Source organism: Pholcus phalangioides, unplaced genomic scaffold (genome assembly GCF_987345545.1).
Source record: "Pholcus phalangioides strain wild (caught in Gottingen) unplaced genomic scaffold, Ppha-v1.0 ptg000015l_1, whole genome shotgun sequence".
Lineage (NCBI taxonomy): Eukaryota > Metazoa > Arthropoda > Arachnida > Araneae > Pholcidae > Pholcus > Pholcus phalangioides.
The window spans coordinates 6327055-6467581 of NW_028301608.1; the positions used below are offsets into that span (position 1 = coordinate 6327055).

General features: G+C 40.4%; 1 long non-coding RNA gene, 74 other non-coding genes and 1 pseudogene across 75 annotated transcripts; 1 reads left to right on the forward strand and 75 right to left on the reverse strand.

Annotated features, from left to right (window-relative positions):
• Positions 1-26129: 26129 nt before the first annotated feature.
• TRNAK-UUU (transfer RNA lysine (anticodon UUU)) lies at positions 26130-26202 on the reverse strand. The gene has a single exon. It is a non-coding gene; the product is annotated as a tRNA-Lys (tRNA).
• Positions 26203-26686: 484 nt separating this feature from the next.
• TRNAK-UUU (transfer RNA lysine (anticodon UUU)) lies at positions 26687-26759 on the reverse strand. Its single transcript has one exon. It is a non-coding gene; the product is annotated as a tRNA-Lys (tRNA).
• A 206-nt stretch (positions 26760-26965) lies between these two features.
• On the reverse strand, positions 26966-27038 carry TRNAK-UUU (transfer RNA lysine (anticodon UUU)). The gene has a single exon. It is a non-coding gene; the product is annotated as a tRNA-Lys (tRNA).
• A 210-nt stretch (positions 27039-27248) lies between these two features.
• TRNAK-UUU (transfer RNA lysine (anticodon UUU)) lies at positions 27249-27321 on the reverse strand. Its single transcript has one exon. It is a non-coding gene; the product is annotated as a tRNA-Lys (tRNA).
• Positions 27322-27523: 202 nt separating this feature from the next.
• On the reverse strand, positions 27524-27596 carry TRNAK-UUU (transfer RNA lysine (anticodon UUU)). Its single transcript has one exon. It is a non-coding gene; the product is annotated as a tRNA-Lys (tRNA).
• A 209-nt stretch (positions 27597-27805) lies between these two features.
• On the reverse strand, positions 27806-27878 carry TRNAK-UUU (transfer RNA lysine (anticodon UUU)). The gene has a single exon. It is a non-coding gene; the product is annotated as a tRNA-Lys (tRNA).
• Positions 27879-28087: 209 nt separating this feature from the next.
• Positions 28088-28160, reverse strand: TRNAI-UAU (transfer RNA isoleucine (anticodon UAU)). The gene has a single exon. It is a non-coding gene; the product is annotated as a tRNA-Ile (tRNA).
• A 477-nt stretch (positions 28161-28637) lies between these two features.
• On the reverse strand, positions 28638-28710 carry TRNAK-UUU (transfer RNA lysine (anticodon UUU)). Its single transcript has one exon. It is a non-coding gene; the product is annotated as a tRNA-Lys (tRNA).
• A 477-nt stretch (positions 28711-29187) lies between these two features.
• TRNAK-UUU (transfer RNA lysine (anticodon UUU)) lies at positions 29188-29260 on the reverse strand. The gene has a single exon. It is a non-coding gene; the product is annotated as a tRNA-Lys (tRNA).
• Positions 29261-29745: 485 nt separating this feature from the next.
• Positions 29746-29818, reverse strand: TRNAK-UUU (transfer RNA lysine (anticodon UUU)). The gene has a single exon. It is a non-coding gene; the product is annotated as a tRNA-Lys (tRNA).
• Positions 29819-30027: 209 nt separating this feature from the next.
• On the reverse strand, positions 30028-30100 carry TRNAK-UUU (transfer RNA lysine (anticodon UUU)). Its single transcript has one exon. It is a non-coding gene; the product is annotated as a tRNA-Lys (tRNA).
• Positions 30101-30309: 209 nt separating this feature from the next.
• Positions 30310-30382, reverse strand: TRNAK-UUU (transfer RNA lysine (anticodon UUU)). Its single transcript has one exon. It is a non-coding gene; the product is annotated as a tRNA-Lys (tRNA).
• A 1872-nt stretch (positions 30383-32254) lies between these two features.
• On the reverse strand, positions 32255-32327 carry TRNAK-UUU (transfer RNA lysine (anticodon UUU)). Its single transcript has one exon. It is a non-coding gene; the product is annotated as a tRNA-Lys (tRNA).
• A 210-nt stretch (positions 32328-32537) lies between these two features.
• Positions 32538-32610, reverse strand: TRNAK-UUU (transfer RNA lysine (anticodon UUU)). The gene has a single exon. It is a non-coding gene; the product is annotated as a tRNA-Lys (tRNA).
• Positions 32611-32820: 210 nt separating this feature from the next.
• Positions 32821-32893, reverse strand: TRNAK-UUU (transfer RNA lysine (anticodon UUU)). Its single transcript has one exon. It is a non-coding gene; the product is annotated as a tRNA-Lys (tRNA).
• A 201-nt stretch (positions 32894-33094) lies between these two features.
• On the reverse strand, positions 33095-33167 carry TRNAK-UUU (transfer RNA lysine (anticodon UUU)). The gene has a single exon. It is a non-coding gene; the product is annotated as a tRNA-Lys (tRNA).
• A 137-nt stretch (positions 33168-33304) lies between these two features.
• Positions 33305-33377, reverse strand: TRNAK-UUU (transfer RNA lysine (anticodon UUU)). Its single transcript has one exon. It is a non-coding gene; the product is annotated as a tRNA-Lys (tRNA).
• A 341-nt stretch (positions 33378-33718) lies between these two features.
• On the reverse strand, positions 33719-33791 carry TRNAI-UAU (transfer RNA isoleucine (anticodon UAU)). Its single transcript has one exon. It is a non-coding gene; the product is annotated as a tRNA-Ile (tRNA).
• Positions 33792-34268: 477 nt separating this feature from the next.
• On the reverse strand, positions 34269-34341 carry TRNAK-UUU (transfer RNA lysine (anticodon UUU)). Its single transcript has one exon. It is a non-coding gene; the product is annotated as a tRNA-Lys (tRNA).
• A 485-nt stretch (positions 34342-34826) lies between these two features.
• TRNAK-UUU (transfer RNA lysine (anticodon UUU)) lies at positions 34827-34899 on the reverse strand. Its single transcript has one exon. It is a non-coding gene; the product is annotated as a tRNA-Lys (tRNA).
• Positions 34900-35035: 136 nt separating this feature from the next.
• On the reverse strand, positions 35036-35108 carry TRNAK-UUU (transfer RNA lysine (anticodon UUU)). Its single transcript has one exon. It is a non-coding gene; the product is annotated as a tRNA-Lys (tRNA).
• A 201-nt stretch (positions 35109-35309) lies between these two features.
• On the reverse strand, positions 35310-35382 carry TRNAK-UUU (transfer RNA lysine (anticodon UUU)). The gene has a single exon. It is a non-coding gene; the product is annotated as a tRNA-Lys (tRNA).
• Positions 35383-35586: 204 nt separating this feature from the next.
• On the reverse strand, positions 35587-35661 carry TRNAK-UUU (transfer RNA lysine (anticodon UUU)). Its single transcript has one exon. It is a non-coding gene; the product is annotated as a tRNA-Lys (tRNA).
• Positions 35662-35795: 134 nt separating this feature from the next.
• Positions 35796-35868, reverse strand: TRNAK-UUU (transfer RNA lysine (anticodon UUU)). Its single transcript has one exon. It is a non-coding gene; the product is annotated as a tRNA-Lys (tRNA).
• Positions 35869-37169: 1301 nt separating this feature from the next.
• On the reverse strand, positions 37170-37242 carry TRNAK-UUU (transfer RNA lysine (anticodon UUU)). The gene has a single exon. It is a non-coding gene; the product is annotated as a tRNA-Lys (tRNA).
• A 137-nt stretch (positions 37243-37379) lies between these two features.
• Positions 37380-37452, reverse strand: TRNAK-UUU (transfer RNA lysine (anticodon UUU)). The gene has a single exon. It is a non-coding gene; the product is annotated as a tRNA-Lys (tRNA).
• Positions 37453-37652: 200 nt separating this feature from the next.
• Positions 37653-37725, reverse strand: TRNAK-UUU (transfer RNA lysine (anticodon UUU)). Its single transcript has one exon. It is a non-coding gene; the product is annotated as a tRNA-Lys (tRNA).
• A 204-nt stretch (positions 37726-37929) lies between these two features.
• Positions 37930-38002, reverse strand: TRNAK-UUU (transfer RNA lysine (anticodon UUU)). Its single transcript has one exon. It is a non-coding gene; the product is annotated as a tRNA-Lys (tRNA).
• A 201-nt stretch (positions 38003-38203) lies between these two features.
• On the reverse strand, positions 38204-38276 carry TRNAK-UUU (transfer RNA lysine (anticodon UUU)). Its single transcript has one exon. It is a non-coding gene; the product is annotated as a tRNA-Lys (tRNA).
• A 137-nt stretch (positions 38277-38413) lies between these two features.
• Positions 38414-38486, reverse strand: TRNAK-UUU (transfer RNA lysine (anticodon UUU)). The gene has a single exon. It is a non-coding gene; the product is annotated as a tRNA-Lys (tRNA).
• Positions 38487-38687: 201 nt separating this feature from the next.
• TRNAK-UUU (transfer RNA lysine (anticodon UUU)) lies at positions 38688-38760 on the reverse strand. Its single transcript has one exon. It is a non-coding gene; the product is annotated as a tRNA-Lys (tRNA).
• Positions 38761-39244: 484 nt separating this feature from the next.
• On the reverse strand, positions 39245-39319 carry TRNAK-UUU (transfer RNA lysine (anticodon UUU)). Its single transcript has one exon. It is a non-coding gene; the product is annotated as a tRNA-Lys (tRNA).
• Positions 39320-39453: 134 nt separating this feature from the next.
• On the reverse strand, positions 39454-39526 carry TRNAK-UUU (transfer RNA lysine (anticodon UUU)). Its single transcript has one exon. It is a non-coding gene; the product is annotated as a tRNA-Lys (tRNA).
• A 1170-nt stretch (positions 39527-40696) lies between these two features.
• Positions 40697-40769, reverse strand: TRNAK-UUU (transfer RNA lysine (anticodon UUU)). Its single transcript has one exon. It is a non-coding gene; the product is annotated as a tRNA-Lys (tRNA).
• Positions 40770-40970: 201 nt separating this feature from the next.
• TRNAK-UUU (transfer RNA lysine (anticodon UUU)) lies at positions 40971-41043 on the reverse strand. The gene has a single exon. It is a non-coding gene; the product is annotated as a tRNA-Lys (tRNA).
• Positions 41044-41180: 137 nt separating this feature from the next.
• TRNAK-UUU (transfer RNA lysine (anticodon UUU)) lies at positions 41181-41253 on the reverse strand. The gene has a single exon. It is a non-coding gene; the product is annotated as a tRNA-Lys (tRNA).
• A 201-nt stretch (positions 41254-41454) lies between these two features.
• On the reverse strand, positions 41455-41527 carry TRNAK-UUU (transfer RNA lysine (anticodon UUU)). Its single transcript has one exon. It is a non-coding gene; the product is annotated as a tRNA-Lys (tRNA).
• A 484-nt stretch (positions 41528-42011) lies between these two features.
• TRNAK-UUU (transfer RNA lysine (anticodon UUU)) lies at positions 42012-42086 on the reverse strand. Its single transcript has one exon. It is a non-coding gene; the product is annotated as a tRNA-Lys (tRNA).
• Positions 42087-42220: 134 nt separating this feature from the next.
• TRNAK-UUU (transfer RNA lysine (anticodon UUU)) lies at positions 42221-42293 on the reverse strand. The gene has a single exon. It is a non-coding gene; the product is annotated as a tRNA-Lys (tRNA).
• A 1170-nt stretch (positions 42294-43463) lies between these two features.
• TRNAK-UUU (transfer RNA lysine (anticodon UUU)) lies at positions 43464-43536 on the reverse strand. Its single transcript has one exon. It is a non-coding gene; the product is annotated as a tRNA-Lys (tRNA).
• A 201-nt stretch (positions 43537-43737) lies between these two features.
• Positions 43738-43810, reverse strand: TRNAK-UUU (transfer RNA lysine (anticodon UUU)). Its single transcript has one exon. It is a non-coding gene; the product is annotated as a tRNA-Lys (tRNA).
• Positions 43811-43947: 137 nt separating this feature from the next.
• On the reverse strand, positions 43948-44020 carry TRNAK-UUU (transfer RNA lysine (anticodon UUU)). The gene has a single exon. It is a non-coding gene; the product is annotated as a tRNA-Lys (tRNA).
• Positions 44021-44221: 201 nt separating this feature from the next.
• On the reverse strand, positions 44222-44294 carry TRNAK-UUU (transfer RNA lysine (anticodon UUU)). Its single transcript has one exon. It is a non-coding gene; the product is annotated as a tRNA-Lys (tRNA).
• Positions 44295-44778: 484 nt separating this feature from the next.
• TRNAK-UUU (transfer RNA lysine (anticodon UUU)) lies at positions 44779-44853 on the reverse strand. Its single transcript has one exon. It is a non-coding gene; the product is annotated as a tRNA-Lys (tRNA).
• Positions 44854-44987: 134 nt separating this feature from the next.
• TRNAK-UUU (transfer RNA lysine (anticodon UUU)) lies at positions 44988-45060 on the reverse strand. The gene has a single exon. It is a non-coding gene; the product is annotated as a tRNA-Lys (tRNA).
• A 1170-nt stretch (positions 45061-46230) lies between these two features.
• On the reverse strand, positions 46231-46303 carry TRNAK-UUU (transfer RNA lysine (anticodon UUU)). Its single transcript has one exon. It is a non-coding gene; the product is annotated as a tRNA-Lys (tRNA).
• A 201-nt stretch (positions 46304-46504) lies between these two features.
• TRNAK-UUU (transfer RNA lysine (anticodon UUU)) lies at positions 46505-46577 on the reverse strand. Its single transcript has one exon. It is a non-coding gene; the product is annotated as a tRNA-Lys (tRNA).
• A 204-nt stretch (positions 46578-46781) lies between these two features.
• TRNAK-UUU (transfer RNA lysine (anticodon UUU)) lies at positions 46782-46854 on the reverse strand. The gene has a single exon. It is a non-coding gene; the product is annotated as a tRNA-Lys (tRNA).
• Positions 46855-47475: 621 nt separating this feature from the next.
• TRNAK-UUU (transfer RNA lysine (anticodon UUU)) lies at positions 47476-47548 on the reverse strand. The gene has a single exon. It is a non-coding gene; the product is annotated as a tRNA-Lys (tRNA).
• A 204-nt stretch (positions 47549-47752) lies between these two features.
• TRNAK-UUU (transfer RNA lysine (anticodon UUU)) lies at positions 47753-47825 on the reverse strand. Its single transcript has one exon. It is a non-coding gene; the product is annotated as a tRNA-Lys (tRNA).
• Positions 47826-48026: 201 nt separating this feature from the next.
• TRNAK-UUU (transfer RNA lysine (anticodon UUU)) lies at positions 48027-48099 on the reverse strand. The gene has a single exon. It is a non-coding gene; the product is annotated as a tRNA-Lys (tRNA).
• Positions 48100-48300: 201 nt separating this feature from the next.
• TRNAK-UUU (transfer RNA lysine (anticodon UUU)) lies at positions 48301-48373 on the reverse strand. The gene has a single exon. It is a non-coding gene; the product is annotated as a tRNA-Lys (tRNA).
• Positions 48374-48574: 201 nt separating this feature from the next.
• TRNAK-UUU (transfer RNA lysine (anticodon UUU)) lies at positions 48575-48649 on the reverse strand. The gene has a single exon. It is a non-coding gene; the product is annotated as a tRNA-Lys (tRNA).
• Positions 48650-48783: 134 nt separating this feature from the next.
• Positions 48784-48856, reverse strand: TRNAK-UUU (transfer RNA lysine (anticodon UUU)). The gene has a single exon. It is a non-coding gene; the product is annotated as a tRNA-Lys (tRNA).
• A 475-nt stretch (positions 48857-49331) lies between these two features.
• Positions 49332-49406, reverse strand: TRNAK-UUU (transfer RNA lysine (anticodon UUU)). The gene has a single exon. It is a non-coding gene; the product is annotated as a tRNA-Lys (tRNA).
• Positions 49407-49540: 134 nt separating this feature from the next.
• Positions 49541-49613, reverse strand: TRNAK-UUU (transfer RNA lysine (anticodon UUU)). The gene has a single exon. It is a non-coding gene; the product is annotated as a tRNA-Lys (tRNA).
• Positions 49614-49817: 204 nt separating this feature from the next.
• On the reverse strand, positions 49818-49891 carry TRNAK-UUU (transfer RNA lysine (anticodon UUU)). Its single transcript has one exon. It is a non-coding gene; the product is annotated as a tRNA-Lys (tRNA).
• Positions 49892-50091: 200 nt separating this feature from the next.
• Positions 50092-50166, reverse strand: TRNAK-UUU (transfer RNA lysine (anticodon UUU)). The gene has a single exon. It is a non-coding gene; the product is annotated as a tRNA-Lys (tRNA).
• A 134-nt stretch (positions 50167-50300) lies between these two features.
• Positions 50301-50373, reverse strand: TRNAK-UUU (transfer RNA lysine (anticodon UUU)). Its single transcript has one exon. It is a non-coding gene; the product is annotated as a tRNA-Lys (tRNA).
• Positions 50374-52361: 1988 nt separating this feature from the next.
• On the reverse strand, positions 52362-52434 carry TRNAK-UUU (transfer RNA lysine (anticodon UUU)). Its single transcript has one exon. It is a non-coding gene; the product is annotated as a tRNA-Lys (tRNA).
• Positions 52435-53675: 1241 nt separating this feature from the next.
• Positions 53676-53748, reverse strand: TRNAK-UUU (transfer RNA lysine (anticodon UUU)). The gene has a single exon. It is a non-coding gene; the product is annotated as a tRNA-Lys (tRNA).
• A 201-nt stretch (positions 53749-53949) lies between these two features.
• On the reverse strand, positions 53950-54022 carry TRNAK-UUU (transfer RNA lysine (anticodon UUU)). The gene has a single exon. It is a non-coding gene; the product is annotated as a tRNA-Lys (tRNA).
• Positions 54023-54226: 204 nt separating this feature from the next.
• Positions 54227-54299, reverse strand: TRNAK-UUU (transfer RNA lysine (anticodon UUU)). Its single transcript has one exon. It is a non-coding gene; the product is annotated as a tRNA-Lys (tRNA).
• An 898-nt stretch (positions 54300-55197) lies between these two features.
• TRNAK-UUU (transfer RNA lysine (anticodon UUU)) lies at positions 55198-55270 on the reverse strand. The gene has a single exon. It is a non-coding gene; the product is annotated as a tRNA-Lys (tRNA).
• A 617-nt stretch (positions 55271-55887) lies between these two features.
• Positions 55888-55960, reverse strand: TRNAK-UUU (transfer RNA lysine (anticodon UUU)). The gene has a single exon. It is a non-coding gene; the product is annotated as a tRNA-Lys (tRNA).
• Positions 55961-56574: 614 nt separating this feature from the next.
• On the reverse strand, positions 56575-56647 carry TRNAK-UUU (transfer RNA lysine (anticodon UUU)). Its single transcript has one exon. It is a non-coding gene; the product is annotated as a tRNA-Lys (tRNA).
• Positions 56648-56856: 209 nt separating this feature from the next.
• Positions 56857-56929, reverse strand: TRNAK-UUU (transfer RNA lysine (anticodon UUU)). The gene has a single exon. It is a non-coding gene; the product is annotated as a tRNA-Lys (tRNA).
• A 201-nt stretch (positions 56930-57130) lies between these two features.
• TRNAK-UUU (transfer RNA lysine (anticodon UUU)) lies at positions 57131-57203 on the reverse strand. Its single transcript has one exon. It is a non-coding gene; the product is annotated as a tRNA-Lys (tRNA).
• Positions 57204-57339: 136 nt separating this feature from the next.
• On the reverse strand, positions 57340-57412 carry TRNAK-UUU (transfer RNA lysine (anticodon UUU)). The gene has a single exon. It is a non-coding gene; the product is annotated as a tRNA-Lys (tRNA).
• A 201-nt stretch (positions 57413-57613) lies between these two features.
• Positions 57614-57686, reverse strand: TRNAK-UUU (transfer RNA lysine (anticodon UUU)). The gene has a single exon. It is a non-coding gene; the product is annotated as a tRNA-Lys (tRNA).
• Positions 57687-57889: 203 nt separating this feature from the next.
• Positions 57890-57962, reverse strand: TRNAN-AUU (transfer RNA asparagine (anticodon AUU)). The gene has a single exon. It is a non-coding gene; the product is annotated as a tRNA-Asn (tRNA).
• Positions 57963-58163: 201 nt separating this feature from the next.
• On the reverse strand, positions 58164-58236 carry TRNAK-UUU (transfer RNA lysine (anticodon UUU)). Its single transcript has one exon. It is a non-coding gene; the product is annotated as a tRNA-Lys (tRNA).
• A 200-nt stretch (positions 58237-58436) lies between these two features.
• On the reverse strand, positions 58437-58509 carry TRNAK-UUU (transfer RNA lysine (anticodon UUU)). Its single transcript has one exon. It is a non-coding gene; the product is annotated as a tRNA-Lys (tRNA).
• Positions 58510-59281: 772 nt separating this feature from the next.
• Positions 59282-59354, reverse strand: TRNAK-UUU (transfer RNA lysine (anticodon UUU)). Its single transcript has one exon. It is a non-coding gene; the product is annotated as a tRNA-Lys (tRNA).
• Positions 59355-83119: 23765 nt separating this feature from the next.
• Positions 83120-132335, forward strand: LOC149075408 (uncharacterized). The gene is made up of 3 exons (XR_016193988.1): positions 83120-84192; positions 130572-130653; positions 131764-132335. It is a non-coding gene; the product is annotated as an uncharacterized LOC149075408 (long non-coding RNA).
• Positions 132336-133223: 888 nt separating this feature from the next.
• The window catches only part of LOC149075409 (short-chain specific acyl-CoA dehydrogenase, mitochondrial-like), a 10224-nt pseudogene continuing 2920 nt past the window's right edge, over positions 133224-140527 (reverse strand).

Here is a 140527-nt window from a genome sequence, read left to right on the forward strand (position 1 = left end):
TTACGTGATCTGTAGATGTGTTGTGGGTTACTCAAGTTATCTGAAAGTGTACCTCATGCGAGAGGCGAGTGCTCTGGAAGTGATCTAGCAATGCACCGACCGCTTTGTCCATTTTTACAAAATTAGGTTTGATCTCGCGGGCCAGATCAGATGACTCCGAGGGCCACAACAGACCCGCATCTTATAAACGACGTAAATTTCCGAGAAAGAGAGATGTTGTCACACAAGATGAATTCAGGGAAATTAGAAGTAGGAACTTTGTGATGTCTGGGAATTTTATCTCAAAACGTGCGATTATTATCACCGCCATTTGAGTTGCCGGTTGCGTGGGAAGCAAATCGTCGTGTCCATCTTTAATCGATAAATAACCACATAATCGCTTTCCAAACAGAAAACCGCAGGAGGAAGTTGTTGAGTCTCAGTCGCCTTTCAATCGGCCTGTTCTTCAGACAATAAATTTACTCGCAATCTTGTAAATTCCTAGGCGTTTCTTGTTTATCTACTTACTCCGCGGTAAAGGGGAAGTGCCATTTAATGTGTTTTGTTTTTTGTTTGTTTTGCAGCTGCATTGCAATGGGATTTATAACTTTCCTAGTGTGAATCGCTGCGTGTTTTTCGTTAACGTGTCTATCATGTTCGTGGCTTAGTCATTCAGATGTCATTTCGTTTGTTGCCATAAGGAATAAAGTTATTCGAAATATTGGGAGAGCAAGAATTATTATTATAGGGTAGGCGGCTCAAACCTAATATTTCCATTGATTACTACAAAGATAGTGGCAAATGTTGGGGGGGAACGAAGTTTATGTCTGTTGCAATTTCTTGAATTCAAACCAAAGAGGGTAGCATTATGAAGACATTTCCAAAGTTTTTTTTTCTTTCTCATGGGAGTTACGATGGCTATAATTGATGTTTTCTGGGTTCCGAGCCATCTACACGCAGTGTTTCTCAACCGCCGGGCCGCGGCCCGGTACTGGGCCCCTGATATCAGTCAAACCGGGCCGTGAGTTGTTCACCGCTTCATTTTTACCAATTTATTTCCTATTAGTCGTGTGTGTAACCGGGCCTAAAAAAAAAAATCAACAGGGTCATGGGCTTTCAAAGGTTGCGAACCACTGGCATACAGAATATATGTTTAGCCCGTGGTCCGCTGGTCATACATACGTATTGCATGAAATCAGGATGTTTTCAATCCTGAAATGCAATTTGAACAAGGTTATTAATTAAAACATGCGCGTGAGCTCGAAATATCACACGAGCATCGAGCACTCTGTGGGTGCTCGATAAATATAACTTTACGCAGAGAGCCGCCAGAGCAACGGTTGATGTGTTGGGAGGGTCGATTTATCGTGTATGTTCGTTGGATCGTCCTGTATTTTACACAGACCGTTTTTTACAATATAATTTGACTCCTGGGAGAGATGATAATCCACCATTTGAATCTGTGCCTAGCCAGGATTCCAGAGATTGATCTGATTTATTAAAATTTCATTCATAATAAAAAAATAAGCCCTGGATAGGACGGGGGGGGGGGGGGCCATGAGAAAAAAATCTGATCCATAGGGGGGGGGGGGGGCCATGAGCTGAAAAAGGTTAAGAAACACTGCTCTAGACTAGAGATTATTGCTTGTTTTCTGAGCATACGCAGACGCGACGAGAGCTCCAAAGAAACTTGTTTCAAAGACGGCAATATGTCCTTCAGAATTTTTTCAGCCTTATTCCTAGTGGGTAGGGAAAGCCCGTTGTAAGCATTTGGTCTGCCAATTAAAAATGGTACATCAAAATTTCCAATTCAGAATTAGCTCAAAAACAACCAATATACAATGACACTAAAAGAAAAGTCTTTTTTGAAAAATCATCGAAGTAGAAATTAAGGCTTGTCATTACAAAAATTTTCCGATCCAGATTTGTCCAGCTCTGGTTCCTACATTGCAAAATGTATTGCAAATGGAATCAAGTTTTTAAACGTCATTTTAATGGTTCAAATTCGTGAAAGCCGAAGAAACATCATATTAACCGGTTTCACTGTATCCGATTATTTTATAAGTGGGTGCAACTTATCAAAATAATCAAGCAGATTATTGAGAAGTGGATTTTCCGGATTTAATAAAAAACGATAAAAAGGAAAAAAAAAAGAGCCGCAATTCATACGTTATGGAATTGGAAAGTAGTATTTAAAGTCGATGATAGATGACGCTGAAAAACGAAACTAATTTATATTGTCGCGCGTAAGTACCGAAACTGCATAGAAATATTTGTCCACCAAAACAAAAAAGAAATTATGTTAACCGATATTTGACTACATCAAATTTCTCTATAATTAAACTCAACTGTAATAAATTTTATCAAAATAACAAATTAAATATGAATTTATCCAAAAGAACGGATGAACATGTTACTAGAATATGCATCAATTCTTAAATTAGTGTTTTAAGTCAACAGCAGGTGACGCTAATAAGAAAATATATTTTTTTAAATGCGCATCAATTGAAACTAAAATGGAATGGTTAAAGTAGGGAAAGTCCATTGTAAAAAAAACATTTATTTATATAGAGGGTACAGGCAAACAGTGATTTCTTAAAAGCACCATGCTTCCCCCCTCGGGCAAAGTGATATCCTTCGTCCTTAATTTACTGAATTTTTAATTTCCTTAATTTCTTGAAAGTAATCCTACCATCCTATAAATTTCTGTGTCGTCTATCGAAAAGCATAGCACCAAATCTCATTATCACGAGCCCCCCCCCCCCCCCTATGAACTTGAGGCATCCACTGGGCACAGGTTTGCCAATGAGATACATATACGGTACAGACACACAGTATCTTTTTCAATCATTTCCAGTGGAATTTGAGATTTGTGCTTTGCTTGCTCTGGCTGTGTCAAAAACTTTAAACTGATTTTTTTCTTTTATCTTCAAAAGAATACTATATGAATAATCGAGATATAAGCAAAAAAGGTGATATTTTGTTAAATGTTATTTCTCCAAGCAATTTGAGATGCGATTTTAAAATTCAAAAAATTTTGAAATTTAAAATCTGTTTCAGTTGCTCGACTTTCGCATTTACATGACGTTTTGACTCGGCGTCTTGAAAGTCGTATAAACGGGGTTCCTCTGTATTAAAGGACATAGAAACCTTTAGGATCCTGTTAAAGAGTATAAATCTCTGCACAGCTTCTAGGTGTGGACTCTTCTTTTCCGTAATATAGTATCAACAATACAAATACAACAATACAAATACAACAATACAAATACAACAATACAAATACAACAATACAAATACAAAAATACAAATACAACAATACAAATACAACAATATATGACGCACCTTCTTATGAGGTTAACGTCATATTAATTGGGGAAGAAATGAGAATAGAAACAGTCCTGGTAAATAAATAAATATATTTATATACTTAAAATAATATAAGTATAATTATGCAGTCATATATAAAATACAAATATAAATATTAACTAAACGCATTTGTATTACGCTGCATATTTCAGCTGCCTATGGCGCTGGTATTAGTGTATTTCGACAACATTACTCAATTTTACAACTACAACCTTCTGGTACATTTCAATTATATTTATATTATTTTTGGACAACATTTCTTATAGCTATAAATACTCTATATTCATTTGATTTTCTATAATTATGGATTTTCATGGTACAATCGCAGAACGTCGGGAGTCGAGTGCTTTCTTAGGCCTATATGCTAAAAGTGCTCTCAGAAACATTCTGCCTTCAGCCAATGTCGGGGTGTTCTCCTCCCTCTTAATGTGAATCCACTCCACTCATTGGCTTTGATAATTTTCAACTTTCATATTCTGTAAAAAATTCATTGCTTCATTATTTCGCATTCGAATTTTATATCTTGTCATCGTCAGTATTGCTATCAGTTTTTTGCTTATTCATATTATGCCATCATTAATTTAGATATCAACCTCATTAAAACACAAATTACAGTAAGTATTAACTACAACATATATATATACACAACTACCATGAGATATGTAGATGGATCGCATGATTATATACATATACAAAAAAAAAATTAACTTATGCTGTAACATTTGCAATTGGAGATGCCATCTAGTGATAAATATCAGAACTGATTTTTTTGCTGTCAATTTCTTTCTTTACTGGCCAAATTCAGACTTAATTCGTTTTATTATTATTTTTTATTCATGGTCTCATTTCCTTTTTTTTTAGCGTTGAAATATCAACCAGGAAATTTACATTAAAAAATAGTTTAATATACACAAAGAAAATATATATATATCATTATTTTTTCTTTAACGTAAACTTTGATTGACATATGTATATATAATCTCGTGCGTTGTTTGAAGACATCGCGGTGATAGGAACCAGTTCAGGAGTTTCATCAATTCTGGAATTATGTCTCACATATTGTTAGGAAAGGGAAAAATTGGTTAATTTTTTTCCCCACATCGAGTACGATAATATCTGCTTAAGAAATTGACCATTGAAAAGTTTAGCGTTCCCAGGCAGTGGCTGCTCGAGCATCCACAATATTTTGTAGCACCTGTCTGAGCACCCCCAGAATTAATTAAGACATGAAGATCTCCGATATAACGATCAAGTCCAGAAAACGCTTTCGACGGCTCTGTCCCTAGCACTACTATCATATAGGGGATGTCATGTAAGTCCTAATGTCGCCTTTATCTCATCAACCATTCGTCGCAAAGTACGGTTTCAATTTAAAAAAAAAATGGTCGAAAATGTATTCAGAAATCACCCTGAACTAGTTCTGAGAGTGAAAACAGTGTCACAAAATAAAAAAAGTCTAAATTTTTATACGATTCCTCTGTTCTCTAACTTCCAACTTTAGGAAGTTGGTGCCCTGTTGCTCTTGAGGCAAACAACAAAAAATGTTCCATGTTTCTGAGTACGATATTTGCTAAGATACTGTATTTGAATTCAAAAATCGGAGAAAAGTTATGAAAGATTAGCAAAAACAAACGGGCAATGCTTCTTTCCCTCATTCATGTTGGTCTTTCCCAATTTTTGAATTCAAATATTTCAGTGAATGATGCACTTAGAAACATATAATTTTTTTTTGTTTTCCCCAGGAGAGACAGGGTAACAATTTATAAATAGTAAATTTTATAATTTTCCAATTATAAAATAACAGTTGTATAATTGGAAGTTTGGGAACAGGGAGGAGACCATATAAAAATTTAGATTTTTTATTTTATGACACGTTGTACTTTCACTCTTGAAACTGGTGCAGTGATTTCTAAACGCATCTTATAAGCATTTCTTAAATTAGAACCATATCTTAAATTTCGATGCCCTTGTCACTTTTCATATATTTTCCCTATAATTCTTTCTCTGTTCGAAAACACATTCCGCGGACCCCTTTAGCAGACACGGTGTTTCTCAAAGTGTCCGTCGTGGCTCCAAGGGGTCGCCAACTTTCGTTAGGCGTGTCGCTGTGAGCTGCCGATAGTGGTGTGTGTATGCTTGCTGTTCTCAAACGGATCTTTGTTAGACTATTCTAGAGAGCTGCGGTTGTAAGGGAGCCGCGGGTGACAAAAGTTTGAGAACCAATGCTCTACTTGATTAGATGAAGGCTGCATTAGTACATACAGGGCATCCTGTATGCACAATTTCCAACTCTTGTTTTATGTTTTGAATTTAATCTCCACGGGGATTAATATAAAACTGGTTATTTTCTTATCAGATATGGTAATAAAAATGATTGCACCAATTATCTATGGTAGGGCCATCCTTAGGGGATGTGTGGCGGGTGCGGTTGCACCGGGCCCCGCGGTTTGGGAGGCCCCACAGTTAAGATAATAAAGTGAAATGAAGGCTATAATAAATACCGAAAAAATAGTTTTTCTCATAGTAAACAAGGTGTCTGAGCTTCAAAAATGATTTGATTCTAAAATTTCCATCAATTTTGGAATTATTTCTCTCATCGTCTCACATCAATTCTGAATATCAATCAATTCTGGAATTATTTCTATCAATCAATTCTGGAATTATTTCTATCAATCAATTCTGGAATTATTTCTATCAATCAATTCTGGAATTATTTCTATCAATCAATTCTGGAATTATTTCTATCAATCAATTCTGGAATTATTTCTATCAATCAATTCTGGAATTATTTCTATCAATAATTCTGAATTTTCATCTTTCTCTTTTATATAATTCTCGGATATTTTCCTTCACTAACTCTGATTTTTTTAAAATGAATTCAGGGATTCTCCCTCCCACCCCTTAATTCTGAATTTTTGTGAATTCTGAGATTTTTTTTCCTCTCATTAATTCTGAATTTTGTTCATTCTGGGGGTTTTTTCTCTCATTAATTCTGAATTTTCATCAGTTCTAGATTTTCACCAATTCTGGCATTATTTCTCTCATCTGTCATTAATTCTGAATTTTCATCTTTCTCGTTTAATTCTGGGATTTTTCTCTCTCATTCTGAATTTTCATGAATACTGGGTTTTCCCCTCATTAACTCTTGGATTTTTCTCTCTCATCATTTCGGGCGCTTTTTCTTTCATTAATTCTGAATTTTCATTGGTGAGTGGATATTTTCCAGTATTCTTTCTATGATAATGCATGAATCTTCGGATGCCTAGCCCCCCCACCCCCCAAAAAAAGAAAATATAAAATCGAAGCTAAGGGGCCCAAAAAGTAAATTTCACACCGTGTCTGATAAGGGCGGCCCGATCTATGGGAAAGGTATACGGCAAGCATGTGAAACGGGACTCTGCTGCTCTGAAAATACCATTAGGGACAAGTTCCAGACATTGCTGGATTGTTTCTTTCCGCGTGCCTATTCTCTCGGAAATGAGGCAACACCTGAGATATTCCGCAATCGAATTGGGGGGAAACGGAATTCTTAAAAAGCCTTCACCAGTAGATTTTAGGATCATTTTACCTGAGATCGCGATTTTTACTGTGTGATTGCGACAAAATTATATGAATCATTTGAATGATATGACTTTCTCCGACATCTACCCATTTTATCGCGATTTTTACTTCATCACGAGAAGTAAAATTAAAACTGAAATTACGATTGATCGTCATAATTAGGGTCCCTGATGGGTTAAAGAACCTAAATTTCGGTTTATTTTGCCTATCAGCAACGCCATTTCATCTTTAGGTCATAAAAATCGAAGCTCTAGTCATAATCAAGGGTACACAACCTTTTCAGTCCGCGGGCCAGATATCCGGTATTTCAGCCACTCGCGGGCCAATTCAAGCATTAAAGTCATCCTGATTTCATTCGTATGTCAAACTTGTCACAAGGGTGCTCTTTTTTTGGATGATGGATACAGGCAGTGCTCGAAACTAGGAAAAAAAAGGTTGAAGACCTTTTAAATTATTCTGGGGGAAGTCGTAGATGAACGTTGACTGCGGCAAGGAAACTGCGAGTGGCAAAAGTTGGAGAACCACTGCTTTACGACCATGGCAGTGTTTCCTCACACCTTTTTCACCCGCGGTTCCCTTGCGCAATTCATGGTGGCCAGTGTTGTCAGCATAGTTATTTTTCAACCAGAATTTTTTTTATTAGTATTTTTCGTCCATTTAGTTGGAAAAAAATACCCATATAGTTGGCTAGTTGTTTTTCTGGTCTTTTTCAAAAATTTTTCCTGCGTACTAGTAGTCAGTCTATTACAGAGGCGCCGACACGAAGAAAACATTGGAGGGGCTGAAAGTTGCTGGTCGTCCCGTACATACAGGACTCAAGCGCGTACACGGGAGGAGTAAAGTGCATTGCATTGTTTTTCAGAAATTATTGGGGGGCCTCAAATGACCTCAGCTCCTAGGTTCCGGTGCCAGGGTCTATTATTAAATTACGTGAAAATGCGGGAATGTCCCGGAAAATATGGGACGTATGGTCCTGCAAATATTGACTAAAATTAATTCTGGTTGTTGAAGGCTCACGTTTCTAGTTTTTTCTGATGAAGAATGTAGTTGGAAACTTTTATGTGTAAAACTTAGGTAAAATGTAGTTGGTAACACTCTCTGCGGCTCCCTAAAATAGAGTTCAGTAGATATTTTCCCTTATAAAAGCATAAATAGGCACACAAATGCTCACCACTACAGACTTTAATGAGAATCGCTAGCCTATGTCAATGCCTTTGACGTTGATCAATGAAACCTTAAGTAAAACAAAGAATCAACTCTTTTTCTGGAAGAATTCTTTAACCAGCTTTGAAGGAATCCAAATTCTTGAACCAGTTCCTTTTTAATGACATTCTCGAGTTGACCAGTAAAATTATTCTTTAAATACTCTTATCCATTGTCCAGAAACAGACAGAAACATGCTAAACCGAATTCCTGCTGTTTCTTGGAACAAGGAACTTGAAGCATTTTCTCTGAAGACTTTCCACCTCCCTGGTTATTCCCTTGAGCTGGTCATTGTTAAGTCCTCAAAAAGCCACGAGTTAAATGACCAGAGGGAAAATCATCCATTCATTGAGATCTCCCTACGGAGCAAACTGCTCAGATGGTTCTTGTGTGGGGATGAATGGAAACCAGAAACTCAGGTGGGCTTCCAAAAAACGGAAGAAATAAGTCCTGGGGGGAGGGGGCGGTATATCTCTGGTCATTTGTTCCTCCGCCATTCCCCCCTTCCGTTTCTGTACCGTTTCGGGGGGTATAATGTGTCATGTCTTGTTGGTGATGGGTACGGAATTCGGCATCATTTTCTTGGAAAATGTGGGTTGAGTCGTCTGTACGAGAACAATTGAAGAATTTGAAAATTGTATTGGAGAGGTTTAAATAAAATATAAAATCTGGGCCTCCCTCTGGTCTAGGCCAATGTTTCTCAACCGCCGGGCCGCGGCCCGATACCGGGCCCTGGCACCAGTCAAACCGGGCCGCGAATAGCTTACCGATTAATTTTTACCCATTTATACCCCCTTTAGGCGTGCATATGACCGGGCCTTCCACTCACATAAAAGAAATCAACCGGGCCGCGTGTTTCCAAAGGTTGAGAACCACTGGTCTAGGCCATCATACCCGCCTGCTCTCTCCTAGTTGCGGCCTTGACCAAAGTCACTTGAGATGCCGTAAAAAGGTCGGTAAATAAGGTATTTGAAATTATGATAGACCATGGTATTTACTTCAAGTCTAAGTCATCGGTTTCTAACTGGTGTTCCGTGGAACCTGGGGTTCCGTAGCATCGAAAAAGATGTAAAAGTTTTTATTATTGCAACAACAAAAATACGTATCTATATTGAGAATCATTCGTGATGATTTCCATGAAAAAAGTCTCGTAACCGTATAAGGCTCCGTTCGAACTAAAACGTTGAAGGCTTCAGCTCTAAAAATCAGCATTTCTTAATCATTTTGGCCTTGCTATTGATAATTTCCATTCTTAGGGCAGCATCATAAAGAATATAGAATCATCATGGAGTCTTTGATATAAAGTACAGGAACCCTTGAAGCAATATCCATGTTTCAGGGCCGCTTTTACCAAACGCGGGTCCTGAAGCCCTGTTTTCTTCTGTGTAAGAGAGAGAGGGAGGGGGCAATCAAAAGTACAGAAAATTAAAATCATGAAAATTCAGAATAAAAGCAAGAAATAATTCCAGCACCCATGGAAATAAATATGAAAGAAATAATTTCAGGATTGGTGAAAATTCAGAAGAAAAGAAAGAAGAAATTCTAGAATTGATGGACATTAAGATTTTGTGTAAAGAAACAATTCCAGCTATGATAAAAATTTGAAATTTATGAAAGAAATAATTTCAGAATTATTTCTTTCTAGATGAAAATGCAGAATTCCAGAATTGATGGAAATTCAGAATTTATGGAAGAAACTATAGTTACCGCAAATACGGGCCGTGAATAGTTAACCGATTTATTTTTACCCATTTGTGCCTCAATTAAGCGTACGTATGACCGGGCTTTAAACTCACATAAAAGAAATCAATCGGGCCGCGGACTTCCGAAGGTTGAGAACCACTGATCTCGAAACTCCGGATGGGGGGGGGGGGGGGGATCGCGATATCAGAAGCTGTAAAATTGTTTCTCAGTGCGAAAATAAACATACAGTCGAATCCACTTATAACGAAGAGTCAGGAGAAACAGCGAAACTGTTCGTTACATTTCGAACTGTCGTTATATCCGTGAATTTCTGAGTTTGAGGGAAAAATGAAACATAATTAGTTAATTACTCTGTATACATTTTATATTATCTATGTGATTGCTATTTTGTACGACTCTTTTTTTCAATAATTTGAGCATTTTTAAAATGAAAGGAGGTTGAACCCAAGGTGGATTTAACGGCGGGCGCACTGGGTATCCGCCTGGGGGGGGGGGGGGCGGGGGCTTTGAAAAACACAAACTTCACACTTTTTTCTAAATTAGGGGCACCCAATATTTTCTTTTGTGCTCAGGGCCCCGACCGACTTATCCGCCACTGGTTAAACCAATCAAAGAGGTTAAAACTTGAATAATAATCTTACGCAATCGAGCGCATAAACGAAAATATGTGTTGTTTTTTCCCTTCATGATATGACTGCGGACGTTTTGTGTTAAAATAATTTTTGCCTATATAATTACATGCAAAATTTAAAGTTTTTTTTTTCTTTTACCAAGGGCCAAGTTACTAGAATTTCCGTCCCTTATTTTCAAACCATTCAAAAAATATCTGTTTCTACGAATCTCTCCTTGTAGATTTTCAGTTCGCCATCCGTAAACTTTTCCTTCAGTTCCTCTTTGCAACATCCTAATAACCGAACGGTGACCCAGTCCATATTCCAAGGAATTTCAAACTGAAAGGTCACCGCCGGATTATGAGATCATCTTTCTCCATGGGGCCCCAAGATCGACAACACAGGCAAACACAGGACTGGACCCCTGCCCGCCAAACACAAACCCCAGTGCGACCACGAGCACTCCCGAGCGCCCATCAACCAAAGGATCATATATTGCGCCATGCTCCAGAACCTGGGGCTGAGACTGTTTGAGCCCCTCTAGTAAATTTTGTAAGGGGACTGAGCCCATTAAATAATGAATATACAATGCAACGCAAGCCAGCGTTGCTCCTCCTGCGTACCGCTTCGATTCCCGTGTATACGGGACAAAGCTGGTTAAAGGATATCTTACATATTCTATACTTACATATATTATATATTCTAGAAACCTTGATCTTTACCCACCTTTGATACGGGTCGACTGCTAACTTTCAGCCCCCTCAATGTTTTCTTCATGTCCACGCCTCTGCTTTGCTTTTCACAATTGTGGATAGAAAACTTCGAAGAATCCCGAATATCTTTGATATCTATTTTTTTTCCCCATTTTTGGTTCTAAAACTTTTATATAGCTTCAATTTCTGAAGCAACAGACAGCGTTTTTGTGCTTGAAATTCACAGACATAAACTCACTCACGATAACACCACCACAACCATAGGCCGAATCTAGCTAAAGTTTAGCAAATGCGTATTATTAGAGGTGTTTGGTGGTTGGATTCTTTGGGATAAACGTAACTTCAGTTTCTTCTTCCTAATAAGGTTTTCTACAAACGAAATAGGATTTAATCATAGACTTAAGATATAAATAGACCGCGCACGCTATTCATAAAACTTGTCGAACGTGAAGAAAAGATGAGCAGTATTGTCGGGGAAAGAACAGGTTCTGCGCTATTACATTTGGCGCGTTTTCGCAGAAGCTAGGATGCTGCTGTAACGAAATTTGACTCAATTCGATCAAGTTGATGAAAACTTTTCTTCATTTTTTCAATGAATTTCACTCATTTTTATGTGAAATATTTAGGGAGTATCAGATTTGAAAAAATAAATTCTATAAAATAAACAAATATTGGAAAACGGAACAACGTATATGTTGTAAAGCCTAATTCATTTATATTTTTAAATATTCTCTTCATTCACTTTGTCGCTTTTAATTTCGAAAATTTATTTATATTAGAGGTTATTAAAACAAAAATATATCTTTCCAGAACATTACAATTACTCTATATACTCATAATTAATGTATAATTAATTATAATGCATCGTATTATGTTATGTAATGTAACACATTCACACTCATACCATATTCAGTCATGAAATAATATTCAAACAATAAGAAAAAGTTTCATTTCTAACATTCCTGAAAAACATTCCTGATGAGTTGAGCAAAACTCATCACACAAAACTGTAAACACTTACATAATATTTCAGGATTAAAATAGATTTTACTCAAGAAAATTACAGAATCTCATCATCAATTTCTCTAAATTATAAGAATTAAAATTCCATGTAGAGTATATATGTGATAATTTAAAGTGTGTGTATATATATATATATATATATATATAATATTTTAGGATATAATATTTCATATATATAATATAATATTTACACATGTCACATATATATATATGTGGCATATGTAATCTCTTCGCTCCAAAAGTATGCATATGTTAATCTTAATTTAAGGTATTAAATCGTTTTTAGAATGATTCTTTTTCAAGATAACATCTGAGGTACACAATATATGACTTCAGGTCTTAGTACAGATATTGACTCAAAAAATCAATTGAATAATTAATTTTCTTGTTTGAAGCGGCAATTTCACATACAACAAACATAAATTAATGAATAAAAAAATTTCTTTTCTGTAATAGTTTTATCTCAGGTGTGAAGAGGGGTAAAAATACTATTATTTTTAGAGGTTGTTATGCATTTTTATGCAAAACTGCAATTGTCTAGAGGGGGGGGGGAAGTTTTCCTCACATTCTATTTAAATAGAATATTTTTCATAAATTTCTCCTTCTGAAAAGCATATTTTCTTCCAAGTTGAGCAAAACTCGAATGAACTCATTAGCTCGCCAAATCTCGCCAAATCTTGCGGAGACGTATATTTCAGTTAAAACTTCATAAAACTCACAATTTCAATCATTTATTGCCAAAAATTCTATTAAAACATTTAATAATGATTTATGACATTTGAATTTTACCAAAACTTGGAACTTTAATTGAATTAAATCCAAAATGGAGTCGTTAAAAACTGAGATTACGTCAGAAATCCATTGCATCGTCAATTTAATATTCCAATTTTTAATTTATAAGAAGAGGAATAAGCAAAAAAGTATTTCCTTGTGAAAGGATACTGGTCCCCCTTTCCTAAACCGCTCAGAACATCCGAAAGCTGCGCAAGTGTTGACCATTCTAATCAAAAATAAGACAGCGCGTGTAGATCGTCATACGAATAGCCATAAGGAAAGCATTGCCAGCGAGATTCCCTGACCAGCCTTTCGACCGGAGTCACGTGACTCCGGATCTTTGCTTCCCATTGTAACCCCTCGCGCGCACTCTATAGTATTATTACTCTGTGGATTTAATAGAGAAAAAGTTAAAAAGAAAGTGAAGCAAAAAGAATTTTACAGTACAAAAAAAAAAAAACCCCAAAAAAAACACGCTTTTCTGGAATGTCTTTCAGGGAAATAAAGGGAGTATTATTAGTTGTACTTACACGTTGTAGGAAGATAAATTTACCGATAAGAAGATTTAAGTAAGATGACAAAGAGATTCGTGCTTGAAAACCGGTTGAAAATTCGGCGTATTTCGCTGAAATCGGCGTTTGTTATAAGCAATCGAAATATAACAGATAAGCAAAACGGAATTCACGGGAAATGGGAGAAACTTCATTATATGTGGAAATTGGTTATGCATGTCTAGGTTCGTTATAAACGAGCAAGTTGCTGGAGAAATATTTATGTTCGTTTGGGTTCTGTAGATAAAACCGTATATGGTTATCATACCCTCTACTCTAGAAATCACCTGAAAAATATCAACGATCTATGAAGGAAATACTTTTTTTTAACGGATATCATGGTGAACTCGGAAAGAAGAGTCTACTGGTCTCCACCGTGAATCGAACCTAGTCCTCTTGCAAATCAGCGCGCTATGTATATATACCACACACCAAGTCCAGCCATATATCGCCATATGGCAATTTCCAACTACTAGTATATACACCACTGAAGACACGACCGTTACTTCCATATTTACGCACTGTGGCGTGACGCGCTGAAGTAGAGGCTCAGTAACCTCCCTTAACTTCAGGAAATGGCCTCCAGGTGGCGGCATTGATGAATTTTTTTCTCAGCCCAGTATATGAAGGAAGGCCTCTACTTCAGAGCGTCACGCTGGACGGTGGTTGTGGAGGTTTCGAAATATTGCCAAAAAACCTTATGTAGAGGTTTATCGTAGTAAAGTATATCGTTGCATCTCGATAGGAGTTTAACATTAGACTAAAGACAATCCGAAACAAGATGTGAAAAAATATTGTTTTGTAGAGATTTATCGTTACATCGAGTATCATTGTAGCGAGGTTTTACTGTAATACAAATTCTTTGTTGAACGGGGACCCTACCGCCCCCTCCACTGCATCTTCCTATGGTTCTTTCCACAAAATGGTTGAGAAGCACTGCTCTAAATGCTAAATGGGGTGGGGGGGGGGGCTGAAAGTTGCTGGTCGTCCTGCATATACGGGAATCAAGTACGTACGCGGGAGAGAGAAGTTACTTAGTTACTACATTGCATTACATTGTTTTTTCAGAAATTATTGGGGGTTCAAAGGGCTTCAGCCCTTAAGTTTCGGCACCTATGCGTAGAGTTCTCGCTCGACCACCGAGTTTAAAAGGGTTGATGAAAGGACCCATCGTTAAGAGTCAGAATGCGACTAATCGGGGAAATGATGCGAATATTTATAGTCGACGATAGTGAGTGTAGTCATCTTGACACGAAGAGATGCCACACACACGCAAAGCGATTTGTTTCTCTTCCCGCCATTTCCATGAAAAATAATCGCGTGCGATCGAGTGTGTGTTTTATGCACGCAAATCTTTCCTTTCCACGTCGGCGAAGTTCTTTCATGAGATTTTTTTTTGTCTTCTCCTTCACTAACTCAACTCTATCTCTATCTTCACTAATTCATAAATGTGTATAAAAGGCCGGAGAGGAAAAAAAACGGTAATTATAATACGAATTTCTTTTCGAGAGCAACGTTACTCAAGTTTTCAGAATCTTCTCGCACTTCCGTCCTTTGTTTTTAGAGAAGAAGCTTTATTTCCTGGTGCCGGAAACTGTAAATAAACCGTGGGAGAAAACGTATCGAATCCTATAAGAATCCAATGATTCAAGTCGCGGTTTCTACAAGAACACGAAGAAAATGACGGAAAACTGGAGTTATTTCAATCTCATCCATTGATGCTTTCTTTGAATTGACAAACGTTTCCACACATTTCATTTTATTATACGATTCATCGTACTTCGTACATTCATTACCAGAGGCATGTAAATGCACTCGGATAAATGAAAAAATTTATTCCTGCATGAAATGTGCCCCCCCCCCTTCTTCTTCCAAAATAGGAGGACATATTGTCTTTTATTTCACCTGTAGAGATAGATCTGTTGTTTCTCTGCGAACAAAATTTCGATATCTATGCGGAATACAAAATATGCTACCTTATACAATATGGGGGAATTTTCTTTTTCTGTGCAGCAAAAATTCTATGTACATGGAAGCATTCTCAGACTTTAAACGTTCATATTTTGTAAACTTATTCACCAAAAGAAAGTGAATTTCGTAGTTACTTTTAAGTATATAATACAGATCTATATTACGTGTAAAAAACATAATTATACTAGAACTCTTACTGTCACCTATCAAATAAGAAGTGGCTTATATTGAATCTTCGATTGAAGTTGGCGACCAGTTTTCAATTAGTGTGCCGTATGATTAAAAATATATGATATTATTAAATATTTTTTGAGCAATAATATATAAATTAAATTACCAAATTTGCTGCAAAGTTTAAACAGTTGGTATTTGCCCACATCTTTTTGTGAATGTAATCAACATGTTTCTGTTTGACTACAATTATAAAAATCAAAGACGACCGCCTCCTTTTTGCGAGTTTCACTAACGTTATTTTACCATACACAAACAATAACCATTCAAGTTTTGCAACAAACTTGATAATTTAATTTATATTATTGCTCAAAAAATATTCATTAATATCGAGTACCATATTGTTTTTTTTTCATTCGGCACAGTAATTGAAAACTGATCGCAAATTTCAATTGAAGAAATGTAACAGTTGTGTTTTTTATTTGTTAGGTGGCAGTAGTTCTTGTTCAATGATGGTGTTTGTAATTTAATAATGTACTGTGCAGTTATTTCTAATATTTTCTGAGAATAAGTTTACAAAATACGTTTAGAGTCTGAGAATGCTTCCATATGCATAGAGGTTTTTTTTTTTTTTGCTGAAAGCATTGAAAAAAAGAGTTACCAGAAATTCCTAAACTTGGACATGAGTAGGCATGCACATGCATCTTTGGGTATCTTCTTACATATGTTTACAAAAGATGTCGTCACCATATCAACAATTACTAAAAATTGCTTTCTAACCGAAACAGAACCGCTTATAATATGTATACATTTTTACGGTGTTTTTCAACGAAGGATATTTATTTATTAACAGTGCTGTTTCACCGTTTTGTTTGTTTCTGAATTGAAGAAGGAAGGTATTACACACACATTATTCTTTAATAAACTACCCCCGGTCCGTCTTAACGCATGGGCCCCGCCAAGTATGGCCCAAACGAATTTCTCTGGTGCACAGGGATACTCCACGGCATTTGGATCAGGTGCTATGATAAATAGCAGGTGCCATTTGGGCAAATGTCTCATTTTCATATGCAGAAATTTGAGCAATTGACAATGGCCACATAATTTTAGGGCCCTGCGATGAAGGCTTTGCTTGGAGTCCACTCCAGAGGCGGATTTATCGTTTTCTGGTCAGTGGGCTATACAAATTTTGCTGCCTTTCACGCATTTCAGTCTAGTTTCCTAGTCTACTCATTCCTCCGAATCGCGCTGGACCATAGCCGTTTAGTTTCCCACTCCTCCACCGAAAATATACCTCTGTATCCTGTATCCAAGTAACTCTTTCAGTTGTTCACTTGCTTTCATACCTTCTAGGTCGTTGTTTTTGTCCCTCGCTCCGCAGGTCATTCTTTCGGTCCTTAACATATTTGCGGGGCGCGGTAGCCCAGGTCAATAGGATACTCGCCTAAAGTACCAACGATGTTTAGAGGTGTCGCGAGTTCGATACCCGGTTTGCCCTTGTGAGCAAACTTTCCTGACACAGGGGTACAACAGAAACGGCGACATGACCACGGAAAAGATTGATACCTCAGGGAGTCCCACATCGAGGGGTTAGCGCACCAACCTCTCGGTGAATATGGAAATAAGCCTGCCGTTCGGAATCGGCAATAAGTTGTAGGTCTCGGTCTAATTAGCCCTCGTGTGCAGAAAATGACCGTGGTGTGACAAAAATGATCAAAATGATCAATTTAATATATTTGCACACTATTTTGGTCACTCACATGCTTCTACACTCTCTAGATTGGTCATCCAAGTGGTCTGGATTTTAATGACACCATCTCGTTAAAATGCAAAACAAAGAACAGCTTTGCGAGTATCAGTAACAAGAAAGTTTTTTTCTTTGAAAGCTCTCCGGGTAACGGGATTTTTAACAGTTCCGGACGGCATTCGATCACGGCGGAGGCCCCCCAAAAACAGTGTCACAGAGCACCAGGGTTTCGTGGAACACCAGTTGGAAACCCGTCGTGTATAGATGCCATATCGGAGTGGATGGTATAGATGCAATCTTCGTTTTTTTTTTTCAAACACCAACCGCCGTTTGTTTCAGTCGAGAGCGTGTTCAAACAGGTTGAAAAACGAAAACACGCGTTGATTATGAATAAAATAATTACGAGCACGCATGTTTTTCGTGAGTTATTCTACCCTGTTGTGTTAGGAATACGTAATAATACATTACACCAGGAAGTGCTCGGGGCGATAATCCGAAGAGAGTCACCTATTCAGCACCTCCGTGTTGTTAAGTATACGTAACTAATGAAAGGCTAAGTCCTTACATTACAGCGATTAGTTGTCGTGGTTGAAGTGCACCGCGACATCTATGAGTATAATTGTTCCCAGATTCGCCTGGCTGGTGACGGATGTACCAACTTTCTCTCTCTCCCTCTATCTCTGTCTATACATCAGAGTCTCTGCTTTTGTGTGCAGGCTGAACATACTCGGGCGTTGTTATCAAGAAGATAACTGGATGCCGAATAGATGACAAAAAAAAATATGGGAACTATAGAAAAATGACTAAATCAAGATCGTGGGAATTCGAACGCTCTCATAAGAACTGTATCTGGTTCGTACGCTTAGAAATGTCGAGGAGATAGCTCTAGCTTCCTCCATATGTCAGTATTTCCAAAAGTGGACAGTGCAGTGATACCTCGGTTAACGAAGATGATTCGTTCCGGAATCACGTTCGTTACCCGAAACGTGATTTTCTATAGGTTTCTATAGAAAATCGTTTGATTCGTTCTAGCTTCTGCTCAAAATTAAGACGAGTTTTTCAAAACATTTACGAGGAATGTTTACTAAAGCTCGCGTTGAAGCAACCCCATCGAGCTCGTAGGCGTTCCCATTCATTTGTGATTTGGTAAACGCATTTCTGTGTCTGATACATGCAGATGGAAAAGATAATCTTCTGGAATGCCCAGCCTGTTTTCAGCTTGATGCTAAGGATCTTGTACTAAAAAAAATGCGTACTCTGAAAACGTAGCCCCCCCCCTTTTTTTCTATGGATTTTGTCTATACCAGGTTCTCAACCGGTGCTCCACGGCGACTCGAAGAAAATAAAATGAATCAGTAAATTTGATAGATAAGTAAATAAGAGAGGCCTACAATGTTCTGCCATGAAAATTATGTACAAAAAAGGGCTTCTCGAGTCCAAACAGGGCTCCGCCATAGAAATTATATACTGAAAAGGGCTTCTCGAGTCCAAACAGGGCTCCGCCATAGAAATTATATACTGAAAAGGGCTTCTCGAGTCCAAACAGGGCTCCGCCATAGAAATTATATACTGAAAAGGGCTTCTCGAGTCCAAACAGGGCTCCGCCATAGAAATTATATACTGAAAAGGGCTCCGCGAGTAAAGAAATGTTGAGAACCGCTGGTCCAGACTGTCGAATCCCGTTATAACGAACTCCAAGAGACCGGAGAAATCACTTCGTTATAACGAAATTTCGTTATAAAGGAATTCCAGGTTATTTAAAAATATCCCAAAGTAAACTAAATGGGGGATTAGAAAATTGTTCGTTAAAACGAGATTTTTCGCTACAACGGTATTCGTTACATCGGGATTCGACTTTATTTCTAATCTGAGTTTTAATAGTATATAATTTCAGTAGCATTTCGACAGCCAGCCACCATGCATATACTTCTCTTTTAAACATAATAGACGTATCATACGTATTTTTTATTGTTAATTTTATGATTTTTTTATTTATTTGTTCTACTACAGTCGAATCCCGTTATAACGTCTCCAAGAGAACGGAAAAATCCCTTCGTTGGAACGGAATTTCGTTATAAAAGAATCAGGTTGTTTACATTGTTCCTATGTAAACTTATTTGAGGGATTGGAAAAGTGTTCGTTAAAACGAGATTTTCGCTATAACGGTATCCGTTAAAACGGGATTCGACTATAATTCAACTCCAGTTTATATTGTGATTATTTTGTGTTTTGATTTTTTTAAATTTTTCTTTCATCTTTTCAATACTTCAATCAACTTTTCGTCTCGCACTCTTTTAAGTTCTTAAAATTATAATCCCCCGGATTGGCAACTACTTGCCTCTTTGGCGAATGATGTACGGTAAAACCCCTCTTGCCGGATACCTCTCTGATGCTGTCACCCCTCTTTTACGGACAATTTTTTTTTGTCCCGCCTGTGTCCGCAATAGAGAGGGTTTACTGTATATTCGTTTAGTAAGGGACAATTCCGGGTTATAGTGTCGCAGGGAGTTTTTCTTTAATAGGGTTGCTAATAAATGGAATAGCTTACTTCCGGGAGATCGTGAATTCTAACACAATTGATATGTTTAAAAAGAAGTACGAGTGTAGACATAGTGTATTATGCATTATTAATTTTTTCTTTTGGCGATATATGCTCTTATATCGGGTATTTTTGTGATGTTTGGCATTTATATTTTTTATGGGCTTAATATTTTCAGCCATCTTGTTGAGCAATTTGCCTATTGCGACCTTTGTAATTGCATGTATGAAATTACGATCTAATAAATGGGGGAAAAATGATTGAGCTAAGAGACGCTGTTATGAGGTGATATCTCTTTCATTAACCTCGAGTAAATATCATGTATCGCATCGCAGGGGTGGCAAACTTCTGTTTTCGATTTCGTGCCGGCGTGCACTTAATCAATGTCCCGATTAAACACCTTGTACAAATTGCATTCAAGGATAAAAGGGTGGATTAAGGGTGCTCTTCTTTTGATGATGGGTATAGACAGTGCTAGCAACTGGAAAAAAGTTGAAGACCTCTGGGTTAGGTGCAATGTCGCGGGCCGCACCAGGGATAAAACTCCGGTATATAAGCCGTGCGCATACATTTGGGGAGAAAACTCCGACACAGAAGCCGCACCCAGTTATTATTGAATTAGAAAATAATTATTATATAACTGAATTCTTCATTTTTTGGGAAAGAGTATATACTCCCCCACGAACAGTGAAGTCAGCGCAAAAGGAAACTGCATAAATAATTCTAAATTTCGTGCAGCAAGTAAAAAAAAAAATATATATTTTTTTTTCTGGTAAATAAATACTTAACTTTTACCAATAGACAGCAGCACATTAGTTTTGAATTTTAATGGGAAAATATATAAAAGGAAACTTTTTTGAGGGAAATTTCGCTCGTCGAGATTATCATTCATCACTGACTTCCGATGATTGAGCAAGAAAATCTATTACCGTCACGTCCATAAATTCCACAGTACGTTTGAAGTCAGTCACGTGACCTGTGTGTTTCAGGGGTGTCACGACCCCTGAAGTCGAATTGTTCAAAAATGACTTCAAAAAAATATTTCATTCAATTGCAAATACAATACTAAATACGTCGTGTCAACCAGTTAATTTGTTTTTGCATAATAAAAGAAAGAAATAATGAATTACAGTGTAAACGTATGCAAGAAAAAACACTTTGAACACGATTTTCTCAGATTGCAGTTTTTTTGAGTTCCTCCGTAAGATTTAAAAAAACGAATGCCCCAAAAATTCTGAAATTTTCCACAAGTCTTTATTCGACATATGTTAGTAAATTAGACCTTGAACTTGGATATCTAATCATTCGGTTAGAATTTTATGAATTTTTAAAGTTTGAAAAATACATAAATTTCAAAAATCTAAATTCAACATTTTTAAAAACAGACTTCCCATTAGTCAATTGCTAAATCCTAGGTTCATTTTACTAACACATGTCGAATAAACATTTCTGCGAAATTTTAGAATTTTTGGGGCAGTAATTTTTGTTTAAATCTCAGGGATGAGCTGAAGAAATTGCAATGTGAGACATTCACGTTCAAATCGTTTTTTCTTGTATACGTTTACACTGTATAATTCATTACTTCTTCCTGTCATTATATGAAAAAAAAACAAATTAACCGATTGACACGAAATTGTTTGCATTTTACTTGCAATTGAATGAAATATTTTTTGAAGTAATTTTTGAAAATTCGACTTCAGTGGTCGTGACACCCCTTAAAGAGGTTTTGTGTTTGTGTGTTGAAAATATACAAATTGTTTTTGTCAAATCAGAAATTTTTTCTATATGAACTACAATTTCGTCAATCGGAACTAGTGTATCAAAAGTATAATAGTTTTTTCATCTTGTCACGTGTCGCACAAAATCGCCTTGCGAGTGGCCAGTGGGCCAGCTGTCGGCAACCTCGGTGTATCGTTTACAACGAATATTGGGAAAAGCGAATGCTTTTCACGTTCCCGTGCGACTTCGTTGTATCCGGGCTTGACTGTAGTACATAGTTTGATAATCGTATCATCGTTGTCCCATAAAGAACACTGTCCGGCGTTTCCGGTCGGAATTATATGCCCGTTTCCTGTGCACAGTATTTAGCAGGTACCCTAGAAAACGACAACAGGAAGTGCCGCGGCGTCGTTTTGTTCTTTAATATATATCTGGGGAGTCGGGCATGGGTTTCAAGTGCTTGTGGTACTGGTGCAAGTGTGCGTCCGATAACTCACTGGGCTCAATTGGTGAGACCCGAGTCTAGGAGGATAGATAAAAAAAAACCCCAACCACCCTCGTTTATCCATCGATAAACTCGAGCATCTGTTGACAAGGGCAAGAGTGGGTGAGTGAGTGGCATGCAATACTTTGTGGTGAGTCATAAGTTCTCTTCCAGATAGGGGGTCCCCTTAACGAACATCCATCCAATCCATCCCAATGTGGCACTTCCGGAGAAATGAGTCCCGTAATCAGAAACATATTGATGATGATGACTTCCTGTCGCACAAGCCAAAACCTCGTGTATCGTTTACTTTTTTTTACGCAGCTTTTCCTGTCCGTTTCACTTCAACCCTTTCACGTAGCGATTGCACACATCAGTGTTTCTCAACCTTTTGAGAACAAGGGCCAAGTCTGAAACAATTTGACGGACAACTTGGGTCCCGTATCATGGGACATATGCCTGTAATTTTCATTGTTCCTATCTTTTTAAACCTATAAGTGACATTGTCGAGATATCTCACAGTATCCTTTAAGGTCCATTATTTTAGCATCGACAAGAGCTCAGATATTTTATAAAAGGGGCCTATTCAATCGGCAAATTTTTAGCCATTTTTTATCCCCTTGTCAGTGAAATTTCGTCAGCTCTGCACCTGCCTCCTAACGCACATTGGGATCAGGGACATACAAGGTGGGAAAGTACCACCTCAGATGATCAAAAATTTGTTTTTTTATACAAAAAATATTTAAAAAATTTTAATGTCGGAAGAAAATATACCTTTATATATACGGGGTGATTATAAAAAAACTATCCCGACATATGGGCCCCTGACTATCATACCATTCACAGAAACTGAATGAAATTTTGGCATAAGGTATTTTGAGGTATGCGCTCAAGAATGATATGGAAAACAACAGTGTCACTTTAACAGTTACGGTTACAGTGAGAAAATTTCGAAAATATCAAATGGCAACACCAAGTTTTTTGTATTGGAATGCGATCTCCATACTGAAAAACACTAAATAGGGTTGGAATGGCACCTGTAGCACGAAAACCCCCGGAGCTAGGCAAGGAAAAAGGACTTTGCCGTGCACCAGAGCATTAATGTTCGTTTCATTCGTCACACCGTTTCTTCGGCTGAGACAGTCCTCCTGACTGATTAGTCCTCCACAAGGTCATGTGGAAAATTTGTGAAACACAATAAAATGCTTTATTTTATGCTGCTTCTCTGTCCTTATTGGTTGTCCTCACTTTTAGCCTATCTACCGCCGGTGATTTTCATGCTGCAGTTGCCGTTTGAACGCTATTTAGGGTTTTTCACAATGGAGATCACATTCCAATACAAAAAACTTGGTGTTGCCATTTGATATTTTCGAAATTATCTCACTGTAACCGTAACTGTTAGAGTGACACTGTTGTTTTCCATATCATTCTTGAGCGCATACCTCAAAATACCTTATGCCAAAATTTCATTCAGTTTCTGTGAATGGTACGATAGTTAGGGGCCCATATGTCGGGATAGTTTTTTTATAATCACCCTGTATATTATAGCCTATATATACTATGTTATTATAATCAATTTCTGTTAATTTCAATGCTAATTGAAGGCTAAGAACTCAAAATTTCTCTTTAAGAAATTCATTCGACTCACCCTCTAAGCCAAAAATATTCAACCCATGGTCTGCGGGCCAAATGTGGCCAGTCACCTCAAACCTAATTTTATAAAAATGAATCAACGTACATTCACAGATCACTTAAGTGAACCGAGGCTCATTTACAGATCACTTGAGTGATTCGCAGCGCAGTTTCAGAAAACTTAAACGGTCCGTGGCACATCTAAATATGCCCTAAGTGACAAGCACAGTTCCAGAGGCCCGCGGTACATTTCTAGAGTGCTCAAAATATCCGCGGAACATTCAGAGATCAGTAAAGATGCCATTTAGAATATTTCATATTTTTGTAAAGGGTGGATGATGAGTTCAGCATCATTGAATTCCCCCCCCCCCGACGTCATATGTCAGTAAATCTGAACCCGCCGCCCCATCGATGCTAATGTAATACTTGAATAACCCCCTTAAAGTTGATTTCTCAATATGGAACACTGTTTTCCCCTCTGCCCCTTACTTTGCTTCTGCTGTAAATCAAAAGAAGCTAAACTCAATCAACAAAGATATGGCATTTTTTTTGGGGGGGGGGGGGAAGGGCTAGTGATCTCTGCTGTGCCGCACAAAGGGTTAGGGGCAGTTCAAGTATTACGTAAACAAATTTTTAGCCATTTTTGACACTCTCCCCCCCTTGTCAGCAAAACCTTGACCTTCCCCCCCCCTCCTTGTCAGCAAAATTTCGTCATCAGCTCTGGAATCCTAACGCATATTGGTGAGATCAGAGACGTACACGCGGGGAGGGGGGTGGGGACGAGCATAGAGATGCTCGTGCCCCCCTCCCACGATCAAAAATTTATTTTTTTTAATGCAAAAAAATATATATATTTTTTAATTGAAATTTCGGACGAAAATACCTTTACATGTTACTATATATAATCGATTTCGGTTAATTTCAATGCTAATTGAAGGCTAAGAACTCAAAATTTATCTTTAATAAATTCATCGCGACCTACCCTCTAAGCCATACAATGATAAATCGCATAAAGGGCCCGCGGAAAAAAAATATGGCCTCGGTGAGTTATCTGATGCGGCCTTCCCTCCTCAAACCTAATTTTGTAAGAAAATGAACTAAGCGGCACATTTACAGATCGCTGTCCCGTGGAACACTTAATTACTTAATTCCAGAACATTTAAGCGATCCGTGATATATTTAGAGATCCCTTGAGTGACATGTGACGTAGTTTTAGAGACTTAAGTGGCCCCCATTGCGGTTCAAAATCACTCAAGTTACCGGCGGCACATTCTTAGATTATTTCAATGATCCGCGGCATATAATTACGGATCATTTGAGTGATGCGTGGCACAAATCCAGGGCAACTAAGCGGCCGTGATACATTTCTAGATCACTTGGATCCGCGACACATTTAGAGATCCTGAAGTGGCTCTGTAGGGCACTTATTAGTGGGGAGGGGGAAATGTTACTTCAAGTGCCTACAAACTATCGAAAGGTTTTTGACACACCGAGTAAGATGTCATTAAAAATATTTATATTTTTTTGAAGGGTGGTTGATGACGTAAGCATTATCCAAACACCCCCCTTGTCATCAAAAGTCAGCAAATCGGAAACCCTCCCATCGATGAGGACGTAATACTTGAACGGCCCCTTATTAATACATTTGTACCGTTTTTTCAACGACACCTATTTGAGAATTTGCAACTAATGCTAAAGTTGTAATACACAGCGTTTTCATGTTGTAAATAATGGCCAAAAACATTCATCGCACAACTCATTGCCTATGTTCATACCGCAAATTTAATTGCGATCGGTAATTAGGCCTATTGTTGAAAGTGTCTTTTTAAAGACATTATTCGCCCGGAGAGGGGCTCGAAACCTGGACCGTTAGGTTAAAAGCCTAACGCTTGAGCTATCCGGGAACGGCGCTTGCACGGTCTTTTCGTTAATGCATACGAAGAGAATCAATGATACATAAAATACAACGACCGGAAAGAGGGCTGGAAACATTAGGTAAAAAGCGCAACGCTCTATCGACTGAGCCATCGAAGAAGGGGGGCCGAAAAACTGGTCTTATACTCATTGCATACGCACAGGATCAATTATACATAGAAACAATATCATATCGCCAGACAGGGGCTCGAACCCTGGACCGTTAGATTAAACGCCTAACGCACAACCGACTGAGCTATACGGGCCCGGTAATGACGTGGTCTTTTCGTTAATGCATACGCAGAGAATCAATGATACATAAATCGCAACGCCCGGAAAGAAGGCTGGAACCATTAGGTAAAAAGCGCAACGATCTATCAATTAAACAATCGAGGAACAGGGGCCCGATAAACTGGTCTTATCCTCATTGCATACGCACAGATTCATACCTAGTAAAAAGTTCACATCGCCCGGACAGGTTCTCGAAACCTGGACCGTTAGGTTAAAAGCCTAACACTCTACCTACTGAGCTATCCGGGCCCCGTGATGACCTGGTCTTTTCGTTAATGCATACGCAGAGAATCAATGATATGTATTGAAACACGTCTCATCACTCGGAAAGAGGGCCTAAACGATTACTTAGAACCGCAACGTTCTACCAACTGAGCCCTCCAGGAAAGGGGCCGATAAACTGGTATTATTCTCATTGCACACGCACAGGATCAATCATACATAGTAAAAAATTCACATAGCCAGGACAGGGGCTCGAACCCTGGACCGTCAGGTTAAATGCCTAACGCTCTACCGACTGAGCCATAAGGGCCCGGTAATTATGCGGTCTTTTCGTTAATGCATACGCAGAGAATCAATGATACATAAACAGCAACGACCGGAAAGAGGGCTGGAACCATTAGGTAAAAAGCGCAACGATCTATCAATTAAGCAATCGAGGAACAGGGGCCCGATAAAGTAGTCTTATCCTCATTGCATACGCACAGGTTCATACATAGTAAAAAATTCACATCGCCCGGACAGGGGCTCGAACCCTGGACCGTTAGGTTAAAAGCCTAACGCTCCACCGACTGAGCTATTCGGGCCCGCCGGTAATGACGTGGTCTTTTCGTTAATGCATACGCAGAGAATCAATGATATGTATTGAAACACGTCTCATCACTCGGGCCTCAACGATTACTTGAAAACCGCAACGTTATACCAACTGAGCCATCCAGAAATGGGGCCGATAAACTGGCATATCCTCATTGCATACGCCCAGGATCAATCATACATAGTGAAAAATTCACATCGCCCGGACAGCGGCTCGAACCCTGGACCGTTAGGTTAAATGCCTAACGCTCTACCGACTGAGCTATCCGGGCCCGGTAATGACGCGGTCTTTTCGTTAATGCATACGCAGAGAATCAATGATATGTATTGAAACACGTCTCATTACTCGGAAAGAGGGCCTAAACGATTACTTAGAATCGCAACGTTCTACCAACTGAGCCATCCAGGAATGAGACCGATAAACTGGTATTATCCTCATTGCACACGCACAGGATCAATCATAGATAGTAAAAAATTCACATCGCCCGGACAGGGGATCGAACGCTGGACCGTTAGGTTAAAAGCCTAACGCTCTACCGACTGAGCTATCCGGACCCGGTGGGGAGGTGGTCTTTTTGTTAATGAATACGCAGAGAATCAATGATACATAAACAGCAACGACCGGAAAGAAGGCTGGAACCATTAGGTAAAAAGCGCAACGATCTATCAATTAAGCAATCGAGGAAGAGGGGCCCGATAAAGTAGTCTTATCCTCATTGCATACGCACAGGTTCATACATAGTAAAAAAATTCACATCGCCCGGACAGGGGCTCGAACCCTGGACCGTTAGGTTAAAAGCCTAACCCTCCACCGACTGAGCTATCCGGGCCCCGTGATGACCTGGTCTTTTCGTTAATGCATACGCAGAGAATCAATGATATGTATTGAAACACGTCTCATCACTCGGAAAGAGGGCCTAAACGATTACTTAAAACCGCAAGGTTCTACCAACTGAGCCATCCAGGAAAGGGGCCGATAAACTGGCATATCCTCATTGCATACGCCCAGGATCAATCATACATAGTGAAAAATTCACATCGCCCGGACAGGGGCTCGAACCCTGGACCGTTAGGTTAAAAGCCTAACCCTCCACCGACTGAGCTATCCGGGCCCCGTGATGACCTGGTCTTTTCGTTAATGCATACGCAGAGAATCAATGATATGTATTGAAACACGTCTCATCACTCGGAAAGAGGGCCTAAACGATTACTTAGAACCGCAAGGTTCTACCAACTGAGCCATCCAGGAAAGGGGCCGATAAACTGGCATATCCTCATTGCATACGCCCAGGATCAATCATACATAGTAAAAAATTCACATCGCCCGGACAGGGGCTCGAACCCTGGACCGTTAGGTTATATGTCTAACGCTCTACCGACCGAGCTATCCGGGCCCGGTAATGACGTGGTCTTTTCGTTAATGCATACGCAGAGAATCAATTATATGTATTGAAACACGTCTCATCACTCGGCCCTCAACGATTACTTAAAACCGCAACGTTCTACCTACTGAGCCATCCAGGAATGAGGCCGATAAACTGGCATATCCTCATTGCATACGCACAGGATCAATCATACATAGTAAAAAAATTCACATCGCCCGGACAGGGGCTCAAACACTGGACCGTCAGGTTATATGTCTAACGCTCTACCGACCGAGCTATCCGGGCCCGGTAATGACGTGGTCTTTTCGTTAATGCATACGCAGAGAATCAATGATACATAAACAGCAACGACCGGAAAGAGGGCTGGAACCATTAGGTAAAAAGCGCAACGATCTATCAATTAAACAATCGAGGAACAGGGGCCCGATAAACTGGTCTTATCCTCATTGCATACGCACAGATTCATACCTAGTAAAAAGTTCACATCGCCCGGACAGGTTCTCGAAACCTGGACCGTTAGGTTAAAAGCCTAACACTCTACCTACTGAGCTATCCGGGCCCCGTGATGACCTGGTCTTTTCGTTAATGCATACGCAGAGAATCAATTATATGTATTGAAACACGTCTCATCACTCGGCCCTCAACGATTACTTAAAACCGCAACGTTCTACCTACTGAGCCATCCAGGAATGAGGCCGATAAACTGGCATATCCTCATTGCATACGCACAGGATCAATCATACATAGTAAAAAAATTCACATCGCCCGGACAGGGGCTCAAACACTGGACCGTCAGGTTATATGTCTAACGCTCTACCGACCGAGCTATCCGGGCCCGGTATTGACGTGGTCTTTTCGTTAATGCATACGCAGAGAATCAATGATACATAAACAGCAACGACCGGAAAGAGGGCTGGAACCATTAGGTAAAAAGCGCAACGATCTATCAATTAAACAATCGAGGAACAGGGGCCCGATAAACTGGTCTTATCCTCATTGCATACGCACAGATTCATACCTAGTAAAAAGTTCACATCGCCCGGACAGGTTCTCGAAACCTGGACCGTTAGGTTAAAAGCCTAACACTCTACCTACTGAGCTATCCGGGCCCCGTGATGACCTGGTCTTTTCGTTAATGCATACGCAGAGAATCAATGATATGTATTGAAACACGTCTCATCACTCGGAAAGAGGGCCTAAACGATTACTTAGAACCGCAACGTTCTACCAACTGAGCCCTCCAGGAAAGGGGCCGATAAACTGGTATTATTCTCATTGCACACGCACAGGATCAATCATACATAGTAAAAAATTCACATAGCCAGGACAGGGGCTCGAACCCTGGACCGTCAGGTTAAATGCCTAACGCTCTACCGACTGAGCCATAAGGGCCCGGTAATTATGTGGTCTTTTCGTTAATGCATACGCAGGGAATCAATGATACATAAACAGCAACGACCGGAAAGAAGGCTGGAACCATTAGGTAAAAAGCGCAACGATCTATCAATTAAGCAATCGAGGAAGAGGGGCCCGATAAAGTAGTCTTATCCTCATTGCATACGCACAGGTTCATACATAGTAAAAAAATTCACATCGCCCGGACAGGGGCTCGAACCCTGGACCGTTAGGTTAAAAGCCTAACCCTCCACCGACTGAGCTATCCGGGCCCCGTGATGACCTGGTCTTTTCGTTAATGCATACGCAGAGAATCAATGATATGTATTGAAACACGTCTCATCACTCGGAAAGAGGGCCTAAACGATTACTCAAAACCGCAAGGTTCTACCAACTGAGCCATCCAGGAAAGGGGCCGATAAACTGGCATATCCTCATTGCATACGCCCAGGATCAATCATACATAGTGAAAAATTCACATCGCCCGGACAGGGGCTCGAACCCTGGACCGTTAGGTTAAAAGCCTAACCCTCCACCGACTGAGCTATCCGGGCCCCGTGATGACCTGGTCTTTTCGTTAATGCATACGCAGAGAATCAATGATATGTATTGAAACACGTCTCATCACTCGGAAAGAGGGCCTAAACGATTACTTAGAACCGCAAGGTTCTACCAACTGAGCCATCCAGGAAAGGGGCCGATAAACTGGCATATCCTCATTGCATACGCCCAGGATCAATCATACATAGTAAAAAATTCACATCGCCCGGACAGGGGCTCGAACCCTGGACCGTTAGGTTAAAAGCCTAACGCTCTACCGACTGAGCTATCCGGGCCCGGTGATGAAGTGGTCTTTTTGTTAATGCATACGTACAGAATCAATTATATGTATTGAAACACGTCTCATCACTCGGCCCTCAACGATTACTTAAAACCGCAACGTTCTACCTACTGAGCCATCCAGGAATGAGGCCGATAAACTGGCATATCCTCATTGCATACGCACAGGATCAATCATACATAGTAAAAAAATTCACATCGCCCGGACAGGGGCTCAAACACTGGACCGTCAGGTTATATGTCTAACGCTCTACCGACCGAGCTATCCGGGCCCGGTAATGACGTGGTCTTTTCGTTAATGCATACGCAGAGAATCAATGATACATAAACAGCAACGACCGGAAAGAGGGCTGGAACCATTAGGTAAAAAGCGCAACGATCTATCAATTAAACAATCGAGGAACAGGGGCCCGATAAAGTAGTCTTATGCTCATTGCATACGCACAGGTTCATACATAGTAAAATAATTCACATCGCCCGGACAGGGGCTCGAACCCTGGACCGTTAGGTTAAAAGCCTAACCCTCCACCGACTGAGTTACCCAGGCGCCGTGACGATCTGGTCTTTTCGTTAATGCATATGCAGAGAATCAATTATATGTATTGAAACACGTCTCATCACTCGGGCCTCAACGATTACTTAAAACCGCAACGTTCTACCAACTGAGCCATCCAGGAATGAGGCCGATAAACTGGCATATCCTCATTGCATACGCCCAGAATCAATCTTACATAGTGAAAAATACACATCGCCCGGACAGCATCTCGAACCCTGGACCGTTAGATTAAATCCCTAACGCTCTACCGACTGAGCTATCCGGGGCCGGTACCGACGTGCTCTTTTCGTTAATGCATACGCAGAGAATCAATGATACATAAACAGCAACTAACGGAAAGAGGGCTGGAACCATTAGGTAAAAAGCGCAACGCTCTATCAATTAAGCCATCGAGGAACAGGGGCCGATAAACTGGTCTTATCCTCAGTGCATACGCACAGGATCAATCATACATACCTAGTAAAAAAATTCACATCGCCATACAGGGGCTCGAACCCTGGACCGTTAGATTAAAAGCCTAACGCACAACCGACTGAGCTATACGGGCCCGGTAATGACGTGGTCTTTTCGTTAATGCATACGCAGAGAATCAATGATACATAAATCGCAACGCCCGGAAAGAGGGCTGGAACCATTAGGTAAAAAGCGCAACGATCTATCAATTAAACAATCGAGGAACAGGGGCCCGATAAACTGGTCTTATCCTCATTGGATACGCACAGATTCATACCTAGTAAAAAGTTCACATCGCCCGGACAGGTTCTCGAAACCTGGACCGTTAGGTTAAAAGCCTAACGCACAACCGACTGAGCTATCCGGGCCCCGTGATGACCTGGTCTTTTCGATAATGCATACGCAGAGAATCAATGATATGTATTGAAACACGTCTCATCACTCGGAAAGAGGGCCTAAACGATTACTTAGAACCGCAACGTTCTACCAACTGAGCCATCCAGGAAAGGGGCCGATAAACTGGTATTATTCTCATTGCACACGCACAGGATCAATCATACTTAGTAAAAAATTCACATCGCCCGGACAGGGGCTCGCACCCTGGACCGTTAGGTTAAAAGCCTAACACTCTAGCCATACCGACTGAGCTATCCGGGGCCGGAAATGACGTGGTCTTTTCGTTAATGCATACGTACAGAATCAATTATATGTACTGAAACAAGTCTCATCACTCGGGTCTCAACGATTACTTAAAACCGCAACGTTCTACCAACTGAGCCATCCAGGAATGAGGCCGATAAACTGGCATATCCTCATTGCATACGCACAGGATCAATCATACATAGTAAAAAATTCACAATGCCCGGTCAGGGGCTCGAACCCTAGACCGTTAGGTTAAAAGCCTAACGCTCTACCGACTGAGCTATCCGGGCCCGATAATGACGTGGTCTTTTCGTTAATGCATACGCAGAGAATCAATGATATGTATTGAAACACGTCTCATTACTCGGAAAGAGGGCCTCAACGATTACTTAAAAACCGCAACGTTCTACCAACTGAGCCATCCAGGAATGAGGCCGATAAACTGGCATATCCTCATTGCATACGCACAGGATCAATCATACATAGTAAAAAATTCACAATGCCCGGACAGGGGCTCGAACCCTAGACCGTTAGGTTAAAAGCCTAACGCTCTACCGACTGAGCTATCCGGGCCCGATAATGACGTGGTCTTTTCGTTAATGCATACGCAGAGAATCAATGATATGTATTGAAACACGTCTCATTACTCGGAAAGAGGGCCTCAACGATTACTTAAAAACCGCAACGTTCTACCAACTGAGCCATCCAGGAATGAGGCCGATAAACTGGCATATCCTCATTGCATACGCACAGGATCAATCTTACATAGTAAAAAATTCACATCGCCCGGTCAGGGGCTCGAACCCTGGACCGTTAGGTTAAAAGCCTAACGCTCTACCGACTGAGCTATCCGGGCCCGGTAATGACGTGGTCTTTTCGTTAATGCATACGCAGAGAATCAATGATACATAAACAGCAACGACCGGAAAGAGGGCTGGAACCATTAGGTAAAAAGCGCAACGATCTATCAATTAAGCAATCGAGGAACAGGGGCCCGATAAAGTAGTCTTATCCTCATTGCATACGCACAGGTTCATACATAGTAAAAAATTCACATCGCCCGGACAGGGGCTCGAACCCTGGACCGTTAGTTTAAAGGCCTAACGCTCTACCGACTGAGCTATCCGGGCCCGGTAATGACGTGGTCTTTTTCTTTAATGCATACGCAGAGAATCACCAACTGAGCCATCCAGGAATGGGGCCGATAAACTGGCTTATCCTCATTGCATACGCCCAGGATCAATCTTACATAGTGAAAAATTCACATCGCCCGGACAGGGGCTCGAACCCTGGACCGTTAGGTTAAAAGCCTAACGCTCTACCGACTGAGCTATCCGGGCCCGGTAATGACGTGGTCTTTTCGTTAATGCATACGCAGAGAATCAATGATACATAAACAGCAACGACCGGAAAGAGGGCTGGAACCATTAGGTAAAAAGCGCAACGATCAATCAATTAAACAATCGAGGAACAGGCGCCCGGTGATGAGGTGTTCTTTTTGTTAATGCATACGTACAGAATCAATAATATGTATTGAAACACGTCTCATCATTCGGGCCTCAACGATTACTTAAAACCGCAACGTTCTACCAACTGAGCCATCCAGGAATGAGGCCGATAAACTGGCATATCCTCATTGCACACGCACAGGCTCAATCATACATAGTAAAAAAATTCACATCGCCCGGACAGGGGCTCGAACCCTGGACCGTTAGGTTATATGTCTAACGCTCTACCGACCGAGCTATCCGGGCCCGGTAATGACGTGGTCTTTTCGTTAATGCATACGCAGAGAATCAATTATATGTATTGAAACACGTCTCATCACTCGGCCCTCAACGATTACTTAAAACCGCAACGTTCTACCTACTGAGCCATCCAGGAATGAGGCCGATAAACTGGCATATCCTCATTGCATACGCACAGGATCAATCATACATAGTAAAAAAATTCACATCGCCCGGACAGGGGCTCAAACACTGGACCGTCAGGTTATATGTCTAACGCTCTACCGACCGAGCTATCCGGGCCCGGTAATGACGTGGTCTTTTCGTTAATGCATACGCAGAGAATCAATGATACATAAACAGCAACGACCGGAAAGAGGGCTGGAACCATTAGGTAAAAAGCGCAACGATCTATCAATTAAACAATCGAGGAACAGGGGCCCGATAAACTGGTCTTATCCTCATTGCATACGCACAGATTCATACCTAGTAAAAAGTTCACATCGCCCGGACAGGTTCTCGAAACCTGGACCGTTAGGTTAAAAGCCTAACACTCTACCTACTGAGCTATCCGGGCCCCGTGATGACCTGGTCTTTTCGTTAATGCATACGCAGAGAATCAATGATATGTATTGAAACACGTCTCATCACTCGGAAAGAGGGCCTAAACGATTACTTAGAACCGCAACGTTCTACCAACTGAGCCCTCCAGGAAAGGGGCCGATAAACTGGTATTATTCTCATTGCACACGCACAGGATCAATCATACATAGTAAAAAATTCACATAGCCAGGACAGGGGCTCGAACCCTGGACCGTCAGGTTAAATGCCTAACGCTCTACCGACTGAGCCATAAGGGCCCGGTAATTATGTGGTCTTTTCGTTAATGCATACGCAGGGAATCAATGATACATAAACAGCAACGACCGGAAAGAAGGCGGGAACCATTAGGTAAAAAGCGCAACGATCTATCAATTAAGCAATCGAGGAAGAGGGGCCCGATAAAGTAGTCTTATCCTCATTGCATACGCACAGGTTCATACATAGTAAAAAAATTCACATCGCCCGGACAGGGGCTCGAACCCTGGACCGTTAGGTTAAAAGCCTAACCCTCCACCGACTGAGCTATCCGGGCCCCGTGATGACCTGGTCTTTTCGTTAATGCATACGCAGAGAATCACACACTGAGCCATCCAGGAATGGGGCCGATAAACTGGCTTATCCTCATTGCATACGCCCAGGATCAATCTTACATAGTGAAAAATTCACATCGCCCGGACAGCGGCTCGAACCCTGGACCGTTAGGTTAAAAGCCTAACGGTCTACCGACTGAGCTATCCGGGCCCGGTAATCACGTGGTCTTTTCTTTAATGCATACGCAGAGAATCAATGATACATAAACAGCAACGACCGGAAAGAGGGCTGGAACCATTAGGTAAAAAGCGCAACGATCTATCAATTAAGCAATCGAGGAACAGGGGCCCGATAAAGTAGTCTTATCCTCATTGCATACGCACAGGTTCATACATAGTAAAAAATTCACATCGCCCGGACAGGGGCTCGAACCCTGGACCGTTAGGTTAAAAGCCTAACGCTCTACCGACTGAGCTATTCGGACCCGGTGATGATGTGGTCTTTTTGTTATTGCATACGTACAGAATCAATTATATGTATTGAAACACGTCTCATCATTCGGGCCTCAACGATTACTTAAAACCGCAACGTTCTACCAACTGAGCCATCCAGGAATGAGGCCGATAAACTGGCATATCCTCACATTGCATACGCCCAGGATCAATCTTACATAGTGAAAAATTCACATCGGCCGGACAGGGGCTCGAACCCTGGACCGTTAGGTTAAAAGCCTAACGCTCTACCGACTGAGCTATCCGGGGGCGGTAATGACGTGGTCTTTTCTTTAATGCATACGCAGAGAATCTCCAACTGAGCCATCCAGGAATGGGGCCGATAATCTGGCTTATCCTCATTGCATACGCCCAGGATCAATCTTACATAGTGAAAAATTCACATCGCCCAGACAGGGGCTCGAACCCTGGACCGTTAGGTTAAAAGCCTAACGCTCTACCGACTGAGCTATCCGGGCCCGGTAATGACGTGGTCTTTTCGTTAATGCATACGCAGAGAATCAATGATACATAAACAGCAACGACCGGAGAGAGGGCTGGAACCATTAGGTAAAAAGCGCAACGATCTATCAATTAAACAATCGAGGAACCGGGGCCCGGTGATGAGGTGGTCTTTTTGTTAATGCATACGTACAGAATCAATTATATGTATTGAAACACGTCTCATCATTCGGGCCTCAACGATTACTTAAAACCGCAACGTTCTACCAACTGAGCCATCCAGGAATGAGGCCGATAAACTGGCATATCCTCATTGCATACACACCGGATCAATCATACATAGTAAAAAAATTCACATCGCCCTGAATGGGGCTCGAACCCTTTACCGATAGATTAAAAGCCTAACGCTCTACCGACTGAGCTATACGGGCGCGGTAACGACGTGGTCTTTTCGTTAATGCATACGCAGAGAATCAATGATACATAAACAGCAACGACCGGAAAGAGGGCTGGAACCATTAGGTAAAAAGCGCAACGCTCTATCAATTAAGCCATCGAGGAACAGGGGCCGATAAATTGGTCTTATCCTCATTGCATACGCACAGGTTCATACATAGTAAAAAATTCACATCGCCCGGACAGGGGCCCGAACCATGTACCGCTAGGATAAAAGCCTAACACTGTACCGACTGAGCTATCCGGGCCCCGTAATGAACTGGTCTTTTCGTTAATGCATACGCAGAGAATCAATGATACATAAACAGCAACGACCGGAAAGAGGGCTGGAACCATTAGGTAAAAAGCGCAACGATCTATCAATTAAACAATCGAGGAACAGGCGCCCGGTGATGAGGTGTTCTTTTTGTTAATGCATACGTACAGAATCAATTATATGTATTGAAACACGTCTCATCATTCGGGCCTCAACGATTACTTAAAACCGCAACGTTCTACCAACTGAGCAATCCAGGAATGAGGCCGATAAACTGGCATATCCTCATTGCATACGCCCAGGATCAATCATAGATAGTAAAAAATTCACATCGCCCGGACAGGGGCCCGAACCATGTACCGCTAGGATAAAAGCCTAACACTGTACCGACTGAGCTATCCGGGCCCCGTAATGAACTGGTCTTTTCGTTAATGCATACGCAGAGAATCAATGATACATAAACAGCAACGACCGGAAAGAAGGCTGGAACCATTAGGTAAAAAGCGCAACGATCTATCAATTAAGCAATCGAGGAACAGGGGCCCGATAAAGTAGTCTTATCCTCATTGCATACGCACAGGTTCATACATAGTAAAAAATTCACATCGCCCGGACAGGGGCTCGAACCCTGGACCGTTAGGTTAAAGGCCTAACGCTCTACCGACCGAGCTTTCCGGGCCCGGTAACGACGTGGTCTTTTTCTTTAATGCATACGCAGAGAATCACCAACTGAGCCATCCAGGAATGGGGCCGATAAACTGGCTTATCCTCATTGCATACGCCCAGGATCAATCATACATAGTAAAAAATGCACATCGCCCGGACAGGGGCTCGAACCCTGGACCGTTAGGTTAAAAGCCTAACGCTCTACCGACTGAGCTATCCGGGCCCGGTAATGACGTGGTCTTTTCGTTAATGCATACGCAGAGAATCAATGATACATAAACAGCAACGACCGGAAAGAGGGCTGGAACCATTAGGTAAAAAGCTCATCGCTCTATCAATTAAGCCATCGAGGAACAGCGGCCGATAGACTGGTCTTATCCTCATTGCATACGCACAGGTTCACACATAGTAAAACATTCACATCGCCCGGACAGGGGCTCGAACCCTGGACCGTTAGGTTAAAAGCCTAACGCTCTACCGACTGAGCTATTCGGACCCGGTGATGAGGTGGTCTTTTTGTTAATGCATACGTACAGAATCAATTATATGTATTGAAACACGTCTCATCATTCGGGCCTCAACGATTACTTAAAACCGCAACGTTCTACCAACTGAGCCATCCAGGAATGAGGCCGATAAACTGGCATATCCTCACATTAAATACGCCCAGGATCAATCTTACATAGTGAAAAATTCACATCGCCCGGACAGGGGCTCGAACCCTGGACCGTTAGGTTAAAAGCCTAACGCTCTACCGACTGAGCTATCCGGGCCCGGTAATGACGTGGTCTTTTCGTTAATGCATACGCAGAGAATCAATGATACATAAACAGCAACGACCGGAAAGAGGGCTGGAACCATTAGGTAAAAAGCGCAACGATCTATCAATTAAGCAATCGAGGAACAGGGGCCCGATAAAGTAGTCTTATCCTCATTGCATACGCACAGGTTCATACATAGTAAAAAATTCACATCGCCCGGACAGGGGCTCGAACCCTGGACCGTTAGGTTAAAGGCCTAACGCTCTACCGACTGAGCTATCCGGGCCCGGTAATGACGTGGTCTTTTTCTTTAATGCATACGCAGAGAATCACCAACTGAGCCATCCAGGAATGGGGACGATAAACTGGCTTATCCTCATTGCATACGCCCAGGATCAATCTTACATAGTGAAAAATTCACATCGCCCGGACAGGGGCTCGAACCCTGGACCGTTAGGTTAAAAGCCTAACGCTCTACCGACTGAGCTATCCGGGACCGGTAATGACGTGGTCTTTTCTTTAATGCATACGCAGAGAATCAATGATACATAAACAGCAACGACCGGAAAGAGGGCTGGAACCATTAGGTAAAAAGCGCAACGATCTATCAATTAAGCAATCGAGGAACAGGGGCCCGATAAAGTAGTCTTATCCTCATTGCATACGCACAGGTTCATACCTAGTAAAAAGTTCACCTCGCCCGGACAGGTTCTCGAAACCTGGACCGTTAGGTTAAAAGCCTAACACTCTACCTACTGAGCTATCCGGGCCCCGTGATGACCTGGTCTTTTCGTTAATGCATACGCAGAGAATCAATGATATGTATTGAAACACGTCTCATCACTCGGAAAGAGGGCCTAAACGATTACTTAGAACCGCAACGTTCTACCAACTGAGCCCTCCAGGAAAGGGGCCGATAAACTGGTATTATTCTCATTGCACACGCACAGGATCAATCATACATAGTAAAAAATTCACATAGCCAGGACAGGGGCTCGAACCCTGGACCGTTAGGTTAAACGCCTAACGCTCTACCGACTGAGCTATACGGGCCCGGTAACGACGTGGTCTTTTCGTTAATGCATACGCAGAGAATCAATGATACATAAACAGCAACGACCGGAAAGAGGGCTGGAACCATTAGGTAAAAAGCGCAACGATCTATCAATTAAGCAATCGAGGAACAGGGGCCCGATAAAGTAGTCTTATCCTCATTGCATACGCACAGGTTCATACATAGTAAAAAATTCACATCGCCCGGACAGGGGCTCGAACCCTGGACCGTTAGGATAAAGGCCTAACGCTCTACCGACTGAGCTATCCGGGGGCGGTAATGACGTGGTCTTTTTTTTAATGCATACGCAGAGAATCACCAACTGAACCATCCAGGAATGGGGCCGATAATCTGGCTTATCCTCATTGCATACGCCCAAGATCAATCTTACATAGTGAAAAATTCACATCGCCCTGACAGGGGCTCGAACCCTGGACCGTTAGGTTAAAAGCCTAACACTGTACCGACTGAGCTATCCGGGCCCCGTAATGAACTGGTCTTTTCGTTAATGCATACGCAGAGAATCAATGATACATAAACAGCAACGACCGGAAAGAGGGCTGGAACCATTAGGTAAAAAGCGCAACGCTCTATCAATTAAGCCATCGAGGAACAGGGGCCGATAAACTGGTCTTATCCTCATTGCATACGCACAGGTTCATACATAGTAAAAAATTCACATCGCCCGGACTGGGGCTCGAACCATGTACCGTTAGGTTAAAAGCCTAACACTGTACCGACTGAGCTATCCGGGCCCCCGTAATGAACTGGTCTTTTCGTTAATGCATACGCAGAGAATCAATGATACATAAACAGCAACGACCGGAAAGAGGGCTGGAACCATTAGGTAAAAAGCGCAACGATCTATCAATTAAACAATCGAGGAACAGGGGCCCGGTGATGAGGTGGTCTTTTTGTTAATGCATACGTACAGAATCAATTATATGTATTGAAACACGTCTCATCATTCGGGCCTCAACGATTACTTAAAACCGCAACGTTCTACCAACTGAGCCATCCAGGAATGAGGCCGATAAACTGGCATATCCTCATTGCACACGCACAGGATCAATCATACATAGTAAAAAAATTCACATCGCCCGGAATGGGGATCGAACCCTGGACCGTTAGGTTAAACGCCTAACGCTCTACCGACTGAGCTATACGGGCCCGGTAACGACGTGGTCTTTTCGTTAATGCATACGCAGAGAATCAATGATACATAAACAGCAACGACCGGAAAGAGGGCTGGAACCATTAGGTAAAAAGCGCAACGCTCTATCAATTAAGCCATCGAGGAACAGGGGCCGATAAACTGGTCTTATCCTCATTGCATACGCACAGGTTCATACATAGTAAAAAATTCACATCGCCCGGACAGGGGCTCGAACCATGTACCGTTAGGTTAAAAGCCTAACACTGTAACGACTGAGCTATCCGGGCCCCGTAAGGAACTGGTCTTTTCGTTAATGCATACGCAGAGAATCAATGATATGTATTGAAACACGTTTCATCACTCGGAAAGAGGGCCTAAATGCTTAGTTAGAACCGCAACGTTCTACCAACTGAGCCATCCAGGAATGGGGCCGATAAACTGGCATATCCAAATTGCATATGCACAGGATCAATCATACATAGTAAAAAATGCACATCGCCCGGACAGGGGCTCGAACCCTGGACCGTTAGGTTAAAAGCCTAACGCTCTACCGACTGAGCTATCCGGGCCCGGTAATGACGTGGTCTTTTCGTTAATGCATACGCAGAGAATCAATGATACATAAACAGCAACGACCGGAAAGAGGGCTGGAACCATTAGGTAAAAAGCGCAACGATCTATCAATTAAGCAATCGAGGAACAGGGGCCCGATAAAGTAGTCTTATCCTCATTGCATACGCACAGGTTCATACATAGTAAAAAATTCACATCGCCCGGACAGGGGCTCGAACCCTGGACCGTTAGGTTAAAGGCCTAACGCTCTACCGACTGAGCTATCCTCGCCCGGTAATGACGTGGTCTTTTTCTTTAATGCATACGCAGAGAATCACCAACTGAGCCATCCAGGAATGGGGACGATAAACTGGCTTATCCTCATTGCATACGCCCAGGATCAATCTTACATAGTGAAAAATTCACATCGCCCGGACAGGGGCTCGAACCCTGGACCGTTAGGTTAAAAGCCTAACGCTCTACCGACTGAGCTATCCGGGACCGGTAATGACGTGGTCTTTTCTTTAATGCATACGCAGAGAATCAATGATACATAAACAGCAACGACCGGAAAGAGGGCTGGAACCATTAGGTAAAAAGCGCAACGATCTATCAATTAAGCAATCGAGGAACAGGGGCCCGATAAAGTAGTCTTATCCTCATTGCATACGCACAGGTTCATACCTAGTAAAAAGTTCACATCGCCCGGACAGGTTCTCGAAACCTGGACCGTTAGGTTAAAAGCCTAACACTCTACCTACTGAGCTATCCGGGCCCCGTGATGACCTGGTCTTTTCGTTAATGCATACGCAGAGAATCAATGATATGTATTGAAACACGTCTCATCACTCGGAAAGAGGGCCTAAACGATTACTTAGAACCGCAACGTTCTACCAACTGAGCCCTCCAGGAAAGGGGCCGATAAACTGGTATTATTCTCATTGCACACGCACAGGATCAATCATACATAGTAAAAAATTCACATAGCCAGGACAGGGGCTCGAACCCTGGACCGTTAGGTTAAACGCCTAACGCTCTACCGACTGAGCTATACGGGCCCGGTAACGACGTGGTCTTTTCGTTAATGCATACGCAGAGAATCAATGATACATAAACAGCAACGACCGGAAAGAGGGCTGGAACCATTAGGTAAAAAGCGCAACGATCTATCAATTAAGCAATCGAGGAACAGGGGCCCGATAAAGTAGTCTTATCCTCATTGCATACGCACAGGTTCATACATAGTAAAAAATTCACATCGCCCGGACAGGGGCTCGAACCCTGGACCGTTAGGATAAAGGCCTAACGCTCTACCGACTGAGCTATCCGGGGGCGGTAATGACGTGGTCTTTTTTTTAATGCATACGCAGAGAATCACCAACTGAACCATCCAGGAATGGGGCCGATAATCTGGCTTATCCTCATTGCATACGCCCAAGATCAATCTTACATAGTGAAAAATTCACATCGCCCTGACAGGGGCTCGAACCCTGGACCGTTAGGTTAAAAGCCTAACACTGTACCGACTGAGCTATCCGGGCCCCGTAATGAACTGGTCTTTTCGTTAATGCATACGCAGAGAATCAATGATACATAAACAGCAACGACCGGAAAGAGGGCTGGAACCATTAGGTAAAAAGCGCAACGCTCTATCAATTAAGCCATCGAGGAACAGGGGCCGATAAACTGGTCTTATCCTCATTGCATACGCACAGGTTCATACATAGTAAAAAATTCACATCGCCCGGACTGGGGCTCGAACCATGTACCGTTAGGTTAAAAGCCTAACACTGTACCGACTGAGCTATCCGGGCCCCCGTAATGAACTGGTCTTTTCGTTAATGCATACGCAGAGAATCAATGATACATAAACAGCAACGACCGGAAAGAGGGCTGGAACCATTAGGTAAAAAGCGCAACGATCTATCAATTAAACAATCGAGGAACAGGGGCCCGGTGATGAGGTGGTCTTTTTGTTAATGCATACGTACAGAATCAATTATATGTATTGAAACACGTCTCATCATTCGGGCCTCAACGATTACTTAAAACCGCAACGTTCTACCAACTGAGCCATCCAGGAATGAGGCCGATAAACTGGCATATCCTCATTGCACACGCACAGGATCAATCATACATAGTAAAAAAATTCACATCGCCCGGAATGGGGATCGAACCCTGGACCGTTAGGTTAAACGCCTAACGCTCTACCGACTGAGCTATACGGGCCCGGTAACGACGTGGTCTTTTCGTTAATGCATACGCAGAGAATCAATGATACATAAACAGCAACGACCGGAAAGAGGGCTGGAACCATTAGGTAAAAAGCGCAACGCTCTATCAATTAAGCCATCGAGGAACAGGGGCCGATAAACTGGTCTTATCCTCATTGCATACGCACAGGTTCATACATAGTAAAAAATTCACATCGCCCGGACAGGGGCTCGAACCATGTACCGTTAGGTTAAAAGCCTAACACTGTAACGACTGAGCTATCCGGGCCCCGTAAGGAACTGGTCTTTTCGTTAATGCATACGCAGAGAATCAATGATATGTATTGAAACACGTTTCATCACTCGGAAAGAGGGCCTAAATGCTTAGTTAGAACCGCAACGTTCTACCAACTGAGCCATCCAGGAATGGGGCCGATAAACTGGCATATCCAAATTGCATATGCACAGGATCAATCATACATAGTAAAAAATGCACATCGCCCGGACAGGGGCTCGAACCCTGGACCGTTAGGTTAAAAGCCTAACGCTCTACCGACTGAGCTATCCGGGCCCGGTAATGACGTGGTCTTTTCGTTAATGCATACGCAGAGAATCAATGATACATAAACAGCAACGACCGGAAAGAGGGCTGGAACCATTAGGTAAAAAGCGCAACGATCTATCAATTAAGCAATCGAGGAACAGGGGCCCGATAAAGTAGTCTTATCCTCATTGCATACGCACAGGTTCATACATAGTAAAAAATTCACATCGCCCGGACAGGGGCTCGAACCCTGGACCGTTAGGTTAAAGGCCTAACGCTCTACCGACTGAGCTATCCTCGCCCGGTAATGACGTGGTCTTTTTCTTTAATGCATACGCAGAGAATCACCAACTGAGCCATCCAGGAATGGGGACGATAAACTGGCTTATCCTCATTGCATACGCCCAGGATCAATCTTACATAGTGAAAAATTCACATCGCCCGGACAGGGGCTCGAACCCTGGACCGTTAGGTTAAAAGCCTAACGCTCTACCGACTGAGCTATCCGGGACCGGTAATGACGTGGTCTTTTCTTTAATGCATACGCAGAGAATCAATGATACATAAACAGCAACGACCGGAAAGAGGGCTGGAACCATTAGGTAAAAAGCGCAACGATCTATCAATTAAGCAATCGAGGAACAGGGGCCCGATAAAGTAGTCTTATCCTCATTGCATACGCACAGGTTCATACCTAGTAAAAAGTTCACATCGCCCGGACAGGTTCTCGAAACCTGGACCGTTAGGTTAAAAGCCTAACACTCTACCTACTGAGCTATCCGGGCCCCGTGATGACCTGGTCTTTTCGTTAATGCATACGCAGAGAATCAATGATATGTATTGAAACACGTCTCATCACTCGGAAAGAGGGCCTAAACGATTACTTAGAACCGCAACGTTCTACCAACTGAGCCCTCCAGGAAAGGGGCCGATAAACTGGTATTATTCTCATTGCACACGCACAGGATCAATCATACATAGTAAAAAATTCACATAGCCAGGACAGGGGCTCGAACCCTGGACCGTTAGGTTAAACGCCTAACGCTCTACCGACTGAGCTATACGGGCCCGGTAACGACGTGGTCTTTTCGTTAATGCATACGCAGAGAATCAATGATACATAAACAGCAACGACCGGAAAGAGGGCTGGAACCATTAGGTAAAAAGCGCAACGATCTATCAATTAAGCAATCGAGGAACAGGGGCCCGATAAAGTAGTCTTATCCTCATTGCATACGCACAGGTTCATACATAGTAAAAAATTCACATCGCCCGGACAGGGGCTCGAACCCTGGACCGTTAGGATAAAGGCCTAACGCTCTACCGACTGAGCTATCCGGGGGCGGTAATGACGTGGTCTTTTTTTTAATGCATACGCAGAGAATCACCAACTGAACCATCCAGGAATGGGGCCGATAATCTGGCTTATCCTCATTGCATACGCCCAAGATCAATCTTACATAGTGAAAAATTCACATCGCCCTGACAGGGGCTCGAACCCTGGACCGTTAGGTTAAAAGCCTAACACTGTACCGACTGAGCTATCCGGGCCCCGTAATGAACTGGTCTTTTCGTTAATGCATACGCAGAGAATCAATGATACATAAACAGCAACGACCGGAAAGAGGGCTGGAACCATTAGGTAAAAAGCGCAACGCTCTATCAATTAAGCCATCGAGGAACAGGGGCCGATAAACTGGTCTTATCCTCATTGCATACGCACAGGTTCATACATAGTAAAAAATTCACATCGCCCGGACTGGGGCTCGAACCATGTACCGTTAGGTTAAAAGCCTAACACTGTACCGACTGAGCTATCCGGGCCCCCGTAATGAACTGGTCTTTTCGTTAATGCATACGCAGAGAATCAATGATACATAAACAGCAACGACCGGAAAGAGGGCTGGAACCATTAGGTAAAAAGCGCAACGATCTATCAATTAAACAATCGAGGAACAGGGGCCCGGTGATGAGGTGGTCTTTTTGTTAATGCATACGTACAGAATCAATTATATGTATTGAAACACGTCTCATCATTCGGGCCTCAACGATTACTTAAAACCGCAACGTTCTACCAACTGAGCCATCCAGGAATGAGGCCGATAAACTGGCATATCCTCATTGCACACGCACAGGATCAATCATACATAGTAAAAAAATTCACATCGCCCGGAATGGGGATCGAACCCTGGACCGTTAGGTTAAACGCCTAACGCTCTACCGACTGAGCTATACGGGCCCGGTAACGACGTGGTCTTTTCGTTAATGCATACGCAGAGAATCAATGATACATAAACAGCAACGACCGGAAAGAGGGCTGGAACCATTAGGTAAAAAGCGCAACGCTCTATCAATTAAGCCATCGAGGAACAGGGGCCGATAAACTGGTCTTATCCTCATTGCATACGCACAGGTTCATACATAGTAAAAAATTCACATCGCCCGGACAGGGGCTCGAACCATGTACCGTTAGGTTAAAAGCCTAACACTGTAACGACTGAGCTATCCGGGCCCCGTAAGGAACTGGTCTTTTCGTTAATGCATACGCAGAGAATCAATGATATGTATTGAAACACGTTTCATCACTCGGAAAGAGGGCCTAAACGCTTAGTTAGAACCGCAACGTTCTACCAACTGAGCCATCCAGGAATGGGGCCGATAAACTGGCATATCCAAATTGCATATGCACAGGATCAATCATACATAGTAAAAAATGCACATCGCCCGGACAGGGGCTCGAACCCTGGACCGTTAGGTTAAAAGCCTAACGCTCTACCGACTGAGCTATCCGGGCCCGGTAATGACGTGGTCTTTTCGTTAATGCATACGCAGAGAATCAATGATACATAAACAGCAACGACCGGAAAGAGGGCTGGAACCATTAGGTAAAAGGGGCAACGATCTATCAATTAAGCAATCGAGGAACAGGGGCCCGATAAAGTAGTCTTATCCTCATTGCATACGCACAGGTTCATACATAGTAAAACATTCACATCGCCCGGACAGGGGCTCGAACCCTGGACCGTTAGGTTAAAAGCCTAACGCTCTACCGACTGAGCTATTCGGACCCGGTGATGAGGTGGTCTTTTTGTTAATGCATACGTACAGAATCAATTATATGTATTGAAACACGTCTCATCATTCGGGCCTCAACGATTACTTAAAACCGCAACGTTCTACCAACTGAGCCATCCAGGAATGAGGCCGATAAACTGGCATATCCTCACATTAAATACGCCCAGGATCAATCTTACATAGTGAAAAATTCACATCGCCCGGACAGGGGCTCGAACCCTGGACCGTTAGGTTAAAGGCCTAACGCTTTACCGACTGAGCTATCCGGGCCCGGTAATGACCTGGTCTTTTTCTTTAATGCATACGCAGAGAATCACCAACTGAACCATCCAGGAATGGGGCCGATAAACTGGCTTATCCTCACATTGCATACGCCCAGGATCAATCTTACATAGTGAAAAATTCACATCGCCCGGACAGGGGCTCGAACCCTGGACCGTTAGGTTAAAGGCCTAACAATCTACCGACTGAGCTATCCGCGCCCGGTAATGACGTGGTCTTTTCTTTAATGCATACGCAGAGAATCACCAACTGAGCCATCCAGGAATGGGGCCGATAAACTGGCTTATCCTCATTGCATACGCCCAGGATCAATCTTACATAGTGAAAAATTCACATCGCCCGGACAGCGGCTCGAACCCTGGACCGTTAGGTTAAAAGCCTAACGCGTTACCGACTGAGCTATCCGGGCCCGGTAATGACGTGATCTTTTCGTTAATGCATACGCAGAGAATCAATGATACATAAACAGCAACGACCGGAAAGAGGGCTGGAACCATTAGGTAAAAAGCGCATCGCTCTATCAATTAAGCCATCGAGGAACAGGGGCCGATAAACTGGTCTTATCCTCATCGCATACGCACAGGTTCACACATAGTAAAACATTCACATCGCCCGGACAGGGGCTGGAACCCTGGACCGTTAGGTTAAAAGCCTAACGCTCTACCGACTGAGCTATTCGGACCCGGTGATGAGGTGGTCTTTTTGTTAATGCATACGTACAGAATCAATTATATGTATTGAAACACGTCTCATCATTCGGGCCTCAACGATTACTTAAAACCGCAACGTTCTACGAACTGAGCCATCCAGGAGTGAGGCCGATAAACTGGCATATCCTCACATTGCATACGCCCAGGATCAATCTTACATAGTGAAAAATTCACATCGCCCGGACAGGGGCTCGAACCCTGGACCGTTAGGTTAAAAGCCTAACGCTCTACCGACTGAGCTATCCGGGCCCGGTAATGACGTGGTCTTTTCTTTAATGCATACGCAGAGAATCAATGATACATAAACAGCAACGACCGGAAAGAGGGCTGGAACCATTATGTAAAATGCGCAACGATCTATCAATTAAGCAATCGAGGAACAGGGGCCCGATAAAGTAGTCTTATCCTCATTGCATACACACAGGTTCACACATAGTAAAACATTCACATCGCCCGGACAGGGGCTCGAACCCTGGACCGTTAGGTTAAAAGCCTAACGCTCTACCGACTGAGCTATCCGGGCCCGGCAATGACGTGGTCTTTTCGTTAATGCATACGCAGAGAATCAATGATACATAAACAGCAACGACCGGAAAGAGGGCTGGAACCATTATGTAAAATGCGCAACGATCTATCAATTAAGCAATCGAGGAACAGGGGCCCGATAAAGTAGTCTTATCCTCATTGCATACACACAGGTTCACACATAGTAAAACATTCACATCGCCCGGACAGGGGCTCGAACCCTGGACCGTTAGGTTAAAAGCCTAACGCTCTACCGACTGAGCCATCCGGGCCCGGTAACGACGTGGTCTTTTCGTTAATGCATACGCAGAGAATCAATGATACATAAACAGCAACGACCGGAAAGAGGGCTGGAACCATTAGGTAAAAAGCGCAACGATCTATCAATTAAGCAATCGAGGAACAGGGGCCCGATAAAGTAGTCTTATCCTCATTGCATACGCACAGGTTCATACATAGTAAAAAATTCACATCGCCCGGACAGGGGCTCGAACCCTGGACCGTTAGGATAAAGGCCTAACGCTCTACCGACTGAGCTATCCGGGGGCGGTAATGACGTGGTCTTTTTTTTAATGCATACGCAGAGAATCACCAACTGAACCATCCAGGAATGGGGCCGATAATCTGGCTTATCCTCATTGCATACGCCCAAGATCAATCTTACATAGTGAAAAATTCACATCGCCCTGACAGGGGCTCGAACCCTGGACCGTTAGGTTAAAAGCCTAACACTGTACCGACTGAGCTATCCGGGCCCCGTAATGAACTGGTCTTTTCGTTAATGCATACGCAGAGAATCAATGATACATAAACAGCAACGACCGGAAAGAGGGCTGGAACCATTAGGTAAAAAGCGCAACGCTCTATCAATTAAGCCATCGAGGAACAGGGGCCGATAAACTGGTCTTATCCTCATTGCATACGCACAGGTTCATACATAGTAAAAAATTCACATCGCCCGGACTGGGGCTCGAACCATGTACCGTTAGGTTAAAAGCCTAACACTGTACCGACTGAGCTATCCGGGCCCCCGTAATGAACTGGTCTTTTCGTTAATGCATACGCAGAGAATCAATGATACATAAACAGCAACGACCGGAAAGAGGGCTGGAACCATTAGGTAAAAAGCGCAACGATCTATCAATTAAGCAATCGAGGAACAGGGGCCCGATAAAGTAGTCTTATCCTCATTGCATACACACAGGTTCACACATAGTAAAACATTCACATCGCCCGGACAGGGGCTCGAACCCTGGACCGTTAGGTTAAAAGCCTAACGCTCTACCGACTGAGCTATCCGGGGGCGGTAATGACGTGGTCTTTTCTTTAATGCATACGCAGAGAATCACCAACTGAGCCATCCAGGAATGGGGCCGATAATCTGGCTTATCCTCATTGCATACGCCCAGGATCAATCTTACATAGTGAAAAATTCACATCGCCCAGACAGGGGCTCGAACCCTGGACCGTTAGGTTAAAAGCCTAACGCTCTACCGACTGAGCTATTCGGACCCGGTGATGATGTGGTCTTTCTGTTATTGCATACGTACAGAATCAATTATATGTATTGAAACACGTCTCATCATTCGGGCCTCAACGATTACTTAAAACCGCAACGTTCTACCAACTGAGCCATCCAGGAATGAGGCCGATAAACTGGCATATCCTCACATTGCATACGCCCAGGATCAATCTTACATAGTGAAAAATTCACATCGGCCGGACAGGGGCTCGAACCCTGGACCGTTAGGTTAAAAGCCTAACGCTCTACCGACTGAGCTATCCGGGCCCGGTAATGACGTGGTCTTTTCGTTAATGCATACGCAGAGAATCAATGATACATAAACAGCAACGACCGGAAAGAGGGCTGGAACCATTAGGTAAAAAGCGCAACGATCTATCAATTAAGCAATCGAGGAACAGGGGCCCGATAAAGTAGTCTTATCCTCATTGCATACACACAGGTTCACACATAGTAAAACATTCACATCGCCCGGACAGGGGCTCGAACCCTGGACCGTTAGGTTAAAAGCCTAACGCTCTACCGACTGAGCTATCCGGGGGCGGTAATGACGTGGTCTTTTCTTTAATGCATACGCAGAGAATCACCAACTGAGCCATCCAGGAATGGGGCCGATAATCTGGCTTATCCTCATTGCATACGCCCAGGATCAATCTTACATAGTGAAAAATTCACATCGCCCAGACAGGGGCTCGAACCCTGGACCGTTAGGTTAAAAGCCTAACGCTCTACCGACTGAGCTATCCGGGCCCGGTAATGACGTGGTCTTTTCGTTAATGCATACGCAGAGAATCAATGATACATAAACAGCAACGACCGGAGAGAGGGCTGGAACCATTAGGTAAAAAGCGCAACGATCTATCAATTAAACAATCGAGGAACCGGGGCCCGGTGATGAGGTGGTCTTTTTGTTAATGCATACGTACAGAATCAATTATATGTATTGAAACACGTCTCATCATTCGGGCCTCAACGATTACTTAAAACCGCAACGTTCTACCAACTGAGCCATCCAGGAATGAGGCCGATAAACTGGCATATCCTCATTGCATACACACCGGATCAATCATACATAGTAAAAAAATTCACATCGCCCTGAATGGGGCTCGAACCCTTTACCGATAGATTAAAAGCCTAACGCTCTACCGACTGAGCTATACGGGCGCGGTAACGACGTGGTCTTTTCGTTAATGCATACGCAGAGAATCAATGATACATAAACAGCAACGACCGGAAAGAGGGCTGGAACCATTAGGTAAAAAGCGCAACGCTCTATCAATTAAGCCATCGAATAACAGGGGCCGATAAATTGGTCTTATCCTCATTGCATACGCACAGGTTCATACATAGTAAAAAATTCACATCGCCCGGACAGGGGCCCGAACCATGTACCGCTAGGATAAAAGCCTAACACTGTACCGACTGAGCTATCCGGGCCCCGTAATGAACTGGTCTTTTCGTTAATGCATACGCAGAGAATCAATGATACATAAACAGCAACGACCGGAAAGAGGGCTGGAACCATTAGGTAAAAAGCGCAACGATCTATCAATTAAACAATCGAGGAACAGGCGCCCGGTGATGAGGTGTTCTTTTTGTTAATGCATACGTACAGAATCAATTATATGTATTGAAACACGTCTCATCATTCGGGCCTCAACGATTACTTAAAACCGCAACGTTCTACCAACTGAGCCATCCAGGAATGAGGCCGATAAACTGGCATATCCTCATTGCATACGCCCAGGATCAATCATAGATAGTAAAAAATTCACATCGCCCGGACAGGGGCCCGAACCATGTACCGCTAGGATAAAAGCCTAACACTGTACCGACTGAGCTATCCGGGCCCCGTAATGAACTGGTCTTTTCGTTAATGCATACGCAGAGAATCAATGATACATAAACAGCAACGACCGGAAAGAAGGCTGGAACCATTAGGTAAAAAGCGCAACGATCTATCAATTAAGCAATCGAGGAACAGGGGCCCGATAAAGTAGTCTTATCCTCATTGCATACGCACAGGTTCATACATAGTAAAAAATTCACATCGCCCGGACAGGGGCCCGAACCATGTACCGCTAGGATAAAAGCCTAACACTGTACCGACTGAGCTATCCGGGCCCCGTAATGAACTGGTCTTTTCGTTAATGCATACGCAGAGAATCAATGATACATAAACAGCAACGACCGGAAAGAGGGCTGGAACCATTAGGTAAAAAGCGCAACGATCTATCAATTAAACAATCGAGGAACAGGCGCCCGGTGATGAGGTGTTCTTTTTGTTAATGCATACGTACAGAATCAATTATATGTATTGAAACACGTCTCATCATTCGGGCCTCAACGATTACTTAAAACCGCAACGTTCTACCAACTGAGCAATCCAGGAATGAGGCCGATAAACTGGCATATCCTCATTGCATACGCCCAGGATCAATCATAGATAGTAAAAAATTCACATCGCCCGGACAGGGGCCCGAACCATGTACCGCTAGGATAAAAGCCTAACACTGTACCGACTGAGCTATCCGGGCCCCGTAATGAACTGGTCTTTTCGTTAATGCATACGCAGAGAATCAATGATACATAAACAGCAACGACCGGAAAGAAGGCTGGAACCATTAGGTAAAAAGCGCAACGATCTATCAATTAAGCAATCGAGGAACAGGGGCCCGATAAAGTAGTCTTATCCTCATTGCATACGCACAGGTTCATACATAGTAAAAAATTCACATCGCCCGGACAGGGGCTCGAACCCTGGACCGTTAGGTTAAAGGCCTAACGCTCTACCGACCGAGCTTTCCGGGCCCGGTAACGACGTGGTCTTTTTCTTTAATGCATACGCAGAGAATCACCAACTGAGCCATCCAGGAATGGGGCCGATAAACTGGCTTATCCTCATTGCATACGCCCAGGATCAATCTTACATAGTGAAAAATTCACATCGCCCGGACAGCGGCTCGAACCCTGGACCGTTAGGTTAAAAGCCTAACGCGTTACCGACTGAGCTATCCGGGCCCGGTAATGACGTGATCTTTTCGTTAATGCATACGCAGAGAATCAATGATACATAAACAGCAACGACCGGAAAGAGGGCTGGAACCATTAGGTAAAAAGCGCATCGCTCTATCAATTAAGCCATCGAGGAACAGGGGCCGATAAACTGGTCTTATCCTCATTGCATACGCACAGGTTCACACATAGTAAAACATTCACATCGCCCGGACAGGGGCTGGATCCCTGGACCGTTAGGTTAAAAGCCTAACGCTCTACCGACTGAGCTATTCGGACCCGGTGATGAGGTGGTCTTTTTGTTAATGCATACGTACAGAATCAATTATATGTATTGAAACACGTCTCATCATTCGGGCCTCAACGATTACTTAAAACCGCAACGTTCTACCAACTGAGCCATCCAGGAATGAGGCCGATAAACTGGCATATCCTCATTGCACACGCACAGGATCAATCATACATAGTAAAAAAATTCACATCGCCCGGAATGGGGATCGAACCCTGGACCGTTAGGTTAAACGCCTAACGCTCTACCGACTGAGCTATACGGGCCCGGTAACGACGTGGTCTTTTCGTTAATGCATACGCAGAGAATCAATGATACATAAACAGCAACGACCGGAAAGAGGGCTGGAACCATTAGGTAAAAAGCGCAACGCTCTATCAATTAAGCCATCGAGGAACAGGGGGCGATAAACTGGTCTTATCCTCATTGCATACGCACAGGTTCATACATAGTAAAAAATTCACATCGCCCGGACAGGGGCTCGAACCATGTACCGTTAGGTTAAAAGCCTAACACTGTAACGACTGAGCTATCCGGGCCCCGTAAGGAACTGGTCTTTTCGTTAATGCATACGCAGAGAATCAATGATATGTATTGAAACACGTTTCATCACTCGGAAAGAGGGCCTAAACGCTTAGTTAGAACCGCAACGTTCTACCAACTGAGCCATCCAGGAATGGGGCCGATAAACTGGCATATCCAAATTGCATATGCACAGGATCAATCATACATAGTAAAAAATGCACATCGCCCGGACAGGGGCTCGAACCCTGGACCGTTAGGTTAAAAGCCTAACGCTCTACCGACTGAGCTATCCGGGCCCGGTAATGACGTGGTCTTTTCGTTAATGCATACGCAGAGAATCAATGATACATAAACAGCAACGACCGGAAAGAGGGCTGGAACCATTAGGTAAAAGGGGCAACGATCTATCAATTAAGCAATCGAGGAACAGGGGCCCGATAAAGTAGTCTTATCCTCATTGCATACGCACAGGTTCATACATAGTAAAACATTCACATCGCCCGGACAGGGGCTCGAACCCTGGACCGTTAGGTTAAAAGCCTAACGCTCTACCGACTGAGCTATTCGGACCCGGTGATGAGGTGGTCTTTTTGTTAATGCATACGTACAGAATCAATTATATGTATTGAAACACGTCTCATCATTCGGGCCTCAACGATTACTTAAAACCGCAACGTTCTACCAACTGAGCCATCCAGGAATGCGGCCGATAAACTGGCATATCCTCACATTAAATACGCCCAGGATCAATCTTACATAGTGAAAAATTCACATCGCCCGGACAGGGGCTCGAACCCTGGACCGTTAGGTTAAAGGCCTAACGCTTTACCGACTGAGCTATCCGGGCCCGGTAATGACCTGGTCTTTTTCTTTAATGCATACGCAGAGAATCACCAACTGAACCATCCAGGAATGGGGCCGATAAACTGGCTTATCCTCACATTGCATACGCCCAGGATCAATCTTACATAGTGAAAAATTCACATCGCCCGGACAGGGGCTCGAACCCTGGACCGTTAGGTTAAAGGCCTAACAATCTACCGACTGAGCTATCCGCGCCCGGTAATGACGTGGTCTTTTCTTTAATGCATACGCAGAGAATCACCAACTGAGCCATCCAGGAATGGGGCCGATAAACTGGCTTATCCTCATTGCATACGCCCAGGATCAATCTTACATAGTGAGAAATTCACATCGCCCGGACAGCGGCTCGAACCCTGGACCGTTAGGTTAAAAGCCTAACGCGTTACCGACTGAGCTATCCGGGCCCGGTAATGACGTGATCTTTTCGTTAATGCATACGCAGAGAATCAATGATACATAAACAGCAACGACCGGAAAGAGGGCTGGAACCATTAGGTAAAAAGCGCATCGCTCTATCAATTAAGCCATCGAGGAACAGGGGCCGATAAACTGGTCTTATCCTCATTGCATACGCACAGGTTCACACATAGTAAAACATTCACATCGCCCGGACAGGGGCTGGATCCCTGGACCGTTAGGTTAAAAGCCTAACGCTCTACCGACTGAGCTATTCGGACCCGGTGATGAGGTGGTCTTTTTGTTAATGCATACGTACAGAATCAATTATATGTATTGAAACACGTCTCATCATTCGGGCCTCAACGATTACTTAAAACCGCAACGTTCTACGAACTGAGCCATCCAGGAGTGAGGCCGATAAACTGGCATATCCTCACATTGCATACGCCCAGGATCAATCTTACATAGTGAAAAATTCACATCGCCCGGACAGGGGCTCGAACCCTGGACCGTTAGGTTAAAAGCCTAACGCTCTACCGACTGAGCTATCCGGGCCCGGTAATGACGTGGTCTTTTCGTTAATGCATACGCAGAGAATCAATGATACATAAACAGCAACGACCGGAAAGAGGGCTGGAACCATTAGGTAAAAAGCGCAACGATCTATCAATTAAGCAATCGAGGAACAGGGTCCCGATAAAGTAGTCTTATCCTCATTGCATACGCACAGGTTCATACATAGTAAAAAAATTCACATCGCCCGGATAGAGGCTCGAACCCTGGACCGTTAGGATAAAGGCCTAACGCTCTACCGACTGAGCTATCCGGGGGCGGTAATGACGTGGTCTTTTCTTTAATGCATACGCAGAGAATCAATGATACATAAACAGCAACGACCGGAAAGAGGGCTGGAACCATTAGGTAAAAAGCGCAACGATCTATCAATTAAACAATCGAGGAACAGGGGCCCGGTGATGAGGTGGTCTTTTTGTTAATGCATACGTACAGAATCAATTATATGTATTGAAACACGTCTCATCATTCGGGCCTCAACGATTACTTAAAACCGCAACGTTCTACCAACTGAGCCATCCAGGAATGAGGCCGATAAACTGGCATATCCTCACATTAAATACGCCCAGGATCAATCTTACATAGTGAAAAATTCACATCGCCCGGACAGGGGCTCGAACCCTGGACCGTTAGGTTAAAAGCCTAACGCTCTACCGACTGAGCTATCCGGGCTCGGTAATGACGTGGTCTTTTCGTTAATGCATACGCAGAGAATCAATGATACATAAACAGCAACGACCGGAAAGAGGGCTGGAACCATTAGGTAAAAAGCGCAACGATCTATCAATTAAACAATCGAGGAACAGGGGCCCGGTGATGAGGTGGTCTTTTTGTTAATGCATACGTACAGAATCAATTATATGTATTGAAACACGTCTCATCATTCGGGCCTCAACGATTACTTAAAACCGCAACGTTCTACCAACTGAGCCATCCAGGAATGAGGCCGATAAACTGGCATATCCTCATTGCACACGCACAGGATCAATCATACATAGTAAAAAAATTCACATCGCCCGGAATGGGGCTCGAACCCTGGACCGTTAGGTTAAAAGCCTAACGCTCTACCGACTGAGCTATACGGGCCCGGTAATGACGTGGTCTTTTCGTTAATGCATACGCAGAGAATCAATGATACATAAACAGCAACGACCGGAAAGAGGGCTGGAACCATTAGGTAAAAAGCGCAACGCTCTATCAATTAAGCCATCGAGGAACAGGGGCCGATAAACTGGTCTTATCCTTATTGCATACGCACAGGTTCATACATAGTAAAAAATTCACATCGCCCGGACAGGGGCTCGAACCCTGTACCGCTAGGTTAAAAGCCTAACACTGTACCGACTGAGCTATCCGGGCCCCGTAAAGAACTGGTCTTTTCGTTAATGCATACGCAGAGAATCAATGATATGTATTGAAACACGTTTCATCACTCGGAAAGAGGGCCTAAACGCTTACTTAGAACCGCAACGTTCTACCAACTGAGCCATCCAGGAATGGGGCCGATAAACTGGCATATCCAAATTGCATACGCACAGGATCAATCATACATAGTAAAAAATACACATCGCCCGGACAGGGGCTCGAACCCTGGACCGTTAGGTTAAAAGCCTAACGCTCTACCGACTGAGCTATCCGGGCCCGGTAATGACGTGGTCTTTTCGTTAATGCATACGCAGAGAATCAATGATACATAAACAGCAACGACCGGAAAGAGGGCTGGAACCATTAGGTAAAAAGCGCAACGATCTATCAATTAAGCAATCGAGGAACAGGGGCCCGATAAAGTAGTCTTATCCTCATTGCATACGCACAGGTTCATACATAGTAAAAAATTCACATCGCCCGGACAGGGGCTCGAACCCTGGACCGTTAGGTTAAAGGCCTAACGCTCTACCGACTGAGCTATCCGGGCCCAGTAATGACGTGGTCTTTTCTTTAATGCATACGCAGAGAATCACCAACTGAGCCATCCAGGAATGGGGCCGATAATCTGGCTTATCCTCATTGCATACGCCCAGGATCAATCTTACATAGTGAAAAATTCACATCGCCCGGACTGGGGCTCGAACCCTGGACCGTTAGGTTAAAGGCCTAACGCTGTACCGACTGAGCTATCCGGGCCCGGTACCGACGTGCTCTTTTCGTTAATGCATACGCAGAGAATCAATGATACATAAACAGCAACTTCCGGAAAGAGGGATGGAACCATTAGGTAAAAAGCGCAACGCTCTATCAATTAAGCAATCGAGGAACAGGGGCCCGATAAAGTAGTCTTATCCTCATTGCATACGCACAGGTTCACACATAGTAAAGCATTCACATCGCCCGGACAGGGGCTCGAACCCTGGACCGTTAGGTTAAAAGCCTAACGCTCTACCGACTGAGCTATTCGGACCCGGTGATGAGGTGGTCTTTTTGTTAATGCATACGTACAGAATCAATTATATGTATTGAAACACGTGTCATCATTCGGGCCTCAACGATTACTTAAAACCGCAACGTTCTACCAACTGAGCCATCCAGGAATGAGGCCGATAAACTGGCATATCCTCATTGCACACGCACAGGATCAATCATACATAGTAAAAAAATTCACATCGCCCGGAATGGGGCTCGAACCCTGGACCGTTAGGTTAATAGCCTAACGCTCTACCGACTGAGCTATCCGGGCCCGGTAATGACGTGGTCTTTTCGTTAATGCATACGCAGAGAATCAATGATACATAAACAGCAACGACCGGAAAGAGGGCTGGAACCATTAGGTAAAAAGCGCAACGATCTATCAATTAAGCAATCGAGGAACAGGGGCCCGATAAAGTAGTCTTATCCTCATTGCATACGCACAGGTTCATACATAGTAAAAAATTCACATCGCCCGGACAGGGGCTCGAACGCTGGACCGTTAGGTTAAAGGCCTAACGCTCTACCGACTGAGCTATCCGGGCCCGGTAATGACATGGTCTTTTCGTTAATGCATACGCAGAGAATCAATGATACATAAACAGCAACTTCCGGAAAGAGGGCTGGAACCATTAGGTAAAAAGCGCAACTCTCTATCAATTAAGCCATCGAGGAACAGGGGCCGATAAACTGGTCTTATCCTCATTGCATACGCACAGGTTCATACATAGTAAAAAATTCACATCGCCCGGACAGGGGCTCGAACCCTGTACCGCTAGGTTAAAAGCCTAACACTGTACCGACTGAGCTATCCGGGCCCCGTAATGAACTGGTCTTTTCGTTAATGCATACGCAGAGAATCAATTATATGTATTGAAACACGTTTCATCACTCGGAAAGAGGGCCTAAACGCTTACTTAGAACCGCAACGTTCTACCAACTGAGCCATCCAGGAATGGGGCCGATAAACTGGTATTATCCTCATTGCACACGCACAGGATCAATCATACATATTAAAAAATTCACATCGCCTGACAGGGGCTCGAACCCTGGACCGTTAGGTTAAAAGCTTAACGCTCTACCGTCTGAACTATCCGGGCCCGGTAGAGACGTCTTTTCGTTAATACGTACGCAGAGAATCAATGATATGTATTGAAACACGTCTGATTACTCGGAAAGAGGGCATCAACGATTACTTAAAAACCGCAACGTTCTACCAACTGAGCCATCCATGAATGGGGCCGATAAACTGGCTTATCCTCATTGCATACGCACAGGATCAATCATATATAGTAAAAAACTCACATCGCCCGGACAGGGGCTCGTACCCTGTAACGTTTGCTTAAAAGCCTAACGCTCTACCGACTGAGCTATCCGGGCCCGGTAATTATCTGGTCTTTTCGTTACTGCATACGCTGAGAATCAATGATATGTATTGAAACACGTCTCATCACTCGGAAAGAGGGCCTCAACGAGTACTTAAAAACCGCAACGTCCTACCATCTGAGCCATACAGGAATGGGGCCGATAAACTGGCTTATCCTCATTGCATACGCCCAGGATCAATCTTACATAGTGAAAAATTCACATCGCCCGGACAGCGGCTCGAACCCTGGACCGTTAGGTTAAAAGCCTAACGCTCTACCGACTGAGCTATCCGGGCCCGGTAATGACGCGGTCTTTTCGTTAATGCATACGCAGAGAATCAATGATACATAAACAGCAACGACCGGAAAGAGGGCTGGAACCATTAGGTAAAAAGCGCAACGCTCTACCGACTGCGCCATCCAGAACGGGCGTTAGACTGGTCTTATCGTTATTGTATACGCAGGCGATCAATGATTCATATAATAAAGAAAATTTCATCTCCCGGACAGGGGCTTGAACCCTGGACCGTTAGTTTAAAAGCGCAACGTTCTACCGACTGAGCTACCCGGCAATGGTCTGCATTTCGTGTTATTGTACACGCAGAGGATCAATGATACATATTAAAACAATTCTCATCGCCCGGAAAGAGGGCTTGGACCATTAGGTAAAAAGCGTAACGCTATATTGCCTGAGCCATCCTGAACGGGCGTTAGACTGGTCCTATTGTTATTGCATACGCAGAGGATGCATACATATTGAAAGAACTCTCATCGCTCGGACAGGATTTCGAACCCCTGGATTGTTATGTTGAAAGCCCAACGCTGTATTTTAGCTGTATCAGGGTAACCGTGATGTTAAGTATCTTACGTTGTACCGACTTTGAGCTCGTTAAGCGCTTCTTTGAAATTTTGAGTCGTTTCCGGGGCGAATTAAACGATTTCCCACCTGTGGAAAATGTTTTCGGTAACGAATGTGATTTTGGTACAAATTAATTTCGTTAGACGAAGCATCACTTTATCTAGTACAAGTTTATTGTTCGGTCGAGTCAAAACTCTTAATATTTGGGGAAATGGAGGAGGTTGCATTACGGGCCATAATAATTTCTCATCCCCCCAACGATAATATCTCGATGGATTAATGTAACAATAACAAAATAATAATCAAGATTAAGAAAACTCTCGGTTTATTGCCTTCAGAAATATTCTCAAACTTTAAGCAAAAAAATGTGATATAGACATCTAAAACCATATCCGCCATGAATTTGATGTTAAATTGAATTTCATCGTACACGCGAAATGGAAAACAAAAACTAAATATATAATTCCATCTGGTGGGGGGAAAAAAAATTCCATCAGGTCCTTCTTTGATGAAAGGTTCACCGAGACGCTTCGTTTTGTAAATGTAAATTGTCTGGTGCGTTTTTCTCGGGTTGTGCTTTTTGCCAGAGACTAGTATTTTCGAAGGAGGGGCACGAAATACCGTAAGTTATGATTTTCTCTCGTGGAAGGGTTTGTTCCCGGAATGGAGTTCGAAGGTCACGTTAAGGCGTGGAACAAGGGTTCTGTTTTTCTTATTCTTCTGTATAAAAATTATGTCCCCACATAAAATATTCGAGAAAGACGTTTTAAAAAGGGAACGCCGACCTGAGATAAAAGAACTGACTCAATAAGTTATACAGAGACACAGTAATGGGGGATGGATGACTAAGTACGTACTGGTTCGGAAAAATTCATTGGAAAAAAATGTTTTCTTCCAAGAAACCGTAGGTGAAAATAAGAAAAATACATCAAATGCTAGACAGCATGTTTTCAAGGAGAATGGTGGATAGTATTATCACGATACTTGTTAATTGGAATTATACGTATAAGAAGTATGCGGAATATATAAAGTATCTCACCAAAGAATCGGGATTATTGTATTTTCAGAGCGTGATTTGGAGGGCGGGGGTGGGGGGAGGAGAGGGGAAGAAAACGAATTGAGAGAAATTAATGAATATCTCAAAGATTTACGTTTCACTGGTGATCAGACAAGAACCCGTGAAAGTGAGTGTTTTTTTGCCCTCAATTTTTTTTTCAACGTAGATTATATCCAATGGTCCTCAAACTTATGTCACTCGTGGTTCCCTTGACCAATTCATGGTTCATTTGTGGTTCCCCGAAATAGTTAGGTAGATATTTTAATTTATAAAAGAACCACTTCAAAGCATATAACTAGGAAAATTTATGCAAATCATTATCTTCAGCTCGTAACGACGCCCCTGACAAAGGTTGGCCACGCTATTAAGAGCCGCGGCGCACACTATGAGAAACACTGGTGTAATCTTTAGAAGAGTGCGAGCCACTTCACTGGTTCGAAAACGGGTCGAATTTCGGCGTAGTTTGACAAAATTCGCCCTGGCATCCTGGGACATGAAATAAGACGGCTATTGACGCCTATGCTACGAACGAATGAAGTAAACAGAAGAGTTAGGTTTTGGATGGAGTAATTTAGCTAAAGTAGTGATTCTAAAAAAAGCAACATCCCGTTCTGCCCGAAAGTTATATCCTGTCCACAAGGGTGGGGCTGGCAGGGCTACAGTCCAGGGGTCCTCCAGCCAAGGAATATGATTTTTGTTAAAGTTGCATTCTTATGATGGTTCCTGACAGATTTTAACCATCGAATGCTTACTGACAATTCAAGTGGATGATTTCAAATTAGACTAAAAATTAGCAAATTAGCAATTCAACCAGCATGACAGGACGCTCGGTTATCATGGACGTTCAGTTCAGTACACGAATTAACGTGATTTTAATGTCTGATATTTCTTTGAATTTGTCTTATTTTAAACCAATCTGTATTTCTGAATAGAAAGAGTAATAGTCTATAAACATAAATTTTACGGACATTTATCTGTAGTAATTTATTTGGATATTTAATTGATGATGAGTATTGGGCTTGATCCATATTTGAACATTTTGTTATTGTTTTATTAGTAACTGGATATTGCAGTTATAATCTCCTTTCCATATACGAATTCCGTAATGAATTGTGGACAGGATCCATGCATTGTAAATAGTTATTAAATTTTTTTCGTACAATATTTCGGGGATTTACACATGCTAACATTATAGTATTTTATTCTATTGTTGATAATTTCTTAATATTGTACTTGAAGGTTTCAGTCTTTTCTATTTGAGGACGCAATCGCAGAGCTCATCCATACAATTTAGAGAGTGATATCTTATCTGAAATGAATTGCCAACGTCATTTCTTCGAAGATGCAACTTTATGTATTTTATTTTTGTGACGTTTAACCGGAGTTTATTTTTACAGAGCCAATATCGAATTCGTTTCAAGTCTTCTTCTACATGAATAGTTAGGCTTCTCTGCAAATTAATCTATGTAATGCATTTTCACATCTTGAAATTTAAGAACAAAACATTTTTGACCAAAATTTTCCGTAATTATTTTTTCTCGTAGACGCCTGATTTGGCGTCTCTTCTATAGTGGTGCTTGTGCATGAATCGAACGGATTCAACACCACCTCTACCCGGGCCATAAACATTAAATAAAAGAGCTTAAAGCTTATATTTCTTGTTTACGACCCGGGAAAAGCGATTAGGTTCCTACTTAGCTGGTTGAATCCACCTGCCAATTTAAACTGTAAAAAATCATTACACCGAATCTCATTATCTTGAGATTCCCGAGCTGTGCACGGGTTATTCGCATGCTTAAAGACCCCCCCCCCCCCCCACCCCCACCCCACCGTTTTGAATCGTCATTCCGAGATGAAGTCCGAGAAAAGCAGAAAAAAAACAAAAAACAATGATAGTGTTATGAAATCTGAAAGGTGGTTTGAATTCATTGGATGGACAAAATATTGATTTGGACAAAAAATTGATTGTACAAGAGAAACCATTAGAAAAAAGTGAAGGAAAAAAAAGATTTATTTTATTCATTGGGTCTAGTAGAGCAGTGTTTCTCAAGGTGTACGTCGCCAACCTTTGTCAGAGGCGTCGCGGTGACCTGGAGATATTGATTTATGCGCCCATTTACCTTTTGAAGTGGTTATTTCATATGGGAAAATATCTACCAAACTCTATTCTGGGAGCCGCAGACTAACCATGCATTGAGGAAAGGAGCTGCGGATGACAAAAGTTTGAGGACCACTACAGTAGCTCGATACAAATGCTCGATAATGATTACAAGTACACATCAGTACAATAATTCGAACTATATATTTCGTAAAGGTGAATCGTGATCCAAAGGGCCCAAAAGTTTCTCAGGTCGCGACCACTCATTTTAAAATTCGAAATGTCCTGTGGAGATGTTATCGGAAGACCTCTCTCAACCGGACAATCAAAGAATGTCGATGGACGACCCACCACACCCCGTTCGCATTATTGTTTATCTATAGTTCCTATTCCAAGAAGGTTACTTGAATGTGAGCCAAATACCAGAGCACTCTTCTTCTCACCGGGTGGTTTCGATTGACCATCATCTCATCTCTTCTCTCTGTGTCCATTCAAACTAAATTATTAGACTTCGGCTCTTTTCTTTGTCGAATTCCAAGTAAACACCTACAGGGTTTTTTTCCTACTTCTTAAAAAAATGGGTAGTATGTAGGCCTACCTGTACAGAAACTACAACCTGCTTGAAAAGAAAGAGCCCCCCTTTCGTTCCCTCCCTCGTACAGGATTATCAGCGCAGAACAAATCACCTCGGATGCGGACAACAAATAATGTTGACAGGTTATCCCTTGGAAGTAGATAACACCACACACACACTTTTACCAGTTTGGTGAACCTGCGGGAGGTGTTGAAAATAAAGCTTTTTTTTTATATGTATCAGAATGGAGCTCTTGCTCATTCAGAGGGGATTCCTTGTTTACTTTCTACCCAGATAAAGCATTTTCCTTTATTTGCCTGAGGTATTAGTCGCAACTCCAAATGGATTTAGTCCAGAATATACAGGTTTTCTTCGAGTCCATAAATCCTTGAAATTGTTAGAATAATGAACGGATAAAAATTATCCGTGTTCGAATTCGATACAAAATTGTTCGAGAGGAATCAATTGTGTTAATTGATGGAATGAACTAGATATAGAGCAGCGTTTCTCAACCTAATGGTCACTAACGATGGCATCAAAGCTCTCTTTAACCAGCTTTGAATGGCATGGATCAGAGGTTCTTAACATACGGGTCGCGACCCGAAGGGGCTCTTGAGAAGGGTCGTGAGAGCCCACTTCAATCCAGGATCAATTAAAAAATTCCTAAATTATGGAAAATTCTTCCAGAATTGATGAAAAATAATTTTCAAATTATGAAATACAATTGAAAATGATAGAGATCCCAGAAGTGATGAGACATATCTCAAGAATTAATGAAAAATAACTCGAGACTTGATTAAAAATAAGTCTAAAATTAATGAAAGATAATTGATAAATTAAGGAAAGATTCCAGAATTTATGAAAAGTAATTCTAAAATTAATTACAGACTGAACATTATACCGAGAAATAATTTTTAAATTTATGAAAATTCAGAATTTATATGAAAGGAATAATTTGAGAATTATTGAAGGCTTCCAATAACCTGGGGTTCACTGTTTAAGCTCAGGCCCTGTAGTCATACCACCTGGGTAACATGGACTTTGTTTTAATAATTTCGGAAACTAAACACTGTTATCATCGAGAAGAATGTAGGAAATCGTGATCTTAAATACGGGATGCATCACTAAATTTGGCCAAAAATAGGAATTTATTACTTTAAATGCAATTTGCTAATTGGGGGCAGTTCAAGTATTACGTAAGCAAATTTTTAGCCATTTTTGACCCCCCCCCCCTTGTCAGCAAAATTTCGTCATCAGCTCTGCCCCTCTGAATCCTAACTCATATTTTTATAAAGGGTGGTTGCTGACGTAAGCATTATCCAAACCCCCCCTCAACATCGATGATGACGTATTACTTGAACGACCCCTTACTGCTAAAATCGCTGAAGGGTTTGGGAAATAAAGGACTGCTACACAAATCGCAGTTAACTGAACAGTAAACTGAACAGTATTTCATGAAAAAAAAACAAATTCTAATGATCCGATGACCATATTCCATTGGGAAAAATACGGTAAACTGGGATCTTTTTTAAATAATAGTCCGTAAAATACGGGGCAGCACTATTTATCATCAAAAATCATTGCCGAAAAAATAGGCACAATCACCGATTGTAATTAAAATTGCGGAAAAAAAAAACCTGACAAATATGTCAGATAAAAATGCATAATGTTCATCATAATTATCATTATATAATTTATATTATGAAAACGCTGTGTGTGTGTGTTGCGACTGTTTAGTAATTATTACAAATTCAGTAAACGTATCGATGAAACAACGGGACGTTTCATGAAAAATCAGAACAACGAAAATTATAGGAATGTCCCGTAATACGGGACTCGAGTGATCTGTGGCAAATTCTCAATAGTTGCAACAAAACGAGGAAATCGGCATAGTTAAGTAACACCATTCACTACATTATTCTAATTATTAAGAATTTTTGATTTTCTTGTGAAAGTATTGTTATCTCATATTAATGAATTGGATGATGCGAATTTTTTTGCTGTCCTCTTGAACTTAGAATTATCCATTCGACTGTATTATGAGAGAATTCACGGATTATACACATTTTACTCAAAACGTCCATACAGTCAGTCATGGGCACATGAAAATGAAACGAGAGGAAAAAGGAAATGTGACCATGAATCACGATCGTAAAAATCACCTTTTTGTTGCTAATTTTTCACAGGAAACCGGTGCGGATTCGGTTCTGGTTCCGTTCAATTGTAGAAACTTCCACCGAAAGCGAAACCGATTTCTCGTTTTTCCTGGTTGTGGTGGTCAATTTGTGGCAACATGAATGTATCGCCCTTATTAGTCAGTCTTCGGTTAATTGATCCGTCGAAAACGAAAACTTTAATTTATATACGGTTGCTGAAAGCATCAATCTAACTTCCATTTGTATTTTCATAACGCACGGTGATCCTCAATTCAGGGTAAAAACCTTAAGGGGATGATGATCATACGCAGCACACACACACCAAAACAAACGTACAGTCGAATTCACTTATGACTAGGCCTCGGATTTTCCCTCCATAACATATTTTTTTACGAAAATTCATATTTTGGGCATTTTCGAGCGATAGATTTTTTTTAATCACCGAAACTTTTAATCTGTAGGCATTTTGTTCAGAGATATAGTTGTGAGCTGATATATATATATATATATATATATATATATATATATATACAGTCGAATACCGTTTTAACGAATACCGTTATAGCGAAAATCTCGTTTTAACGGTATCATCCCAGATGAGTTTACATAGGAACAATGCAAAAACTTACAATTTCTTTATAACGAAATTTTGTTATCACGGATTGATTTCTCGGGCCTCTTGGAGTTCGTTATAACGGGATTCGACTGTATTTCTGATCTTTTTCCCTCCAAAAACAATATTATTAAAATTATTTCAAGTGTTTCAAGGTTTACTCTATGGATACAACAGTTTCCCTACATTCATACATACGTTGGGAGGATTTTCCGGTATGCCAAGTAGTTATTTTTTTTTTAGATTTTCGGTCTCCTTGGCATGAAGCTTTTAAGCACTTAGGGACACCGGATCGCCCCACGCGTTAAAGATGACCTCTGGCTACCAGAGCCTGGAAACGAACCTACAGTTGCAATCTTTTTTCTTGAGGAAAGCCTTTGAGCCCAATTTTACCGAAAATCGAGTTTATGCGTATTTAAAAGTCGTGAATAATTTAGGGAGGCCCCCATTGAGACAACATCACCTGTATTTGTAGGACTTCTTTTTGGGGAAACGGGATGCCCTTCTCAAAGATGTTTCAAGAAAATCTTGGCCTAGATTAGATTACCAAAGATTATTCTCACGATAGTATAATTCGATCGTATATTATCGAGAAACTCGCACCCTAAAAATTAATAAGAACAGCCCCGTGGGGGAAAAAAAGACAAGAAGAAATGGCCACCGCCATAATGCAATAATAACTATGGACATCTGCCGAAAAACAATTGTTAAAAGGGACCTGTTCGTTTTTTTGAAGATCGTGTAAGATATACTGTATACAATATAAGTAAGCTGCAGCACACATCCAGGTGGCTCTATCTATACGTCCACTGTATGAGCTGTATTTCATTTATTATTGTTTTTGCGCTTGTTAAAGGCCCTTCGGTCCTGTCTCTTTTATCCATCATTATTATTATATTTCTTGGATGCCCGGCGACGGCCTCTCGATTAACCTCGTCCCAGGACCAGGGATATGTTGTACTTTCTTTTGTTTCCATTTACCTTTTTTTTTTGTAATATTATTTAGGAAACAAGAAGCCAGGGATTAACCACCTGCCGACCTCCATGAATCTTCTCTACCAGAAGGAGAAAGAAAGGTGCAAGGAATCGAAACCTCTGTCATTAGGAGGGAACGACCACAAATTATATGCGAAATCTGTATTTACAGTATAACAAGGGTGACCAGCCTTTAGGAGAGTGCGGGCCACTTCCAGGGCCGAACTTTGGGCAGGTGCGAAGGGTGCAGCCGCACCGGGACGCTGCATTTTAGGGAGCCGCAACACACATTCAAAATATTTTGATGACATTGAGGTTTTTCTCAATGTAATCAAAAATCATCGAGGAAAAATACTTTGATTACATTTGAAGTACATTTTGACTTCTTAATAAAGCAATAGCTAAAAATTCCGTGCAAGACCGGAGAATCTCGAGGTCTAAGATTTTGACAACTCCCCTGCCAAACCCAGGGCCAGTATCTCATAAGTTCGGGCCCTGGGCAATATTATTTTTTGGGCCCCTTATACATAGTGTTCTTTAAGGCAGAGGCTTGGGAGAGGAACCCTTGTCTATAATGCAAAAAAGCAGCCAATTTCATGCTCTGAAAATTTGTGGGCCAAAATACCTCTAGCGAGAAACAGGCCATGCTCAAGTGAAGAGTGCACGTGGGTTTGGTGCCTCAGGCGCTGGTCAAGAAAGAGCACCGAATTCTCACTCTAACGACGTACTGTATCTAACACTACACTCGGGGTAGCAAAATGCATGCTTGTCCACAGTTGAAAGAGTATTTAGTTGAAGCTCGGGCAGATAAACTGTCATCTAGCCATGACAGCCCTTTCATTGTGGCGCTGTAGACAAATATTGCAGATATGGTATCCACATTCTGCAGCAGGGTTCCTAGCATAGGCACTACTACTACTAAACCAAACATGTACCTCGTCCATATTCCTCTGCGGAACCTCTAACGAACTGGTACATGTTGGAATGTGCGTGTACGTGTAGTGAAACTTGACGTGAAATTTGTTTCTGTGTAATGCTTGTTATGTGTACCATGTGCCACCAGTTTTTTTTTTAACTATGAGTGAAGTGTAATGATTGAATAATTGTATCGTTGTAGGCCTGTTGTTCTCTGTGGCGTGACTTTTCAATGGAGAGATCGGCTCGCATTTGCGCCTCGAAGTTGGGAACCACAGGAAACCAACTTCAGCCGACCACTACTGCAGCGATGGTGGGGTTCGAACCCGGATCCTCGCGATGCGAGTCCGTCACTATGACCATACGACCACCACAGCGGCCTTAGCGTAGGCACCGGAATCCGGGGGCTGAGGTTATTTCAAACCCCTCAAGGATCGGGAAAAATAATTTTGGAGGGCTTTCGCAAAGCTGTTTTCACGTCGGGCCGCAAACTACTTAAGCCCGTCCCTGGCCACTCTTCTCCCATTCTAATAATTTTCTTTACCATTCATTCGTCAAATTTACCGACCCGCGGAACTTTCCGCCTTGGGACATATCCCTCTGGGCCCCCCCCCCCCCCAATAAATACGCATCTGGTAACCTTCGTAACATAATTGAATACATCGCCTCCTATGTAATGGTGCCTATTTTAACCGAAATCAAAGACATCGTTTCCATAAAAGCCATCGAAAATGACCATCGAATTTACAGTCATCATAGAAAAGTGAAATAGAAAAAAAAAAGGACCTCGAATTTAGGTTCCGCAACTAGCCGAAGGACCCCCCCCCCCCCCTTCTTATTGATGATAACATCCGTATCTGCAGTAGCGTTACAGGTGGATGCAAGAGGTCGTCATCAACACAGAGGCCAACACACATCAAGGCAAGGAAAGATGGGGGGCCCCGACCCCCTGTTCGCTCCAATAAAGCGAGTGGCACGCTCCAGTCGCGAGGCTCGGGGCCCCACCTTCTTATTATTACATACACACAACGCTTCTTGCCTTTTTTTTTCATTATTTCCTCTTATGTTTCACCTGTATGTTAATTCGGAAACATCTGCCGCTTGGTTGAATGGGAACCGGACTGACCCCCCGTCCCGTATATTTCCGCACTTTTTTAGTAGTAGTAGTAGTATAACTTGGGGCCCCCCCTTCCCCCGGGTTTATAGTAATGGTCTTATACACATTAGAGTTGCAGAGAAAATGACAGCTATTATTTTAGATGGTTGTCAAGGGAGGATAAGAACAGAAATCCACTTTTTTGGCGAGTTTTTTTTTTTTTTCAAAAATTGCTGATCACTAGAGCTAGGATTTCCATGGGTGTATATAACAGTCGATCCCGCTTATAACGTTCCCACTTACAACGTTTCCCCGTTTAGTACGACTTATTTTCGAGGTCTCTAACAAATTCTCATTGAGATTTGCCATTTAAAGCGTTTTCCCGCTTACAACGTTTTTTCGTGGCGATTTTTTTTTTTGAAAAACGTTATAAGCAGGGTCCACTGTAGTTTTACGATTTAGCATATTTTGCTAATTTTACGTGGTAGAACATTCTTCTATGATTTTCTGCATTTTAAGGCATTTTCTCTGATGAATTTTTTTACATTCATGCTCAAAAGTTAAGTAACAAACTGGTTCGAAGGCTTTTTAACAGCTGGCTGGTGCGAAAATGAATTAAGAAAATGCAACTTCCCTTGCGGAGAATCGAACCCACGTCCTTGCGCACTTACTGGGTGAGCGCCCTAGGCCACCAGTGTGGGAATAAAGAGAGGGAATAAAAGAAAATTAATTAAAATCTTCTTCGATGACGTCACGAGCTTCGCGCGGTGGCCTTCTGCTATGGGTGGTGCAGGCCGTGGGTTTCCCAAGGTTGAGAACCACTTCCCCTAAACCAGTGTTTCTTAACCTTTTTTTGCTCATGGCCCCCTATGGATCACATTTTTTCTCGTGGCCCCCCCCTGTCCTATCCAGGGCCCCCCCCCCACCCTCGCCCAAGATTGAGATACTTTATATATTTTTATTATGAATGAATTTTTAATAAATCGGATCAATCTCTGGAATCCTGGCTAAGCAGGGTCTCAAATGGCAGATTATCATCCCTCCCAGAAGTCAAATTATATGTTAAAAAACGGTCTGTGTAAAATACAGGACGATCCAACGAACATACACGATAAATCGACCCTCCCAACACATCAACCGTTGCTCTGGCGGCCCTCCATACTTAGCTGGAAGTAACAGCCTACATATGAAAATCATAGTATCAGATTCCATATAGTGCAGTCCCCATCCCTCCATTATAGACATGAAGACCCGGGTCATGCCCCACATAGACCCGAGGGTTAAGATGCTCCTGGTTGTATGGACGGATCTGATGAATTCTGAAAGTAGTAATATTTTTCAACCACGTTCACTTTAAAGCTTTTTTCTCTTCACAGTTCTCTGACTCCCTTCACCACCTGTCGTGGATCACCTTTCTTCTGATTTTCTACGGTATATGTACACGAAAGCATTCTCAAACCCTAAAAGTTTAATTTGTAAATGTATTAAATCATTTTACTATAACCCCTTTCTGCCACCTATCAAATAAAAAACACAACTGTTATGATTGGAATTGGTGATCGGTTTTTGATTAATGTACTGCATACAAGAAAACAATGCAGTATGATAGCAATAAAAATATTTAAACAATAATATAAATGAAATTATTGAATTTGCTGCAAAATTTTAACAGTTGATGTTTTTCTGCAGTAAAATAATATCAATATCACTCACAATATTTATTTTCGTAGATAACTTTATCATAAGACACAGCTCGTTATTCATAAGATCTACTAACTACACAAACATTACACCTAATTCTGATAAAACACATGACAGAAACATGGAATCTCAAATTTCAGAACTAAGGAAAAAACAAGAATTTTTGCATAATACTGTTAGGAAAGGGCAACATCCCTTAGGACGAGGTAATTTGATTAAATCAATTGATGATATTTACCGAGAATTGCATCCAAAATTGTATAAAAATGTGATGAACCAGCTTATTATATACACAGAAGAGCTGGACATGCGTGACATCGACACGGTCAATGATAATAGCTATCATACCTCAAATGAGGAAGTGGACTTTTCTAATCAAAATGCTATCTCACTGGCTAAAAAAACACATGGTGTTTTTCCAACTCTGATAACCTGTCTAAAAATTGCACGGACACCGAAAATTTAATCAACAATTTTGGAAAATTGTTGGAAGGGGCTAACATTGACAAAAACAAGATTCAACAAATACTCTCAGTTTTGATTACTATTCTAATATCGCCTAACAATAGCTCAAACAATTGATGCTCCTCCCAGGCCACTCATTGTAATGGCCTGGAATGCTAATAGCCTTAGAGGCTCTAAACACTTATTCACTCAAATGCTTTTTGATTATCAAGTAGATATTGCACTGCACTTATCAATGAAACTTGGTTCTTTCCCAGCACGGTTTTCAACATAGGTGGTTATCAATGCGTCCAACGGGATCGACTACATAACCGCAGGGGGCGGGGGGGGGGGAAGGAGTCTGTATATTTATTAAAAATTGTATTCCCTATCAACAAATTATTCTTACTGATTCTACTGATATTGAAGCTGTGGCGGTCTCTATTCATATAAATAGAGTATCAATGGACTTTTGTGCAATTTATAAACCGCCTAACAACAGCTTGGACTTAAATTTGTTAAAAGAAATATTCAACACCAGCTCACCTGTTCTAGTAGCAGGTGACTGGAACTGCAAGTTCTCTGTTTTTCTCGAAGTCAACAAATAGAAATGGTAAAATTCTTAGGAAATTCTGTATTGACAATTTTCTTCAAGTAATCTCTTCCCCTCAGCCAAATCATTTCCCTGGCCAAAACAGAGGAACGCCTGATGTCATTGATTTTGGTCTAGCAAAAAATTTCTTGTACGATATACAAATGTATACTAAGGCAATTTTATATTCTCCTAACAATCCCCTGTTCTTCAACATTGACTTTTTAATACCCAGAAAAAGACTTTTGGTAAATCACATTGACTGGAATGTTTATAATGACAGACTTTCTTCAACAGCACTAAACACTGTTGATAACCCAAACAGTGATGACATTGACCAAGCTGTTGATAATTTGACCCATCTTATTAATGACTCAATTAAAGCCTCTTCTACTCAAAAAATCAAATCTGAGAATCAATTTGGCTTGCCTAAAGAAATTTTGGATAAAATTAGGCATAAAAACAAAGTTAGGAAAAGTGACAGAGGTACAGAGGTGCCTTAGACAGAATAATTTTAAACAGACTCCAAAAGGAGATCAAAAAAGAAGTTGCATCTCACATCAATGACCGTTTTTCTGACTTTGTGGGTAATGCTACAGCAGAAAACGGCAATTTATGGAAAGCTTGGCGGATATGTAAGCCCAAAACTACACGAATTAATAAAATTAAAAAGACAGACAACACAATTGTTTACACAGATCAGGAAATTGCTGAAGCATTCGCAACTACTTATGAAGGGCAATTTTCACCCAATAGGAATCAGCCTAACAATACTAAATTACGGCTTCGTAGAAAAGTCGCACAATTTATTCACTTTCACACAAATAATTCTATATGTCACATGGATCTAACAACTAATGATGAAATCAGCTCAACCATCAACTCATTGGATGTCAAAAAAGCACCAGGTGCTGATGAAATTAGCAATAAGGCCTTGAAGTGCCTGCCAGAAAATATCATTACTCACATAACAGAAATTTTCAACAGCGCTTTAACATTAAATTATTTTCCGAAACCTTGGAAACATTCTGTTATAAAAACAATTCACAAAACTAGGACTGACCCACTTATGGCACAAAACTTCAGACCAATAAGTTTACTGAGTAAAATCTGGAGTAAAATCTTTGAAAAGATTGTTGCAAATAGACTTACACAATTCATCAATGAAAATAATTTAATTAGACCCGAACAACACGGGTTTCGACCTGAGCACTCTTGTGTAACACAGCTGGTTAGAGTCTCAGAGTTCATAAATGAAGCTTTTAACAATTTTGATTTTGTGGCTGCATCATTCTTAGACATAGCAAAAGCATTTGACCGTTGTGATTATGCTACATTGCTTTCCAAACTCATTGACTTTAATATGCCTCCGCATATGGTCATATTCTTCTATTACTATCTTTTAGGTCTAACTTTTCAAGTAAAAATTCAAAATACACTTTCTTCAAGAAAACAAATTCATGCCTCTGTGCCTCAGGGCATTGTGTTGGGGCCGCAACTGTTCCTGCTATACATTAATGACATACCTTGTCCCCAAAATGGCATAATATCTTTATTTGCAGACGACTGTGCAGTTTTGTGCAGTAGCAGGGATGCAAATCAGGCTTCAATAATTTACAAGAAACCATGGATGAAATAGAATATTGGTGTGATCAATCTGCCATCCAACTGAATCGTGACAAATGCAAATTTTTATGGTTCACTAGACGTCGTAAAATACCGGACAGACGACTTCAAATTGGTACACAATCTTTAAGCCCTGTTAGACAAATAAAATACTTGGGTTGCATCCTCAACAAAAATCTATCTTTCTCTTCACAGATTGATCGTGTAATAAACAAATCTAATAGAATTATGGGTATGCTCAATCGCATCACATTTCTACAGGCAAAACTTTCATTAAAGAACAAAATTATTCTTTTTAAATCCATAATAAGACCTACTCTACTCTATGCTTCGCCAGCTTGGGCGCATGCTTGTAAAACGAATATAAAAAACTACAGACTATGCAGAACAAAATACTCAGAAGATTTGTTGGAACCCCTTGGTTTGTTCGTGGAATAAACATCAGACAAGACTTGGACATACCTCACATATTCACATACATTAAGAAATTAAACAATGATCAATTCGAGCGAATGTTTAATTCCCAATTCGAACATCTGAGGGAAGTTGTTGACTATGATGCTGACTCTTAAGGAAATATAGGAGGCCCAAACAAATTGGATGCCTTACATGGGAGAGTTTGTAAAGATGTTTTCTTCTACAAATCTCATTGTACACATACTATTTTAATACATAAATTCTGTCATTAAATTTTACATACTCATATTACTTGCATACTATGTATCTATCCACTTTTGACATTTATTCGCATCTATTCGATCTGTATCTTCTCATTATTGAATTTTGTATATACACATGTATTTCCCAATTGAACTTGCATATTGAACTTGACCTGCATATGATGTACATTTGAAAAAGGTGTAAAAAAAAAAGAGCGAGAAGACTCTTTTTGAACTTTGGATTGTTTTGCTTACATAAAATTTGTCAATAGTAAATCCCCATTAATTTCTGATGCACTGAGTTGAAACATAATTTTATTACCTGTATTGCATTTTTGATGTTATTGCTGGGGTTTTTTGCATCACGACTCCCATGTGATGTTTTTTCCCCCATTCCACTTCGAATAGATGTTGTTAGCTGCAGATTGTGTGACCTGCTTCTGTGAACTGTGATGACATTTGCCTGCTTATAGCCAGATCATGACTTTTAACCAATTTGACCAGTTCTTTTTACATACACTACACATTCATGCAAACACATATCTATCTACAAACATGTACATATTTTCTTCTTCACCGGCCTTCTTGGCCAGTTTTTATGCCGGCAGTTGGCCCTCGCGGGCTGGGAATCGGCTCAAGGTTCAATTCTGGTCTGGTCTGGTCTGGTCTTTGATTTCCTCAACACTATCAAGAATCTCCCCGAAAATATGGTTCGCCAGCTGGTCAACATATTCAATGAATTACTCCGTACAAACCAATTTCCGGCAGAATGAAAACTCGCTAAAATTAAGGTCATCCCCAAAGCCTGGCATGACCTACACTATCCACAGAATTGGCACCCAATATCACTTCTTAGTTCATTAGGGAAACTTTTTGAGAGAGTGATAGCCATCAGACTACACAAATTTGTAGACGACAATAACATTATCGGTCCAGAGCAGCACGGTTTCCTCAGCAAGCACTCGACCACCACTCAATTATTGCGGTTCGTAGAACGAATTCAAGAAGCCAAAATTTATAAAGACACTGCAGCAGTAGCCTTTTTCGATTTAAAGAAATCTTTTGATAAAGTTTGGCACAATGGGCTGCTGTTTAAGATGATTCGCATGGGAATGCCGTATAACATCATCAAATTTGTGAGCAATTATCTCGACTCGCGCTCCTTCCGAGTACAGATAAATGACTCAATATCTAATTCTAGATAGATTCGTTCATCAATAGCTCAGGGAAGTGTGTTAGATCCCATCCTACACAATTTTCATATGAATGACTTCCCAGTTGCCCCTAAGGTTTTCACCGCTCTTTATGCCGACGATAGTGCCTTTTGTTGCACAGATAAGGACCCTGGCAAGGCCCTTTCAAACTTTCAAGAAATGGTAAGATTGGTCGAGCGCTGGTGTGTGCGAACCCGTGTTGAACTGAATGCAGATAAAACCAAATTTATGTGATTCACTAACAAGTCCTCATTACCACAACAAGCACACATAGAGGTACAAGGAGTTATAATCAACCCAGTCATTCACAATAAATATTTGGGGGTGATAATGGACAAGAGATTCAGTTTCTCCCGGCAGTGTGTTGATGCCATCCGTTGGGCGACCGTGGCCTCGGCCATGCTCAACAGACTAAGCCACAGGCACTCAAGTCTTTCAATTCGAAATAAAATTATTCTGTATAAGATGGCAATTAGACCGATTCTTCTGTATGCTGCGCCTGTCTGGTTGTTCTCGAAGAAAATGAATATCATCGCTCTGGAGAGATTTCAGAACGAGACTCTGAGGAGATACACCGGACTACCTTGGTACGTTTGGTACGTTAGAAACGTTAATATCAGACGTAATTCCGGAGTAGCTGATATAACGTCATATGCAAAGAAACTAGCAAAGAACTTATTTGATAAATTGAATGATTCTGAATTTTCACACCTTGCGGAGATTTCATCATACGACAGTAGACACAAAGCACGATTAAAAAGACCAAAAAAATTTTCTACACATGCCTCGACCTGTGTTGCCAGGTCTATGAACATTTGAAAACTACGAAATGAAAGAAAAAAAAAAACCCCTTGAGTCTCTCAGGTGAACCTACGTCTTCACCCACCTTATTAGAATCTAACTATCATTGCAAAGCGCACTACTGCATAGGAATTGGCGGAGTCATGATGAAGGGGGTTTGATGGATTATAACTATCCATTGGAACCCCGTTCTACCAATTACGGTTTTCGGTTTCTTTGGCTTCCTGTCGTAATAAAACAGCGCAAGGACCGAAATCGGTTTGATTACAATGACAAGAAAGCCCCATCATGCGAGTTTTAACGATGCCATTCTACTACACACAAACATCAACTGTTAAAATTGATATAGTTCAATTTACACTATTGCTCAAAAAACATTTGTTTTAATATCATCATATCATATTTGTTTTTTCATTCAGCACATTAATCAAAAACCGGTCGCCAGTCCCAATCATAATAGTTGTGTTTTTCAGGCCACAAAGGATCCATGGCGAGTTCCGTGTCAAGCCGGGAGCTCGTGTTTGTTACAGGGTGGCTCGAAACAAAATTTTCATCTGTACTGTATAACAAGACAAGTTTCGGTGCATAAGCCGCACCAATAAAATGAAAACTGGTCGGTGTGTACCCAACTAGATGAAATGCATAAAAGTTAGTTTTTGCACGAATCATTCTATCTAATTACATTTATAGTTTAAACTTTGCAGACACAATTTTTCTGCAATTATCTTTCCCTTTAGCCCTGATTTTTCATCCCTTCAACAGCGGCCGCATGGGACGCCCTAGAGCCTACCGCTGCTCGTTTGATCCTGTTTCATATGTTTGGATTTTCATTAATACGTATGCGTATACCATATTTTTTATCCATTTATTCAGCTCAAGAAGAGAAAACCTCCTTCCCCCTCCAAAAAAAAAAGTTTGGGCCATTTACCCTGAACTCATTAAGACGAGCCTAATCTCATTATTCGGAACTTGGATCTTCACTTTTCAGGTACATCGACTATTTTTTTTTTTTAATAAACCAATCACAGAAACACAGACATATATACAAATACAAACATACACATAGGTACAAACATAAAAACACATGACTACAAACACTTTGTGACCCCAAGGGACTTAAAAGTCCTTCCAGCAGGTTTAAAGGCGGTTATAATCACATATGTTTCAGACAACAGCTTTTATAAAGATTAGACATGTTATATTGTATTTTTATTTATATATTTACGATTACGGTATACGTTAAGATGTTAGATTTCTCATTTTGAGAGTCATAATCACGGTTATATTATTAAATTACGTATTATAAATATCAGTTAGTGCAGTACATGTAACACCATACATATATATATACATATATCTATCTATACTTATATGCACAATAGCAACCATATACATCTGTTCATCATTTTACAATTTCTTTCTCTCTTCGTACACAGTGCACAAAACTATTTTTATATCTGATTATAGCGTATTTGTTAAAATGATTTCATAATCATTATTTTTAACAAAGTCAAATACTATATGATTTATGTTTTTTCTATTGCTAATTTGATTTTCAGTATAAAATAAGTTTAAAACTTTAGGGGCTATGTAGGAAAAGCTCTTTTTATACAGTGTTTTATTAGGCTTCGGTACCTGATATACTCTATTGTATCTACCTGTGGATCTATTTCGATTTTTTGTTAAATATTTTTCATTTACTTGTGAAAACTTTATCATTCTATTTATTGCATTCATTGGAATAGGAACGAAAAAAAAAAAGGTAGCCAAAGGAGCCGTGAGGTGCCAAGTATAGGGAATGACCCGTTAAGTGTTCGAGAGGCCATTTTCGAACCCATATGTAGCCTCCACGACAAGAGAATTTCGTGTGACAGCTTCCACGAAACGGCTGTCAGAAGATGAAGTTAATTACATTTCTACAGTTTCTGTGCTCATAATTTTCTATCCTCGGGAGACCATCTGCGATTTCATTCGAACTCTTTCACAGATTACCAAAAGGAGATTCAAAGATGTCGCTTGTAGTACATTTCCAAACAGCACACCTGTTGGGAATCTAAGACACTGGAAAAAATAAAAAAAAGGATTTATATAAGCCTTTATCTGCACAGTGAAATCTAGAAGACATCAATTTTAAACGTCATTCAGTTCAGTATCCTCTAGAAGACATGTTGGAAGATTATGATGATCTTAAAGATTTCAGCTGCGGCCAAAAGATGGTATTTTAGTTTCGGGGTCACTCACTATGAGGGGCCCATTTTCGGGTCCAAAGGGGATTTTTGAGAAACCTTCCTATATATAAGGTAGTCACCTGGATGTGTGTATCACGCACACAGGGGATGAGCAGCAGCTGCATTTCTTACAAGTCTGAACATAAAGGGTTGTATATATGTACTGCATAAATGTCGAAACATGTAACATACAAACTTGTGTATTTCGTGCAGGAATCACCAGGACAGAAACGGAAGTCGTTGGGAATCCTCGAAGACGTTGATTATATAATCGTTGAGAGATCAGATACATCTGCTCTTGGAAATAGTTATGTTCATTTAACGTGTAATTAATGGCGTTTCCTCATTTACGCGAAACACGCAAAAGTTTTTTAGGCGTTGATCGACCTCAGGATAAATGCAAATGTATATTGAGCAATCCACTTAATAGTCACATGCATATCTTAATGCCAGATAAGCGTCCGAATTGAATGTCTGCGATGGCCTAGAAATCACGGAATGCAGCGGATAGGCCTACTAGGAATCGACTCTGGGAATGCATTCAATGTTCCATAAATTTTATGCAAGATGAATACTAATACGTATTGCCAAATTAAATTTTATACGCATGAATACCAGACTTACTCACCCGCCACCTGTGAGCAAATACGTGACGTCGGTTTTTTAAGATACTCTGGAATCTGAACCACGAAGTACCTCAAGTACCACAGTATTTGAAGCAGGGCCGTCTTAAGAACATCATGGGCCCCCGGGCCAAGAGATTTCAGTGAGGACCTACCTGACAAATTCTTGAAAAATTCATCTGCTTCTAATTTTTCTGAGGCCCCTCTTCTCCTGAGGCCCCCGGACCGTGCCCAGGAGGGCCCATGCGTTAAGCCGGCGCTGATCTCAAGACATCAAAAAAAAAAAACCCCGATTCCCTCGCCTCTAGGTCTTCATCAACAGATTTACATGTAACCCTCCGCGCGTGTCTAATGTTTTGTCCGAGAAGTGTATATGAAGTTATTAGAGAGCACCGGCGCGTTTGTGTTGTTATTATGGGGGGGGGGGTATGGTTTTTGTGTTCATATGTGTCCCCCTCCCCCAAAAGAGAGAGGAAAAAAGTGATCATTATGCTGCTTTTTACAAGACATAAAAGACGTTTATTAAAGGAAACGAGGAGAAGTACAAATCATGTCGGGTCATGCGGTAATGCTTCGGTGCCGATTCTGAAATGATGGGGAGGGGAGGAGACATGTTCTCCAGTGACCAATTATCATACGTAATAGGATGTGTAAGTATGTACCCCCCCCCCCCCCTCCCTGACCTGCATCCTTCAGGTGTACAGATATGAGAGTGATTTCTTCCTTAGCTGGGGTAGAAGTATAGGTTGGTTATAATCAGAGCCCGGATAATATGCACTAAAAATGTAACGAAATATGCTCTAAAAATATGCAAATATGCACTTAAAAATGCCAAAATATGCACCAAAAAATCCTGAAAAAGTTAAAAATTTCGAAATATGTACCAAAAATGAGAAAATATAACCTTGCAAAATAAAACCAGAAAAACATGTTTAAAGGCCGGGATTACACTATAAAAGTTTAATAAAAGATCTTTTACAAAACTTGAAAGTCTATTAGTACATTCACTCGAATGTAACTGACGCGCTTATTGGTTACACTTTTCAAGTTTTATAAAAGAACTTTCTAAAACTTTTATAGTGTAATCCCGCCCTAAACTGCATACCGTATATACTCGTGTATAAGCCGAGTTTTTTTGTGGAAAAATTCGTTCCTCAAGTGGGGTGGGGGGGGGGGGGGTCGGCTTATATTCAGGTCGGTTTTTGATGACAAAATATCGACTCCCCGCAATCAGTAGTCATTTTTGTAGGCGGCATTATTGGTATGAGATTTGTTCAAACCCCACAGAACCAATAATGTCAAAGCCGAGGCAAAGAAATCGAAAATATCATTGGCTTTAATACCAGGTGGGCTAACGGCGATTGTACAGCCTTTCCTCTCAAAGACTATTTGAATAATTTGCGGATCGAATGGATGAGTTCCGATGATAAAGAAACTACAAAATAGTGGTGCCTTGAAGAAACCCGACATTGGCCTAGTGTGCCAATGGGTACATCCGGCGTGGAATTCTGTTTCCGCCGAAATTATCATCCGATCCTTCAAAAAGTGTTGCATCAGCAATGCGATGGACGGAACTGAAGATGATATCCTCTTTGAAAGTGACAATGGAGATGACAGCCCAGATGAGGATAAAAACGAAGAAGCCGAACCCCCTATGATGATCTGATGTATTACGATGATCTTGGAGACTCAGAAGGAACGGATTAAAAAGTTTGAATCATTTTCTCTTGTAAATTTCCGTAAGATATTCATTTTGCGTGAAAATATAAGAATTTTTTTCTCTAAAATGCACGGATTTTTTGGGGTCGACTTATACACGGGTTTTCAATTTATTCCGGTTTTGGTGGTCCTGAAGTGGGGGGGGGGGGGGGGAGGATCGGCTTGTATACGAGTCGGCTTATACACGAGTATATACGGTATTTTATATTTCTTGGGCCGGCAATATAAAAGTTTTAGAAATTTCTTTTATATTGCAGAGTCTCGGTGTGTCCAAATTTCTTAAAAGCATTATAGGTGCTCCGACTTTGAGGGTCAAATTGTGTGGTGGCACACCCGGAATATCCAAAGGAGTTCAGAAATTCTGCAGGATACAGAACTAAATGTCTGTGCCGTGTCTGTGACAGTGTCAACCGATTTGTAAGATGTGGAGTCTCCCGGAATAATTTTTAGGATTGTTTCGTTGATCTTGTTCACACTGTCATTTTTCGGTGCCAGAATCGCTCTCTCACAAAACCACTCATGGTTTTGGTTATTTTGTTGAATGTTTGGGAAGACTTTGTCTGCAAGTTCTTGAACTGAGTTTAACAACTGGCAAAATCCATTTGGGAACGTAATCGGTCCAGTGCTTGGGACTACTGGTTGGTCAACTGATGTGAAAATGATAGCAGTGCTGAGTCATTTTGCAGTTGAACTCGCATGTTGGTGGATAAAGATAATTTTTTAACTTCGTGCCAGAGTGTTGATGATTTGAGGCAAGCATTGAGTTCATCAGCTGGCGTTGAACATTTTTATTCCCTGTTTTATCGTCGTAGTTGTTGTTCTCTGTTAGTGACGTCATATGTCCAGCTTCTGCAACGAATATTATTCAAACTCCTTTTAAGCACTTTTTAAATTGAAACTATACCTCAACGATGGGTGGTTGATGAGATAAAGGCCACATTAGCACTCACAGGACACCCTGTATACATGCAAGCAAAAATATCTGGCGCTTCCCGGGTTTTTTTTAATTATTGGGAGGATTGGAAAAGTGACAAACCATTATAAAGGAATAAACTGTTATGATGGCAGCGTTAAAGATGTGACAAACTATTGTAAAGGTATATACATGTCTGAAATGCATTGTTGGGAACCACGGGGACCAAAGTAAACGTTCCGAAAGTAATTGTTGAGGGGCCCCAAAACCATTGTTGCCCGACAGTTTTTCGCCCATTTCGGGCATTTGCCTAGCTCTGACGAACTTTTAAAGTAGCCTACGGTTCGATACCGGTACTGTTTGGTAAATATGCAAAATCTGGCGACGATCTGCCTAATACTGTAGATTTGTATAAAGAGCATACATACATACATACATACTTTCACATTTATATATAAGATATTTAGGCATTATTTAGCTTGTTGTCGTTGCTCAGTAACCAATAACAAAAGAATTTCGGCACTATTTCTAAAACAATTGAACACTCTCTTGACATATTTCCAGAAATATCCCTACAATAAAACTCATTGGTATTTGGAAAATACAGTATTACAAACATCTCTGATTGATTCACTAAATCCAACCTGCGGGGAAAAAAACTAATGTTATGAAAATATTATGAGCAATACTTATATGAAAAATTAGAAAATGTAAAAAAGTGATTAAGCTTAAATAAACCTTCAAAAAAAAACAAAAAAAAACGCACTCATTACTGGAAATTCTTTTATTTTATGCATTTATACACATAAAATAAAATATAGAATTGCAATAACTTTCCTTCGTCAAACTTATTTCATTACCAAACTCCAAAAGAGAAGAAATTTCATTTTTTTGGTCACACGGTACAACACCAGGTCAAATAAATTATTTCATATAGCTGCTCTCTTCGGGACCTCGATCGGTCTTTCTTGTGCTATTAACAGATTTTGTATCTTATATAATAGTTGACCTGAGATGAATTTGATATACAGTAATACTTCGGTTTTCGTTGACTTCGGTTATCGTCGGTTTCGGTTTATGTGGATTTTTTCTGCGAAAATTTTATCTCGGTTTTCGTCGGTTGCTTCGGATTTCGTCGATGTGCTGCCCACTTGACGTCGCTGCTAATTTTCGTTATCCTGCTCAGTGTGGCGTTGTTTCTCGTTGTGTGAGCATCGCATTGCGAACAATTGCGAACAATTCCGTGGAACCAAAGAAAATTTCCAGACGCAGCAGCCCATCGAAGAAGAAGGTCAAGAACACGACACGATCGAGTTGAAGAAGGAAATCATTGAAAAATTCGAGAGTGGCATTAAGATTGTGCTATAATCGGAAGCATGTATGAGATGTCGCCATCCACGATAGGTTCCGTTATGGCGAAAAAAGAAGCAATAAAGAAAAGGAGAGATAATGCAGCGAAAGGTTTGAATGTGCTAACGAAATAGAGATCGGATCGAATTTAGATCAATCAAAAACAGTTATAGATGCCAATTCTGTTTCGGAGGTCATCATATGTGAAAAGGCCAAACTGTTGTATGCCGATGAGCCTATCTCATTAAGAAAATGCCTCGTATGAGTGAATGCTAGTGTACTTACTTATTTTAAGGCCAGCAGAGGATGTTCGAAATTTTTTCTCTTTACGAAATATATCTTCGCATCAGCCAGCCGTTAAAAACCTTCGTTTGGACAGCGGAGAGTGACATCAAACTCGGATAAGTCATCACCTGGTGACATTGTCAGCAATTGTGAGCTTTGGCCTGAGTTAGGTCTGACCGCCCATGTACGGTCCTGTTCAGTGCACACGAGTTCCGAGGAAAGATTGAAATATTCGTTGCCTCTGTAGTCTAGTGCGTTCACCCGGAAAGTGAAAGGACGTGGGTTCGATTCCCCGCAGGTGCAGTTGAATTTTCTCTCTTTCCATAATATATCCGCATCAGCCAGCTGTTAAAGACCTTCGTGCAGCAGAGGCTGGTTCGAAAAATTCGGAAGGTGCGCTGGCATGCACAGTGTTACTAGGCACGGCGCAGGTGCGAGTTAGGACAAGTCTGGGGCCGAAAATTTTGTGTCCGAATTGAAGTGAACTCGGATAGTGTCTCAAGAAGTGACCCTAGATAGTGCCTTGATACCTAAGGTCCTTATGGAGGAGAATTCTCCCTTCCAAACAATAATATCTGCACCTCTCCCCCCTCCTTTCTCGACGTCTTCCATACGCCTAAACGAGTCTTCAGAAAGGTACAAAAATGTAACTTCCATGTTAAATTTTCATTTATTCTTTACATTAGTTTATTTTTTATTAGACAAAAGCCCCGTATAATTATTATTGTAGTCTTTTTTATATTCATTTTTAAAATACTTAAAACAATAATTTCTTATTATTTTGAAGCGTCTAGAACGAATTAATTGGATTTACAGTGATTCATAAGGAAATAATTGCTTCGGTTTTCGTCGGTTTAGGATTTCGCCGATTGTTTTCAAATGAATTATCGACGAAAACCGAGGTATCACTGTATTTGCAACACCTATTGGTAAATTCAAAGAACTTTTATAGTCTAATCGTTTGGAAGATGCTTGTTCCAGTGGACTGACTTGAACGAAGTTGGTAAACAAAAACATGCTCTGACACAGGTTATTGCAGTGTTCCTCAAAGTGTGTGTCGCGGTGAGCTGGAGGTATTGATTTGTGTGCCTATTTACGCTTCTAAGACTGGGATTGCACTATAAAATTTTTATAAAAGTTGTTTCATAAAACTTGAAAATGCAACCAATAAGCAGATCGGTTGCATTCGAGCGAATGTAACCAATGGGCTTGTTGGTGGTTTTTTTCAAGTTTTATAAAAATCTTTTACCATACTTTTATAGTGTAAGGCCGGTATTACACTATAAAAGTTTGGTAAAAAATTCCTTTTATAAAACAAAAAATTCAACCAATAAAGCTGATTGTTTACATTCGAGCAAATGCAACCGATAATCTTATTGGTTGAATTTTTCAAGTTTTATAAAAGAACTTTCAGGAAAATTTTATAATGTAATACCGGCCTAATGCTGGTTTTATGGTGGAATTACACTATAAAAGTCTGATCAAAGATCTTTTACAAAAATTTAAAAAAAGCAACCAATAAGCTTATTGAACCGATACGCTTAGTGATTGTATTTTCCAAGTTTCATAACAGAACTTTTCTAAAACTTTTATAGTGTAATGCCGGCCGAAGTTAACAAACTGTTCTGGGGAGCCGCAGATGAGCTATTAATTGGGCAATGGGGGAACCACGGAGTGACAAAAGTTTGAAAACCATTGGGTTATTGGGAAGAGATTTACGGAAGGAAAAATAGTTGAAATTATCACTGCCGGGGAAAATGTAAAAATAATGTATACTGATTATGTAACCAAATTACTTTCTCGTGAACATTCCACCGGGCCAGGGCCAAACTAACATGCTGTATTAACAGATGAAAACATAAACACGAATTCAAGGGAATTTATAACGAGTAGGTTAGGTACATGCAGAAACGTGTTTGTGTGTGTGTGTACATACGTGGCCATAACGCTTAACGTGTTTACGTTATCCCAGTTATATTTGTTTAGTGCAACGTTTCTCAACCTATTGTTCACGATGATGGCATAAATGGTTCGGTTTACGAAAATTTTGTCTCCAACATTTCGCCCCAGACATTTTTCCTGTCCTGACGGTGTGAGTGAAAAAATAGAGCGGGTGAGTGACCTTATTAGTAATCAAGAAAGTGGGTGAGTAACCATATGGGTGACAAACTAAATATATGAGTGAACAAGGGGAGTGGGTGGGTGACCATATGAGTGAGTGACAGTATGTGACCATATGCCGCTGCGGTGGCCGAGTGGTCATAGTGACGGACTCGCACCGCGAGGTCCCGGGATCGAACCTCGCCGCAGTGGTGATCGGCTGAAGTTGGTTTTCTGTGGTTTACAACTTCGAGGTGCGAATGCAAGGCGATCTCCCCATTAAAAAGTCTCGCCGCAGAGAGCAACAGTCCTACAACGGTAAAATCATCAAACATTACACTTCACTCACAGCTCGGAAAATAGGTGATAGATGGCAGCACTGTAACAGGTATTACACAAAAACAAGCTTCACGTTCACAACGCGGACACGCACATTCCAACATGTACCAATTCGTTAGAAGTTCCGCAGAGGAATACGTGTGGTCTAGTAGTATGTGACCATATGAGAGACCAAGTGAGTGTGGTCACTAACTTGATCACGAATACGATCACTTACTTGATCATTCATATTGTCATTCACTCAACTATAGTTATCACACTCACTCACTAAGTCATTCACTTGGTCACTCACTCACTGATACGGTCACTCCCCAAATCACTTTATCACTCACACAGTCAGTCACTTTCGTGGTCACTCCCCTGCCCTGACTGTATGAGTGATCGAGTGAGAGACCAAGTAACCACTTAAAAAAAAAAATTCTGAAGGGTGAGAAAATAAAGGACTAACTTTTCAAATCACAGTAAAAAAAATGCATTTCACGAAAAAAAATTCAAATGATCGAGGTGAGGTGACCATATTTCATTGAGAAAAATACGGTAAACTGCAATGAATAGCTTTCCTCCGGAAGGGGTTATGAATTCCAACACAATTGAGATACGTTTAAAGAGAAGTACGATAGACATGGTGAGAGAAATCGAGAAGCTATCCATACTTATAGATATGACAACCATAAACTTTTTTCATCGGCAGTGGTCCTGTAAGTGCCATTGCGGCCATTATCTCATCATACCGTCGAAGAGGTTTGATTACAATTTGAAAAATGCTCAAATGGCTCTTAAAAGTTACCCTGTACCAGTTTTAAGAATGAATGCACAATGTGTGCCACAAAATAAAAAAAAATCTAAATTTTTATACGATCCTCTTGTCTTCTAACTTTCAATTAGAAAGTTGTTGGCCCTTATCTCCTTAGGCCAACTAAAAAGATTTCAAGCTTCCAAGTGCAATATTCGCTGAGATGTTCGAATTCAAAAATCGGAGAAAAGTCTTCAAAGAACAGCATAAAAATGAGGGAAAGGAGCGTTGTCGGCTGGTTTTTGCTGTTCTTTCCCGACTTTTCTCCTTGGTGACACAGCCCGGTTTCGCTTATTTATTCACTCGTTCATCCACTTGCTCAATCAATCATTTTATATTCACGCGTTCATTCACTCACTAAATCGCTTATTCAGTCGTTCGTTCACTTGCTTACTCGATCATTCATTCACTCATGTCGAACTGATGTCGGTGAGTTGTTCGTTGGCGAGTTTTCCCCAGCGATGAGTTTTCCATTCGGTGATTTTCCGGACACGATATTGCATAGCAGGCCTACATTGCAATGTTCATCTTTTTGTCATCGTGTCCCGTTTTATTTGGAGCCAGGTGTTGAAAGTCTCTATATTATATTATTTTCTATTCCGTGTGACTGACTGACGCCTTTAGCGTACGAGATTCGAAGCGTAAATAGAAAAAAAAAAGAAAGAAGCGTTTTTTTACGACGTTCGTGATGTTATTAGCTTTTGCTTCTACGCGCCGCAACTACAAGTTGTATCAGCTGCTGCTGCTGTTAAATAACATTGTCTTGGATTTGGCGGCGGAAGAGAGCTCTTCCATAGTAGGTAGCGGTACTAATGGATTTTTGAATTTCAAACCGCAGTCATTATTTTCATTATTATACCTATCGCATGTGTAGATGCTCCCCTCTATCTAGACACACGCTGTTAATGTTCTTTCCTCACAATATAACAACAGCAACAACAAGGTGTTGCAATCGATTTCCTGTTAGGGGCCATTTATGCATCACGTGAGCAACGATGGAGGTTTAGGGTTTTGCTGACGTTTGATGGGGGGGGGGGGGAGTGTTTGAACGATGCTTACGTCATCAACCACCCCTTGTAAAAATATGAAATATTCTTAACGGCAACGTACAAGGTGTGCCAAAAAACGAGAAAAACCTTTCCCTAGTTTGTGGGCACCCGAACTGACACCCTCCCTATTGATAACTCCTCTATAGAGCCACTTTTATGATCTCCAAATGTTCCACGGTTCCTTCAAGTAATCTGGAAATGTTTGCGGGCCGCTCAAATGTCCTAGAAATGTGTTGCGGGCCGCTTAAGTGCTCTAAAACTGTGCCGCGCGTCACTCAAGTGATCCGTAATTATTCCACGGATCACTTAAGTAATCTGGGAATGTGCTGCGGGTAACTGGAGGGATGTAGAACTGCACTTGGGGACACTGAGTGCTCTAAAACTATGCCTGTCACTTAGGATCTCTAAATGTGTCACGGATCGCTCAAGTGATATGTAAATGTGCCGCGAGTCACTTAAGTGATCTGTGAATGTGCCATGGGCCTACTTGAGTGATCTGAAAATGTAAATTTTTTACCCGAAAATTTGGCTGCATTCGGATGAGTAGTTTTTGAGAAAAACTACTCAGAAAACTACTACAGAAAACAGGAACTTTAATTACAGTCACCCTGTACTTGGACTATAATAAAGACAAATAGTGATTTAAAATTCAGTTTTAAAATAAGATTGAGTCAATGAAAACTCAATTTCCTTCATCATTTTACGAACACTTGACACAGTCTCTTTATTTTGAACCATTTGTATCCAATCATATTGATGTCATATGCTATTTTGTCACACCCGCAATGTGCATGAAATGGAATTTTTTGAAAATTTGCGGAAAATTAAGTGTCGAAGAAGCGTAGAATTTTATACTGGCAATAGGGTGGCATACACGGGGTGATTATAAAAAAACTATCCCGACATATGGGCCCCTAACTATCATACCATTCACAGAAACTGAATGAAATTTTGGCATAAGGTATTTTGAGGTATGCGCTCAAGAATGATATGAAAAACAACAGTGTCACTCTAACAGTTACGGTTACAGTGAGAAAATTTCGAAAATATCAAATGGCAACACCAAGTTTTTTGTATTGGAATGCGATCTCCATACTGAAAAACACTAAATAGCGTTGGAATGGCACCTGTAGCACGAAAATTCCCGGAGCTAGGCAAGGAAAAAGTAAAAAGGACTTTGCCGTGCACCAGAGCATTAATGTTCGTTTCATTCGTCACACCGTTTCTTCGGCTGAGATCCCAGCCTGATTAGTCCTCCACAAGGTCATGTGGAAAACACAATAAAATGCTTTATTTTATGCTGCTTCTCTGTCCTTATTGGTTGTCCTCACTTTTAGCCAATCTACCGCCGGTGATTTTCATGCTACAGTTGCCGTTCGAACGCTATTTAGGGTTTTTCACAATGGAGATCACATTCCAACTTGGTGTCGCCATTTGATATTTTCGAAATTTTCTCACTGTAACCGTAACTGTTAGAGTGACACTGTTGTTTTCCATATCATTCTTGAGCGCATACCTCAAAATACCTTATGCCAAAATTTCATTCAGTTTCTGTGAATGGTATGATAGTCAGGGGCCCATATGTCGGGATAGTTTTTTTATAATCACCCTGTACATTCAGAAATATGTGTACCAGATTGGAAATAAATCAATGGTTAAATAATATTTTTAATGATATTTATCCACCAGAGCACAGTTCGCCCCCATGTCAAAAGACTAGGGACCCCTTCATAAATATTCACGTAATGTGTGGAACCTCAAGATGGCAACGAGACAATTTGTTTTAGCCAATTTGGCACCGTTTAATGACTCGGGCAATATTAAAAAAAAAAGTGTTTTTCATTGCATCCTATTGTCTAGGGCAGCGGTTCTCAACCTTTTTTGACTCTCGAAAACCTTTAAGCCCTTTTGGGCACATAATTTCTATGGCAGAGGCCCGTAGACCTATTTTTTACTTATTCAGCAAAATTACTGATTTATTTTTATTATTCTAAAGTAATTATAATTATTTTTTTCAAATGACTGTTTTTTATTTTATTTTCCTCGAGCGGCCGCGGAGCCCCTGAAGAGCACACAAGGAGCACCGGTTGAGAATCGCTGATCTAGGGTATTTCTATGTCTACGCGAAACACAGTTTGAGAAAAGCGTGTGGCATTATGTAGTCAACGACGGATAACCAACACCGCCTACTACTACTACTAAACCAGACATACACCTCATCCATATTCCTCTGCAGAACCTCTAACCAACACCACCTACAGAACAAGGCCTCCGCACGAAGCTCGTGACGTCACTGAAGAAGGCCATTTCACCTATTGCCATTGGATATGCTGCAAAAAAAAGGTAAAGATATTGCATGCGTCGGCCTGCTATATCCAATGGAAATAGGTGAAATGGACTTCTTCAGTGACGTCACAAGCTTCATGCGGAGGCCTTGTTCTATAGGTGGTGTTGCGGATAACCCGGATGTGTTCGGTTATCCAGTGTTGGACCAAAGTTATCGCTGTTAACTCCTTTCTTCGCGGCGATTTACTGCCGCTATCAATTGCACACCACAAATGATTAATGGCTCTAATATCATCACTTTGATTTTACAATCCTTAAAGAAATACATGCAATAAATGACGGAAAACCTTGAATATAGTCTAAAAGTTTCAATTACGACCTACATCCACGGATATCAGGAGACCCTCGATTTGCGTTCTGTTGAGATGTAATTGAAAGTAATGGTGGTCATTCCGCGATGGGGATGGGAGGAGAACCGAAATATATTTTTTTCTATTTTTACTGATGGATTCCAATGAAAAACAGAGCGGTAAATAAGTAGGTACCCTTTTCAGAGGAGGCGGAGGTCACACAAGTCACATTTCACTATTCAAATCGACTCTTTAAGAATAGTTTTCTTTTTGTCGTCGCCGATGATTGATGAACTGCGAACGAAACGATAGGGAAAAGTACTGACCACCCGATTTAGTTTACTTCCTTGAGAAAAAAAATAATTTTTTTTTCCTATCGGTCGCTAATGGCCTCTCGTACCAAATTTCTCGTGTTCCCAAATCGAGTGAAATCGTTTTATTGGCGATCGATATCGGCGCCTTTTTTTTAGCGATTCCACTACCCTCGCATTGTTTTTTTTTTTGTGTTTGCTGAACAAAAGGAATTAGATTCAATTAGTTTGGACGCTTGTTTCTTCCAAATGAGAAATTGAGTTTGGGAAATTCGTTTCGAGTTGGGAAATATAAAGCTAAGAGCCATTGGAGATTTTCCTCCCAATCATATCATGATCCACTGTTCTGTCTCAAGGAAGAGATTCATAAGAGTAGAGAATACATAGAGGATCCGTTTCATTTCTTACGTACACCACCCAGGCTCTATCATCCACAACAGCCAGTCAATTTTAGCCATCACCTCTGATGAGCGGGTGGATGGTGTCGGGTGCTTTATTACGCATGTATAAATTACATATGTCGCACACGGCAATAAAACACGAAGAAAAATTATTGTAATAACACAAATAGCAAAAAAAAGTACAATAGAAATAAATTAACAAACAATTTTTGGCAAATTTACAAATTTTCCCAACGACACTTGATTATTATACATAATCACCGGTAAAATTGATAATGTTTTAAGTATTTATCAAATTTACTAACGGCGCTTGTGTATTAGCTGGTATTACACTATAAAATTTTGATAAAAGTTGTTTCATCAAACTCGAAAAATGCGTCCAATAAGCGCATCAGTTACATTTGAACGAATGTATATATTCGAATTCAAAAATCGGAGAAAAGTTTGGAAAGAATAGCGGAAAACTTACGGACAACATTCCTTTCCCGTATTCATGCTGCCCTTTCCCAACTTTTCTCCGATTTTTGAACTCGATAATCTCAGCGAATGTTGTGCTTGGAAACTTGGAATTTTTTTTGTTGGCCTCAGGAAAGACAGGGCAACAACTTAATAATTGTTACTAATCGGAAGTTTGAAGACGAGGGGACCGTATAAAAATTTAGATTTTTTTTAATTTTGTGACAAACTGTAATATTAACCGGTACAGAGCAATTTTTGGGCGCCTTTTGAGCATTTTTTAAATTGGGAACTATACCTCTACGACGGACGGTTGATGAGATAAAGGCCGCATTAGCATTCACAGGACACCCTGTATACAGGAGGTGTTGGGCTAAACTCCAAGCATCTCCAACTTCACAGATTCTAACTAGTTTTCTGTGTATTCTAACTAGTATTCTTATATATAGAATATATATAAGTAGATGTGAATCAAATTGAAAGTTTTTATTCGCCTTTAAATTGTGTACGCTACCAAGACAATTTGGGGTTTTTCAACAACAAAAAACGGGACCATCAAAATTCATACATCTGCTAACTCCAATTTGTGACCATGGAGGCTCATAATCGGCAGTTAAGCTTTATTTGAATTTAATTAGCGTAATCTCTCGTCCAAGATTGTAGCATTACAATCGGCCTAAATTGTCGGATCGCTACCGGGGAGGAATATCAACGAGTACTTAATACATTCAGATAATATCGTAGCTTTTTATCAATTTCGAATCGGAGCAGGTGATAGGAAACGGTTCTTCTCTTAACAAATGTGGAAAAGGGTTCGATTACTATAAACGGCGCGCATATATTTACTGATTGCTAACTAACATCAGTTTAAAAAAAAGAAGCACGAGAACGACCAAGAAATACGAGATAAACACAAAAAACGGAAAGAGAAAGGCAGAATAAGAGAGAAATGCGGCTATTAAAATCGCATTAATGCCATTTTTTTTATGGTTTGTTTTTTGGCGGGAAAAGTTCGTGATTTTTTTGTGTGAGATGGACCTTGGATTAGAAAAAGTCCTTCTCTTTTATTCTTTTCTTTACCCATTTCGCTCACGTTTCCCAGAATTTCGTAATTTCTTTCAAGGAGGAGACAAAAATAACAAAATATTATTCATTTATTCCCGCGAATTTCGTATAACTGATATTATTTTCTTGGGGGAAAGATCCAAAAACTCTGGAAATGATTGATGAAGGGTTTTTTCATACAAATAACAAAATCATCGTCCCCGTTACACCCAGAATTTCCTACGACCCAATTCCGTCTACGAAACAATAGTAATGCATGTTGTAAGAGAAGTTCTCAACATTCAATTAAATATTTTCGTACTGATGTAGTACAAGGTGTCCAATAAATTCGTAAATAGTTTGAAAATTCCTAAAAATTGAAGGAGTTTGTATTATTTGAATGCGATTTGTGTGAAAAGTTATTCTTTCAAAGGAGGATTTTTTTTTAACAGACAAAAATCCAGTTTTAATTTTTTGTCGATAGAGAGCGCTGCACGAAAGCAAATCACGGAATTTCGGACCTGAACCTTCTTTAATATCTTCTGTGTCCGAAATGTTTGTAAAAGTTTATCTGTGGCTTCAACAGCTTCACTAATAGTGCTTTATCCCACCGGAACCAACATCACAGTGAAGACCCAGTGTAAGCGCCAGTAACAGGAGAATTCAGAAATGAGCTGTTAATCGTATACCCAGGGCCGTCTTAAGAGTATCATGGGCTCCCGGGCCAAGTGGTTTTTCGGAGGCCCTACCTGGTAAATCCTAGAAAATTTCAACCGGACCTCATTTTTGTGAGGCCCCGGGTGGGCCCATGCGTTAAAACGGCACTGCGTATACCCTTCATTTTATAGGACTCTGATTTGAATTTTTCCAATGATTTTATTTCAAGCGATGCCCTCTAATTAAAAAAATTTGAACTAATTTTTTCTGTACCGAAAGAAACCCCTGCCCTTCGTGAGAATAACTTTTTTCGCAAACCGCATTCAAATACATCAATTATTTCAATTTTTATAAATTTTTAATGTATTTACGAACTTATGGGACACCCTGTACATTGTTTTGTCCGAAAATCCAACTTTTTTTCCGTGGTTTTCCAACTTTGAAACACGAATGTGAGCCGGTCCCCCCGTTTGAAAATGTCTCTCCTCAGAAAGCAGGCAGACAGATATGTCGTACATGTGTGACACGGAAATTCAAGAATCAACTATTTTAACTTCAAAGTATGGAAGACAAACCAGTATAAAATGAGCAAGCATAACTCTGACAAGATAAATGCATTAGGACCATGCACATACATGCCCACTCCTGAAACTGTCTGTTACCGATTTATCACATTTATTTGTTGCGTTAGATGTGATAAATCGGTTATTATGAATACTTACGAATTATCTCGTAAGTTTAATAAATGTATCACTTTTACCGGTGAATATGCATAACCGCATACATAATACGTACTCAAGCGTCGTTAAAATTTAGTGAATGCTCAAAACATTTTACCGAAGATTATGCATAACAGTCACAAGTGTCGTTGGTAAATTTGATAAATACTTGAAATTTATCACCTTCATCTGTGATTATGCATAATACCGTTAGTGTGATTGGTGAATTTGATAAATGAGAAAAAAATTTCGAATGGGTCTAGTACGTGTGGCAATTATATAGTCGAACCCCGATATAATGATAACGAATTTTACGATAGTACCCGGATGTAATGATACAATACATGTATGAATAATCATGTATAGTGCATCATATAGTACAATTTATTATGTTTACCAACGACACGGCACTTGGGTATTATGCATAACCACTGGTAAAAGCGATACTTTTTTTATAACTTATTAAATGATCCAACGACGCTTGGGTAAAAACTATGCATAATCACCGGTAAAAGTGATAAATTCAATGAAATTTATGAAACTTACGAAAATGCTCGGCGATTATGCATAATAACCGGTTATTGTGTGTAATAATAATAATAAATAATAATTTGTGTGACATTTACCGCATGGGTGGAGATACGGGGGGGGGGGGTTGGGAGGTATTGCCCCCCCCCCCCGAGTCAAAGGTGGAGTCGACTGACCTAATGTATATATGTATATATGAATTGACATGATCATCATCGTGCCCCCCAGCAATAATGACCGTGCCCCCAGACTTCCAAGTCTATCTCCACCTATGATTTACCGTAACATTTCCATCTACAAATTCCCACAATAATTGCTGGCTATTTATTAATATGTATTCCTCGCGGGAACCCTCTAGTAATGTCCCGAGCACCAATACGTCATCTGGATGCGTGATTTACGCATCAAAATTCACTTTTACTCCTCCGAATTTCATTGTAAAGTGAAAAAATACTCCTTCAAAAATTTGACATTTCTCTTTTAATACAGTTATTTCTCTGTTTTTCTTTAAAAAAAAAAAGTCTCTCTTCAAACAAAACTACCCCTTAAATTTTTAAGAGTGGAATGAAATCACTCTTCACACCTTTCCTGTATGGAATTAACACGTAAGAAATATCATTAAACTGGAGCTTGTGCTGCCACCTATCATAATATACAGCTGGTATAATTCTTCGATTAAATTTCGTGACGAGTTTTTAATTGATGTGTCGCACGAAAAAAAAATATGGTGTGATATTATTAAATGTTTTATAACCAATTTAGTCGAATCCCGTTTTAACGAATACCGTTATAGCGAAAATCTCGTTTTAACGAACACTTTTCTAATCCCCCAAATAAGTTTACACAGAAACAATGCTAGGGAACCTGTAATTCTTTTATAACGAAATTTCGTTATAACGAAGTGATTCCTCCGGTCTCTTGGCATTCGTTATAACGGGATTCGACTGTAATATTAATTTAATTATCAAGTTTGCTTCGAAATTTTCACAGTTGTTCGTGTGTTGTAAAATAACATTAGTAAAGCCAAATCTAGTCCTCGTTGGCTTTTTTTTGTAATTCTAATCGAAAGGAGGAAAAAAACCCCCACAATCGACTTGTTTTTGGTCTACATTTTTTTCGATTACAATTGGCTACATTTTGCTTTACTAACGTTATTACACAAACAGCAACTGTTAAAATTACGAAGCAAATTTAATAATTCAACAAATATATATTATTGCTTATAAAATATATTTAGTACACCATATTTTTTTCCTGTCCTTGCTGCGTATTATTCAAAAACCGGTCACAAATTTCAATTGAAGAATTATAACAGTTGTTTTTTTTATATGATAGGTGGCAGCAGGAGCCCCACTTCAACGATGTTTCTCACATGTTATATAATAAAATAGTTTCGAAGAGTAATTTCACTCCTCTCTAAAATTTTAAGGCGTAGTTTTTTGAAAAGATGGACATTTATATTTTTTAAAAGAAAAACCGAGAAATAACTCTATTAAAAGAAAAATCTAAAATTTGAAGGAGTATTTTCACTCTTCGCTGAAATTCGGAGGAGTAAAATTGAATTTTGATGCGTGAATCTAGATGGCGTACTGACGAACATTGCTGCACTCTGTACAGTTATTTTCAATATCTTCTAGAAGGAATATTTTTGGTGCTAAAATTTTTATTTTTACCCGTTCATTGGTTATGGGCAAAGGAACTACGAAAGGCACCCAATTTTTTCATAGCGAATAAGTTTATAAATAAATATGGATATTTTAGAGTCTGATAATGACTGAGAATGCTTCCATGTACGCAGAATTTTTTGCTGCGCATGAAAAAAATTCCCTGTATTGAATAGGGTAGCATGTTATTTGCCATTCCGCACTTATATCGAAATTCTGTGCACAGAGAAACAACAGGTCTGTGCAGGTAAAATAAAAGAGAATGTGCCCAATCTGGAGGGGGAGGGGGGGGGGAAGGATCATTGGTACCAGTGTTCCCAAACAAGTATTTATATGCGCGGTTCTCGAATCAAAATTCGGTTTTACTCTTCCAAATTTCGTTGAGGAGTGAAAATACTCCTTCAAATATCTGGTAATATTTATGTCGTAGATTATTTTTTATTGATAAAACAAGTAGCCCTACCTCTCTTTTCACAAAAATACCTCTTAAAATTTTGGACGGTGGTGAAATTGGTTTACGGAAAATTCACCGCTAAGAAAATTCACCGAATTTTATCAACGAAAAACTCATCACTGGGTAAATTCACCGACAACAGTTCGAAACGAGTCAGTGAGCCAGAATGAGTAAGTGCGCGGGGAATGTCCGAGTGAGTGAATCAGTAAATGATGATACAGTAGTTAGTGAATGAAAGAATGGTCACAGAAACTAGTGACCGAGTGAGCGATCTATAAATAGAGTAAGTGACTTTGTGAGTGAGTGACCCGGTGGTAGACTGAGTGAGTAGCGCATGATAGAATGAATGACCTGGTAAATAAGTGCGTGACAGAGTGAACGACCTGGTGATCGAGTTCGTGTGACAGAGTGAGTGACCTAATTAGTGAGTATGCGAGTGACAGAGTGAGCAACCTAGTGAGTAAGTGAATGTCCGGCCTACTGAGAGAATCGTAGAGTGACATGGTGGCGACATTGTGAGTGAATAACCTGGTGAGAAAGTGAGTGATATAATACTTAATGAGTGAGTGAGTGACCTATAGTGAGCGAATGACAGACCCAATGAGTGAGTGAAAGAATGAGCTACCTAGTGATTGACTGAATGAGTGAGTGAGTGAGCTAGCTCTAGTGACTGTAGCCGATTTCGCTCATTCATTCACTTTCACACACTCGTTGACTTGCTCACGCGATCATTCATTCACTCGTTCATTCACTCATGTGAAATTAATGTCGGTGAATTTTCCCAGCAATGAATTTTTCATTCGGTGAATTGTTGATCGGTGAATTTTCCTGGCGGTGAATTTTCCGGACACATGCTTTTCAGACAGTTACCATGGGAGCAATGTGCTTAAATCACCCTGGGTGATAGAGCCTGGGAGTCTCTCGGTGGACAAATGGCTCGAAATTATTATTTGGTAATTTCCCCTAGAGTCTACATCAAAGCTTAACCAAAAGAGTCATATTTCCGATTAACCCAGAGGTCCACGGGATGGTAATTACTCTTAGAAACGGAAAAGCTGCTCAATTGAATCATCATCATTAAGGGAAAACGACGATCTTCTGGTGAAGTAATTTGCATATCGTAAGAGGGAAGCATCTGCGATGACGTTTCTCGTGAAATGCCAAGATTGGGAAATACTTCTAAGAAGTCATTCATTTTCCAGATCCATGTGCGTAAGGGATAATGAAACAAAAATCTCTGGTTCTGTTTTTTTTTCTCTCCTTTAACGCCCCCTTAGATGCGACGCCCTTCCGACCCACAAGAGTTGTTGCTGTGATTGTAGGTCCTACGATGCTCAACCCATGTCCCGCGGGCCGAATGTGGCCCTGTGTGTCATTTGATGTATCCCGTGACCTCAAACCTAATTTTGCAAAAGTTAACTAGATGACATATTTTCCGATGAATCAAGTGATTCGCAGAGTATTTACAGACCATTTAAGTGATCCACGGCACAGTTCCAGATCACTTAAGCGGCCCGCGGAGCATTTTCAGATCACTGAAGTGACTCGTGGTGCAGTTCCACATTACTTAGGTGGACCCGTGGAACATTCCCAGATAACTCAAGTGGACCCGTGGAACATTCCCAGATAACTCAAGTGACCTCCTACATATTTCCAGTTCATTAAGTGACCCGCTACGTATTTCCAGATCACTTAAGTGATCCACGGCACAGTTCTAGATCAGGTTTCGCGAAATGCCAAGATTGGGAAATGTTTCTAAAGCAGGGATTACATACTTCTATAAAATTTGGTAAAAGTTCTTCCATAAAATTTGAAAAATGCAATCAATAAGGCTAGTGGTTGCATGCGAGCAATAGGCCCTTTGGTTGTTTTTTCTTTTCAAGTTTTGTAAAAGAACTTTTATCAAACTTTTATAGCGTAATCCCGGCCTAAGAAGTCATTCATTCGAGGCCAATGAGCGTGACGTATAATGAAAGCACAAACTTCTGGTTCTGCTTTCACTAATAATACTTTCTGCATTCGTTATCACGCAAGTGACCCGCTGCGTAGTTTCACTTAATTGTCAGCCTGCGGGACATTCCGTAAGTGACCCACGGCATGTTTACAGATAACCTTGAGTGATCCGTGGTACGGTTCCACATCGCTTCAGTGGCCCGCGGCACAGTTCCAGCGCGACACGTTTTCATACCAATGAAGTGGCCCGCAGTTTCGAAAAGGTTGAGCCCTTGTTGTAGGTGGTCAATGTATGTTCTCAGTTCAACAGCGATCCGTCCACCATTCATTTCCAGTTTCGGCAATCAGTTCACCCAACCGTTGACGATGGTGTCTGGGCTCGGTTGTCTGTCTGATGGAAACAAACTGTGTGAGATCTCAGTTAATAACCTTTTCTTGGTAGAGATGCCACGACAGTCATTATTCTCTCTCTCTCTCTCTCTCTCCCTCCCGAAGGGGGAAACACCCTCATTATTTTCGTATCAGTCACAACTACGGCCGGGAGTAGGTACAAAATACAATGCTAATAACAACAATAGGGTATCATTCAAATGAGCAGCATCAGCCGCCCGTGACATTATCTGTGCCCTCTTCCCGATTCCGCTATCACCTACTGCCGCAGGGGTGGTCTGAATTCGATGTTGGCCATCACAGACGAAAAAAAATTAAGTCATTTTAAAATACACTTCCCTTTTTTTTAAATTTATTTTGATGTCATCTTAAAGTGACATGACTGGTTGGAAATCACATCCATAATCACTTCGTGACACCCCCCAGAGGTCATTTATGGTTTCCGCCGCCCTTCTCCCATTCTAGTCTAATTTCCTTGACTATTTCCTCGAATTTGTCAATTTGTGCTCTGTATAACCCCTGGTTGACTTCTTCTCACTCCTGCAATTACATTTGTCTCTATGAAGTTTACATCACTCACATGCAGGGGCGTAGCCAGAAATTTCGTTCGGGGGGGGGGGAACCAAAGTGACAGAACAATGGATTTGGCCATCTTTTTCCCTTTTTTCGGTCATTTTCTCACATTTCGGGGGGGGACCAGACCCCCAAGTCCCCCCCCCCTGGCTACGCCCTTGCTCACATGCTTGCACACCGTAGCCGGTCAATTTGTCGCAATCAACTTGTCGCGCTCAACTCGTCGCGCATCAATTTGTCGCAGTGCCAATTCGTCGCGGTACAAATTCGTCGCAGAGCCAATTCGTCGCGATACAAATTCGTCGCGGTACAAATTCGTCGCGATACAAATTCGTCGCGGTACAAATTCGTCGCAGAGCCAATTCGTCGCGGTACAAATTCGTCGCAGAGCCAATTCGTCGCGGTACAAATTCGTCGCAGTGACAATTTGTCGTGTAACCAATTCGTCGGGACGTCAATTTATCGCAGAGTCAACTCGTCACGCGATCTGTATGTAGGTTTTTTTGTCTCATACGTGAAAAAATAAACATGAAGAAAAGTTTTTTTCCATCAAGAAATGCACACAGTTTACTAAATTTTTTTTTTTGTCATTTCGAAAAAAATCATCGAAATTACATCGAAATTAAAATTACAATTGATATTAATGTTTTATTATTTAATTATTGTAAATGTTAAAAAAATCATTTTTTCTATGATAAAATTTTAAAATTCTGTAAAAAAATGTCGGTGTTTATGATATTCCCCAAATTACAGTACAGCGGAGGCTGTCTTTAAGTGTAAACTTGTATCTGTCCCATGTGGAATCGAGACTCCCACCAACATTAACCACTACAGTATCTCCACAAGAACCTGAAATAATTAATAATTTAATTTAATTAATATTTCATTTTCACCGGATAAGCCACACTTGTCGCTTTCTCTCGAGATTTGCATTACTCGTAGCGAGGGGAGTTGGGGCGCACACCGAGATGATAAATTGCGATCACATACATTTTCAAAATTTAATTTGCACCGGATAAGTTGCTCAAGTTAAAAACTCAAAAAATCCAACCAATAAAGTTCATAGGTTACATTCGAGCAAATGCAACCGATAATCTTATTGGTTGAATTTTTCAAGTTTTATAAAAGGACTTTTAGAACACTTTCATAGTGTAATGCTAGCCTTAGATATATTGTCGGTAAAAAATTCCTCAAAGATGTATTCCCTACATGGCAGATACATATTCAATAGTGAATTAGGGCCATTCAAGTATTACGTGAGCAGATTTTCAGCCATTTTTGACCCCCTCCCCCTTGTCAGCAAAAATCAGCAAAACACTGACCCCCATCCCCTCCCCCGTCAGCAAAATTTCACCAGAAGCTTAGAATATTTCATATCTTCAAAAAGGGGTGGTTGATGACGTAAGCGACCTTCAACCCCCCCCCCCCCCGCCATCAAAAGTCAACAAATCCGAAACTCCCTCCCCGATCCTGACGTAATACTTGAATGACCCCTTAGGCAAATTGTGCTTTGGGATGGGCATTGATCCTAATTTATCATCTTGGTGTGTTCCCGCAACACCCCTCGCTGTGAGAAATGGAGATCCCGCCAGAAAGCGGGAGTGCGGCTTATACGGTGAAAATTTAATTTTGAAAATTTATTTTATCGTAATTTATCATCTTGGTGTGTTCGCCCAACGCCACTCGCTGCGAGAAATGGAGATCCCGCCAGAAAGCGGGAGTGCGGCTTATACGGTGAAAATTTAATTTTGAAAATTTATTTTATCGTAATTTATCATCTTGGTGTGTTCGCCCAACGCCACTCGCTGTGAGAAATGGAGATCCCGCCAGAAAGCGGGAGTGCGGCTTATACGGTGAAAATTTAATTTTGAAAATTTATTTTATCGTAATTTATCATCTTGGTGTGTTCGCCCAACGCCACTCGCTGCGAGAAATGGAGATCCCGCCAGAAAGCGGGAGTGCGGCTTATACGGTGAAAATTTAATTTTGAAAATTTATTTTATCGTAATTTATCATCTTGGTGTGTTCGCCCAACGCCCCTCGCTGCGAGAAATGGAGATCCCGCCAGAAAGCGGGAGTGCGGCTTATACGGTGAAAATTTAATTTTGAAAATTTATTTGATCGGCGTACTGACTCTGCGACAAATTTGTACCGCGACGAACTGATTCTGCGACAAATTCGTACCGCGACGAACTGATTCTGCGACAAATTTGTACCGCGACGAACTGACTCTGCGACAAATTTGTACCGCGACGAAATGAGTCTGCGACAAATTTTCACCGCGACGAACTGACTCTGCGACAAATTTGTACCGCGACGAACTGACTCTGCGACAAATTTGTACCGCGACGAGTTTGTAGCACGACGAATTGACGCTGCGACAAATTGATTGCGACGAATTGTCGTGCGACAAGTTGATCGCGACGAATTGACCTAGACCCCTTGCACACGCTCTAGGTCACTCACTGACCTTGTCCCTCGTACTGTAGGTTACTTGTTCGGTCATTAATTGACCTGGTCCTTCGCTCTGTGGGCCACTTGTTTGGTCATTCACATGCTTGCTCACGCTTTAAGCCATTATTTTGCTCACTCACATGCTTGCAAACTCTCTAGGTCATTTTTTCGGTCACTCACTGACCTAGTCTATTGTTGTCTGGGCAAAGGCGGATTTATCGAGGGTTATAGAAATTTCGACACCCTTCTTCCATTCTACTAATTTACTTGGTCACTCATTCCTCAAATTCACAGCCTCTTTTGAACTTGCCGCCTTTTTTAACCGCCCGCTAAACCTCCCCTCCCCCGTAAATATGCTACTAGCACCCCTGTTCGAGCTCGAGAATTGCGGCGTCCTAAAATGCCATGGCACACTGTTTAAAAATTGCAACCGTATTATCTCGTGCTCGATCTCAAGGCTTCTAGACGACACATCCTAAATTGCCTTGAGACACTAATACAGAATCACAATTCATATTATCTAGTAACAACCCCACTCGATCTCAGGGTTGTTTCACGTCCTAGAGGATTTGGGTCATGGCGGAAAATCCTTTTTCCGACCTCGCCAAGTACCTGCACCGACTTGCGGCACAGTTCCAGAGCACTTAAGTGGCCCGCGGAGCAGTTGCACATCACTCAATTTCCCTACGGCATAGTTACAGATCACGCACAAGTGGCCCTAGGCACATTTCCACAAAACGTAAGAGGCCCGCAGCACATCGCGGCATATTTGCAGATCACCAGAGTCCCCCGCGGCACAGTTCTAGAGCACTTAAATGGCCGCGGTGCAGTTCCACATCACCGTGGCACCGTTTCAGATAACTCAAGAGGCCTACGGCACATTACCAGATCGCATAAATGACACACGATACAGTTCAGCATCACTCAAGTGGAGCGTGGCACAGTTCCAGATTAAGAATGGCAACCGTATTATTTCCTCTTACATATTGTTCGATCGAGGCTATCTAAGACGGCGTGCGTTGATATATTGAGAATCACAGTCATATTATCTCGTGACACTCTCCATGCTTGATATCTAAGCTTTCAGATGGAATCATAAAGTACCACGATCCTCTCTCTCTCTCTCTCTGGCTGGGAACCACGTCCCTAAAATTACCTCGTGCCACCTTTTGTTGATTTCGAGGCTTCTTTGCGTCCTAAAGTGGTTACGATCACGTCACTTCTGTTGGTATTCCTGCTCGACGTCGAAGCTTTTAGACGGCATTATAAAGTGCCTTGAGAGACTAACTGAGAATCACAGTCATGTCATCTCATGACAACCGCGCTCTATCTCGAGGCTTTTCGGTTTGTATCCTGAAGTGGCCCAACTTTTTACGACAGATATCACTGTTTTAGTGGCATGTCGGGGTTGAATCCGGGTTTCGAAGGCATTTTGAAGTGCCAACTGAAACTCAACTGAAAGTCATAGCCGTATATAACCTCAGGGGTACCTCTGCTTGATCGGTTTTCAGACATTTTTCGGCATCATGAAGAACTTCGATACCCTGGCTGGAAATTGCGTACCTATTATCTTATGGCAACCCTGCTCGATCTCGTGTCTTTCCAGCGTCCTAAAGTCCGATGAGACACTGATCGAGAATCACAGCCTGTCAGCCACATTATCTCATGGCACCCCTCCCTCTCTCTCTCTCCTCTTGTGGCATCCCTGCTCGATGACCCAAAGTTCTATGAGACACTGTGATTGAGAATTATATTCTCATGCAGATACGGATACAGAGGGAAACATTAAAGGTGACATTTCCTCTCTAGAGCCGGATATAATGGAAAAAAAATGATCTGCCCCGTAAATTAAACAAGACGATCCTACAAATCTACCGTGTCCGGAAAATTCACCGCCAGCAATTCACCGACAACTAGTCACCGCCGGAAAATTCACCGCCAGCAATTCACCGACAACTAGTCACCGCCGGAAAATTACCCAATTCACAGCTAGGAAAATTCACCGACAGTTCGATGCGAGTCAGTTAGCATGGGAGTGAGCGATTGAGTAAACCGAGTCAGTGAGAGAGGAGTGAGTGAGTGACCTACTGAGTATGTGAGTGAGTAAGTGACCTAGTAATTGAATGAGTAAGTGAGTGACCTAATGAGTATGTGAGTGAGTGACCTAATGAATATGTGAGTGAATGACCAAGTGAGTAAGAGGGAGTGAGTGAATTAGTTAGTTTTAACCTAGTAGTGTCACAAATGATTGATTCACTCCCTCACTTACTCGCTCATGGACTCAGTAGCTCGCTCGCTCACTCAATCACTCACTCGCTCAATCCCTCACTCACTGACTCAGTAACTCAATCTCTCACTTTCCGACTCGCATCGAACGGTTGTCGGTGCGAATTTTCCTAGCGGGGAATTTTCCTCGTGGTGAATTGCATGGCGGTGAATTTTCCGGAGGTGAATTGTTGGCGATGAATTTTCCGTAAACCCAAATCTACACAATTGGCTACTTCTCTCGACATACTGCCCTGGATCCACGACTGATCTCTAAGCATTCCTGTTCGATTTTCAGGCTTTTCGGCGGTGTCCTTGAATACTACGACATTCTAGTTGGGAATCGCAGCCCTATCACCTCGGGGTACCTCTCCATCGATTTCACAGCACCCAAAAGTGCTTCGGGATACCTTTCGGGTAAATCACAGCTTGGACTTGGAAAATTGAAAAGAAAATTAATACCAAATATATTCACTTGAGGAAACTGGTCGGACCTTTTCGAAAGTGAAAAACACAAGGAAGTTTTTTTGGACATTACCATAATCACCACAAAACAAATAGGGGGGGGGGGGAAGATTAATTAGCGGCTATTTTTTGTTACAAAATAATAGGAGATAAGTGGTAAAAATGATTCGGTCTTAAATAATCTGACGATGATCACATCGATCACATTCCTCATATAAATCATTAGAAAATAATAAACGTCCTTGGATTTTATTCCAAGATACCATATTTTTCGTAAGAGTCGCTTCATCGTTACGATAAAATGACGTAAGATCTATAACACAGGAAACGCATAGGAAATACTCGGAATAGAATTTACATAATACGTAACATATTCGTTGTATAAATGTACAAACTCACGCATATACTCAGTAAAATAGTGACTACAATAATGCTCACATAAGTGATTGTACAATAAAAAGAAAAAGAAAATATATATATCCTCTGGGAAAAATACTTATCGTAAATTTTAATCCGGTGTGGTGTGTGAATATGTCGGCGTTATTGCCAGTTTTCAAAGATCGCCATTTCAAATGTATTATAAGAATTGTATATAGTATAAATAATACAGCTGGGGTTGTGGGTGTGGGTGTGTGCTACCGATTCTGTCTGTGGGGCCCAGACGTATATAGAGGAGGCCCCCGATTCCCACGGTGAATCGCCCATGCGGAGATCGATTCTACAGACCATGAAACTATGGACCAGACAAAATATGTGAAAAGAAAAACCGCGCTTCTTGTGTTCCGTTCCGTTGTATTACTGTTATCTCTCTCTTGGTACTTACTTATCTCATGCTATGATGATCATATGGATAAGTACTGCTCAACGAATATCATTTTAGAAGTTTAGAGAAGATGTGCTTTAAAGCAGTTGTCTCTTCAACGCATGGCCCGCGGGACAGATATGACCCTCGGAGGCCAATCGTGGCTCGTCGATGATTTTCAGAAAATGGTTGAAAACATTGATAGACGATTAATTCCAGAATTAACGAAAGCAATAATTTTGGAATTAATGAAAGAAATAATTTTGGAATTAATGAAAGAAATAATTTTGGAATTAATGAAAGAAATAATTTTGGAATTAATGAAAGAAATAATTTTGGAATTAATGAAAGAAATAATTTTGAAATTGGTGAGAGAAATAATTCTAGAATAAATGAAAGAAATAATTCTAAAACAAGTAGAAAAAAAGTATTACTGAAATAATTTTATAGAACTTTCGAGACAAATAATTTTGGAATTAGTGAAAAAAAAAATATATGAGAGAGAGTAATGTGTGTGTGTGTAACTAATAATATAACTTCAATGAGAGAAATAATTTCGTAGTTTCTCTGATAGGAATTATTTTTCGCAATTAACAAAAGAATAGCATAATTATTGAAAGAAATGGTTTCAAAATGCATTTAGAAGGAAAATAATTTCAGAGTTACCGAAATAAACAAACAAACAATAAAGAATAATTTAAAATCATTTAAAGTGATTTTAGATTAAAATTAATCTAATAATTAATTAATTTAATCAGCAATTAATCAAAAAACTCTTCAGGATTAGTGAAAAAAAATTATTTCAGAAATAATCAAAATTGATAATTAGTGAAACGAATAATTTCGGAATAAATAAAGTCTTCAATTATTTTTGTCCCTTTTTTAACTCAGGGACCCTATTGGCCCCTTCTGTTAGGATGCCATTAAATTGTTCGAGTTATGGCCCGCGTGCATTGTGGGAAGTTTCAATTTGGCCCTCTGAAAGGTTGAAGACTCCTGCTTTGAAGCAAGCATACTCAATCCCTGGCCCTTGGAGCCATCTGATATGGTCCGTGACCTCAAGAATAACTTGTAAGAATGAACCAAGCGCCGCATTTCCCCTTTAGAGACCCACGGCACATTTATAAATCACATAAGTCGTCGGTGGCGCCCACTATACTACACTAAAACCAAGACCTTACGGCCCTGCTCTTCTCTCAAAGGGGAAGGATATAAGCTGGCATCCAAAGAGAGAATTTGGGTCATGGCGGAAATCCTTTTTCCGAACCCGTCAAGTACCTGCACCGACCTGCGTCATAGTTCCAAAACACTTAAGTGGCCCGCAAAGCAGTTGCACATCACTCAATTTCCCTACAGCATAGTTACAGATCACGCAAGTGGGCCAAGGCACATTTCCACAAGCCGCAAAACATTCCCAGGTCACTCAAGTGATTCGCAGCATCTTTACAGATTAGAGTCACCCGTGGCACAGCTCTAGAGCACTTAGACGGCCGCGCTGTGCAGTTCCCCCATCACCGTTTCAGGTAACTCAAGAGGCCTACGACACATTACCAGATCGCATAAATGACCCACGGTACAGTTCCACATCACTCAAGTGGCCCGTGGCACAGTTCCAGATTAAGAGCACTCAAGCGGCCTGCATCGTATTTATAGATCATTCAAGTCACCTGTTGTTGGGATGCAATTAAACAACTTTAACCACTTTACGATCACGGATGAAATATTTCGTCCAAATGCCAGTGGAATGAATTCATTCCAGTTCCATGTTTTCTTTCCTCTCTCTCTCTCCCCATCATCGCAAAGCTTTATCGTAATCCTATGAATCGAAGTTGTTGTTTTTTTTCTACCCCGTTTTTTCAACACTCCTGTGAGTGTTTCCTCTCCCCCCCCCCCTATATAATGTATCTTTCTACTATATACCTGTAAGAGCGAAAGATAACACTTAGGGCGAGGCTGAAAAGAGAAATTTACTACATACTCTATTATCTACTGTTTCTTCCCTTTTATGTGAATTTTTTGTTCCTTTTCTTTTATTTTTTTTCTTTTCCCTTTTTCCTTTTTCTAACGTGCGGTTTGGTTAGGACCGGGTTACCAGATTTATCGCTGATTCGTCCAATACAGATCAAACAAAGTTATTGACAAAAACTTGTACGTGAAGGGGTTAATCCAACCAGTGTTATCCGATAAAATAATTTTTGACGAGTCATCTCAATCCTCTCTGAAATTTTAAGGGATAATTTTGTAGAAAAAAAATGTAAAGAAAAAGATAAGCATTCTTTTATGAACGAACAGAGAAATACCCCTTATTTTGATCACTTGATCATTTTCGTCGTACCACGGTCACTTTTCTGCACACGAGGACTAATTAGACCGGGACTTACAATTTATTGCCGATTCCGAACGCCAGGTTCGTTTTTTTATTCCCATCGAGAGGTTGGTGCGCTAACCCCTCGGTCGGGGACTACCTGCGGTAGCAATTTTTTCTGTGGTAATGTCGCCGTTTCTGTTGTACCCCTTTGTCAGGAAAGTTTTCTGATAAGGACGAATAGGGTATCGAACTCACGACACCTCTAAACATCCTTTGGTACTTTAGGTGAGTACTTATGAGTACCTTTGGTACTTATCGACCTGGGCTACCGCGCCCTACCTCTTATAATAACAGAAATATAGTTCACTCCCCAACGAAATCTGGAGGAGTAAAACTGAATTTCGATAGGTGAATCACGCATCCAGGTGCGTATTGGTGAACACCGAATTCAACAAAATTGAATCCCAACCTACTAAAGTAGTTTAACCTCTTCTCCTACAAGCTTTTGGCAACAAGATTATGTTACGTTGTACGTTTTGTTATGTGGTCCCAAGTCACGTGATACTCGTTGAATTAATTGAATTCTGCGATGTGAGAGTGACAGAATTTCTGCGAATCGGAGTTCACAACGTCTCTGGCGTGACGAGATTACAACGTCCCGTCAGTGTAGTGTGTTTCTGCCTTTACGCGCACCTTCTGACGCTTAAAAAAAGAAAAAGGGGAAGAAGAAGTTTCAATTCACGACCTCACTCCCTTCTGTGCCGCGCCCGGTTGTCTATAATTTTTCTGTCTCTAAATAATGGGAAACCAAAATCTTTCTTTACCAGTGTAACTATTTTTCTTGAGAATTAAAAAGCGTTAATTTCAATCATCTATTTTTTGTGTCAATTATCATCCACAGAGACAATGTCTTCACTTGCTTTGTTCAGGATCTCGTGAGGCCGGTTCCACATCCTCCGCTTCACGCGATTTTGCGCTGCGCAAAAACAGGTTTCGAGGGGTGGCTACACACATAACCGACCATTTAAATAGGCCGTGCTGTGCTAACCACACCTCAAAACCGGTTTTTTTCGCTTATTTAAGCGTTGCGGATGTGTGAATCCAAACCCAAGTCTCAAGGGCGTAGCGGGAGGGGGGGGGGGACTTGGGGGTCTGGTCCCCCCCCCCGAAATGTGAGAAAATGACCGAAAAAAGGGAAAAAGATGGCCAAATCCATTGTTCTGTCACTTTGGTCCCCCCCCCCCCCGAACGAAATTTCTGGCTACGCCCCTGCCAAGTCTGAATTGGGCCCTGATTGAGAGGTTACGTGATCTTTTCAACTGTTATCTGAGCCACCAAGGAAATAACAGGCTCTGTGTGACCAAATTCTTTTCTATTCTTTACTTCGACAATAGAGAGGGCAGACCTTTATCAGATATTATAATTTCCAGCGATAATAAGTCTACCTTTCCAGTATATGTATATAGCCACTCACCGACTTAATTTCCGTAAGCCGAATCATTTCTACTTTAGAAATTCGAATTTAAAAGACTAACTGTAGTTTAAACTTTAAAGAGTTCATTGAGATGAAAACGGGTACGTCCAGCTAATTATAGGCAATAAGCGTCTAGCACAGGTGTTCCAAATAACGTGCCGCTGAACCTCAGGGTGCCACGAGATTAACCGGATAGATGTAACGCGGGACATCTTGAGAACACAACATGGGATTAAAAATACCAATTAAGTCAGTAAATTCCAATGGTGCGTCGCGTGGCATTTTAATGTGCTTGGAGATCATGCTGCCTTGCAGTGGAATCTTCAATAGCATTTGGTATTCAAAATTAAATTAAGAGTTGAACTGTAAACATTCTGATTTTGATACAGGATGGGAGGTGGAAGTAAATACCGTGCCAAGAAAGAAAATCTCGAGTCGCACACACAAATCTCACGAAAATATTTCTCTATCATCGGAGAAATAGCCAAGGAAAAGATTTGTCTAGAGAGAAGAGTAAAGAATGAAGAAGAATTTAGTCGCTCAAAGCACTGTTAGATTTATTTTCGTCGCACAGAGTATGGGTCACTAGAAGCACGATCGTACAAAGCACGATAGCGACTGAAATCGAACCCAAACTTGCCACGATATCTACAAAAACGCATACTTAATTCTTAGAGTAATAGTGAAACGCTTCTAGTAAATCAGTAATACGAAAGCAATACGTAATCCAACACCCCATTATCTCGGACAGATACTATATTTAAGTGATCGCGAAATCGTATTTATTATCTATCTTTTTGAGTTTATATCCCATAAGCATTTTTCGAGTGCCTCTCACGAGATTATCAAATCAGCCTCGTTAAGCAATAAATAAATAAATATATATATACAGTATTATGTTATAAAATATCGCGTGTGACGTCATCTCTTGGTCAATCACTTTCGGGATTAAACTCTATTTTTGCTCTTAACACACATACTAATACATGCCTTGGAAATTTCATTGCCGATCAATAGAGAATCGTTTTTACACGTTATAACGATTAAGATCGACACATAGTAGTTAGCGACCCTATCCGATCACGCGCGGATCTAGGACGATATAACGAGAGGGGCGAATTGTGTGAGTTAGTTTGATCGTCCCGTATTTTACGACAGAAAACTTTTCCCAGATTATTCTGCTCTTGGCAGGGGCGGTCGTTCCCATCGCCTCCCTCTGGATCTACGTCTTAGTAAAGGCAGACATATTCAGCTACGAATGTAACGGAAGCAGGCATATTCATCTGAGAATGGAGTGAAAGAAGATATCTTCAGCTGCGAACTGAGTGGAAGCATTCATCTTCACACAGCTACAGAAGAGTCAAGGCAGATATCTTCAGCTGTGAATGAAGCCGAAGCAGGCGGGTCCAGGGTTATGTGTTGGAGAAGCGACTTATTTTGTAGGTTCATCTGATCATCCCGTAAAATACGGGACATAGAAATTTCCCCCTTATATTATTCGGCTCTTTGTAGGGGGCTATCGCCCTCATTGCCCCCACCCCCGGATCCCCGCTTGTATCCGATCAACACGTAATGATTGGAGTGGTATTACCCCTTTCACACCCGAGCATTAATTTTTTAGAATTTTCAAAATGTTTTCGAACTTTTTGATACTTAAAAACTACATTGAAAAAAGCTTCATTTTTCAATTTTTTCTTCTCAAATTTTTAATTTCATTGCTTTGTTTTTTGTGAAAAAACAATTTCACTTCGTTCAAATTTTTTCAGCCAAGGTGATGCAGAGTATGCCTATATTCACATATATGTAGGCCTACATTTTACCTGGAGAGATACACTTTCTCTTGAAAGCCATCTTAAAAAAACCCCTAAAAGTTCAACTTTAACTGTTACCCTCTGATGGAAGCCTCCCAAAGTTGATATGTTCGCCATACTTTTATACTATCCTTCAAGTCAGGGCTCAACTCCCTGAGGTAGAAAAAAAATAAAATTCTAGTGAAAAAATTAAAAGCAACCCACACATTTGTGCATGCAGGGTCTGAAAGGGTTATTGATAGAGCCCGTCACTAAAAATGGTCGAAATACTGCGGCACTAATACCTAAAATGAAAATAACAAAAAAAAAAGGCATTAATAATTAATGGAATAAGAGGAAAAATAACTAAAAGTTGCGTGATATTAAGGGTCCAAAAAATGGCTAAAAATTGACCGCACTCAAATCTACTGTTTCAATAATAGATTATAAAATAATTTGTCTTGGAAATAAGCAAAATTATACAAAATATACTTAGAAAATATGTAGAACGTACAAAGGGAACGCTATACGCGGGATCTACTGCACGCCAAAAGATTAGCGGTGAGAGTTCTTTTTGAATAAAATCATCCAAGTATAAAAATCAGTGCTTCTCGTCATTCCGAAAATATCAGCCTTTAATATTGGAAATATGCAGTTTATATGGGAAATTTATGTATCGAGCGAAGCGAACGCACAGGCATATAAAAAAATGTTTGCTCAGTCAAAATTTTTACATGCACTGGGTATGTCAAGCAATTTGTACAGTCCCGTTTCCTACATTCAAAACATAATAAATAAACACTAAAAATACATTACAATATGTATAGTTTTTTAATGTTATTTTAATGGTTCAGGCTCATAAAAGCAGAAGAAACATATTATTAACCGATATTTCACTGTACCTGATTATTTTATAAGAGGGCACAACTTATCAAAATAATCAATTTGTCTGTAGATTATTGAGAAATTGATTTCTCGGGTAAAACAAAAGATAGAATATGAAAAAATATGACCCCCCAAAATTCTTATACGTGGAAAATGGGAAAGTAATATTCAAGGTCAAAGATAGATGACGCTGGAAAAAACCAAAATACGCGCACGAAATTATAACTTAAACGCGAAATGACAAAAAAATTGTTCTGCCCAAAATTAAAATTATATTAACTGATATTTGACTGCATCAAATTTCTCTATAATTGAGTTCAACTAGAATAAATTTCATCAAATTAATGACAAAGCATAAATTTTCCTAAAAAAAGACGCACATATTTCTATAATCTTCATTGATTAGGAAATTTGTTTCAGTTCAACAGCAGAGAGCGCTAAAATTCCTCATTTTTTTTTCCCGGCAGGTGAATCATAGCATATTTTTGATGAAAATCAGACTGGGAGCAATCGACTTGTTGCAGGAATAGTTTCCATATGGAGACCCTGCCCTAAACACTTGCGGTCCTTTGCTATAGCTCGCTTAGCCCCCACGGGCCCGACTTTGACTGTGGTCGAAGAGATTTGTACGTTAGCAAAATACAGTATATGTTGTTTGTAAACACATCAAAAAATATATGCGCACTATTTTAAATGAGAAGTTTAATGTAAAATCATACAGGAAATATTTACAATAAATGTTTTTTTTCGCACTCTCATAAGAGCAAAATCATTGATCAATGTCATCCAAATCTAATTTTTGAGTTATCTAAGCTTCAGTACACAATACACTTGAGCGAACTGATGATTTTATCTTTTTTTTAATAAGAAGAATGATATTTCTACAGAGAAACAGTAATATTGCTGAAGTTGCGCCAATGATTATTCAATGTTGTCTCAACATTTGAAAACGTCTCTTCTAGATTTCTAGCGTTATTTAACATTTGTGGCATTTTGTCACCTACCTGAATCAAGGATGAAAACTGTTTGCGAAATCAGGTGCAAAAATTTTTCCTTTGCAAATATACAGAATCCCCGTGAAAATTTGAGGATTTCACGTTGATCAAACGTGCAAACTTTCTTGTCGTCGTTTCATAAATAATTTTATGGTCAAAATGATGCGAAATTGAGGAACCGAACAAAAGACCGTGACGAACATATTTTTGTCGTGGAGTTAATAATGCAATCAGTGCATCACGCTTTGTAAAGTCTATTACTGATTGGTATGACATTAAAATTAATATTTAATAAGGTTTGCTAATAAAAGGGGCACTTTAGAAATGGTATGATAGGATGGGATTTAAGGAAAATTCTTTGATTTTCCAAAATTTTACCAAATACAATTTATAAAAAATGAATAAAATATATACTATTATAAATTTTTGAGAGTTGGGAGGGGCTCCTTAAAACATGGGACCCTGGGCAAATGCCCATGTTACCCATGTTTTAAGCCTGCCCATGTTACCCATGTGGAAATCGGACACTGCACGCAACCCCTGTCCGCCCGTAAATATGCCTCCACTCGGATTTAAGGTAGAAAAACACTGAGTTGTATAACAAGCGATCTTTCAGCGATAATCAATAACGATTGAGATTGGTAATAATAAATAATATTAGTTGATCAGTGATAATTCTCGAGTAGAGTACAATCGAGTAAGTTATGTAGTAATATATCATCACGGGGAAGAGAGTCGTGTATTCATTTCATTATATAAAGGCTTCAGGAGAAATTGAGATAAGGGGGAGAGATTGTAACAAAATGTTACCAAATGTTTGGGAAAGTTCGACACCTGCCCCGAATCGATAACCTCGATCGCTCCAAAAAAACTAATACTATTAATGATGACGATGACGTGGAGATAAAACAACGAATCGTGTCCTTTAAACACTCATGAAAAGGGAGGGATGAGTTACGTCGTAGTAGTTTGTCGCCACTAGACCTAGTAAGTAGCAGCTGACAGATAAAGGATAACATACAAAGAAATGTTGTAGCCATTTTTTCATTGTATCGAATTATGTTACAATCAGAAATGAAAATAAAAAGGGGATAATAATTGAAAGTGTGACCTTCGTTGGCACTTTTACTTTGTGTGATGATAACTTGGACTTTGAATCGAGATCAAATCTGTCTTATCTGCCACCAACAGCAGGCTGAAATTTCACTCGTTCACTTGATGATCGGCCCAAGGGATCGAACTTCACTAAAATAGGTTCCGGAAATGATGCTGCTCTTTTTTTCATACAGGGTGCCCCCATAGTTTCAATTTAAAAAATGCTCAAAAGGCGTTCAAAAATTACCTTGTACCAGTTGTGAGAGTGAAAATACAGCGTATAATAGAATAAAAAATCTACATATTTATAAGGTCCCTTTTGTCCCTAATTTCCAGTTAGAAAGTTGTTGCCCTGTCTCTCCCGAAGCGAACAAAAAAGTCACCAAGTGCAATATTTGCTGATATATTCGAATTCAAAAATCGGAGAAAAGTTCGAAAAGAACGGCATGAATGAGGGAAAGGAGCATTGTGTCCTTTAGTCTTTGTTGTTCTTTCATAACTTTTCTCTGATTTTTGAATTCGAATATCTCTCAGCGAATGTTGCACTTAGAAACATGGAATTTTTTTCTATTGGCCTCAGGTGACACAAGGCAACAATCTCCTAATAGAGGAGGACGAGGGGACCGTATAAAAATTCATATTTTTGTGACAAGTTGTAATAAACTCTCTAAACCGGTACAGGGTAATTTTTGAATGCCTTTTGAGCATTTTTTAAAAATGAAATCATACCTCTACGACGGACGGTTGAAGAGATAAAGGCGGCATTAGCACTTACAGGACAACCTGTGTACGTATATGCATACATGGTCATAATGACGTAGTGTTTCACAATGCGCATAGACTTTGAACCCCTCGGACGCACAACTTAATACAGCATTAAGATCAGAAAGGGCCATGACTATAGGTCAGAGCTGCCCTTTAGGGGTTAAAGGGAACACTTGAACAATATATTGCAAGAACGGAGAGAATGCTCGTGTCCTGTGAAAACTGGACGTATGGTCTGAGTTTTGAAATTCGTATAGTGGCGTGCGCATCCAAAATAATCTTGATTGTGGCACGGCTTGGAAAAAGTTTGGCTACCTCTGATATAGTGGTTCTCAAAAGTGTAGAGAATCCGTATTTTTTCTTTTTTCGAATAAAATATGGATGGACATGGGTGAGATCAAAAAACATTTTGAATGTACAATTTATAGAACCAATTAACAACGCCTTTGCAATAATTTTGATATGAATAACAATATCACAATTTGAGTTATAATAATAAATTTTAGAAAAATGCTATCTCTGTACACTCTCAACTAACCCGGCACATATCAGACCAGAGTGTGCCGGATTGTTGGAAGTCAATTGAAAAAGTTCATCCAAATACAATACAACTTCGTTACAACGATACTCGATGTAACGATAAATCCTTCTACATTGATAACGATAAAACCCTCGATATACTGGATACAACGATAAATCTCTCTACAATGTTTGGAATTGCCTATAGCCCAATGCTAAAGTCCTTTCTCTACAACCATATCCTTTACTACGATAAATCCTCTGTATAGTGATATTTTTAAGAGATTTTTGAAAAATCACTGCAACGATATTTTTTTATATTTTGCTCGAATTCGCTTTGAATTTTGTTTTAATCTTGTCACTTATTTTCGTTTTTCTGGAGGTATCTAATAGCATCGGTATTTTGCAACCCAGAATCACTGAAAGCGCCAAGGAACTATTGCTGTCACTACTTTCTGTGCAAGACACAAAAGTTCAATGTGATAACAAATTAACAGGGGAAATGCATCTAACTGAATCTCATTGATAAACCAAGTTCTTATGCATTGGCAAAATGTAATGTCTTAAATGTAATTAAGACTTACATTTTTTCGCTGAGAAATAAATATGCATAGAAGCACGTTTTCTGGTGGTACTAAGAACGCCGATTTAGAAAAGATGCCAACAGCAACATAAGTTTGATGGCACGTGATGATAATGCCGCTTCCTCCCAATAAAACGCGCGAAAATCCCTCTACAACGATGTTTTTTCTTTGCCCGCAGATTATTATTATATATCGAGGTTTCACTGTAATGCGCACAGACATATACTCATAGACTAAAGATATACTATTATAACTCTATGGACATACTTGTGAGATGTTTTCCTCTTCTATACTCGAAGAATACCCGTCTTAGAAAACGCCGGATTATTTGATGGGCCGGATTAGTGCACGGAGGGTCTACTGTATGTAGAAAAATGTATAAAATAGCGATTTTTTTTAAAGAAGCGTTTGCGAATTTGCATAAAGTGTGCGTAATGCCGGGATTACATTATAAAAGTTTGATAAAATACCTTTTACGAAACTTGTAAAAGAACAATCAATAAGCTTATCGGTAACATTCCAACAAATACAACCGATTAGCTTATTGGTAACATTCATTAAGTTTTATAAAAGTGTTATTCTTTCATAAGTTCTTGAAAATGCATCCAATAAGTGTATCGGTTAAATTCGAGTAAATGTAACCTTTAGGCTTATTGGTTGTTTTTCCTCAAGTTTTGTTAAAGTTCTTTTATTAAATTTTTATGTAGAGTAATCCCGTCCTAAAAATGCCACGCAACGTTAAAAAACGTGTAACTTCACTCTGTTTCCAAGTTTTTCACTCATCGAAGTGGCCTCATATCTGTCTCCTTAAAATTCAAAATAACGAACTGCTTTGCGAATATATAGTATCAGTGATGAGAAATTTTCCTTCTTTGAAACCTCTCCGGGTTCCGGGATTTTTGAGGGTTCCGTAGCATTTGATCATGTGAAACCCCAAAAAAAAGGTGTCACGAAACCCCTGGTTTCCGCGGAACACCAGTTGGAAGCGCATGTCGTAGGTCGTTCTCGAAACGTTTTCCATTAATAATTAATGAATGCATCCGTTCAAATGAAATAATGTTCATGTTTACATTCACTGATCAACCCCTTAAAATTGTAACATCAGTGTATTTTGATTTCTCACAGGGAACCTATTAAAAATCTTTGTTTTGAATTTTGCCGGTTCATTCACAATGTTAGGATCATCTCTGTAAGCAGTCTTTCGTTTCGCGTGCGGTGCTGCCATCTGTCGTTCGACAACGAATACTAGGTAAATCGATTTACAAACACTTCGGATTCCGAAACTAACTTGACGGCTCCTTTGCGGGATAAGATTAAAATTTAAAATAACGCGAGGGGCACCTCTGCCTGATCTCGGAGCACCCTACATAACCCCGAATCCGACAGGGAATCATTTTCCCACTCCATTAATTCCAAAAATAGTGTGGATACCGGTCGGGAGGGACTACAGGTATCCTGTGGTTCCCAACTTCGAGGCGCAAATGCGATCCGATCTCCCCATTAAAAAGTCTCGCCACAGAGAGCAACAGGCCTACAACGATAAATTATTCAACCATTACACTTCACTCATAGTTAGAAAAACTGGTGGCAGATGGCAGCACTGCACATAACAAGCATTACACAGAAACAAACATCACGTCAGATTTCTCACGACACGTACACGCATGTTCCAACATGCGCCAGTTCGTTAGAGGTTCCGCAAAGGAATATGGACGAAATGCATGTGTGGTTTAGTAGTAGTAGTGGTCGGGACTACAGTATTATCCGCGAAGTACAGTATTTACGACAAGGTGCTCACCCTTTTGAAGAGGGCGGGCTACTTCAGTGGTTTGAAAACGTGTCGCGAGCCACATAAGTGATCTGTAAAGGTACCGCGGGCACTTAAATGATCTAGGAATGTGTCGCGGGAGCGGGTCACTTAAATGATCTATAATTGTGTCGTGGGACACTTCAGTGATCTAAAACAAGGCCCCAGTTCAGTTAATTCATCTGAAAATGTGCCACGGGTCACTTAAGCGATCTGAAAATGTGTCGTGGGTCACTTAGGGCCGTATTCACCGACATGGTTTAAACAGTAGTCACAATTTTTGGATAAGAGATCAACATAGATTGGTTAAAAACCTGAATTTAACCAATCCGTGTCAATCTCTTATCAAAAAATTGTGACTATAGTTTAAACCATGTCGGTGAATACCGCCCTTAAGCGATCTGGTTATGTGCTGCTTAGTTCATTTTTACAAAATTAAATTTGATCCTTGATAATTTTTTTCGCATCACGATCATTTACTGCACACGAGGCCAAATTGGAAAGGGACCCACAATTTATTGCCTGCTCCGAACGGCAGCCTTTTTTATATTCACCGAGAGGTGGTTGCGCTAACCCCTCTATGTAGGCCTTCCTGCGGTAGAAATCTTTTTCTGCGGTCATGTTGTCATTTCTGTTGTACCCGTGTCAGGAAAGTTTCTGACAAAGACGAACCGGGTATCGAACGCGCGACACCTCTAAACATCCTTTGGCACTTTAGGCGAGTATCGTATCGACCTGGGCTACCACGCCCCAAATTAAGTTTGCTGTCGCGGGCAATATTAGATGGCTTCAAGGGTCTATTTAGTCCATGGGCCATGGCTGGGGCATGGATGATTTGCGAAATAATGGGGATTCCTATTATGTGTGTCACGGGACTTTTAGGGGGGGGGGGAGTGTGGTTGAAATTCCCCGAGATCGGTCAGTGGTGTTATGCTGGCACCAATACCCAATCTCATGACATCCTGAACGCCTTGCTGCACAGTCCTACTTCCCACTAAACAGCATATGGGTGCGCATCATACTCCTCGGCTCTATGCGAAGTCCTCGAGAACGACGGTGAATACTACGAGAATCACTGGAGAAATCGTTTTCGACGGAACGGTGACCGCCATGATCTTAATGTCAATACAGGGTGAATAGGTAACAGAGCTGGTGGCGGCATTTCACTGGAGAACCGTTGATCCTAGAGGTATACTTCCAATTAGGGAAAATATCCGAATATCATATGGTACCGAGATATGCCATTCATGTTGTAAGGGCTTATTTTCTATAGTTATTAAAAAAAATAACTTTTTATATCTTCCCCCCGTGTGCCCAAAAACCCAATTAGTTGTTGCCGTGTCTCTTCTGATGCCAACTAAAAAATTCCACGTTTCTAACATTCACTGAATTCGAAAAACTGAGGAAAGATGGGGGAAATAACAGCATTTTAAAAGCGGGTAAAACGGTTTTCCAGTGACGCACCTTTTAGAAATCAGTCCCCATGTCTTCGTCAATCATACATGCCCAATCCATGGCCAGCGGACCGAATAGACCCCTGAAGTAATCCGTGTCCGGAAAATTCACCGCCAGCAATTCACCGACAACAATTCACCGCCGGAAAATTCACCGACCAACAATTCACCGCTAGGAAAATTCATCGACCAACAATTCACCGACCGACAATTCACCGCCATGCAATTCACCGCTAGGAAAATTCACCGACCCACAATTCACCGACAACAGTTTTAGTGCGAGGGAGTGAGCGATTGAGTTACTGAGTGAGTGAGTGACCCAGTGAGTGACTGAGTGAGTAAGTGATTGAGCGAGTGACCGAGTCAGTGATTGAGTGACCAAGTGAGTAAGTAATTGAGTGACCGAGTGAGTAAGTGATTGAGCGAGTGACCGAGTAAGTGATTGAGCGAATGACCGAGTCAGTGATTGAGTGACTGAGTCAGTGATTGAGCGAGTGATCGAGTCAGTGATTGAACGAGTGACCGAGTCAGTGATTGAGTGACTGAGTAAGTGATTGAGTGACCCAGTAGTGACTGAGTCAGTGATTGAGTGAGTGACCGAGTGAGTAAGTGATTGAGCGAGTGACCGAGTAAGTTAGTGACGGAGTGAGTAAGTAATTGAGCGAGTGACCGAGTCAGTGATTGAGCGAGTGACCAAGTCAGTGATTGAGTGACTGAGTCAGTGATTGAGCGAGTGACCGAATCAGTGATTGAACGAGTGACCGAGTCAGTGATTGAGTGACTGAGTCAGTGATTGAGTGACCCAGTAGTGACTGAGTCAGTGATTGAGCGAGTGACCGAGTCAGTGATTGAGTGACCAAGTGAGTAAGTAATTGAGCGAGTGACCGAGTCAGTGATTGAGTGAGTGACCGAGTCAGTGATTGAGTGACCGAGTCAGTGATTGAGTGACTGAAGCAGTGATTGAGTGACCGAGTCAGTGATTGAGTGACTGAGTCAGTGATTGAGCGAGTGACCGAGTCAGTGATTGAGTGACCGAGTGAGTAAGTAATTGAGCGAATGACCGAGTCAGTGATTGTGTGACTGAGTCAGTGAGCGAGTGACCGAGTCAGTGACTGAGTGACCGTGTGAGTAAGTGATTCAGCGGGTGAGTGAGTGACCCAGTAGTGACCGTGTGAGTAAGTGATTCAGCGGGTGAGTGAGTGACCCAGTAGTGACCGAGTGAGTGATTGAGCGAGTGATCGAGTCACTGATTCAGCGAGCGAGTAAATTGGTTAGTGAGTGAGGGAGGGAGTGAGTGAGTGAATGTTCAGTAAGTGAGTGAGGGAGTGAGTGAATTGGTTAGTTAGTTAATTTTTTTAACGTAGTAGTGTCACAAATGATTAAAAAATCCGATTGTTCCGAAAACATATCCCTTCTCAGTGAGTCTATATTACAATATTGATCTAATGTCATATTTATAGCTTCAGCTGTTTCGGCTCGGCATTATTTCAACGTTGATCCCCACTCTTATGACGCCCTTAGGTGTTGTCGAATATGGAAAAACCATTTCTTAGTGAGTAGTGAGTCTTTACGTCGTGAAAAAAACTATTCACAAAATTTGATATATTTACAGCTTCAGCGGTTTTGGCTCGGCGATGATGAATCAGTCATGACATGTTATTTTATATACAGTACTAGGGGGCTCTGCCCCCCCCCCCTGCCATCTGTCAACACCCCCTTTTCTCTTCACAACATATCTTATTTATTTCGTCCCACTTCATCAGCGTGCTATGGAAAGGGACACGTGAAAGCACCAGCTTACTGAAGAAGCGAATTTTATAATAATAAAGCAACATAAAACAAATGTGATTTATCAAGTAACCCCAGAAAACTTCCCCATGGGGGGTCCCCAAACTCCAATTCGTTGAATTTTATGGGGGGTGGCCCTGACTGGATTTATCTCGGGCTACCGATGTGTTGCAAATTTTACAATGTTAAACAACAAAAACCAATGAGATTCATCCAGAGACCCCGAATTAGAACCTATCAACTTTTCCATGGGGCCCCGACCTGAAGGCCTGTCGGACACACCCCTGTGAGTGCCCACGAAAATTTTTAATTTTTATCAATTTTAAAACGCAAAAAATCCAGGGCCCACATCCAGTAACGGGGACCCCATACGCAGATTTTTAGTGGGGCACACAGACACTGGATTTATCTCGGGCTTGTGCTGTTGAAAATTCTACAATGTTAAACAACAGAAAAGAATGAGATTCATCCAGTGCCCCCAAAATGGAACGGGACCCCTGACTCGGAAGCTAATCGGGCATCCCCTGTGAAGGCCACTGCAAATATTCATTTTACCAACGAATAAAATCCAGGCCCCCCCCCCCCCCCCCACGCAATTACCCGTGACCGAATTCGCAAATTTTATGGGACCTCAGACTGGATATACATTGGGCTTCCGCTACCGCAAATTTGTCAATGTTAAACCAGCAAGAAAACAATGAGTTCCATCAAGGACCCCTGGAAATGAAACCTTTTAACTTCCCCATGAAGGTGTATGTGCAATCCCCCGGGTACCCCGACCCTGTGTGTTGGGAGCACTGGTGATATATGTATATTTTACGTATTCATACCTCTCGGCATGACCCCCACGATGGCAGGGCTGACAGGGGCCGGAACGTTTCTTATCCTTTGTGATATTTTCACACTATAAATTGAGCACAGAGGGGCCCGTGAAAACGCTGGTTTGGGGGTCCGCCATCTATTTCAGCTTAGGGGACCTGCTGTAGGATGTGGGAACCTCTGGGTACATGCACATAACTTGGTCCCGATATATGCTAGAGTTAAATGAAAACTTGATTCCAAAATCGTAACCGACTTCCGTAACAGAAAAACGTAACAGATTTCCATCACTCAAAAAACGTCACCGACTCCCGTAATAAAAAAATAGTCACTAATTTCCGTTGCATAGGAAGTATATATATACGTATATAGTAAATATAGAGTACATGTACTAGATACGCACTAAGGCGGGATTCCTGAAAGTTCATCACGTGAAATCGCGGGTAGCAGCTAGTTCATCATCCATTGGTTACTGATGATCAGCGATGTTTGTTATAACATCAAAGTGATAACAGGAGATGATTTTAAGCATTTTTAGGAAGTTGATTCATCGCGTATCCACTTACTTTATTATCTTTTAATTCTGTTATTATCCCTTTTAACATTCCATTAGAAGTTTCTGAGTAAAACAGAGTTAATGAAATTTTGTTGAATATACTATCTTGTATTGGGCAACAGCAATTTGTAATTTATACAAATACAAGGCCACAACAGGCAAAATGCCCAGCGAGAAAAAGATGCCCACAATAAATATGGATGTCATATATTTAAAAAATACAGCAAGACAAAATTGAAGCCATGAAAAAAAATTTTATTTTTGGGCAAATTGCATTAAAGAAGGACAACATGAAGTGTTCGAAACATTTCATGATTTCTTGTCACAAGCCGAGCTAAATTTAACGGTCAGTGATGAGATAACTGAGCACATGGAAGGATTAAAATCTTTGTTTAAAAAATATTTTTCAGTGTCGGAAATGGATGATCGGTAAATATCTAATCATTTCCAAGAAGAGTATTTCGAACTGTGGCTTCATTGTGTGTCGATTGCAGAAAAGAAGAAATGGCCACAGCTTGCATCAGATACCACTCTTATTTTTGAAACATATGACAACCATATTTTTATGGGCATCTTTTTATCAGCCACCTCTTTGGGCATTTTGCCTGTTGTGGCGTTGTATTTGTATTTGTATTTATAAGAATCTCTTTAATGGCAGAATATAGTGAACCTACGAATGTTTTTAACAACTGGCTGTTGCGAAGTTGAATTTTTAGAAAGAGAGAAAATTCAACTGCCTTTGCGCGGAACCGACGTCCTTTCACTTTCCGGGTGAACGCCCTAGACCGCTAGACTACAAAGGCAACGAATCTTTCAATCTTTCCTTGGATATCGTTATCACTGAACGGGACAGCACATGGACGGCCGGACCTGACTCAGGCCAAGCTCGCAACTTCTGGCGATGCCACCACATGGCAACTTGTGCAAGGATGAATTTGACAATTCCCCGCAAAGGCGGTATAGAATTTTCTCTTTTTACAAAAATTAATCTTCGCAACAGCCAGTTGTTAGAAACCTTCGTATGGTAGCGGAGAATGACGTCATCTTTGCATAACGAACCTAGTCATTTTTTGGGCTGGTCGCGGTGACGAATACAGTGAACTTTCTAGAAAAGCCATAATGTTTATGTTGCCATTTACTAGCACGGAGCTTGTTGAACGCGCTTTTTTCTTCGTATACTTATATAAAAAATGAATATAGAAGCAAATTGAATATGCAGATCCGGATTTGAGATTGTATTTATCCTCTTTTGAGCCTAATTTTTCAAAGCTTTCAATTTTTCTTTTTTGGAATCTTTGTGCTAATTTACCTGCTTTCTTCAAAAATAAATAAAAACTACAAAATGCAAAATAGACCATTTAATTTAATTCAACGTGTTAATTTTTTAGGGAAGATTTCGGAATCTGTAATGGGTGAAACAGATTGGGGGGGGGGGGAGGGAAATCCCTGGAGGATTCGGGGGTAGGGGGTACGTGGAAAGGAACCGAGCCATCTGGGGGGTACGCGGACGGAAAATGGTTGGGAACCACTCTTCTAAGCGAATGCATAGTTATTAAAATATAAAAATTAACTTCTTCTACGGACGCCCTGTGCCCAAATGCCCAATTAGAAAAATTTTGCCCTTGTTTTTAAGTGCAGTATTCGCAGAGATATTTGAATTAAAAAATCGGAGGAAAGTTGGGGGGAAAAAAGTCAAAATTAACGGAAAACGCTTTTTTCAAAACTTTTCTCAGATTTTTGAATTCAAATATTTCTGCGAATAAATGGACTTGAAAATGAGGATTTTTTTCAGTTACCCTGTAACCTATGCACCCTGTATAAACGATGGATATACTAATTTAACCCTTACACGACGTAGTTTTCGTCAGTGTACTGTATGTCAAATAATTATTCTGACAAAAGCCTCCATTAAGGGCGCGTATTAGTTTTTTCGAGAAGTAATACGAAACGTTTTAAGATGAAAATCTCGATATAATTTCTTGAAGAAACAGACTTACCCGTAGATAATCTATAAAAGAGATCAGCAGACGTCTGCAGGAAAAAAAAAAATTACATGAATAATCATGGACTTTGGCTTTTTCAGGGAAAACAAGAGGTACTACATCTAGAAAAGTCATGAAAAAAGAATAATAATTCTGGGCTCGATCCCAGAAGGTCACTCGTGACCGTGGCCTTCAGAACCGCGGGCGGAAGTTCACTTGCCTCTTTTGCCAACCGACCAACATCCATGAGAAGAAGATCTGTTCAACACATGAACATGCCTTTCTTCCCCTTTTTATTTCCAGCAGACCTTCAACCCAGTGTTTTCTCACGGCCAAAAATAATGCCACTATCACCACTTCCCTTCGGTTTATGTTACATAATTTACCAGCGCATTTTTTACACTATTTCCGTTTGCGGAAAGAAATAAAAAAGAAATGACCACACGTATTACTGATATCGTTTCCGCTGTGACCTACTGAACCGTTTTCTCTCTGTTTTTTATCTCTTTCTGTCATTGCCATCTATTACAAGAGTTTGATGTCAAGGTCCAAATGGATGCGAAATTTACTTTTAAATTTTAACCCCCCCCCCCCAAAGCCAGGAGGAGATTTAAATAGAATCGCTGATTTTTGCAGAGGTTTAGTTAAAAAATTATAACTTTTAAACTAATCATTGAACTAATTTGAAATTTTTTAGGTATATAAAATAATTTAAGTAGTATTTAGTAATAAATTTTCTCTTTGGTAAAATTGTTTTTTTTCTCTCTTCTACCACGGCCCAAAAATCAGATTTATAACTCAGCCTCGTTGCTGTAACAAAGAACTACTAACCCGATTATACTATGCAGGACATTTTAGCTCAACGACACTTATTTACAATAATAATTATATAGGGTGTTTTAGCTCAACGGGCTAAAACATTTTCTTTACTATAATAATATATAATTCACATATTTTTCATGTTTTTTTTTAATTCACTTCAATTTGAAGTTGAATTTCATTTTCCTCGATTAGCTACTTTGTTTACTTTTGGGATCATTTTTGATGATTATTAGCAATGTCCCGTATTTTCCTGTATTTCGAAGCCCAATTTCACGTATTTTTCCTCGAGAAAATATGGTCAGTCAAGTTAAGCAGCAAACGATCATCACTCACAATAAAGTATAATAAATGAATGTAATATAATAATCATGGTTGTACCAAGTCACATTATTCCTCTTTCGAATGATACCAAACATGTAGGGATTGTGAATAATATAATGGATCAAACAATTATTAGATATGCAGTTGGTCGCTCGACGGCATGTGAATTTGGCTCGACGTTGAGGGGGTTAATATCCGAAGCAAATAGAACTGGAAGATTCGTTGCCTTTGTAGTCCAATAGTCTAGGGCAGTGGTTCTCAACCTTGGCAATCCCACGGCCCAGTTTCATTCAATTTTTTGAGTGGAAGGCTCAGTCAAACACAAGACCAACGGCAAGTGAATGAGGAAAAATTAAACGGCTGATCATTCGCGGCCCGGTATGAATGAGGTCAGGGCCCGGTACTGGGCCGCGACCCGGCGGTTGAGAAAAAGCCCCTAGACCCACACTGGTATAGGGGCTCTAGAGCAGAGGTCTTCAACCTTCAACGGCATCAAGTAGCGAGAACAGCAGGAGCTACAATTTCTGTCCGAGCTCTTCTCAGTTGGTTCTACACCTTGCTCGGGCTGTGATTCAGATGGTCATGTAAAGGAAACGCACAATCATATTCACACTGCTGTAATGGTCATTCCTCTGATTTTTCTTCCTTTTACGAGCATTCCAATACCCCCCCCCCCCAAATTTGCGGCGGTACGGGATTGCAGCTGGCTGCCTTAATATGGTATACAGCAACAGTCAGGTGGTAAGTCTATACACTATTTTCGTAATTTTATAAAATTGCTTGTAAATGGATCCTCGCGATGATTCAGGCGATCCTAAAGTGAATCGTACTTCCTCTGGTGAAGAAATTGCAAAATTGGCTTTTAAGGCCCGCCCAATATTGGGACACTGATCCCGAATTATGGTTCACTCAGATTGAGTCGCAATTTATTGTCGCTGGTATTACTGCTGACAAAACAATTTCATAACCTGATCGCTGCGTTAGACATTAAGATCCTAACGTATGTGAAAGATACTGAACAAAATCCTCCAATAGCAAATGCATTCCAAACTTTAAAATTTCGAATTGTTCAACATTTTTCGCAATCTGAAGCTTCTAAATTCAAGCAATTGCTACAGGATTTGCAACTTGGAGATAAGCGACCATCTCAATTACTTGTCGAAATGCAACAGTTGGGATCTGGAAAGATCGGCAACGATCTTTTGCGCACGCTCTGGTTGCAAAGATTGGAAAATCTTGCTCAGATTGCGGATAAAATAAACGAAGTTTCTAGTTGTTCGCCGGCAGTTTCTGCTATTAGTGGAGGTAAAAATATATGAGTCTCTTCAAATTGCGATTAAGGATTTAACTCATAAAGTCGTAATGTCGATCTCTCGATCCAGAATTAGACAATCCCGATCTTTGAAAAATAAATCTAAACTCATGAGCGGACAGTATCTGAGGATCAATTAAAAAATGGTGAGCTTTGTTGGTATCATTTTCGATTTGGCAAAAAAGCCAGCAAATGTTACTGCTGCTACAATGGCAGGTTATCGAGATTTAAGTGAGTTTGAACGTGGTGTTATAGTCGGCGCACGTGAGATGGGACATTGCATCTCCGAGGTAGCGATGAAATTTGGATTTTCACGTACGACCATTTCACTAGTGTACCATGAATATCGGGAATCCGGTAAAAAATTAAATCTACGACATCGCTGCGGCCGGAAAAAAGATCATGCAAGAACGGGACCAACGATGACTGACGAGAATCATTAAACGTGACAGACGTGCAACCCTTCCGCAAATTGCTGCAGATTTCAATGCTGGGCCATCAACAAGTGTCAGCATGCGAACCATTCAACGAAACATCATTGATATGGGCTTTCGGAGCCGAAGGCCCACTCGTGTACCCTTGATGACTGCACGACACAAAGCTTTATGCCTCGCCTGGGCCCGACAACACCGACATTGGACTGTTGAGGACTGGAAACACGTTGCCTGGTCTGACGAGTCTCGGTTCCAATTGCTTCAAGCTGATGGATGTGTACGGGTATGGAGGTATGGAGACAACCTCATGAATCCACGGACCCTACATGTCAACAGGGGACTGTTCAAGCTGGTGGAGGCTCTGTGATGGTATGGGGCGTGTGCAGTTGGCGTGATATGGGACCCCTGATACGTCTAGATACGACTCTGACAGGTGACAGGTACGTAAGCATCCTGTCTGATCACCTGCACCCATTCATGTCCATTGTGCATTCCGATGGACTTGGACAATTTCAGCAAGACAATGCGACACCCCACACGTCCAGAATTGCTACAAAGTGGCTCCAGGAACACTCTTCTGACTTTAGACACTTCCGATGGCCACCTAAATCCCCAGACATGAACATTATTGAACATATCTGGGATGCCTTGCAATGAGAAGAGATCTCCACCCCCCTCTTACTCCTACGGATTTATGGACAGCCCTGCAGGATTCATGGTGTCAATTACCTCCAGCACTACTTCAGACATTCGTCGAGTCCATGCCACGTTGTGTTGCGGCACTTCTGCGGGCTCGCGGGGGCCCTACACGATATTAGGCTGTTTTAGTTTTTTTGGCTCTTCAGTGTATGTCTGTTCTTCATACAAATCTACAGTTTTAGGCAGATCGTCGCCAGATTTTGCATATTTACCAAACAGGACCGGGATCGAACCGTAGGCTACTTTAAAAGTTCGTCAGAGCTAGGCAAATGCCCGAAATGGGCGAAAAACTGTCGGGCAACAATGGTTTTGGGGTCTCAACAATCACTTTCGGAACGTTTACTTTGGTTACAGTGATTTCCAACAATGTGTTTCAGACGTGTATATATGCCTTTACAATGGTTTGTCAAACCTTTAATTCTGCCATTATAACAGCTTATTCCTGTATAACGGTTTGTAACTTTTCCAATCCTCCCAGTAATTGAAGAACACCCGGGAAGCGCCGGGTATTATGGCTAAAATATGTATAGGGTGTCCTGTAAGTGCTAATGCGGCTTTAAACTCATAAACCGCCCATCGTATAGGTATAGTTTTAATTTCAAAAATGTGTAAAAGGCGTTTGAATAATATTTGCCACACAAGCTGGACATATGACATCACTAACAACCATAGGCGTACGCAGAATTTTTTCGAGGGGGGTTTCAGATTTTTTTTCCATCTAGGGGGAGGGGGGGGGGTTATGTTTTTTCCTGCAAAACAACACTATAATCTTGGCTCAAGGGGGGCAGGGAGTTAGAACCCCAAACCCTCCCCCCTCCCTGCCGTACGCCAATGCTAACAACAACAACGACGACAAAACTGAGAATAAAAATGTTCAACGTCAGCTGATGAACTCAATGCTTGCCTCAAATCATCAACACTCTGGCACGAAGTTAAAAAATTATCATTATCCACCAACATGCGAGTTCAACTGCAAAATGAATCAGCACTGCTATCATTTTCATATCAGTTGATGAAACTTGGCAATGGGGGAATTCCCGTAGACCCAAGCACTGGACTGATTATGTTCCAAATGGATTTTGCCAGTTGTTAAACTCAGTTCAAGAACTTGCTGACAAAGTCTTCCCAAACATTCAACAAAATCACCGAAACCATGAGTGGCTTTGTGAGAGAGCGATTCTGGCACCGAAAAACGACAGTGTGAACAAGATCCTAAAAATTATTCCGGGAGACTCCACATCTTACAAATCGATTGACACTGTCACAGACACAGCGCAGACAGTTCTGTATCCCGCAGAATTTCTGGACTCTTTGGATATTCCGGGTGTGCCACCACACAACTTGACCCCCAAAGTTAGAGCACCGGTAATGTTTTTAAGGAATTTGGAGACAGCGAGACTCTGCAATGGCACCAGACTCTACGTGAAAAAATTGCACAATTACATCATTGAAGCAACGATTCTAACAACTGGATGTGCCAAAGAAGAAGACGTCTTCATTCCACGTACACCAATTATCACTGACGAAATGCAATTCACTTTCAAGCGATTACAGTTCCCGATTAATTTAGCTTTTGCCATGGCAATCAACAAAGCGCAAGGAAAGTTGTTAGCAGCGGCAGGTATCAACCTACTTGAGCCCTGTATTTCTCACGGACAGCTTTTCGTCGCCTGTTTGAGTGTTGGTAACTCCAAAAATTTGTTTTTTTAGAAACCTTTAGATTAAAACCTTAAAAAAATATTTTAAAATTAGATAAATTTTCAGAAATAAGTTCAAAACAAAAGAAATTAAACCAAAGTTGATTGATAAAGGAAGCTATTCTCATACAATCACTTTCATTCTAAGAAGATACAGAATTTTTGTTTTCTTCAATGCACATACACTTAAATTTTGTATCTCCCCCACATTTCTTCGCAAGTTATGCAATTCAGCCATGTTGTTTTAATTTTCTTGCTTTTAAACTTTAATATTGTGGGCTACAAACTTCAATATTGAGAGACAGAGAATATTCTTGAGAAGAATGGGATTAAATAGCACTTACAATAAAATTAGATCACTAACAACAAGTACTAACTCTAAAAACAGTATAACAGACTGTCACACGTTAAACATAAGGAAATCTATATATATAGAATTATAAAATTCGTAACAGTAAATAATATAAGGCTAACCATATGAAAAGCAATAAAACATTATTTATAACAAGTTTCTGTTGCATTGCCCCTTAAATACTATGAATAATTTATTGCAATCACACACGAGATTGTTACATAATTTTACACATATCAATTGAACCTTTATTAAGCGAAACCTGTGTTCAACGGAGAAAAATCTCAACCCCTTGCAATTCCGTTGAAGACAGGTTTCACTGTGATACTATAAAATACTCAAGGTATGATTCTGAACAGATAATTTTTAAATAATGTTAATTTGGGGATTCTATTTTTTTTTCTCTTATTTTTTCACTTTTTTTTGTCAGTTGTGTTCCTATTTTTCATTTATTTTGTCAATGGTGTTCCTATTTTTCCTACTTTTTCAAATTTTCACTTCTAGGTCTGTGAGTGCTAAGAAAGATTAGCAGCTTTGGAACATGAAAGCAGTACTTTAAAGAAAGAATTGGCTATTCTCAAGAAAGGTATGTTAGTTGGATGACTTTTATATAATTCATTCAATTTCATATAATACAAGCTCCATAAATCCAAAACTGAAAAAAAGGCTATTTAAAGAGCTAATTAGTTGCCCATTCATGTGTTTTTCAATAACTTTTGAGATTATTTCTGTAGTTGGCCATATTGTTAGGATCTCTTTTTTTTGTAGATTGAATGTATGAGGGAGAACTTAAGTTCATCGTAAAAATGACTTTTACTTACTGAAGAATCAATTAGGTTTTTCAAGATGTCAATGTGTGGTACAGTGCAATAATTTTCAACATTTTTGGCCAGTTAAATCAGCAATTTCTACAGTTAAAATCAGCAATTTTAACACTGATTTCTATGGAGATCATCCTTTGCCTGACCCTCAAAATGAAGCTGATGATGATTGTGACGCCTATTCAAAACGCTCTCATTACTGGGAGGATCAAAAGTGCCAAACCATTATAAACGCATAAACTATTATACATATACTGGCAGCATTAAAAAAGTGACAAACCATTGTAAAGGCATATACACGTCTGAAATGCATTGCCATGCAAAACCACAGTAAACGTTCCGAAAGTGATTGTTGAGACCCAAAATCTCACACTGCTACAGCTTTATTTCATAGGTTCTTTTATACACCTCTCTAACCTTATTTGAAGTGAGGCACTTCTCTCTTCCTCAGAAAAGACACCCTCCATAAGATCTTGCTGGCTGTTGCAGGCAATGGAGGTCCATCAATTTTTTACAGTCGCCTTCTAGCCAAGCATAATTTATTTTAAAAAACTTCAAGTGCTCATATGCATGCTTACGATGCGACATTTAGTTTGGTATCATAAAGCAGTCAAACCCGTATATAGGTGCTCATTTTTCGAGTAAGGCACGCTGACTGGAGACTGTATGGGGAGAATATCACCCATAATTCCACAGTACGTGTGCGAATGAAATACGAATCGTCTCGTTAATTGAATCAAACATTTTCAAAATTTTTGCTCGTTATGTGAATTCCTCATTTTTGTATAAAATAGCGACCATAGCTTATGATATATTATTGACAAAGAATGACTCACTAACGAGGTTTGACTAATTTTTTTCTACCTATCTTTCAGATACGCCATGTATGCGAGCTATGATAGAAATAGCCAACACATCTACATTCAAGTGTAAGCAATGTACTCAAAAACTAGAAAGAGGTCAAATTAGAGAATTACTGTAATTTACTATGATACATTTTCAGATGAAACCGCCAATAGGTGGTACCATATTCAATGCTTTTTAAAAAAACACTGAGTCCAAAGGACTGACTGCACTAGCCACAGTTGAAAGCCTCAAAGGTTGAGAAAATTTAGACGATATTACTAAAATAGATATTCAAACTCACATGTTAGTGTTTCAACTTCAGAACTTGTTGATGAAGGTGAATTGTTTACTGTTAAAAAGTTTCCATTAAAAAGCTTTTAATGGAAGTATTTGGTAGTATTGCATCTTGTGATTTTTGTCTTTTTTGCTGTCATCATCACATGATGATACTACAGTCTAATCCTGTTATAACAAACTCCAAAAGGCCGAAGAAATCACTTCGTTACAATGAAATTTCTAATTTTTAACATGCGTAAAAAAATAGTTCTAGCAGCATTTGATTTTAAGGAAAAATACTTATTTACGTTCTAGATGAAAAGAATGAAGTGGAATTTTAAAAATTACACAAAGCAACTCAAATATTTTAAGCATTGGAGTTTTTTGCATAAGTTTTACTTAACATTTTAGAGGCAAATAATCCATAATAATTATTATTATTTGCACAAGTATTGTGGAAGCCAAGGAAACAATGAATTCCTCTAAAATATACACATGCTCAAACTAATATTCTGGAAGGTTTTCTTTTTGATCTGATAGTTCCAAACTAACTAAAGCTTTAGATGCTATAGGTAGCAAAGCATTTTTTTGTGCAGGGGTTCTCAACCTTTTTTGACTCAACCCTTTCGCATCCAACAGCACGTGTGAATTCCAAAACCTTTTTTCCTATGAGTGGACCGGTAACTAGCACATTTCAGGAACGAATGTCCTGAAACCAGGTAAAGACTGCTGCATCCACATCTTGTAAATTCGAAAGTTAGATTTTTTTTCCTAGGAGATCCTGTAACTACTGTTTAACTTTGCAATTTTGTTTGATTTTTTCAAAAACGTTGAAAGAGTAGATGGAGATTGACTGTTGTTTTTCGGACAGTTGTTTTCGAGTTCGTTATAACAGGTTTTTCATTTGCGCAATACATTGTTGCTATGTAAATTTATTTGTAGGATTGGAAAAGATTTCGTTACAATGAAATTTTCACTATAATGGTATTCGTTATAATGGGATCTGACTGTATAATCAATTGCAGTCATTGGGTTCTCATTATTAACTCATAGTTCATAATTGCTCAAAAAATATTTAGCAATTTTAAAATTTCATCTAAATAGTCAAAAAGAACTTTAATTTCAAAATACTATTGTGAAAAAAATAAATTATAGTCACTAAAAATCGACATGCTTAGTGCAGTAATTTCAATTTTGTTGTGTTGATGCCTACATGCATTTTTTCTTTCAATAAGTTAATTTTGCTTGTATCTTTTAAAAAAGTTTAGTGCTTTTATAACAACTAATTGGAGTGGATACAAAAAACGAAATCTTCAACAAATGGAAAACACATTATTCAATGTGCGGGAAGATAAATTGAATTGCACTGGGGGTGCGGGATGGAAAAACAGTTAAGAACCACTACCCTGTATCTTTTACTACGGAGCATCCCGGCTCTAAGAGGCCAAGTGTAAAATAAATAAACCTGGGGCTAACACATGGTCTGAATACATACAAATACAAGGGCCCCACACATGCACAAAACATTCTGGCATGTGCAAATTCATTAGAAATTCCCAGGGGAATGTTTACAAAGTGGAATGCATGGTTACGTTCCTCTCAATGAATTCTGGAATTTCTGGGAGACTGTCAATGAAATACATTCCTGGCTATGCTCTTGAATGGGCCGATTTCGCTTAGAGAGGCAAAAGCTCACAATGGCTATTTTGAAACCTTCTCTAGGTTGATGCAACAGGTTATCTTTTGGTATTTTGCAGTCTTCAGTTATAAGAGAGAAAGTGGAGGATCCTCCGATTTTCCCAATTTGTCCTCTTTTACCTGAAGAAAAACCAGGAATGTTTTTATCACGATGAAGGCACTTAAACTTTATATTTCTTTGATTTGTCAGTTGTAGCAAACACCTGAAAAAAAAAAGATAATACTGAAACCACAAATAAAATAGAAATAGGGAACAAATGTGGTTTATATTCATACAGCTTATATTTCAATCATCATATTAGCATAACGCTTGTGTTGAGAAAAGACAACTTCAAATCTTGAATTTTAACATTTACCAGATATTTTTGGGGTTGTGTCTAGCCTTTTGCTTCTGTTATGTGAACATGTTCGTTTTTTATTAAATTTTTTGAACTTTCATATTATTGTTGCATGCACAAAAATAAAAATAAAAATAGTATGTTTCTTAAATGGTTAAATGATACTTTAATACAAAAAAAAATCTAGATAAATATGCTTGCATATTAATGATTCAATATTCCACCCCCTCCCTAATTCTAGGGTATTTTTCCCACTGTGGTCACTGTAGGGTTTTATTCCCTTTCTTTATTTCACAATAACAAGAAATATTCAAGCTTTCACTCCTATAACCCCTCATTCCTCACCACCGCAGAGTATTGTCATAGTAACACTGATGATTTAATATGAATTGCGAGGCTTTGCACATTTGTGAAGAATTTCTGCAACAATATTGATGCAAACAAAACAGAATTGAATATTTATCACATTTATAGCAAAAACAATGAAAATGCATGCTACGAAAGTTTCAGAACAAATTTTCAAATTTTGAATATTTTTTTAACAAAAAATCATGTACAGTGAAACCTGTATAAAACGGAAGGTCAAGAGACAAATTATTTTTCATTACAGACAGGTTTCTGCTATATAGAGTTGCACATAAAAACATATACAGTGGTTTATTTCCATCATTATGCAAAATTAAAGTTTGAGACCACCTCCTCAACTTCTATAAACCAACGAGTGTGCTAACAGAGACATGCATATTATTATTTTAAATTTTTTTCATGTTTGCTGTTTCAAATTACTATTCATTTGAAAAAAAACCGAAATGGTTTTTTTTAAAAAAACCACTTGGTTAAAACCATGGTTTAAACCAAACAACCCTGATTTATACATATATGTTTTTTACAAGAATACTAAAATAACAGACAACAGCAGCATCTGCTTCATATCCATTCGTAATCCATGCTTTTGTGCCATTCAGCACCTAGTGATCATCATTAAGTTTAGCAGTTGAAGCAGCTCCAGCATTACTTCCATTTCCTAAATTGGGGGGTTTTGATTGATTCAAAATCAAGTACTTGCACATACTAAGCATGAATATACATTGATTACAATATTACTTACTTTTTACGGTACCAAAATAAATATACTGATGTCAACATACAATTATTTCTGAAATTGTACTTCACACTACAACTGTAATACAATTATTTTCAGTTATTATAAAGATTTAGTTCGTACCAGAGAGCAAAACATCCTATTTTTCCCCGTTTGCAAATGAAGTGAGAAATTCTTCTTTCTGGGACTGATTTCCAAATGCTTGAATCGGGCCAGTGTACAAAGACTAGAAAAATACACAAATAAATTTCTATTAACATCACTTTCAGTATATCAAGATGATTACACAAAAAAAGCTGGAAGAAATCATTGCACCCTAATGTGTGCACAATATTCTTTTGAACTTTTATTTAATTCTGGTGAGGGAAGGTTCCTATATAATACAAACCATAGTATAAAAGTCTGACACGGTGAAAGGTCACTATAGTGCAAAAAATTTTCATTACAAATACTCCTCGTTATAAACCAGAGTCATGGGGGGTGCAATGCTTCCCTCCCCCCAACATCAAAGCTTTGTGCAGGCGACTTACATTTATTCCCCAAATCATTTCATTTTTCTCTTTGGATATACAGTAAAACTTCACTTTTGTGGACACTGGGCAAAAAAGAGGGGGTGGCAGTTAATCAGGAGTTTGAAATGCATACCTTTATTATATAAGGGGAAATTATAATTTGGCTGTAAAAGAGGGGTGACCAAATCTGAGGGGTGTCCGTTAAGAGGGGTTTTACTGTATATATATCTGACTTGATTATTCCATTTCCAATATTTTACAGCTGTGGGCCATCCTTCGGGATACTCAAAGAACCTTTGTACATACTTTGCACATGATTTACAAAGTAAATGAAGATTGTAACCAGCCATGAAACATACAATTCGACAGAATGTGTGTTGAGACAAATAGTCATGTGTGACAGCTTTCCCCCCTCCCCCAATCGCCTTGAACAGTGCATTCTAACAAAAAGACATTTAGAGAACAATATTGTGCACTGATGCTGTCATTGTTTATATTAAGCATTGCATCAGGTCCACCCTTACCAGACGTGAGGACCGGTGCAAAAATAAAAGGGGGGCAGAGGCATCCTATTACGTAATTTCGGGCCCTTTAGCCTGATTTTATATATTCTGTGGGAAAGGGAAATAGGGAATCCAAAAATTTATACATTATTATTTATACACATACAGGAATACTGAAAAATATCCCTACAAAAAAAAATATTGGCACAATTAAATGTAAATTTATGAAAGAAATATTTCCAAAACCTAGAGATATGTTTGAGGAGAGAATATTCTCTTGGATGTAAAAATTGGAGAATAATCGAGAATATTCATTTTCTTTTTAAATTTAAATTTTTTACTAATTTTGTTTATAAAATTAGTAAATATTATAGGTATAAATCAGTTTTCACTGCCTGAAACATTTACAACAAAAAAAATTTTTTTTGGTATAATCACCCCCCCCCCCCCAATGACAACTTTTAATTCGAAGGTCATGATGAGAGGTTTTAAAAGTTTGGTTATGAAGATTTTAGAAAAAAAAAACCCTTTAGATTAAAACCTTAAAAAGTTATTTAAGATTAGATAAATTCAGAAATTAGTTCAAAGCAAAGAGTAAAACTCAAAGTTGATTGACACAAAGGAAGTTAGTCTTATATAATCACCTTCATTCTAAGAAGATACAGAACTGTTTTCTTCAACGTACATACATTTAAATTCTGTATCACTCATATTTCTTTAAAAGTTGTGCAATTCAGCTATATATTGGTTTCATTTTCTTACCTTTAAACTTTTATATTGTGGGATGCAAAGTTCAATGTTCCCGTCTTCTTGACTGGGGACAGAGAATATTCTCAGGGATATTCTCAGACTACTATTATAAATTACTAGAGAATATTCTTATTGAATATAATAAGAATTATTCTCAAGTTATTTATAGAGATTATTTATTATAATGCATGTTATTAGAAATATTCTTGAGAATACTCTCTGGAAGGAATACTATTATAAATACCTGAAGAATAATTCTTATTATTTTGGATAAGAATAGTCCCCAAAAATTCATAAAAACAGTCCTTCCAAAGAATATTTTCAAGGATATTATATATATATATTATAAATAACAGGAGAATATTCTCATCAAGAATAATAAGAATATTCTCAAGTTATTTATAATAGTAGTCCTTCCAGAGACTATTCTCAAATATTCTCCTCGATGAGAATATTCTCCTAAAGATTATTCTCGAGAGAATTTTACATTTCTACCAAAACCAATTAAAATTGGACCTAATGGAAGAAATTGTATGAAAACTAATGAAAATTCAGAATCGATGAATTAAAAATATTTTGCAGATATAATTTCAGCGCCCATGAAAATTCAGAATTTATTGAAGAAACAATTCCAGAATTATTGATGAAAGAAATTATCATTATGGTAAGTGTTGAGCCGGTGTGACTGCACCTGTCGCACACCCCTAAGGGTGGTTCTGCATTGCATTAATTACCACATGGCCCCCACAACCTGGATTCAAGCCCATAGGCAAGGACCTTTGGTAGGTCCCAAGGCCAAGATTTTTCCTGTGTTCCTCCATAGTGAGTCTATAGTTTAAAAAACAAAGAAATAATGGGATTCATCATGGGAGCCCTTCCAGCCAGCTGGGCTTAGCCAATTTCCCATAAAAAAAAGTCTCTACAGAGAGTATAATCAGAACATCAACACTTGAAATTTACCCACAATACAACAGACAAAATATCCCACCAAGTAGTTTGCTTCTAAATTTGAAATACAGACGCAGCACTTCTAAACACATAACAGGCATTCTAGAATGCACAAATTCATTAGAAGTTCCTAAGAGAAATATTTATGAGGTGCATGTATAGTTTAGTGGCAATAATATCCCTTCCAGCTCCTTCCTCCATGGTGCAGGGTCAATGTTAATTGCCAATCTATATACTTTTATTTCATAGCTATAATATAAAATTACTAAAATTGCTCACCACTTTTCTGTTTTATTTATTACTAGCTACAGTATAAGAGCTGGTGCTGTTCGAGTTTTCTTCAATTACTGGGAGGATTGAAAATGTGACAAGCCATTATAAAGAAATAAACTATAATACTGGCAGCATTAAAGAAGCGACAAACCATTGTAAAGCCATATGCACATCTGAAACGCATTGCTAGGGAACCACGGTAACCAAAGTAAATTTTCCAAAAATTATTGTTGAGGCCCAGAAACCATTGTTGCCTGACAGTTTTTGCCCATCTTGGACATTTGCCCGAGGTAATGGCCCCCCATTTGATATATATAGGCAAAATTTGGTGACAATCAATCTAAAATTGAAGATTTGTATAGAGAACGTACACACACACACACAGATAATAAATTTTATATATATAGATGTGTCACCCTATGCACTTCTTTTCTTATCAGGAATTAGACAATTCTCACAATAAAAATTTAACGAGAATGAATCCGAATTCTGACGTTATTGACACTCATTATGACGCCAGTAGAAGCACAACCTCAACTGATTTCTTCTAAAGCCACGGCATAAGCTAAATAATCGAGACCAGCTCCTCCATTGCTTTCTGGTACAACAACAGCCATCAGCATTCCTAATTCTTTCACCTGATTCAGCAAAAGAAAGGAAAAACACCAATCAAGAAATAAAATACATGCATTCAACCGATTTTATAAAAATTAATTTTCACTAATTTCATAATATCAAAGAATTGATCCTTGATCATTTTTGTCGCACCACTGTTATTTTCAGTACACGAGGGCTAATTAGATCGGGACCTACAATTTACTGCCAATTTTGAACAGCAGCCTCTTTTTATACTCACCGGGAAATTGGTGCGCTAACCACTCAGTATGAGGGACTCCCTGCAGTAGCAATCATTTTCTATGGTCATGTAGCCATTTCACATCCACATCAAGAAAGTATCTGACTAGGACAAATCAGGTATCGATCTCGCGACACCTCCAAACATATATATTCAACAATAAATTTAAATAGTATAATACTATCTTATTTTAAGAAAAAGTCATCTGAGTATTTAAATTTTTGAAATGCAACCTGTGGTGGGTATTTAAAAGTGATAAAAGGCGTAGGTTTTTTCTTTAAAAACTGAACGGATCACATAAAATTTTTGAATATCATTTTTTATGCAGACTGCTTATTTTACTGCTCTTGATCATTTCCCTAGCCAAAACTAGAAAATTTCCCTCATTAAAAGGGCATACACACTATTAGTTGATTGATATACAGTAAAACCTTGCGACCACGTGACTCAATATAACAATAAATTCCTTTACAACAAAATGCCTATACACTAGTGTTAAGCTGCTCTCTCTCGATATAACAATAATTCTTCTACAAAGATTTTTTTTCTTGGTATGCAGAGTGTCACTATAAGATTTACAGTATGCCTGTAACAGTATTTTCTTTTGCCACTTTCTATAGTGGCGAACTTGCATCACTAGGACCCAGGTTTGAACTGGTGACACAGTAGTAGTTGTATGAAGTTGGTTGATTTTCTCTGTGGTTCCCAACTGAAGAATATATGAATAAGAATGGGTTTTGAAATAAAAAGGGTGTTTTTTGATGGTATGAGGGGAGGGGGTAGGAAGAGCATCTGCAGAACTCCGACCTATACAGCTTTTTTGTTACCTGGCCTGCCCTTCTGCCACATTAGGCCGGATAGTACAGAGTCTACTGTAAAACCTTGCAAAAAGGGAGGGGGGATCCCTGCCTATGATAATATTTTTATCGATATGAAAAGCGAGTCACAGAGTCCTGAAAAGTTTTTGAAAAAATAGATTTTTGACTATTTTTCTATTGTTACTTGTTCTGCTGGAAATAGATGCTCCTTGTCGATTTTTCCAGCAATGGGCTGCAATTCTCTACATGTCTTTTGCAGCATGGAATGAGTTTCAGGCAATGAGGTCATCAGTTTCTGACTGGATGCTATACATTTTCTGGGTATGGTCCCTAAAGAATCAAATCAAATATTGCACATCATTCGCAATTGTCACAAATAATTATATATATATATAAAACTTTACATTCCTGAAAAAGTATTCACATGAACATAATTTAAGTATTTTTTCTGAACAAAATTTCACACACCCAAACGGATAAATGTTCCCCCATATTTGCCCAGCTCTTGGGAGCGGCAGTCACCAGTGGTGTATTATTTATGGGGGCCATGGCCCCCACATCCTGTAGCAGGATGTGGTGGATTTCTGTAGTTAATTTCTAGCATGAAAAGGTAAAGATGAGAATTGTCTCAAGTCCAAGGGCTGTCAGCCCCACCTGTGTGGAGACCATGGGGAAGGCTAAGCAGGCTATAGCCCATGGCAGCAAGTTCAGAAGGGAAT